A 135,816-nucleotide genomic window follows, 5' to 3' on the forward strand; every position below is an offset into this window, starting at 1 on the left:
AAGTTTTAAATTTAATTTCTCCTTAAGGGAAATTCATAGGCTAGAAGAACAAGTTTGAAAGCAGCAAAAAGAAACCACTCTGTCAACCCAACCCATAGAACATTGTAAGAGCACAACAGGTCCAGTCTTTGAATAGAGACCTCAAATAAGAGACTTAAATATTATTCCCCCAAACAGGGAAGGTGGCTAGACTTGATGTATATCTATAATCCCAGTTCCTTCAGAAGCTGAGGCAGGAGGATGACAAGTTCAAGAACTCCCTGAACTGTAGTTCTGTAGAATAATCTGGGAACTTCTCCCGAACTCCCTCAGCCCTCAGAGACCTGCTACCTGCTACCTGTCTAGGAGATGACAAGTTCAAGAACTCCCTGAACTACAGAACAAGCTGGGGACTTCTCTCATACTCCCCCAGCCCTCTGAGCCCTGCTGTCCAGAAGCCTGCCTGTTTAGAAGATTCAAGGTCATGGATTCTTTGTCCACACTCAAAATTAGCAACCATTTTCCCACATGTCAATGTGTACCCAAGGAGGGGAAAAATAGCTCTGGATGTGCTTTCCCTTCCCCTCACCTCGATGGAAGACTTGGGAACCCAAGAAGGAGATGTTGCGAGGTAAGACCCACAAAAGCAGCCATCAGCTTAGACACTGGGGCCCTGGAGGAGCCAAGTCACTGGAAATGGGTCCAGGTGGACTTCATCCCCAGAAAGCCCTTCTCTACCAGAAGCAGCTTTGTTTTTAGTGATGGGTCAGTGTCACAGGCCTGCTGTGTGTGGCGAGCATGTAGAAGGGCTCTTCAAGGCAGTATGTGCTAGGTCTGACCAAAAGACTTAGGTTCTTCTGCAGGTAAATGGATGGAATGATGAAAGATCTTGTTGAGTGAGATAACCCAGACCACGAAAGACAAATGTCACATGTTCTCTTATCAGAGGCTCCTAGCTCCAATTAATTATTCAACGTAAGTACCTATCCTGGGGTAACTACAGAAACCAGGAAAGTAAAAAGGAACCATTGCCCGGGGAATGGGAGGGTGGGGGGTATAACACAGTACATGTGATCTAATCAGGGAAATGGGAAAGGGGGGTTCTTTGGGGATGGGGGAGGTAAATACAGGAGAGGAAGGAACGAGGGTAAAATAGCAGTGAAGATCTCTGAAAAAGTGATAAGGAATCATACTATGAACTAATTATCAAAAATTAAACCTATAGCTATATAATTTTAATGAAAATTTCTCACCTGGGCTGGCAATGCTCCCTCAAAGAGCCCAAGACCACCTTAAAAATAACCCAACACCAGGCAGGAGAGGCTCTCTTTTGAGTTGTTGGTGAAGGCTGGCCACTAGACTCCTCAAACATGCAGTCTATTGCTCTTTCCCTTGGTGTCATAGCACCAAGAGGTGGAAGGTAAAGTCCTATGCTGAAGATACTGCACTCCAGACACAAGGGTCAGAGGACCCCGAGCTGCAACTGACCTGAACACCTTCTCCATGAGGACTAGCTTTCATGTAGCAAAGGGTACCATGCAAGCTCCCAAAGGAAAGAGCCAACAAACTGCACGATCCAACTGTGATGTCTATGAACCCCATCAACAGCCAGAACGCATGAGAATCCTAAGGGTGCCATAGTGTTAAGAATATCTTGGCGGTAAGCAGCAGCTCTCTAGTGAGGCTGAAGACCCCCTCAACAAGAGGGAGACCATGCCTGCTGCTGGAAACCTAGCCAATTGCTCAGTCCTAGTGAAGTCGTGGATCTTGGAGGAAAACCTACAACTGCTGCTTTATTATACCAACGTATTCCCTAGCTGCATTCTAAATACTTGGCCTTATACCCACGGATAAATGTAGTCCTCATCCCTCGTCAAGGAAACATTTATTTGTGACAGATGTAGACCATTACAGAAAACTACAACCAAGCAAAATGCAGAGTCCTGGAGCCCAGTCCCAGTGGGATACATCTACAAAACATTCCTGCATCTGAAGCTTAGGGGATGCTGTAGAAGAGGAAGAGGAAAGGGTAAAGAGCCGAAGGATCAGGGAGTTTGCTGTGAGAGTGTGTCTCTGGGTAATGCCAGAAGCCACACCCATATAGTGTCACCAGTGTGACTTCCTAAGCATGAGCTGAACAAGGATAGCAGCAATAGACATGATAAAATGTATGAGAAAGAGACCATGTGGCCTCAAACCTATACAAAGACCCACAGACAACTAGGGAATTCCTCTCCAGGGAAGAACACACCAATTGTTTATCCAATACCAAATGGTCAGCCCTAAAAACACACAAATGAGCAACATTATACAGACTGAGCAGATTGTATTTGGGAGTATGTCTGTATATACGTATATATGTATGTTTATATACACACATGTATGCATGCAATAACAGTGGAAAAGAGGTCATGATTTGAAAGAGAGCAAAAAAATGGTAAATGAGAGGGTTTGGAGGGAAGAAAGGGAAGGGGAAGGCAGAAATTATAAGGTACTTATTATAATCTCAAAAAGAAAAGAAAAAAAATGACTTAGATTCTGGGTTGCAGAGGATTCCTGAAGGGGGAAGCCCAGACCATTTCATCAGCTGTAACTTTGTGCAGACCCAGCCTCCACCTCACCGCTTTGCCCTGGTGGCCTGTGAAGAAAACCAGCTAGTTTTCCTACATGGAGTGGGAAGACGTCACTGCCTCAATTGCAGGTTCATTCATTTTTGCCTCGCACAAGAAAACGATGTCTTCAGCAAGATCCCTTCCAGCATGCCTGCAGAGGGTCCACCAACCACAGGATTGCTTATAGGAAAACATGCCTGCTTCAATTTTCCTTTAACCTCTATTGAGACAGTAGCTGTGAACACAGTGGAGGAACTGCCAAGTTATGACCAGGGACTCGTTTATCATATCATCTGTAAGTATCCAACAGTGAGTACCTTGTGGCACTCAGGAAATGACCCCTTTCAATTGTGATTAAAGTGGAAATGGAGGTGGGGATGGAGAGGCAAGGGAAAGACCATTTGTGGCCTGGAAAGAAAGTGGAGCATTCCTGAAATACAACTCTGCAGGAAGAGCCTGGAAGGTGTCTTTTCCCTGAGTGCTTTTGCACCTCAAAGAGAATATTTACATCCATGATATTTCTGCCTCAAGATGCATTTAATGTTTAACTAATTGAATCAGATTACAAATCAAATCTGTTTAATGTAAACAGAAATCCAGTTAGGATTTTACCCTCACCATCTGAGTCCCTCTGATAATTAAGTCTCTCTCTCTCTCTCTCTCTCTCTCTCTCTCTCTCTCTCTCTCTCTCTCTCTCTCTCTCTCTCTCCCCCTCCTCCCAGCCCCCACAGGCAGTGAATGCCCCTCTGACTTCTCAATATGGAGATCTGCCATGTGGATGGACAGTTTCATGATGTCAGGCTGTCTAAGATGCTCCAGCTTAGGGAAATCTACACCTGTAAAGTCAGAATTTACTCTCCACACTTGCCTACATCTCAGCCAATACAGCAACTTGTGAGAAGAAGCACCATTTTTATGAATGCTAGTCTCTGTACCACTGTTTGGAATGTGAAATAATTTTAAGAATACCTTTTCCAATGTAGAAAGCATACTCCATATCATCTCATTGATTTAAAACCAGGGTTATCACTGAAGTTCAAAGATGCAAATGGGGATGGTTGAAGGCTACAGGGTAGTAAGTGTAATGCTAGAGATAAAGACATGGTTTTCTCACTAAACTTGCCATGATTTGATTTGTTGTTTCCTTTTAACTATATCACAGAATAGATAAAGCACTACCAGCCCTAATCCTAAACCTTCAGACAATGTGATCATAAACTTTTAATAAAGATTATTGATTTTAATTTTATGTGTATGGGTGTTTTGTCTCTATGTATGTCTGTGAACACCATGCCTTCAGTACCCATGGAGGCCAGAGAAGGCATCGGATTTTGTGGACTGGTGTTACTCATGGTTGTGAACCACCATGTGAGCGCTGGGAACCAAACCCTGGCAGTTTACAAGAGCGTGGAGTGTTCTTAACTGCTGATCCCTCTTTCGAGGCCCAGATAATGTGATTTTATGGGGAATGCTATGAACCTAAACAATGGATGACAACAGTATCGGATGAGTTGGTGGGGCTGGTTCTAAGACACTCTGCTGTTTCTATTCCATGGCATGTACCATACACTGGATCAATAAAGGGAAGGTAGGAGGGACTGGGGATGGAGCTCAGAAGGTAGAGTGTTTACCTGGTATGCGGGAAGCCCTGGGTTTGATCCCAACTCTACATTAAAACTGTAGGCGTGGTACACATCTGCCATTCCAGCACTCAGGAGGTGAAAATAGCAGGATCAGAAGCTTAACATCATCCTCGGCTATGTGGAAAATTCCCAACCACCCTGGGCTTTTTTCGAAAGAGGTGTTATAGACAAGAGTCCATCACCAAATCTCTGACCCCTTGCTACCTGAGCTTCGGGTGCTCACCTTTTGGTATGCTCCTCATGGCACTGTCTGAGGACTCATGTCCACATACACAGATCGATGGAAGAAATGGGCAGCACACACTGCTGTCCTGTGCTAACCCTGCTGAGGAACACTAGATACATGCCGCTTCTCCAGTTCCTTCCAACTGCTAGGTGTTGTTAGTAATTTTCTACGGGCCCACATTGGAATGCCAAAATGTTGTTGTTTGTTTTTGTTCTTTTGGCTCTTTGGGGACCCACCACCCTGCTCCCAAATAAATACACACATGGAGGCTTATTCTTTATTATAAATGCCCGGCCTTTGCTTGGCTTATTTCTAGTGAGCTTTTCTTAACTTTAAATGATCTCTTCTACCTTCTGCCTCTGGGCTTCTTCCTTTTCTTACTTCTGCATATCTTACTTTCACTCTTCCTCTGTGGCTGGGTGTGTGGCTGGGTGGCTGGCCCCTTTTCTCACTGCTTAATCTCTCTTGCTCTTTCTTCTCCTCCCAGATTTCTCCTTCTCTTTATTCTCTTTGCCTGCCAGCCCTGCCTATCCTTTCTCCTGCCTCACTATTGGCTGTCCAGTTCTTTATTAGAATATCAGGTGTTTTAGATAGGCACAGTAACACAGCTTCACAGAGTTCAACAAATGCAGCATAAAAAGAATGCAACACATCTTTACATCATTAAAGCTAATGTTTCACAGCATAAGCAAATGTAACACATCTTATAATAGTATTCTACAACAGATAGGCACAAGACACAGCCCTCACCTAGAACTCAGGAAGTCTTTAAAACTTCTTCCCACTATTCCATGTCACAGGAGATTTTTAGGCATGATTTGGTCTGGGGTGTTTGCCCAGCTCAAGGATTTTCCAGTCCTTCTTGCTGCATCAGTTTTCTGGAAAGATACAAATGCCTCTTTAGGTAGGAGACTTCCATTTGCCCTCACAAGGAACTGATGTCATCATTTCTGGACAGCCGTGGCATCCCATCCATATTGATCTTGGTGCGCCAGCTCCCTTTACCTGACGCTGCTCCATCATGCTGATCTTCCTTATGAAACTCTAAAAACATTGGGGTGGATGTGAGTCTGATGGGATTTGCATGGCTTGCAGTAACTGCCAAGCACTAGGTCTTTTAGATCATGCCATGGTGGGCTAATAGTGATCCTTAAACATGACAGCGTCCTAATCCTCTGTAAACAGGACTTTACATGGGAAGAGGGTCATTACAGAGGATGAAATAAGGTCCTCTAGATAAGAGCATCCTGAACGGCTTAGGTGGCCCCTGTATAATCAACCCATTGAAGTCAGAGTCAGACAAAAGGAGTAAGAGTGGAGGGGAAGGTGGTTATGAAGGAAGCAAAGACTGAACTAGGCACTATGAGGGAGAGGGGAGGGGCTAAAAGCCAAGGACTGAGGCAGACACTGGTAACTGGGAAAGGTAGTGAAACAGACTTGTCTAGCTTCCAGAAGGATCTTACCATGCAGACTCCTTGACCTTAGTCCAAAAAATAACCCAATTTGAAGTTCTAACCTCCAAAACTCTAAGAGAATGAATTTTCACTGCACTGTCTAAAACTACTGGGCCTATGGTGGTTCGTTACACCACCAACAAGAAACTAGTACAGTATTTTTTAAAAAATTGTTGAATGAAAAAATTAGTGGCCAACTACGAAAAGGTAGAACAATGATTTCAAAAGATTTTTAAAGTGAACCTGTGCTTTATAGAAATTCCCTGCTTTCTATGTCTAATCATAGTGTCTCCATAGATAAATGCATATTTTAATGTTCTTAAGTATTTTTGTAGGATCAATTAAAGCACAAATGGTTCATCTGGGGTTATAGAAGAATGGGTGCCAATCTCCCCACACCTGCACACTGCCCTACTTTTTTTTTTTAATAAGTACAAGATTTAAGAGATTAGATTCAAAGACAGCACTGAGCAAGGGTGGGGACTGGAAAGACCTGGTGGTACACAAAGCCCCTAAGGCAGAAGAGAAGATCTGCTCAGGCAGACAGCTGGCCATAGCCACCTCCTGATGATCCAGCCCTGACCTGGTGAGTACAGGGTTGGGAGGACAGTAGTCATCAAATCATACCTCATGGCCCTGGAATTCTTCCCTGACATGCTGGCATGTTTTGCAGACCCCTGTGTCTAAGGACATACTCACACCATTTTCTGGGACCAAAGTCAGGAGAAAAGGTTTTGTCTGATGTATATTTTACCATCTCCTGACTGCCTAGTGCAATCTCTTTTCACTTTAATTAAAAACCCCAACTGATTTTGACATAGCATACTAACTTAAATTTTTCAGCTCTCCTAACCAAAGCTACCAAACAGTAATTCAAGGGTCTGTGTACACAGAAAGTCTAAATTAATCAAGATGGCAGCTGTTGGAAGTCCATGACTCCCTAAGACCACTCTTACTGAGCTAAGCCATAAAGCCTTTCCTACCCTAAACTACAATCACAGCTTCGGTCTTTTATAAAGTGAGCCAGGTCCTTTGTGCAAGTGCAAGTACACACACACACACACACACACACACACACACACACACACACACACATACACAGATATGTGCACACACATATACACAGACACATGCTCTCTCTCTCTCTCTCTCTCTCTCTCTCTCTCTCTCTCTCTCTCTCTCTCTTCATGGACTGTTAACTGAGAGTGGATCATCTCCTTCATTTTCTCAAATAGCATATATCATTCACAAGGAGCCAGAGCATAATTTGAGTGAAATCAAATGAGATATTTTCTCCATTTCAAATGCACTGAAGTGGAAGATGATCGTGCATTTTTTTTTCTTACCCACAAGCTCAGCTCTCAGCTGAAAAAAATTCTTTCCCAGAATCTCAGATTTAAATGCATTACATTTAATGCAGTTTCTAAATTTTAACTACTTCTGATTCTTTTAAACTGCTTAGAAAGACGGTAGAGATTTTGAGATCTCCCAATTGAGCTGGGACCAAACCCACTCATGCCAGCGAGAATATACTGAACTATTATAAGGAATGTTAGCTGGGTTTGGCAGTGCACACCTGTAATTTCAAGAGGCTGAGGCAGAAGAGTTGGGAGTTTAAGGCCATGTTGGCTACATAAGAAATTCTATCTCAAAACATGCAAATGAATATGTAAAAAAATAAGTAAAAACATTTCTGAAAGAGTTGGGTCTTCATGTTGGGCATACAACTCTTTCTGTCTACAAAAATTAAAAAGCAAATTCAAGCTAACAAAAAAGTACCTCTGTGGGTACTGAGAACCAAACCCTGGTCCTCTGCAAGAACAGCAAGAGATCACAACCACCCGTGCATCCCTCCAGCTCCTGAAGCCATGATTTTAAATAAGAATAATACAGTACACAAATTTCAGCCATGATAAAACACACAGGAAATTTTCTGTTAAATTTTATCCTCTCCTGAAACTTCTACAGGGAACCTCTGATCCCAGTGTTTTGATTAACACATATGTTGGCAGCCATCTGCACATAGACCCAAACATGAACTTCAAGGGCAAGAAAGCCACATTTGGAAGATATCTCCTGAATAGACTATAAATATATCAGAGCAGACTGTGTCTCTGTAAATTCTGAGTAAGTAATTAAATCCCAATGCTCTGCCAGTAAGTAATTTTGAGTGTCTGGCCTTTACTTTTCTGAATCTTGGTGCCTGTTACTTTACATCTTTTCAGGCTTTATTTGCAAAATGAGATTAATAAGATCATTGGTTTGCCAGTATTAACATTATGGCATACTTTGAGTTATCATGATATTTGTTCATTCAACAAATATTCATTGGGCAAATACTTTGCTCTATGCCACATCCTGGGCAATGTAACTGTGGCCATGGCAGACACTGCCTCTGCTTTCACAGATATGGCGTTAAAGTGTTTCTACAAATGCTAACAGAACTATACTTTAGCACCCATAGGGTTTTTTTCTTGCTATGGTTTTGGTAGACACTTAAAAGAAATTGCTATGATTTGTATAACCACTAAGAAATTTTTTAAGATTATAATAATTAGGGCATCTTCATAATTACTAAATGATTTATTTCATTTCCAAGACATCTACTGATGACTTTGTAGTCAGTAAATTCATCAACATCAATTCCACTAGTAAGAGTTTTTACATTTAATTTGATTCACTTTACACATTTCAGCCCCAGAGAAGTCAGAACCAGTGAGCACTGGGCATGGAATAAATAAACAAACAAACAAATAAACAAAATCAAAAAGCCTAGAGTGATCTTGAATGAAATCTATAATCAGAATTATTCAGCTTCTATTTTTGTTTTCTCTTTCTGGAGTGTCTTATGTGGAAAACAAAATAGTATAAATTACTCAAACATCTAAGGCACGCTAATGTTTCACCCCACCATTTCATTCATTAGACACCCTGGCACTCTATGATAGGGGTTATATTATAGAATATTATTTTAACTAGGCAACAACGTGCTTGTGGTGATATTGTGTTCCCCAATATATCGTGCACCCTAATAAATTTATCTGGGGTCAGAGAACAGAACAGCCACTAGACAGACATAGAGGCCAGAAAATGGTGGCACACACACCTTTAATCGTATCACTTGGGAGGCAGAGATTCATCCAGATCTCTGTGAGTTCCAGGCATGGTGACTCACACCTTTAATCCCAAAAAGTGATGGCAGAAAGTAGAAAGGTATATAAGGTGTGAAAACCAGGAACTAGGACTGGTTAAGCTTTTAGGCTTTTGAGCAGCACAGTTCAGCTGAGATTCATTCTGGATGAGGACTCAGAGGCTTCCAGTCTGAGGAAACAGGATTAGCTGAGGAATTGGCATGGTGAGGTGGCTGTGGCTTGTTCTGCTTCTCTGATCATTCAGCATTCACCCCAAAACCCAGCTATGGAATTGTTTTTATTAATAAGACCTTTTAAGATTCGTGCTACATTTGTTTATGCTGCAGAATATAACTTTAACTGTGTAAAGGTGTGTTACTTTTGTTTATGCTACATTTGTTGAATTATGAGAAGATGTGTTGCATTTGTTTCACCTTGCCTTCCTAAGGCACCGGATTGGTCTACTAAAGAGCTGAATGGTCAATAGCTAGGCGGAAGAGGGATTGGTGAAGCTGGCGGGCAGAGAGAGAATAAATAGGAGGAGAAATCTAGAAAGAGAGAGAAGAATGCGGAAGAAGAAGAGAGAAGAGAATGAGGGAGATGCCTGGGTAGACACAAGAAGCAGTGATATACAGAAAGAAGTTAAAAGCCCTGAGGCAAAAGGCAGATAAAGAGAAACAGGTTTATGTAAGTTAAAAGAGGAGCTAGCCAGAAACAAGCCTAAGCTAGGCAGAGCATTCACACCTAATAAGACGTCTCTGTGTCATGACTTGGGAGCTTGTTGGTGGTCCCAAATAAAAAGCCTGGTACAGGGTTGTTATTATTAACTTGATTTGTAGGTGAGAGGTGAGAGGTTCTGGGGTGCAAAGTGACTTTTCAGACTCAGTTCTACCCTAAAGCTAGTGTTGCTTTACTGAACCCAATAATTTTGGTTTAGCCATCTGAGCTACCACTTGGGGTTTTTTCTTTCTGTGTGTGTGTGTGTATACTTGGTTTTTATTTTCTACTGAGACTGGGTTCAAGGGCAATTGATCAATAGGGACATCATGTCAATTTATCATGTTGTTGATAAATCATGAGTTTCCTATCTCAGTAATGCCTTATCAACATCAGGAACCAGCTTTCCCACAACGAAGTGCAAATGTTATCAATCTATGGACACACAGAAGGAAAAGTGAAATAATGACATTCTTTGTATGTCAGTTGTCCTAAGCCTGTAGCTGCATTAGGATAATGGGGAAAACTTGTTGGAAGACTTCCGGCTACTCCTCTTTGCCAAGCCCCAACTCTCAGAAGATTACTAATCTGCTCCTTCTGCAGTATCCCCCTGAGTGTTTGCATCTCTGTGACATGTCTACAGGGTGTTTGAACATCGGTGCACTATGATGAAGCTGTAGGTTTAGACAAAGAAAGTACAAAGACATTTTTTAAAATGTTAACCAAAAATGATCGTTGGGGAGGGTAGCCCTCCAGATTATATCGTTCATGTTAACAAAACTGGTTTCTGTGAAAGCAAATGTTCTCCAAGACTTTTACTCCATGGAAAGGTATGTGAATCCAGATGCAGAAGGTTCTGGTGATTTTCAGAAGGAATCTCTGATAAATGCCAGGGGAGACTTAATTGCTAGCATTTATTGCTTATTCCCTCCCCCAAGTTTCATAGGTTGCTTTGCTTTTGAGACAGAGTTTCCACTCTGCGGATCAAACCTCAAGTCATGCCAACGCTCCTGCCTCAGCCTCCTGGGTCCTGGAATTCCAAGCATGAATTCAGCCACCGTGCCTGCTATTTTAGGATGTATATTTTATAGAGCATTGGGGGTCTCAAGAACATTGACGCAGAATTAAAGTTAATTAAAACATGCAAAACCCACTTTAAGCAAATGTCCCAGTGCCCACGGTGATGACAGCCAAGAGTTATTGCAAAGAAATTATTAACGCAAAGAAATTCTTGTCAAACCTAGTGACAATGACCCCCAACAATAAAAGATGGAGAATAACTGACCAATGAAGGTGGAGCGGATGAAATTAAAGGTGAGGAAGGAGTCACAAATACTCCTTGCAGGGACTGATACGGTGGCACATGCCTTTAATCCCAGCACTCCAGAGGGGGATCTCTGTGAGTTCAGGTCCAGCTTTGTCTACATAGTGAGTTCCAGCCAGGTAGGGCCGTGTAGTGAGACCCTGTTTCAAAAAAACAAAAAACAAAAATAAATAAATAAATAATTAAATATTCCTTGCAAACTGTGTTGAATACTTTCCCGGAGTTTGATAAAAACATCGTTGTTGTGGCCGAGCCAGAACACTGCTCAGTATTACAGTTTGAGGATAAAAAGGAGTCTTAAGTGGGAGCAGGATACTTGGCTAATAAAATAAAGCCCTTCATCTCTCCTTAAATTAAACAAGCCTGCTTCCTCTGACCATATTTTGAACAGAGTTCACCTTACCAAATGATTCCCTTTAGGGCTCTCTGTTTTAATTCTGGAAGTGTCAATCAGCTTGCATCCTGTTCGCAGGGGGCTCCGGTTCATTCTCTATGAAAACAAATCATTCAGATGCTTTCCTGGAAGGTTCCAGGGGAGTGTTGAAGACGTGCAGAAGTAATAAAAAAAAGGGAAAGTGCAGGGCTGAAAGGGAACCTGCACATGAGGTTTGGAGTCTGGTCCGCTGTCCTTCCTGCTCACAGCCTCCCTGTCTCTCCTCTATGAACATAGCCCAAACGCAATGTTTTTGGTTTAACGTTGCTTGAAAGCAGGTCCTTCTGTCTTCCTTTAGCTCATACCTTCCACAGGCAGAAGCATCCTGAAGGGAGTCTCTGTGCTGTCATTAGCACTCCAATAGTTAGTTGCATTGTTACTGTAAATTAGCCAGATGTAGGATTTTCTTTCACACCAAGGTGGAAGAGAATTCTAATGTTCTAATCCCAATAAGCCCCTTTGGCTGATTACCCGAAATCAGACAATAGAACTTGAAAGAAAACTTGCTGAGAAAGAGCTTCTCAGATGAGTTAAAGTGAGTGAATTAAAAGCAGAAATCCGGTGAGCTAGCATCTGCAGAGTCATCAAGAGGATAGAACTGAGAGTTAAATAATGAAAGCAGGATCTCGAGATCATAGACTATGAAGCAAGACACTCCTGTGTTTCCCCCAAGCACTGACCTTTATGAAAAAGACCACAGTTCTGAGCTGAGGACGTTATCAAAACTTTGGAGGAATGGAGTGGGTGGTGTTCAGACTTAATTAAAACGTGCAAAACTCACTTTAAGCAAATGTCCCAGTGCCCACGGTGATGACAGCCAAGAGTTATTAGCTGCATGGAACTATTTGACAAGTATCTGAATGAACATCTTACCCGTAGATGCTTAAGCTTATGAGATAGTGACAGACACAGTAAGTGGTTCATATATTAGAGTCTTAATAGGACCTCCCTCACTGTAGCCATTTCTCAAACAATTAGAATGCAGACAATTTATTTCAACACTCAGCCTGTATGGTGAGTAATTAGAATCTTGGTTGGGGAAATAGTTTTGTAGCCTGATGTGTGTTGAAGTTTTGGGGAAACCAGTGGTCATGGTAAAGCAAAGTCATTCTAGCACATCAGTAGACATTCGAAAGAACCTAGAGGTTTTGTGAAAGCACAGAGCTGGCCCCCATCCCTAGAATTTCTTATTCAACCGCCTAGGGGTGGCTGATAATATTTAAATTTCTAGCAACTTGCCTGGTAACATTAAAGAGCAAATTCAGTAATTCCTTGGAGAACAGCAGAGAGGGGGGCAGTCAGGAGAGGGATAAATTTCAACCTGGAATCATCTGTAATTAGTTCTCAGTGTAGCCAAGGTCAGGCCGGTTGACTTTAGTGTGATGGCGTTAATGGCTTCTCACAGCTCCATTTGACTCATCGTGTGATAGCACTGGTCAGTGGGTGTTTGTGTCTCATCGTGCTAATGAACTGTTCCTTCTAATCCTCCCCAAACTCTGACCTGATGGTGAATGTTTTCAGACTGGGGAAAAAAAAGGAGCCTATGTCATCACTCTGTCACTACCAGTCAATTGCCTCACAACCAGCAGACATTCAAATTCCAGACCTCAGACCCTGTCCTGGGAATGAGCCCAGTGTCCAGTGGGGGCCGTTCCTGGGCCATTCTCCATCCCTCACACCCTCCCCGAGTCTCAGATGATTACATAGTTGGTCTTTGACCTTTTCCATCTGATTTAGCCTGAGCTACTTTGATTCAAGACTATTTGGTCTGGGGATTTTGAGGGCCTGAGAAGGCTCATTGATTATTTTCTTTTGGATTATGCCACATATGTTAAAAGTCACAGAGCAATGATGTCTAAAAAAAAATCTCATTTGCCAAAAGAAGGGAAAAATGACATTTGATTCTTATATTTCAGGCCAGGAATGGATGAGAACACAAGACAGGGTGGACTTCAGAAACCATGGTTGACTATTTATTATTAATAATCATGAAATATTCCTCATCTGACTCTGCCTGCTGCTTCTAAAATGTGAGGTAAGCCCCCTCCCTTGCCAGGCTAGAGTGATGTAAACATAGGTCATCAGTGCCTGAGAAAAGGCATACAGCTTACCAAACATTGTTACACTCAAGATGGCTAAGCAACAGGTCCTGATGGAGATCGTGAAGCAGAATCAGGGTAGTCATTTTCACAGTCCTTGTCCACAAGCATCTTTAACACTCCTCATTGAGACATGTGTCGTTCAATATTCTGCGCTCACCTCAAATGGAGTCCCTGCAGCTAATAGTCTTACCTGGAGAGAATAGATACCATTTTCATATTCAAAGCCATCTGGGCATCATTCTAGGAGATTGGATGGGGTGTTTCTTTAGCTCTTGCATTTCCACATGATGATGAGTAAAGACGAGACCAACAGCAAGCCTGTTCCTGTGGATGGTGACTTGGTAAAGCTGGGAGCCAATACCCAGCCATTGCCATGCCAATGCCGCGCCATGTCTTCCTCAGACATCGTTTTCTGGAACCGACAAGCACTGGGGTTTTAAATCTACAGTAGCAAGATAATACAATCAATGAAAAAAGCCATGAAGTTTTACAGAGAGTGAGAAATATATTTACCAACTGTTAGAATTACAATTCAAACCCTACACAAAGTCCTCTTGTTTCTGTCAAATCATCTCCTCCTATAATTGGAAAAATAAGGGTCCAAATTTCATTTAACATGGCACTTTTAGAAGAAATGGCATGAAGAAGTGTGACAAAATAGAATGCATTTATGAGGACTATAAAACCACATGGTAAATACACTGTTGCCTTAAATAACCTTTCTGCTAAGAAAAGAAACCATTAAGGCTAATATCAACAATATAGATTTTCAATGAAGTAGAAGTGATTGTCTCTCCATCTTAAATAACACAATGGGCAATCACTTATAACAATAATGCAAGGAAATTCTGTTAGCCAAAGTGTTCACCGTATGTTACAGTTTAATAATTTCTTCACATATTAAAGAAGTTCATTTCTGGGTATTTTGATGAGGTTGCATTAGCCCTTAAATGCTATGTAATGGAACCTTCATTCTAATGGATTTTTATAAACAGAGTTGATGACATATATTCAGAGACCATACAATTTACTCACTTATAGTGCACAACCATTTTTGGTATATCCACTGATAGACACAACCATGAAAACAGTTAACTTTAAAATAGTCTGATTACTCCAGACCAAACTACATTTTACCTACCACCCCCTACATTCCAACACTCCCAGGTTTAAACAATTACTAACCCATCTTCATATGTTTCTTTATTCTGAATTTTACCTATGACAGAATCATAATATGTAGCATTTGGTGACTTCTTTCTTTCACTTGGTATCATGTTCTCATGATGCATGAAATTATATGTATTCATACATGCAGCATGTATTGGAGTGACTCCTTTGCACTACCAAATAATATTTCACAGTATGGTGTATGGGGTTTTGTTTGGCTGTTTGCCTTCTGATAGACTGGAGTTGTTTTTGTTTATTACAGCTAATGCAAATAATGTAAAAATATTATTGTCACGTTTTTAGAGTAGACATATATTTGATTTCTCTTGGGTATGCAACTAAGAACAGGTGTGTTGGTATGGTAGCTCTGAGCTTAATTGTTAGAGGAAATGCCAGACTGCTGTACAAAATGGCTGCTCCATTATGACTATAAAACCAGCACTGTGAGCATGCTATGTTTTGCTCACAAGCACTTCATTATTATCTGACTTTTTCTTCTCCGTCCACCATAGTGAGTACTAAACAGTGTCTCATTGTGGGTTTGATATGCATTCTCTTCTGGGTAATGATGTGAAACTCTTTTCATATACTTATTGAACAGATATTCCTCAGAAATATGTATATTCTGAGTTCTTGCTCATTTAATTTAGTAATCACTTACATATATTAAGAATTATTTTATAATCACAGACACACATGTCTTATAAGATAAATAGTAAAATGCTTCATTTTCTTGATGGCATCCACTTAAAAATGTAGTTTTCATGAATCCCAATTTATTTTTTCCTCTTGTTTTTCATGGTTTTGATATCTGGGGTCATGCAGATTAACACTTACTTTCTTCTTTAAGTTTCATAGTTTCAAGTCTTACTTCAGGTATCTGGTAAAATATCAGTTGGTCATAAGTGTTTGAATAGTCTCATATTTTCTCTCTCTCCCCCAAAACTCCAGTGATCTATATGACTCTCCTGGTGCCATAACCATACTGTCCTGAATGCCATCGCTTTCACATAAATTTGAAACTGAGAAGGCTGAATTAACCATTTCGGATATTTTAGGTTCCTTGCAATTCCATGTATATTTTAAGATGACTTCATCAGTTTCTGCAAAGAAACCAGCTAGGTTCTTAATTATGTTAACTCTATAGGTAAGTTTAGTGTCTTCTTTGTAATGTTAAATTTTTTGACCTATGGACCTGGGATCTAAGGGAACCAGGCAGGACAGAGCCAGCTGTCAGGGCAGAGGTGGAGGTATCCACACCACTTAGCAGTTTAAAGGCTCATGTGGTCAGAAAAAGGTAGAGATGTGCAATAAAGACAGATTCAGATAAAAAAAAATTAAACCTCTAAATGGTTTACAGTATGTTTGTAAAATATGTGTAGGCTTGGGATAAAGATGAGAAAGGGTAGAAACAGTCATAGCTTTAAAAATGATTTAAAATAATAGTAAACTCCTTAAAAAAGGAATGGAGTAATAAAAATATAATAAGCCATGTAAAGATGGAAAATGCAGAGTCTGGACTCTATATTTTATTGTGTTGTCTTTGGATTTTTTGACTATTAATGGGCAAATGATAACTTCAGAGAGACATTTGATTGTTAAAGTTACTAAATTAAACCAACCTATATTTTAACAAAATCTTGACTTCAAAATTTAAGTCAAAAGATATGTTACTTTGGGAAAGAGCTTCTGCTTTTATTTCCACAGCAAATAAAAGGCTGTGGATTTATTCTGGGTTAAGAAAAATCAGGTTTGATCAAGGAAGACCCGCTCTGAAAAATCTCTGATGGGAGCAGATGGCCTAGATGGTCCAACGTTTTGGAACACCTCTGTCACAGTTTCCTGTGAGTTCTGTATCCAGAACAGCTTCAGGCTAACTGACTGAGATGATCCAGCCTCACAGAATACTCCAGTCAGGACTTGACCATAATCCTGAATTTTCTCAGGGTGCCCCAAAGATTACCAGTACCCCCAATCAGCAGGAAGTAGTCTAGAGAACTATGCCCATGTTCCCAAAAGATGAGTCATAGATATTTATTATCATTTAAGGGAGATTGGGCACAAGTTGTTATTGGTAATGCTGAAGAAAGAAGCTGAACAAAGGAGATTAGATTCAGGAAAATCATTGTAAAAAGAAAAGGAGGGATATAGAAATGTGGTAATGCAAGTTAGGATAGAAAGTGAATTAGGTACAACACTTTAGACCCACCAAGATAGGATAGATAATGGAGTATTTTCTCTGAATTTGTCAAATGCTATAGACTAGACATTATTAATAAAATTATTGTCTGTATATATTTGTATATAGTTATTATACTTATTGTATATAATTTTTCTATGCTAGTTAAAATCTTACGCTTTTTAGTTGGACAGAAAGGGGGAAATGTGCAATATTTTGTGTTCTTACAAAGCTTGCCTAGAGATCAGAGGGTGAAGCTAGCTACTAGTTAGCCATAGAAGCTGGGCAGTGGTGGCTCACACCTTTGATCCCAATACTTTGGAGGCTCACACATTTGATCCTAGCATTTGTGAGGCAGAGACAGGAATATAAGGCAGGTGGAAACTGGCTCTTGGCCCCCCACTTTCGGTCTGGGGATCTGAAGAGGTAAAAAGTCACTAGTGGCTGCTCCTTTGCTTCTCTGATCTTTCAGGTTATTATCCCGATATTTGACTTCTGGTTTTTATTGATAAGACTAAATAGATTCACACTTCAGACCAGTGAATATAGGATGTGTTTATTTTCTTAGGTCTTCTTTAATTTATTTCAATAATACTTGTAGATCTCAGAGTATACTTTTTTTAAAAAAAATCCTTGAACATTATTTTTATGCTATTGCAAAAGGAATTATCTTCTTTATTTTCAGATTGTTCATTTCAGATATAAAAATGGTGTAAAAAATACTACAATTGATTTTCAGCATATTACTCTTATATGTGCAATCTTGCAGAGCTCAGCATCATTCCTGGCCATTTTGAGTGGATTTCTCAGGATTTTCTATATGTAAGGTCATACCATCTGACAATAGAGGTCACATTACTTTTTCCTTTCCAGTTATCATCATCAAGTTCATGAGCTTCTTGTCAGTTACCTTTCACAGCCACAGCCACTACTCTCAAGAGCATCCTCAGGTCTGAACTTCTCTGCACTCTGTTCCAAAATGAAATCAGTTCTTTTGCATATAGATTGGGTCTGTTTATGGCTTATTTCTCCTCCCCTCAGATGAAATTACTTGAGTCATGGCTTTGGAGCATGATCTGAGAAGCTTCTTTGAGTGACAACCTTCTTTTGGGAGGTGTGCACCTTTGCTAAGGACAGGAGCAGCAAGTCCTCTCAGTTTCAACTAGATCTGTTGTGTGGAATACCAACTCCCCAGCCAGGGCAGAGCAAATCCCAGGATTCTCTTCATGCTATGCCCAAGGAATAGCCCACATTCTTCAGGAGGCAACTACCCAGGAAAACTATATAAACTTAACACTCATTCCCACTCACCTAGAACATAGCCTTAACAGCAGGTATGTGGGGTGGCCCAGAAATACTGAAGTCATGCTCCTTCCAAAAAGAAAGCTGTCTGGATCCAGCTCCAGGAAAAAGTGCCCATGTTCATGGCTGCAGCAGTTCAGAGTGGAGTGGATGCTTTAGTACTGGTAAGACGTCAGAGGATGTGGCCTTGGTTCACACATTACAAACTCTTGAACTTCCTTATTGAAAATTTTTCTCAAAAGTCATACATTGGTTCTCTTTTGATTTTTTCTTTTAGGACACAAACATGTTGTTTGTTTTATCACAATTAACAATTTCACTTGGATGAGTCCATAAGTCCCTCATCTTCTTACTTCTGAGGCTGAATTCCAGTATGTGACAATTCACAGGTAGCTTAGCATACTTGCTTCAAATCAATGCTAACTACTGTCACAGACTTTGATAACCATGTCACTTACATTATGTTTCTCTTATGTATCAGTTGGTATTTGCTGAGGAAAGATTCCATGTCTCATGCTGGAAATATAAAGGTAAATATGGTCAGTTTTATCCTTTGAAGGTTTCTATTTGGTAGAAATGTAGAGATCATAAGTCAATAAAGAAATGAGAGTAGCATTTGAACATTCATTTGAATCTTAATCCCATAGCACATGATGCCTTTTATTTGGTCTTTGGGGAATACATTAATTGGAGAAAAACAGAATTGCTATTTGAACATTCAAAGTATATTTTTGCCCCACTAATTTCATTTTGTAGCCTTCCAATGATGTTTTATGCTCCTAATAATTTAGGAAGTAGGAATTGCAGATGACTCAATGTTTCCCATAAGTCATGTACTTCTAATTTAAGCTCCTAATAATGTTGGAAATCTCTATCTGTGTTAGTCAGTTTTGCTTCACTGTAGTAAACACCTGATATCTAATCAATGTATAAAGAGGAAAGGTTCCGTAAGTGTGATTCCTCTGTGCATTCTGTGGCCACTGCCAGGCTAAGAGCATCTTGAATATCTTGACTTTGAATACAGCTTTGGGCAAAGTTGTTCACAAGAGATGAAGCTTCTGCACATCAGGAAGAAGCAAGAAGACTGTTTTCTAAGAGTTGTTTAGAAAGAGACAGAGCCCCTCAAGTCCAGTTGAAGATGTCATGGGATCCAACAGAGCCTTGGGGGGTTCACAAGAATGTTACCTGAAGGCAGTAGAGGAAAGCCAATGGAAGGACCATAAGATGGCATCCTCGCAGGAAGGAAAAGGTAAGAAAAGTTCAGCAGAAATTCCTCAGTGGACTAACAGTGATGATTGTACCAGTGCAGTGAAGGTTTGGTAGACCAATGTCCAGAGGAATGCCATGAGCAGACAGCATAGCAGTATGGGGAGGAAAGAAAACCAAATGATAAAAATGAAACGGAAGCATCCTCAGTTATTTTAAAGCTATTCTAATAATCAGTGACCAGGCAATACTTTACAGCTATGGGGTGGTGAGTCCTTGAGAGAAGATGTTTCTAGTAATTCCTATAATGCCTATGTTGATGCGTAATGATTTCCTCTAAATTGGACAGCCCTCCTGGAGATCCATGAGATCCAAGAAGTAAATAAAACCTCACAAGCCCACGGAAGCTGAAACTTACAGGAATCACAAGGTCCGTCCTCAAGGTTACAGAAGCAGTAAATGCTTGCTGAGGAGAGGAGGCTCTCAATGGGCAGAGCTGTTTGCGAGAGGCTCTCTGACCTGCTGGCACACCTGCAGCATGGGCAGAGAGCTCCGTAGATGGCAACTTTCCCAAGTCTGATGGGCTTCTGGTGTCCTGGCTGTCTTTGAGTCTCTCCCAATGGATGTAAGTACCTCTTCACCTGTGTTCCTAACTGTAGCCTGAGTAGACACATGAGTGCACCACGCTGAACTTCAGTGGGATTGTTTCTTTGGCCTATCATCTTTGCCCCATCTGGGATGAGTAGACATTTCACCCAGGAAAAGTCACACTAAAGCTTAGCAGAAGTTTCTTGTAAGCTTATCTCCAGATTCCCTATCAAGCATCTAGTAAACACATGGCTATGACAGTTGAGTCAATTATCTTCTCCTATTCTCTTCCTTTCTAAAAAAACTCCAGGCCATCTGGGAATCTGAATGTTCCCAATGTTTACAAAATGATTTTTGCTGAGGAAAATTTGAGAAACACCGATCAAGAAATAACCCCTTGTCAGATCTGTCTCTCTTGTTTAATGCAACCATCTTGAGCTATGAATTTGTATGTCCACTTTAGGTAACAAGAAATGATTCTCCTCCCCAAGGGCCTTTAAGTACCTGGATGAAAGGGGCTTTTCAGTTTCTTAGTCTCTGTACAACCTAAATTATAAATTAAATCATGTTTTTCTTACACTGCTCTGCATTATACTTTTATTTAGATTTTTTTAATGTAAGTGGCTGACATACTCTAGCTCAGATTTCAAGCTTAATTTCTAAAAGTAATGTTAGACTTGTCACTTCATAGGGGAGTAAAGTGGTGGGTACAACATCTAATCTAATGGACAGGCACATTAAATCTCAATAGATCCAGTTCAATATTCTGCAGAAGGATCTGGCATGCAGCCTAACAGAAAATGCTCAGCAATATTTGAGAGGAAAAGTTTTATCCTGGAAATGTTGTAATGTCCCATGTCCATTCCAGGATGTCTGATTTATTACAGCTCAGTCATCTGCTATTGCTGTTGTGATGTTTTAAATAGATTTTGCATTTTAGGTAATAGAAGAGAGTATATACACAGAAGGACTTAAATTTAATTTCCATGATTGAATAGAGAAGTTAATGGCTTAACCCTATGCCCTGCTTACTAAAATTGAATGGCAAAAGGCCATTTGGGTTTATGGAAAAGGTCTCCTAGCTTGGCAAAAATGTTCAGTGTGATCTGAAGAATGAAGTTGAAGACCGCGGTTCTAAGAAAAAAGTTGAGTGAGAATTGTTGATTTGAGTTTAGTAGGAAAGCGCTATACATGGAGGCATACCTAATTAATGCTTATCATTCTGCAGTTTGGGCATCTAAGATAAGGAACTAGCCAGGCCAGTCTCCTTCTGAAAATACTATGAAAGGATCTGTCCCAGGCCCCTCTCCTAGCTTCTTGGAGTGCTTTGGTAGTGTCAATTGCATCTTTAAATGTCACTCTCCCTGTGTTTATCTTTCTCTGCATCCACATTTTTCCTTTAATATGAAGATACCAGTTGTGCCAGATAAGGGTGCAATCTTATGCTACAATGATCTGAGCTTAACCAACTTCATTTGTGTTGTCCTTGTCCCAGATAAGTTCTCAGTTCTCATCCTGGCTTCTGAAAGGTCAGGATTTCAACATCCAGGCTCAGGGAGGACAGGATAACTCATTGTCAAAGGCATGAGACTGTGTGTGACAACCAAAGAACAAAAGATGGAAATTACATGTTAAGAGAGAAAAATGTTTTTTCCCTTCTTTATTGACTAACCCAGTGGCCATTCTCCTGGACAATAGACAAATACTCAATACTAGGTAGAGTAGCAAGGACATGAACAAGTGTTTAATTTGATCTCTACATAGGTAGAAAACTGAGTTCTCCAAACTTAGCACAGAACTGAGAATGGAACAGGAAATTGGAGTCCTGAATCTGAGTCTCCATTTTTCCCTGTCTCTATGCCCCTCGTCTAGCTGGGATACCTTTGAATTTGAAACAAACTTTGGTGACCAACTTGTGTTGAAAATAATGACCAGGCCTCGCTGGAAGTGAACCTGAGCAGAGTCTCTTCCCAAGTTTTTCCCAAGTTGTACCAATCACAGGCCTCTCCAATTGCAAAGACTGAAGCCCCAGGAGACTCTTGGGAAGGGCCGTGTGCTTTATGTGTGCCCTCTGCTCCTCCACCTAGTTTCTCTGCTCCACAGTGTCATAGAAACTTCTAGATGGTGACTTCAGAGTTGATGGTAGGTCATGTTTTACTGAAGGCATGTCAGTCTCCATGCCTCTCTTTTCCTGGGCGTTTTTGGCTTTTTGAGTGACTATCTTTGGAGAGGAAAATCAGGCACGCCACATTTTCTCCCCTTCTGTAGGCTCTGTTCCCTCTGCTGCTCTTCAGCTTGACGCTATCCCACTTGTCTATTTTTGCTCTTACTGCCTATGCTTTTGGTATCAGATCCATGAAATTATTGCCAAGGCCAACACCATGAAGCTTTTCTTCTACACTTCTTTCTGGGAATTTTACACTTTCATGGCATGTTTTTTTTTTCTTCAGTCAGGTCATTTGCATTTCTTTTTGTGTATGATGTTAAAGCCCCAAAAGCATTATTTTTAAAGTGGAACTCCAAAATTCCAAGCACTTCCCAAAGAGGCTATCATTTTCCCAATGTTTTCTTGATGCCATTGTTGAGTACCAGTTGTATGGATTTCTTGCTGAATTTTCTGCTCTGTGCCAGTGGTTCATGTGTGTATTTTGACATCAAAACCATACCACTTTAGTAACTGTAGCTTTATAATATACTTTGAAATCAGAAAATGTTGTATCTCTAGGTCTGTACTTTCTTAAGATCAACTTGGAAATCTGTGGTTTTGTATGAGTCCATGTGAATTTTATATTTTTTCTATTTCTAACAAAAATGTCTATGACAGTTTGATAGGCATTAGATCCTGTAGATTGTTTCGAGTAATGTGGACATTTTAACAATATTAGGTATTCCAGACCATCCATCTGATACAAGGATAATCTTCAAAACTGAAAAAAGAATTCAAATAGTACAGTAGTTTAAAACAACTGGTAGCCTGATTTAAAACTGAGGTAAGGACAAATAAACATTTCTTTAAAAAGAAAAAAGACATAGAACTAGCCAGAAGACATATGGAGAAAATAATCTCATGGTTGTCAGTGGTCAGGGAAATGCAAATCAAATTCTCAATGAGATAATGTCTCAGAGTTATCAGGATGGCTGTTATTAAAAATTAAGAGCAGGATAAAAGTTGATGACGTGAACATTTCATGCAGGCTGGTGAGAAAGCAAAACAATATAGATGCTACAGAAAATAGCATAAATACTACCCTACCAAGTAATAATTTAGATACTAGATGATCCAGCAATCCCACCGTTTTGTTTCTTTTGGAGACAGGCTCTCCTTTGGTCCAGGTTGGCCTCAGATTCCCTGTGTAGTTGCAGAGGATCTTGAATTTCTGATGTTCCTGCCTCCATCTCCTAGGTACTGAGATGGTAGGCACACCCACCATGCCAGTTTATGAGATTTTGAGGATCAATCCCAGGGCTGTGTGCAAGGTCTGGATCAACAAAGCAACATCAGTATCAATTAAACATCTGTATAAACTAAACACCATCTTCACACCCCTCACTGTTTTATAATTTTCTTAAGTTTTAGAATATTTTTGTTAGTTCTTTGAGAATTTTTTTTTTTTTTTTTTTTTTTTTTTTTTTTGGTTTTTCGAGACAGGGTTTCTCTGTGTAGCTTTGCGCCTCTCCTGGAACTCACTTGGTAGCCCAGGCTGGCCTCGAACTTACAGAGATCCGCCTGGATCTGCCTCCCGAGTGCTGGGATTAAAGGCGTGCGCCACCACTGCCCGGCTACTTTGAGAATTTTGTACAATGTGTTTTGATAATGTTTATGCTTCTCCAACTCTTTCTAGATCCAACCCCCTTCTCTGCTCACCCAACATTTTATCTCCCCTACCATCATTACCAATTTATGTTGCCCAAATATTTTTTTGGATATGTAACCTTCTAGTGGAGTGTGCTCGCTCACTTTATTAGGGGCTATGCTTTCCTTCCTCCATTGTTTTTAAGAAACAAGAAACATTTTTGTTATGATACTAAGTTTTACCAAATATTATTTTTAAAAAATCTTTTTTTTTGCCATGTGACAGTGGTCTTCCCATGTTCACCATAGCACCATTTACAATAACCTATCCCTGGAAGCAAACTGACCCCCCTGCAATTTAGGAATTGATAAAATGTGACAAATATCTACAATGAGCTGTTGTTTAGAATGAGAAAACTATTAAACAATATATAGCAATACAGGCTGACCTTCATTAAATCCTGCTGAATAAAATAATCTTATCCCATAAACTCAATGCTGCATGACTCTGATCATAGGAAGGATGTAAAATATTTAAACTCAGACTCAAAGCACAGAAGGACAATTCACAGAAACTAGGTGAAAGGTAAATAGCAAATCCCTAATCAATGGCCATAAACAGTACTACAACTTGTCCTTAGGTCCACAGTCATGTATGCAGTTGTCTTAAAAATATTTAAGGATATGGAGCTCATGTTCAGTCTTCTTGATGCAATAAAGTAAAAGTCATATGATCTCTGGATTATTTTTGGTCAGATTAAAGTGCTCCGGTACACTGGATAGACCCAAATGGTTATTAGCATTTTTCTTCAAACTACAAAGAGTTGGTCACTGTCTATTTTTTTCAGCTCTTAAGACTTTGGAACCTTGTGTGGTCTATGGTGGATTTAACATGTCGAGGAACAAACATCTATTGCAATTGGCATGCTGTTCTGCTTCAGGGCATGTCTTGAGCTGCCTGGATAAACTCTATAGCACATCTAATTACAGTGGATTTCTCTCTCCCTTCTCTGCAGATTTCACCTTTTTCAACCCATTCAACGCTTGAAACAATGCTTTCATGCTGCCTTCATTCTATGCCCTTTGTGAATAGGATGGCAAGAAGCAAAATATTGATCAGACAACTATTCTAAATTGTCTCAGAAAACATTCCATCCCCTGCCCCCAAACAACTTACTATCATTAGTTGCTACCGAAGCTGCATCAGTTTCTCTATATTAAACATAATTGGAAAATAGCATGAGATTAATTATGGAAATGCTTTTCAATTTCAATAGTCAATTAACAGGCATCTGTATGAAGACTACAATAATTATATTGTTCTACGAGCTTTGTGCTACGATCTTATTTTAGTATATTTAGACTTTTAGAAGAGAATCTGATTAGCATTTATTTCTTAATGAATTTGACATCCAGGAGATGCATGAGTTTACTCTGTATTTTAAATTATAAATGAATGCTTAGAAAATTAACATTGATTTTCTATATAATCCTAGGCAATAATCACAACGTGTATTTTCTGCATGAATCCCTGCTGTAGCTATCAGTAGGTATAAGTGTAATAGACTGCAAGGAAAATAAAATCCCATGGACTCTACCTAGCAAACTCTTTCTTGGAAGCTGGGTGGCTTGATAAAAGTCTTAAATATCTAACTTATTTCTTAATGGAGGAATTTGTGTTTTTTTCTTTGCTCTAGTAGAGAAAAGAAAGAGCAAGTACAGGTTTCTGAAGTATTCAGTTTACATAGTCTACAACATTTTATATTATAATCATATCATCCCAGGGTACACTTAAATGAACTGTGGTGAATGGATAATATTAGAATCAAAGGCATACCATTTCCATCACTAGTAAGTTGCGGGACTTTTTGCAATAGTGCCTTGGGATGAAGTCTTTGCTGAACACGGTCATAGTCCACACTGTCTCGGAGAATGATTATTCTTGGTTTTCCTCCCTCAACCCCCACTTGGTTTTAGGAAGACTGAGAAATGCAGAGACTACAGTGATTCACGTATTTGTGGGAGACTTGCTTTCCATCAGACATTTTCCAGAGTTCTCACTCAGGCATTTAAGAAATCAGGTTTCACCCTTGGCTCTGTAACTATTATTAGGGGTGTTTAAAATCCCTGGCCCTCAGTTTCTCTGTTTGTAATGTGAGGTTGCTAATCCTGGATTGACAGGGAAGGGGTGCTAGAATGGGAATATCAAGTAGGAAAGAGGAGGGAAAGAGAGAATAGGGAAAGAATGTAGAGAGAGACAGTCAAAATTAAGGATCATTTGAGGGGTAGTATGGAAACCTAATACATCAGAAGCTTCTTAAAATACACATATATGAAGGTATTCTAAATTAAATTGCCAAATAATGAGAGGATGGAATCCCAACTGGACATTTCTTGTCACAAAATAAAGCTCCCAGGACTGGAATTGAGTTGTATCTGATTGAGCTGTTAGCCACTGGGGTCCCATGGGAATACCCAAACAACCAAGTCTGTGCCAAGACTGTATGTTACTCTCTACAAACTGACAACAGGACCCTATTGCTGAAGACAACAACTCATTTAAACATGGAGAAAATGAGCTGGTGCCCACATAGATCCTTCACCCCTAGGTGCTAGTGTCTTTGGTAAAGAAAGGTTCTCTTCATGCTGCCAAAAGACAAAAGTAAACACCAACTCAGCCACAAACCTTTGGATAAACAATGGTGTTCTACCTTCAAGATATGTTGCAATAGTGGGACAAAACTTGTGGGAGCAATCAACCAATATTTGATTTAATTTAAGGTACACTCCATGAGATGGAACCCATGCCCAACATTGGCTTGGGTGACCAAGAATCAGAGACTAGATAGCCTGGGGTGCAACAGTAAAACCAAATACTACTATTCTTTAAAAAATGTAGCAATAATATTACTCCTAATGACTTTCTGCTACACTAATAGATCAGTGCCTTGTTCAGGCATCACCAGATAAGCTTTATCCTGCAGCAGATGGGAACAAATACAGAGACCCACAGCCAGACATTATGCTGAGAATGAAAGATCTTGGAACACTCAGCCCTAAACAGGATATCTCCATCAAATCCCTTCCCTCGGGCCTCAGGAAACCCCACAGAAGAGGAGAAAGAGTGTAAGAGTAAGAGGGGATGGAGGACATCAAGGAAACAGTGCCCTCTAAGTCAACATGATCAAAGTACATGTGAACTCACAGAGACTCAGGCAGCATGCACAGAGTCTGCACAGATCTGCACCGTTTCCTTTGTATATGTATTTTGGCTTCCAGTTTCATGTTTTTATGGGATTCCTAAATGTGTGTAGGTTTCTGTTTCTTGTGCCTTCCCTTGGGCTCCTTTCCTTCTGTTTGTCTAATTCCAATGTGTTAGTTTTTGTTTTATCTCATATTTTATTTTATTATTATCCTTTAGAAGCCTGTTTGTTTTCTGAGAGACAGAAAAGAAGTGGATCCAGATGAAAGGGGAGGTAGGGAGAAACTGGGAGGAGTAGATGGGGGGAGAGAAAATCAAGATATATTATGTGAGAAAAAAATCTGTTTCAATGAAAGGGAAAAATTATTAATGCAAAAAAGCCTACCTCATATGGTTGTTATCAAGATTAAGATTTTTTTTATGTATCTGCCACTTAGATCGGACACAGCAGATCTTCCACTCACCATCTTTGGGTGCTCAGACTTTTTTCTCCCTCTCCCTCACTCCAAAAAATAATATCTTAAAAAGGATGTATTTTCAAGGACTGAATGTATAGTTAAGTTATAGAGTAATCATTTAGCATGCAAAGGGGTTGAAGTGTCATCTCTGGTATTATAAAAAGAAATAAGATAGGTGGTGTATGTTGGGAAGGTATGCCCATCCAGTCTTTGAGGATACTACATTTGAAAAGAATTTTCTTTTCTGATTAGGAAAAGTCACACCTTTGCTAATGCATTAGTAAGGCAGAGTTATTTCTCCTCCCAGGAAACGTATTGGCATTACAATTTCAGCCTTTGGGGAAGGCAGTTTTAACCCACAGAGAAGAAAATCAGGAGACGGGGGAATGGTCTAACATTTGGAGTCAGACAGCTTTAGCTCTTTCTAAATTCCAGACAGCCATCAGTCTGACCATGTGTACAGCTGCCCATGCTAACTGGAAGCAGCTTTTCTCCAGAAAAGTTCACATATACAGGTTGCAGACTCGTTTTGGACAAGCTCCTTCAAAGGGACACATGCAGGCATTGAAACCAGAGACTGGATTCTGAGTGTTGTGGCAAGGAAGCAGCATTTGCGGTAATGAAATGTCAGGAGGTGATGAGTCCATAGCAGATGAGAAGTAGAGAGCTAACGATGAAGTCTGTGCAGACAGGGCAGGAAGCTGCTGTTGCTCCTTCAGAGTTCTCAGTCAACACCATCACGTTGTTTCTGCTGGAAGCTGGTTTGAATTCAGAGCCCCACTGGAAAAGCCACTGAAACACCCTAGGTGAGTATCTTGGAGTACCATCTGCAGGGTGAAGGGTGGATGAAGAGCACTGGGTGCACCTTGCCCTTCCTGCTGTGCTAACCCAAAGATGCTCCTAAATCATCCTGTGATGTTAGTTGATGCCTTCCTGTGATGATGCAATGTTAGTTGTTACCTATAGGGAAAAGAGGCTGGCTAAAGAAACCCACCCTGACCCTGGAGCCCAGAACTAGGGAAAGATGGCTCAGATCAGGGCAGAAAGAAACACAGTTTGGCTCAGTCAGATGAGAGCCATCTCTGTCCTTGGCCAACTGACTTGTGAAACCAACCAATCACAGAGCAGGACAGTAGAACCCTGGGCCCCAAGTCAACCCCTGGTTGATTTCACCTCCAAGACCTTATGTAAACCAGGGAAACCATCCCCCCATCACACCAGGAATAGCCTGACTTTCCTGAATAGTCAAGATAGCCTTCCCTGCTGAAGCAGTTCCAGGCCTGACTTGCCCGAGAAGTCAGAAAAACTTCCCCTTCAGGGTTGGGCTGTCTCTTTGCAGCTCCAGCCATCAGAGCTGTGTTAAACAGCACTGGGTATTGCCTGACTCCCAGGTAGTCAGGACACTTCTCCCCAGAGTTGCAAAACTCACACTTTGGTGCCCAAACCTGGGACCAAACCCCCAGAGTTGCAACAAATTTACTTACATTACTTTCCTGTGATGATGCAATGCTAGTTGTTACCTTTTAGCGATGATGCAATATTAGTTGATGCCTTCCTATGATGAAGCAAAAGGCTTTTTCACTAATAGTAACTCCTGATTTTATGTCCTTTGTGTTTTCTGGGTAAATAGAGTCCCATTTAATTCACCTTTGTTGTCCTCATATTTCTATATAGGGCAATGAAAAGATCTTTGACTATGGAAGACATTCTGTAATTGAAGCAAAAGAGATTGATCATTGGCTTTGCCATCTGTGTGCCTCTGTAGAATCTGAGTTAAACTGAGAAACTGGGAATTTATTTACAACTGGAACCCAGGGATGCTGTAGGTGCTGATCCCAAGGTTTGAAGTGCACTACGGCCATTGCTGGACTCAAGGCTCTTAATAAGATGCACAAACCCAGAGTTTCTTGGGTCATTGTCAACCCACCATCATTTTGGCATGTTATTTGAAGCTCATATAGAGAAAGATGTGTGCCATGGAGCTGTGTATTGTAATCACAGACATAAATGAAATACAGTATAAAAAGCAAGAAACATTAGTTACTTAGTATTATTCAGTCTCCATGTCCAAATAACTCACTTTGCATCTATCCAGACAGGAACAAGTTGTCACAAGAAGACAAGGGTGGAAACTTCAGTGTACAGAAAATAGTTCATTTCTTAGACCAATGAGTTAGGGACCCAGGGGATTCTGCTCAGCAAAGCATTGTGTTCCCTTGGCCATTAGTCTGGTTTACAAAGTACTGTTCCGGTGGGGATTTCTTCATGGTTTTGTTACACTAATGTCATTTAACATCAATTGTGACTGTCATTTGGCATTAGACTTTTAGATAGCGACATTAGGAATGCTTAGCTACAGTAGAATATATATATATATATATATATATATATATAAAAAACATATTCTTCTTTCATATTGTGACTGAAGCCTCCATTCTGCTGGTCTCAAAGCACTGGAAGGATTAATAGCCAATGCAATTGATGACTGAGTAAGAAAAGTTAGTAATCAATGGCAGATCAATTTTGCAATTTTTCTTCATTTTGGTTCAAGTAAATGGATGACATCTTTGGTGTATATTGTTCAATATGTGCTCAGGGATTTTAAAAGTGCTCACATTTATATACCCTCCCCCCTTTTTGACACAAGATGCTGAGAAAAAAGAGCCTGAATGTTTGAAGTTTCTATTTGAAATAAGCTATCCAGTGTGTCAGTGGTAACCAGTTCTGCAGAACTATTCTATTTTCAAGTTCAGTACTCCTGGCTAATTTTTAAAGCCACCTTCATGTCCTTGGAGCTTCTAAATGGGCTGTGGAGTAATTCTGACTGCTCAAATAGTACAACTATGCAGCACAAGCAAGCGTGTAGAGTCAGTGCTGCACCCCAAAGCTCTGGAGGCCCTATTATGAAAGATAAATGGGAAAGATTTTCCACCAATCTGTCCTTGCCTTCCACAGAGTGAACTTTAAATCAAATGACTAGCTTTGTGTCACTGGAGAGAATAGTGAGAGGGGCTTTCAAGAGAGAGTGCTATGATTAAAGCTTGTGAAAGGCTGAGAACAGACGTGTGTGTGTGTGTGTGTGTGTGTGTGTGTGTGTGTGTGTGTGTGCACGTGTGTGTGGGAGGTGTGCACTTTTATGGGTTTGTTATTTAGAATAGGTATCATTAGCTGTGATTCAAAAAAGCAGTGTGTTCTATATTCTTAAGGGAAAGAATTGTATGTTTGATTGACAAAAAAGTTTTCCTCCATTGTCAATGATTTGATAGCCATTCCTTTGAAGCTACAAGACATCAGGAGTGTCAGTGGATCCAACACATTTAAACAAGAGGGGATAAAATATATCAAGACAGGCAAAAGACTCTAATGGCATTGGAAGTAAAGACACCAAACTTAGGAAGGGACAAATACTATTTCTCCTGGAATCAGATGGTAGAGTTGTTTTGTTTATTTTTATTGTTGTTTGTTTGTTGTTTTGTGAGAGCAGCAGGTCTCTGTGGACACTGAAAGGTCAAGGTCTGCTGCTTTTGACACTTTTAGTACACTGAGTATGTTGACCTTCAAGAATGTGCCAAGGTCAAAGTGGTATGGGATGCCTGGGCTTCAAATTCCAAACTTCCTCATAGTCACATGATTCAGAAGGGTTCTTCCTTAGTGCCCTGCCACTATTTCAGTAGATGTGGGAGAGAAAACCTATTGAAAAATAAAGGCTTGCACATCAACTTCCCAGTGTTTACATGAGAATGATCTTCACTAAGACTCAAGTCCACTTAAATGTTTCCATTTAACTAGGACAGGTTAACATTCACAGTCATCTAAGCTCATGGGGCAAACCTGTAGTGATAAGAGTCTGTGTGTGCAAACATATGATTTCTTTCTATTTTCCTTATTTATGATACTGTGAAATGCACAGATGGCCTTACACATGACAGGTAAGGAACCTGCCATGGATCTGCCTAGGCAGTCCTCTTTTTGCTTTTTACTTTTGACATAATGTGTCATCAATTACCCAAGCTGTCCTTGAACTCACTCTGAAACTCAGGCAGAACTTGAACTTGTTATCCTCATGCCTCCCTTGGGGGCTAGGATTATAAGACTATCCCATAGGTTCAGCCTTAAACCTGTAAGGGCCATGGTGTGCATTTATAATGATACTTTTTAATCCCACAGATTTACATAGACAGTACTAGTACTGGTCTCTATATCTTCAGGCTCTATCAACCATGGGTCATATGTATTTGGGCAAAGTCAGGCATGTTGCTGTATGCCTGTTTACTGAGCACTTATTGGTCTACAGCCAGATGGTTGAGTTTTTGGCCAGCCTGGATGACATTAAGTCGCTTTTAAGAAAAAAAATCTCAACTCTTCTGAACATGTATGGCTACTTTGCCTGTCATCACTCCATGAGCAATACAGTATAAAAATAATGTATCATTTTTATTTTATGAGGTTCTATAATAAATCCACAGATAGAATAACTAAAATCAAAAACACGGATAACAGTTTATGTTGGAGAGGATGTGGAGCAAGGCGAACACTCCTAAACTGTTGGTTGGAGTGCAAATTGTACAGCCACTTTGGAAATCAGTGTGGCAACTTCTCAGAAAATTGGGGATCAATCTACCTCAAGATCCAATGATACTACTCTTGGGCATATGCCCAAGGAATGCTCAATCATACCACAAGGACACTTGCTCAGCTATGTTCATAGTAGCATTATTCATAATAGCCAGAACCTGGAAACAACCTAGATGCCCCTCAACTAAAGAATGGATAAAGAAAATGTGGTACATATACACAATGGAGTACTACTCTGCAGAGAAAAACAATGACATCATGAAATTTGTAGGCAAATCGATGGAACTAGAAAGTATCATCCTGAGTGAGGTAACCCAAACCCAGAAGGACAAATATGGTATGTACTCACTCATAAGTCAATACTAGATGTAAAGCAAAGGATAAACAGACTACAACCCACAGCTCCAGAGAAGCTAGGAAACAAGGAGGACTCTAAGAGGTATGTATGGATCACATTGGGAAGGAGAAGCAGAGGAGATCTCAATGAGTAAACTGGGGATGGGGGAGGCATTAGAGGGGAAGGAATGGTGATGAGAACATGAGGGAATGGGATGATCTAGCTGGAGGAGGAATGGAGTGGGAGAGCAATGAAAGAGATATCTTGATAGAGGAAGACATTATGGGGTAAGGGAGAAATGTGGTGTTAGGGAAATTCCTAGAAATCCACAAGGACAACCCCAGATTAGATTACTAGCTATAGTGATGAGGGTGCTTGAACTGGCCTACCCTGGTAATCATATTGGTGGATACCCTAACTGTCATCATAGAGCCTTCATCCAATAACTGATGGAAGCAGTTGCAAAGATCCCCAACAAAGCAGCAGGCAGAGCTTTGTAAGCCCAGCTGAAGAGAGGGAAGAGGGATTATATGAGCAAGGGGATCAATATCATGATGGGGAAATCTACAGAGACTACTGAGCCAAGCTCATAGAATATCACAAACTTTAGATCAACAGCTGTGGAACCTGCATGGGACTGGACTAGACCCTGTGCATATGGGAGAGAATTGTGTAACTGGGTCTGTTTGAGGGGCCCCTGGCAGTATGATCAGGATTTATTCATGGTGCATGAGCTGGCTTTCGAGATCCATTACCTAAGGTTAGACACCTTGCTCACCCTTGATGCAGGGCAGGGAGGAGCTTTGTCCTTCCTCAACTGAATGTACCAGGCTTTGCTGTCCTCCCATGGGAGGACTTACCCTTTTGGAGGAGGGGATGGGAGGGTAGGTCAGGGGGGAAGCTGGGGGGCATGAGGAGGGATGTATTGGTGGAAGTATTAAGGCAACTCCATGTAGTTAAAAGGGACGTTTATTTTGTGGGGTAACTTACAAGTAAAGGGATAGATTACAGGGTCCAGGAGAGGTGACGTGCAGTCCAGCAGTGTTCTCTGGAGAACTCTGCATGGTTTACCTCCAGCATTCAGGATCCAGGACCCAAGAGTGCCGGCACATCCGGATCTCAGGTCTTAAGGGCTCCTGTCTCAGCACCGCCTCGTAGGCGTGACAGTTACCAGAAGTTTCAATGGGGGTAGTACTTCCAGGTCAAAACTGGAACAGCTACCCACTACAGGGATGAGAGGGGGATCTGTGGTTGGTATGTAAAATGAATTCAAAAAATTTTAAAATAAATAAATGCATGGATGATTTCAACACAAAGGAAGATGTGTATTATAAGTAAATATGACACCAGTCCTACACTGTCGAATATAGTTTCAATGACATCCCTACAATAAGTCCCACAGAGACACACAGGGATGAGTGCATCTTATTCCAGAATGTTTATTATTCCAGAATGTTTAAAATACGTTTTTAATCACATAAAGAAAAGTTTCAAAATGTTCATGTTAAGCGGAATAAGGTCAGACGTGAGGCCAGCAGTCTCCATAAACCACAGTGAAGGTGAACAGAGGACTAGGTTCTGCCTTATCATACACAAAAGTGCCCAGTGGGGGCATGCATGGACTGAAGTCTACCCAGCATTTTTATCTTTTGAGATCATAATATAATTACATCATTTCCCCCTTCCCCTTTCCTTTCTTCCCTCTAAACTCTCCCATATATCTTTCCTTGATCTCTTGCAAATTCATGGTCTCTGTTTTCATTAATTGTTACATATATGTATTGTATGTATATATTCCTAAATACAACCTGTTTGGTCTGTACAATGTTACCTGTATGCATGTTTTTAGGGTTGACTATTAGGTATTGTTCCTTCTTATTTGGGCAGCAGAACACTGGGGACAATAACATGAATGTAAGTAATATATTGGTGTTGAAACAAAATTAATATAAGACACTAAGGAAGCCCAGAAATCCAGAAGTGTTTCAGGTCAGTATCACTACACTATTAGGGGTTGGTGAAGAAAAGGTGGGTCTCATTTTAACCTCCTTTTTTTTATTGAAGTTAGGAGTTATAAAGAAGAAGAAAATTAGGTCTTCTTCAGTGGAATGGGTTGAACTGGGAGGTCATCATGTTAAATAAATAAATAAATATCCATTTTCTTATGTGTGTAATTTAGAGTTTATGCATGTACATTCTCCTCATTTGCCTTTTCTTCCTTCCATAGGCATCCTGAACAAAACCAACTCGGGGAGGAAAGGGTTTATCTTGCAACAGTCCATCATTGAGGGAAGCCATGGCAGAAGCTCAACCAGAAACTGAAGAAGAAAACACGGAGGGGCGCTGCTGCTTAATCTCTAACTGTAGTTTTACAACCTGGAGGCCATACTTCTGTTCGCGGTGACTATACCATTGGTAAAGGGCACAGCTGTGGCTCCCAGCCAGGCTCTTGGTCTCTGCCTTTATCCATGACAACACATAGGCTCACAGGAAATAGAACACACCAAGTCCTAACAGCTTCAAGACACTTTGAGAATTTAAAGGAAGGAAAGTCACCTTCTGTGGAAGATTCAGGAAAAAACCCTATCCCGGTCTGATATATTGCTGTGATTAAATGACATGACCAAAAGCATCATGGGGAAGAAAAGGTCTATTTTGCTTATCCTTCCATATGACTGTTCATCATCTGGGGAAGTCAAGACAGGGGCTCAGAGCAGGAGCTCAAAACAAACCAGCCTACGAATGCTGCTTACTTCTTTACAGGTTCGCATTCAGCTAGCTCTCTTATATAGCTCAGGTCCATATGCCTAGAGATGATACTGCCCACAGTGGGCTGGGCCCTCCTACATCAATTAGAAATGAAGGAAATACCCCATAGTCATGTCCACGTGCTAAACTGCTGGAGGCAGTTCTTCAACTGAGGTTTCCTCTTCCCCTTTCCTGGAGTGTCAAGTTGATAACAAAGATAAGCCATATATATATATATATATATATATATATATATATATATATATATATATATATATACACACACACACACACACACACACACACACACACACACGCACACACACACTTTCTGCTTTCATATATTGCATTTGTGTGAGTATATATGCAGGACATGAAAGTAGAAAAAATATATATACACACATATATATGTATGCATACACACAAATGCAGGGAATATATATCTAATATATATATATAAATGCAGGACATGAAAGTAGAAATATATATATGTATATATGCACACACAAATGAGAGGAAATATATGTATATATGTATATATACATATATATAAATGTAGGACATGAAAGTAGAAAAAGTATATATATGTGTGTATGTATGCACAAGCACATTATAGTAGAATGGGAACTATGTTGGGAAGGAAGGTGCATAAGAAGACTGGAGAGGGTGAAGGTAATAGGGACAAGAAAAGTTAAGTATTGTGTGCTTTTTCTCATATATGAAGCCTAGACTTATAGACACACATCTATAATGAGAATTGAAGCGAATTCTTTGAGGGAAAGTGAGGAACGGAATATGAAGGGGGACAAGAGTGTGTACCAAGACTGAATATGTGGCAAGTACAATGATATGCGTGTCTTAAGAGGTCACGAGGAAATCCCTTAGCTTGTAATCCCACCAGAAGAAATCAGGAAGTGCGTGACCTGTAGGAGCAGGATGCCCCTGCATCCAGTGGAGCTGTGCTCTTCTTCTTCCTTTCTTTTTCTATGTTTTCACCTCACCTAAAGAGCAAAAAAATCCCACATAATAAACATCTACAGCCTAATTAAGCCTCATCAAAGAAAACTGTTATGGGTCCTGATCCTTCAGTGGCACTGGAGAGATGGAGGTGCTAATTGGACAATGGAGTCTGTCTTGATACTTTTATGGGGCCCTTGTATCCTTTGCCTGAGAGACCTTTTGAAGTGGGGTGGAAACTGACAAGAAAAATACCGGGGAGCACTTGGTTCTCTGGGACCATCCCAAACCATGACACATATGCATATGCCTCATCATTCAAATGAAGTTATAGAAACTTTATCTTAAGCCCCCAAATATCCAGATTTCAAACCACATAGTTCATACATTCATTAGCATAGTTTTTTTTTTATTTCTCAGAAGAGTTCCTGAGAAGACCTTTGATGTATCAAATATTAAGCCTTTGATGTATCAAATGCCGTACGCCTGGAAGGATTAGTTCTGATTAGAAAATTGAAGTCTCTGCTCTATCTCCCAGCCTTTATGGACTTGTGTATTCTTTCATTAAGAGGCAAATGACAGCTGGCATTCTTGGGGGAGGTGCTCTGTGTTTCGGAGCCACAGTGAGTGTATCTGTTGAAGACACTATAGCTCCTATCCTATCAAGGACACTGAGGGTAGTAGGCAAAAGGCCATACTGACCTGGGGACTCTGTCCTTAGCATTATGACGCTGTCTTCCCAGGCCCTCCTTACAGGTGAGAGGCGCTTCCTCAGTCCTTGATACTGCAAAGAGACATTATTGCTTTCTCCCAGGAAGGAAAAGTGAAATCCTTCACACACCTAATGTTCCCCCTTTTCTATGTTTCTTTCACTGGGGATGTTAACAAGGAGAAGCTACAGTAGGGTGCCTTTTGCAAGGTCAGGTTGCTCTCATGACATTTGAGGGGGTAAATCACTTCAACAGGGTGGAATGAGTGATGCTAAAGATGAGTCGGGTGAGGCTGGAGAAGAGTTTCTCATGCTGAGCTAGTCTCCACTTGGCAATAGGTTATCTATAACTTTAGCTGTATGACTCTCCTCCTGTTGTAGATGTCACTCACTCTGGGTTACACTCCTAAAAATCTCCTGTGGTGAAGACCTCAAAAGCCAGTGCAGTTTGCGCTGTGTTTTCTGGGAAGGCCACTGCCCAGGGATCTCTCAGCAGCTCATCCAAAGCAGAAACACAAAAGCCTTTTGCTGTTGGGTGCAGTGACTCAACCTTTACTCTCCCAAGGCTGAATACTATTTTTAGATTGAGCAATTAAGTGATGCTTGGGTTTGTAACTCACCAGATACATCTGAGATGATTCATTGGTTTTCCCTAAATAACTAACTGCCCCACAAGAGAGGAGGGTGATTTTTTTTTACCCTATAGGTGAACTCCAGGGTAGGCTTATGCTTCTCATGTCCAGGAAGCATCTCTGTTGGAATAGATAAACATTCCCTCCAGATATGAATCATGGCTCTACCAGGTGCTTTGGACCTATGCCCTGCACAGTGAGAAACACAGCTCACTCTTCCCACAGTGGTACCAACCATTGACTCCCAGGCAGACATGGGCAGAGATCAGGTATCCTTCACCATCCTTTTGTTCTTCTGCTCATGTGGAAGACTGTGGCTCCATATGAAACAGTCACGAGCCTCTTCATTTACTAGTCTTCAGCTTGCATGGTCTAGAATGACTTTCCCACACAAAAAAAAAGGTTTTGAGAGTGGTACTCACAGAGCTTCAAGGAGATGAGGTTATGGTTCTGTGCTTCAAATCTGTAGAGTCCTTGTAGAAACATTATTGGAATGTAGGGTCCATAGATGGCATTAGCTGGGGAAATTCTGGAAACGTAGATGGTGGGGCCTGCCTAAAGAAAGTAGGTTACTAAAGGTGGTCCCTGGAGACATCTTATTCCTGGCTGCTTCCTTTTTCAATCTCTGCTTCCTGAAGGACCATTGCAATATCCTTCCCCAGCACTTAGGATATAAAACCATGATCCCTCTGAAACCAGGAGCCAAAATATATATTTCCTTCACTGAGCTGTTTGCATCTGATATTTTGTTCACAGCAATGAAAAATGAATAAATATATATTGCACACCACAGGATTCCGGAGGCCATGTTTGATTGCCCTGGAGCATCAGTGATAAACCTGTTCTGTGTTAGCAGAGCTATCCTCAGTTGTAGAAGAAGAGGAAATGGTAGGAGATACTCACAGGAGTGAGAGATGCCCCAAGGAAGTCTTACATTCCTGTTCAATTTGCAAACTGAAGATCATTTTTTTTTGTCTCTTTCAGCTTCTTTTTCAATGTTAATCTTCACCTTTCCTCTTTATTAAATGTCTCTTAGATTTCTTCTAGGAAAAAAAAGTCATAGTTTCTTCTAAGTTTTGCCATCCCACCTTGAGAGATAAAACTGCAACATGGGATTATCCTGTGGGAAGTTTGGCCACACTGCTTTCCACAGCAGGCACCATATAATAGGATGTTCAAGAGACCCATGAAGTCTATCAAATACATCCACATATTACAGAGGGGCCAGCTCCTATCAGGGTACAGGCCATTAGTTTTCATTCTTAACTGAATGCCACAGGGACAACCTAATGATAGAGGTCTTCAGTCATCATCCTAAACGGTCAGGAGAATCTAAGGTTTGATTTATTAGACTTTGCTCCTTAAAAGTTCCCATGTACCCAAGGCTCAGGAAATATTGTGGAAGAGGGGGTAGAAAGATTGTATGAGCCATAGAATAAGGGATTTTGCTGTGGGACTGTGTAGCATGAATCTTAAAAGGTCTTATTAAAACAAACCTGAAGCCAGGTATTGGGATGAATGCTGGAAGGTCAGAGAAGCAGAACAAGTCACAGCCACCTCACCTCGCCAGTTCCTCAGCTGATCCTGTTTCCTTCAGACTGGAAGCCTCTGAATCCTCATCTGAATGGATCTCAGCTGAACTGCTGCTAAAAGCCTAAAAGCTTAACCAGCTCTAGTTCCTGATCCTCACACCTTATATACCTTTCTGCTTCTTGCCATCACTTTCTGGGATTAAAGGCATGTGTCACCATGCCTGGCTGTTTCCAGTATGGCTTTTAACTTACAGAGATCTGGATGGATCTCTGCCTTTGGAATTCTAGGATTAAAGGTGTGTGTGCCACCATTTTCTGGTCTCTATATCTACTGGCTGTTCTGTCCTCTGACCCCAGATATGTTTTTTAGTGTTCACAATATATTGGGGAACACAATATCACCACAGGACTGTGTCTCTTCGTAATGTCAGAAGGTGAACCTATAAAATCTCACCAACATGACTGCCCAAATATGATATGAACAAGGATGATACCAATGGATGTGCCAAACTGGAGAGGAAAACGTCCTTGAGGCTTCAACTATACAAAGAACTATAGGCAACTAAGGAATGAGAGCTGTGGAAATAGTCTTCCCCATGGAAGAATATATCAACTGGCTATCTCATATCAAATGATCAACCCTAAAAACACGCATATGAGCAACATTAGGCAGACTGAACATGTTATATTTGGGAATGTATGTGTATACATGTATGCACGCAATAATAACAAATGAGAAAAGTGACCATGAATTTGAAGAAGAGTTGGGTTGGGGATATAGGAGGGTTTGGAGGGGGGAAAGGGAAGGAAGAAATGTAATTAAATTACAACCTCAAAAATAAAATTAAAAGTTCCCATGTAGCTAAAACACTGAAGTTTTCTGATTAACAAGAAACACCACAATGAAATTCTCAACTTCTCAACTTCACTTCCTGCTCCTGTTAGGGAAAACTGAGTAGTCATGAATGGAAATCAGCAATCCTGTGGGCTGCCCCAAACCAGAAGCAGCTGGGACTTGACTTTGCAAGTTAACTTTTGCCTGAATGCCACCCTTTCCTACCCCAAATAATGGTTCACAGATGGTTGTGCTAACTTACACCATTTGTTACTATACATTTTGTTGTAACTATTATACTACACATCTTGTTGTAACTACACTGTACTATAATAGACACTTTGTTGTAACTATGCTATAATACATTTTGTTGTAACTATACTACACATCTTGTTGTAACTATGTTATACTACACATTTTGTTACATGCCACAGGTTTGGTGGAAATAAGTCAGTGATATGTGGTGTGGATTCCTCTTTACTGCTGACTAGCATCCTAGAGTTAATTGCTGAACTCCCCTGAGCCTCATATCCTTTGTCATAATATGCTCCATGAGGGATGTTGTGAATACTAACCCCCAATATTGTTTCGGGGCTCAATGGGCCTCTGATGTGGGAAAATGTCTAATGCATGTGTTTGGTCATGTATCCTGAGGTGTCCCTACACTGTGCAATTGTGGGAGTCAATGCACAGTCACCCATCCTGGAAAAGAAATGAGTGATGTGAGTGAGTCCAGAAAGCAGGAGGTGCTTTCCCAAGATTTGGGGGCTGACTCTAGATCTTGAAGAGTATTGTGGACTCCATATTTGCATGCCCTAAAATCCACATTCTGAAACCTGAGATCCTAATGATGTAGCATTGGGAAGTGAGGTCTTTGAGGGATGGAGCCCTCATACAAGGATCAGTGCCCTAATGAGAGTAGGCACATAGAACTTGATTCTTGTCTATAAAACAGATGGTTTAGCTCAGAGTTTGGAAGGCCATGACCTCAGGATGTGCTTGACCCTGATGAGGGCTGACTCTGTAACAGAGTTGATGGCATCATGATGAGAAGATGTGTGAGAGGAAATATCATCTGGTATGACAGGAAGCAAAGGCCAAGAGGGTCCAGATCCACTCTTTGTATAATGATCTGTTCTCATGGGAGCTCACACACTCCTAAGAGGCTCAACCTGTTTTGAGACCAGCATTAAACCATTTACAGAATAGAGCCTCTGATAACCAAGCAATCTCCTACTATGGCTGACCTCTTAAGATTCCCACCATCCAACCTCACCACACTGAGACCCAACTTCCAACAGACAAATGTCTGGCTACACGCTCCAGTTATATCCAAAGTCTAACACCACTTACAGATACAATGAGAAAACATAAATCTGCAAATCCGCCAGAGGGCCCTCACTAGCTGCGGAGTCTGCCCACATTTGAATATTTCCCAGGCCAGAACTGTAAGAAATAAACATGTGTTTTTTAAGTCTCCGAGTCAAACTCTGTTGTTACAGCCAGAGAAGAGAGAGAGAGAGAGAGAGAGAGAGAGAGAGAGAGAGAGAGAGAGAGAGAGAGAGAGAAAGGGGCTCTCCTGACTTGGAAAGAGCTTTCCTGAAGAGTGGGTTTATTTTAAAGGGGTTATACCACCCCTTCTTTGTGCACTGGACAATCTTAGAAATAATGGAATGAAATTTTCTACTAGAATAGTGTAGAAAGCCTTTTGAAATGACTAGAGAGCAAACTAAACGTTCCTTTAGAAAAATCTTAGGTAAACTAATGATACAGCCTCTATCCCCCTAACTTCCCAGGACTATCCATCCACGGGCTCCTAAGCTGCATTCCTGGATCTCATAGGAGGGCTCAGAGCACCTGGAGCCTGGGCTCCTGGGTCACAGTGCCATGACTGCACCCGCCATAGCCTTGGCTCAGGGCTCAATGAAAGCTGTTCCCAGAAGCATCTCCTTCCAAAATGATAATGCAGAATCAACAGCCTCTGGTATCTTTATAACCTGTGCTAATATTAACTTGGAGAATGGGAGAAGAGTTCATGTAGCTCCATCCCTGGTGCTCCACCATGGGATCCTACAAGAAATACAGAAATCTAACCTCCACCTAACCGTGCCATTTTAGTCCAGCCCTCAGCTTCGTCATTTTCAGGTGAGTAGCTGAGGCTTGGAGCCCTTACCATCCTTTCTAGAATTCATAGTCACATGTCCCATAAGACAAAGGCCAATGGAAAGGCTCAGAAGCTGGGCATGGCTTCCTGGGAAATGCCAAGTGTTCCTGAGAAGAGGTCAGTGTAAATAAGTTTCTCCATCATTTTCTTGATGAAAACCTTGTTTGGAGTGCTTCGCTAGTGAGGAGGAGTGGCGACCCTACCTCAGCTATAAACACCTTGACCTCTGCAGTCAAGCTTAGCTCCGTTTAATGCCAGTTACCAACCTTGAACACTCCTATTTGCTCAGGTCACTTCAATGGCACCTGCTTGAAAGGCAAGCTGCCACATCAGAGCTGCCCAGTTGGCTACATCCAGTCTCCTTCTCCTCCACTGCTTTTTCCCAAGTAAGTCTGATGGCTTGGAGCATTTAAGAGTCGCTGCTCCTGCAACATGAATTTCTCTCAGATGTTAGTTGTGGCAGAGGAAATCTTTGATTACCAGATAATTCAAAAGGGCAAACCAACTATGTAGGACTCATTTTTTTTTCCTGCAGGTAGATTATAAGGAGAAATAACTTTACTAAGAAACTATAAAATGTGGTGTGGAAGTATAAAAGGGCTCCATCCTGGAATTTCAGGAACTAATGACCTATACTGACGTATAGCCCATGATTTGTAGCCCATTAAATTTGAGCATTTGACCTTGAAGGTAATTATTATTCCTTCAAATCCAAAGAATCATAGTACATGGGGCTTAGCATTACTCTGGTACAACCTGCCAATTTTAGCTAGGAAAGAGTAAGACTAAAAGTTCACAATTTATTTGAACACATTTGCATATGCATTCATGCACATAACTTTTCTGACTTCCAATAGTGTACTTTTCTTATATCCAGATCTCACATGTGAATCAGATGAAGTCAAAATACTTGATATCCACTATGCATTGGTCAGAATAGACAGGATACATTGTAGTCACAAAACTCCTCAAATATAAATGGCTTCAATCACAAATGTGTGTTACCTCCAAAGTGAGCAGCAGAGGCTGCATGCTTCTGTTACTCAAATCTCTAGTTGGTAGAGGTACCATCAGGCTTACCTGCTGTTTCAGTGTTTGCCACAGTACCTGGATCTCAAACTTTCTCATTACGTGTGTTCTCACCCCACCAGGAAGGCTAGCACATGGGCTCCCAGTGCAAGTGGTCTGAGAACCAAAGTCCTCTGTGCTGAAGAGGGACCTGGGTGAGTGCTGACGCCTACCGGATTCAACAGGTGTTGCTGAAATGCCAAGTCTACTATATGCTAAGCAGTTGCTGAGACTAATCATCAACTCCATGGATAACCTGTGGGGAGGAAGAGAAAGCAGAAAGACAGAAGGGGCTAGACTTGGGTTGGATTTGCAGATAGACAACTGTGTCCATTCCTTTTGAGTAGCTGTGATGAAAATTCTGACAAAAATAACAAAAGTAGGAAGGATTCATTTTGTCCCATGGTCTCTGAGGGTTCAACTGATGGCCACATGCCTCCACACACTTGAGTAGAACAGCATGATCATGGGAATGCATGGCATATAAGAGCTGTTATCATCACAGCAGATGGGGGGGCAGAGAAAAGCACTCTGTTGCCTGTAGATGAAATATTAAACCATCTTAGTAAATAAGAAACGTAGAGTCAAATACAGAGTTAAAGCCTAAGAGATCAGAGCAAGAGCCATGACTCCCTTACCACTCGATGCCGTTGCTTCCCCTGAGAGAGAGACCTTCTTCCTGTGTGACTGTCTTTTTATTGCCTTTCTGTTCTGCCTTCTCATTGGCTCTAAACCCAACCACATAATTTCCTTGTCACTGCCTGTCTATATAGACCTCCAGGTCTCTATGATTGGTACTGGGATTAAAGGTTCGGGTCACATAAAATGTGGTGTGGAAGTATAAAAGGGCTCCATCCTGGAATTTCAGGAACTGTGTCCTTGACCACACAGAGACTCTGCCTGCCATGTAATCAGATTAAGGGCGTGTGCCACCACTGTTGGACTTCTGCTAAATGGCTTGCTTTTAGCTCTGATCCCCAGGCAGCTTTATTTATTAACATACAAATAAAATCACATTTCAGCACAAATAAAATACCACCATAGTTGCCTTGCTCTCTTTTACTCTGTCCTTCCCTTTAGCCCAAGGGATGATGTGACACAAATTCAAGATGCTTCTTCCCCACTCAGTTAATCCTTTCTGGAAATGCCCTCACAGACACACTCATGGTTTTACCTCATCCAGTCTTCTTGGTGATTCTCAATCCAGTCATATTGATGAGGACGGTTACCCATTACCAGTTACAATATAACAGAAACTGTAATGAAAGTATTAGCACTCCACTGCCAGCTTCAGGTGTGGGAATGAGCATGATTGGGGAAATTGAGAAAGTCTAAGAAAGTCAATGGTGTTAGCGCTTGGTTCATTTGCTTGTCTGTCTGTGACAGGATCTCTAGTCAGGTCTTGAATTCATCATCCAGCCCAGGGGAACTTGTTCCCACCCCTGAGGATGGTATGAAAGGAGAGTATATCACCTTATAAACACATCAAAGTCTCATCTGAAATCTTACCTTTGTAGATGTTCTACTGAGGCTTCATTTAGTCTTACAATCTTCTTGGCAAAGGTCCAATATCCTCTGCTATTTGGTGTAAGAAATAGGCTTGAATATCTGAAGAATCTAATAACCAGTGCACGGGCCCAGTTGTCTCATCACTTAGAGGTGAAATTGTAACCTAGAAGGAAGCTGGCTAGAAGCCAGGCAATAGGAACAGAAATTGGACCAAGGTGGCCATATTATATTTTCAATACAGAACAGGACATGAGGATTTATAGGGATCCTTTGAATGAAAAAGACATCTGGGAGATGTTGTTTAGCTGCCAAAATTTCTGAATTTCTGGGCTGTTCCAAAAGTTTACAACAATATAAAAACAGAACTTGTTAAATAAGATGATCCCAGAAAATAAGGGATTTGATGTTGCTGACACCAAAACACAGCCAGTGACTTCCACAGCATCTGCTTACGGAAAGCCTCCATCCAGATCCACAACGGGCCGGGATTTCAACAGTATCTATCAAGAAATTGCCGTATGTTAGTTCTAATTCAAGGAGTACACTGCCTCCCAACCTAATGTTTCAGAAACCATGACTATCTTTACCTTACAAAGGAAATTACGAGCAGCCGTGTATCGTACATGCTACCAAGTGACAGAAATAAGTAAGATTTGTATCTAGATAGTCCACTTTCATTGTTCAAGTTCTTCATTGTGCCCTTACACCTCTTTGGAAAAGTATTTACACTCTGAAAAACAGGTGAGTGACGGTCTCCCTCCACTAACTAAAAGAAGGAGATATATAAGGCTAGATTGATTTTTGAATTGATGGGGTTAAGTAGGACTTATAGAAGCCATTGTCCTGGCCCAGACCTTTCCTAAGACCAATTGGCCAAACCACACCAGAGGAGATTTGAAGCTCTGACACCATGATTTACCCTGTGCCCCATTCCACCCACCTCTTCTGATCTTTATCCTTTCTAACAAACCAGAGATGTAGTTAATAAGGTAAACGGTTTTCTTGGGTTCCCTGAGCCATTTTGGCAATTTATCAGACTTCACAGAGGAGTCATGGGAATCTCAATTTATACCTGGTCGTTCCATAGCCTGAACTTCGAATTGGAATCCAAGGTGGGAAGTGATGTAGGGCTGAGCTTTTACCCTGTGGAATCTAATATCAGGTAGTAAATGGTAGGCTACCCAGACAGCGTCTGCTTGAGAATGGAATTGAATTGCTGTGGGGACAATCTTCACACAACTGGTGACAGAGGAATCAGGAATAGTAAGAGTGTGGAAGAAGGGAGGACATTGTGTTTGAAGTCTCTAGGGCAGGATGGCTGGTCAGGTTGTTCCAGGTGTGATCCTCTTCTACCTTAGATGAAAGCAAAATTGTTTTTGTTGTTGTTTTAATGACAGGTGCTAACGGCCATCAGTAAGTTTGGCAGGTAAATTATCTGTGTTTCTTGAGCCTTCCCTTCCACAGCTGGCTCCCCAGGACTGGTTTAAACAGCTGTTTCTATGTGACTGGGGTAAAATGTATTCACCTCTTTGCCCCTTCTCTTCAGCTCTGGAACAACCACATGCAGCACATTCCCACTCATCGTCCTTCAGGCTAACATACTTTGTTAGCTGTTGGTGTTAGCTGATTCTGCATTGCTGTAACCAAATGCCCCACAGACACTAAAATAGGGCAAGGGAGGGGTACTTTAGCATGCCATTTCAGGGGGGTTCAGTCCACAGTGGTGGGAAGGCACGGGACCACCTCAGACCGTTGTGTTGACAACACAGGAGAAAGAGTCATCCCAAGGTTATGGGACTAGGAACTGACAGCATGCTAGAGCCAGGAGTAACCATCACCTTCGAAGGCTGGTCCTCGTGGATGAGGGGACTGCTTCTGCTAGGACCTGTCTCCTGGTTTTCAAAAACTCAGTTTTCAAAACAGTGCCTCAAGCTCGGGACCAATGACAAAAACATAACCCAGTGGGGCAACATTCCAGACTTTTAGAGAACTCTCCAATCACTCCCCAGTAGAAACTTCAGATTGATTTTATATAAGAACTTTTGGTACCTTTTAGTGCTTTATGCTGGCCTTTGGGAGAGGGTTGATGTTTCTGGACCCATAGGCCCATTCTGCTGTAGTCCTCGCTTGCATTTGCATATACTGCAGAGCCTATTTCTGGGTTCTATGAAACTGTTGCTGCCTACACAGCCAATCTGCTGCTTCTCCTGCAAGCAGCCTCTCAGCCTCTGTGCACAAGCCTGAGCTGTGCCCCATGTGGGGCTGGCCATGCTGTACCCCAAATCCAGTTCCAAGAAGAAAATGTTGAGATGCTCAAAGGTACCTTCAAAATAAAGGAGTCTAACAAGCAAGAGGACTCCAGAGAGCTGAAGTCTCTGATTTGGTGCAGATCTCAGAGAAAGTGAACAGTGAATAAGAGGTGTCACAGAAAATGGCTCCCAAAGGAAATGGCACTATTAGGAGGTATGTCCTTGTTGGGGTGGGTGTGGCCTTATTGGAGGAGGTGTGTCATTGTGGAGGTGGGCTTTGAGGTCTCATTTATGCTCAAGCCACGCCCAGTGGGACAGTTCACTTCCTGGTGCCTTTGGATCAGGATGTAGAATTTTCCAGCACCACGTCTGCCTGCACATTGTCATACTTCCAGCTGTCATGCTCTCTGCCTGCACATTGATGTGACGTGATGATAATGAACTTAACCTCTGAACCTGTAAGCCAGCCCCAATTAAATGGTTTCCTTTGTAAGAGTTGGTGTGGTCATGGTGTTTCTTCACAGCAATAGAAACCCTAAGACAAGAGGTGAGGGGTCTTAGGGACAAATATGAGATTGAGTTAGCCAGGAATTCTATAGGTTACAGGGTGATACCCTGTGCCTTCCTTCCCTTAGTCAGAGGTTTGTGACAGGGCCATCATTTATGTGCCAGTGCTTATATTAAATAGGACAATGCTAGTTTTGAATTTTTCCTGTACACAATAATCAAGGGGACCTTTTGATACCCGGCTACTTAATTACTCAATCATATATTGCCATTACTTGGATTGTTGCAATAAAGGTTACAATTCAGCCTGCACTCCATTTCGGGAACTGATTGTAAATCACTTGTTTATCAGAAGCTGTGGAGAATGCTTTGCATGAAATGAGCAGGCAACCCCCAAGTCCCACCTGATGGTCCTCAAGCTATCCAGCGCAGCTTCATGAAGAACAGTAATTACAGCGATTGAATACTCATGTCTCAAAGCTTTTTCAGCTACTCGAATGTGTTCTGTTGAGTATAAATGACTTTTTAGTGAGTAGAACAGAACAGGCAACATCATAGGGGGAAAAAACACCCATTGGGTTGATGATTGAGATTTTTAACCCAGGTGTGGCTATTTAGTTATCTGTATTATCAGCTCTCCAAAGCCCTGTCTCACTGTACCTAAACCTCTAAGTCCTAGAAGGCTGATATTAAGGAAAAAAACCCGGACCATATAACAGCAGCCTGGCTCTGATGGGTGTTAAGCCCACAGTGGCTGTTAAGTAGCAGGGCCCAATATCATGCTTTACCCTTAGTGGCTTCCTGTGTGACTACAATGCAATAGTTGAACCCAGAACCTTGCTCCTGTCAGGCAAGGCTCTGAGCTGTATCCTACAATCAGCAAAATATCTATTAAATGAAACCTCCATGTTCCACAGGCCCAGGTTTCTTAAAAAACGGTGTGACCAGTTTGTTTACCATGATGGTGAGTGTCCAGTGAAGGTACTGACTGTGTGGTGATGGTTTGCAACTGTTTGCAATCCAAGGATTTCTAATTAAAAAGTGGCCATCTGGGAGTGGGATGATGGTACATACAAGGGATCCCCAAACTTGGAAAGCTGAAGCAGAAGGATCACAAATTTAAGTCTGTCTGGGCTACACACTACGTTCTGGGTGTCTAAATGGCATAGCAAATTGTTGCCTCAAAAACAGAAAGGGAAAACAAGTGTGTTGGAGATTGCCATTTGGGCTAAATGTCCCTCCACACAAAGACCACAAAGCTTCCATGAGGAAGGACCTCCAGAACAAACAAGAGCCTAAAAACAGCCCTGCCCACCAGAGCCTTATCCTAGAGAAACAACACATCTGAACAGACACTCTTTGGAGTGACCCTAGCCATCCATGAACTTCTACCGCCTCCGTCTTTCTTACTGACACTTCTAGAATTTAATATCCTGGTCCAGAAATGTATCCATCCTGTCACTCAGTCACACATTTATTGTTTGTTTTTAAGAAGTCCAAATCGTCATGCATTGGTAGCCTCTACCTTTTGTGACGATTCCATGTGCATGCATGGACATTTTATAAAATATACATTGTTCATGCTTTTCTCTTATTTAGCTCTTTGTAAACTGAGTCCTTGGATCCAGCTGAAGCATTCTCATGAGGACTAGGGTATAATAGAAGCAGTCTCTCACCCCTGTGCTTGCAGAACCATCATCCTTGGGTAAAGAGAATGATGTCTCCCTACTTAAAAGACACGGTGCAGTTCCCCGGGATCTGGAAGGGTGCTGTGTTTGTTGTATGCCCTAAACTTCTGGTTGCAGCAGCACTCTGGTCCACTGTTGGCCACTACCACTGGAAAACACATTGGACGGATGGGAGAGGTGAGAATGTGATAGGAAGATGGATCGAGGGGTAAAGAAAGAAGATTGATGTCTCTTGGACTTAGACGGCAGGACTGCCTTTGTACTGTAAATATTGGATGAAGTGTTGATGGAAACTTACTGCAGGAGAGCATGGCATTTGGCTCTTTTATGGCTCATGATTAAAGTAAAAAACAAGTCTAGGTTTGATCTCTGCCCTTCTTGCCCCCCACCCCCAACCCCGCAAGACCTTTGTCTTTTGCTTTCCTAAGAATGCTATTTTATTCATTCAATTAGTATGCCTCCAAGTTAGATACCAAAACATAGAGAAACACCTAGAAACTGTGTCATAAGATACATGAATGAGCTATAATTAAGGTCCTCGCTTCTTGACGATCATTGAAGAGGGAGGAAATGTGAGCCTGGAGGTCTGTCTCCTTTTGGTTCTGGGTCACCATCCATCATTGAGGGAAGTCAAGGAGGAACTCCAGCAGTAGAGGCAGGAATGGCTCTAAGAGAAGCGCTTACTCACATCCTGTTATCTTTGTTATGTAGCCCAGGCTCCCTTGCCTAGGAATTGTGCTAAGGTGGACTGGACCCTTTTACATCAATTAGCAGTCAATAAAATGCCTCCACATACACCCACACACCAGTCTGATGGAGACAGTTTCTCAGTTGAGGTTCCCTCTTCCCAGGGGACTCTGGTTTACAAAAACTGACCAACACAATTGACCTCTTGTCATTTGACAAAGACATCACTATTAAAACCATAACCCTTTCCTTTTTTGTTTATTCCCATGGACTCATGTTAATTTCACAATATAAAATACAGCACAACTTTTAAATTCCCATCATCCTTAAAACTTCCAACAGTTACTTAAAAGTCTAATGTCTCTTTAAAAATCCGGTCTCTTAGCTGTGGGCAGCATTTCTCCATTTAAGAAATATATTATCTATATGTGGTAAGACCCATTGATGTTCTGTTGAGGTTGCATAAGAAAATAGATGGGTTTTTAATGGCTTTCATCCATTGCAATTGCAGATAGCTAAATACAGGCAACTGAAAAGCAAATTGAACTCCACAGAATAGAACTCAATCCGTTGGCTTTCTCATTCTGTTGTGTCCTATTCGGTAATTTAATTATTTGTGAAACTTTTAAACTCAATTGACTCCCATAGAATTTATCCAAGTTGAAGGGTGTTTGGTGTTACACTCATTATTTCTTTTGGTCCTGGTCCAACAATTAGCAGCTTGGCTTCATTCAATCACCATTTGACAGGCCTGTGCTTGATGTTTAATGTTTTTCAGTGATAGCCATTCTGAAAATCCACACTAGTCTGCTTATAGTGTGGACTTGCATTAGCACTGTGAAGTTCTACTTGAAGGATTACTTTTCATTTATCAACTGCATACAAGTTTATTGGATGAAAAAAAAAACAACTCTGCTTATGAGTAGGGTTGGAAATTAAAATGATCGCATATAATAACACCAGAAGATAAACCCTCTTAAATGGGCCAGTCTGGTGTTAAATATAGGTATGAAATATTATCCTAGCTTTTAGATGCCATCTACTGGCTGTAATTACTGTTCAGTACCACTGGCCATGATTTTTACACAGAAAGAGAATACTCAAGACCCCTCTGACTAAAATGCAAATGTTGTTTCTTGGCTTTTGTGTCTTGTGCAAACCATTGCCTGGATAAGTGTTGCTATATTTGAACTTCAAGCTGCATTTGGAAAAAGTTACTGTGAACATGAAAGGTTTCTTTAAAAGTGACTCTTGTTTGTATAGTTTGGTTACCCAAGAACATCTCTGAGGTGAGACACATCCAATTGCTCTTGATTTCTGTAGCCTAGCTTCCTTCCAGATGTAGAACACCGCTCAGGCATCTGGATATAGTTCTTTGTCACTGTACCTGAATACATTTTGCAAAAGCAGTCAGATCACAGCTGCTCTCTGTGTAGGATGTGGCAGTGAGCCAAGTACACTGGCTCCTGCTATTAACATGCCCAAACTCTATCTGCATTTCTGTATTTAAGAATGATTAGTGCTGGCATTCATCGTGAGGGAAGTTAACTGTGTAAACCAAACTCCTGCGCTTCTTATCTATAAATTCTTGCTTGAACATGGAGGGCTCTGCTATACGACAGGCCTGAATAATGAAGGTGTTTTATGAAAGAAAGTTAATAACGTTTTGTTGCTATGGTGTTGAGCTGCCCCCCCCCCAAGCATGTGTTGAAAACTTGAAGACTCGTGGCCTTCAAAGCCTACAACACTTATTCTTTGGCTCTTTATAGAAAGTTTGTAGATTCCTGTTCTAGAACTGTTCTAGAACTGAACTAACACTGTGAGATAAAATTATAACATGACTTCCTTGTGTCAATCAGCATAAACTCTGAAACAGCTACAGCTTATCCCAGGAAAGATTATTCCCATCACAGGAGCAGGACAGGGGCATCTCCTGTGACTTGAATGAACATTACTCCCACAGTTTAGGTGGTGGACACTTAATCTGCCTATTCATGGTAATGGATTGGGGGAGGTGTGAGTGGAGACTTTGGCTGCTAAGTAGGATTAGATTGAACTGCAAGAATGGGACAGGACCTCCGTGATGGCTTAAATATCTTTATGAGACCAGGACAAAAAAAAAACTGGATCCAGCTTGCTTGCTCTGTCCCACTATGTGATGATCTCCATGTCTTAATAAATCAAGAAGAGGCCTACCATGGCCAACACCATGCTTTCCAACTTCCTAGCCTCCAGAACCATAAGCTCAATTAACCTTTTTTTTTTTTTTTTAATGTCAGGTATTTTGCTGTGTCAATGGAAAACAGGCTAAGATGACCCCTACTTGAGCTTCTCACAGGCAGCTTTGGAGCCAGGGCAGCACAATATGCTGATCCTAGGTTCTAGAGTAAGACCATGGGTCCCCTGTACAGTTTGTACAGTAAATAGGAAGGACTTAATTTCTGGACAGCAGGGAGACTGTTGCTGAAGTGTGTGTGTGTGTGTGTGTGTGTGTGTGTGTGTGTGTGTGTATAATAAAATTGAGCTTAATGTTTATTGAAATGAGACTAGCAGAGGTGTGGTAGTGAGTGGTTTATACCAGATTGATTTATTGGCAGTTTTGAATTCTATGCTATGTAACTGGTTGATAGAATTTACATATTCCAAAGATAGGAGACAAGAACCTGAGAAGCAAAACCCCAAACACGAAAACATTTTAAACAAGCCAACTAATCATGATTTTGGAAGCTTAGACTTTTGTGAACTTTTATAACTTGGAAAAGAGATTCGGGAAACTCCTAATTGTGTTTTTACTCCAAACACCTTGTTTATTGCTACTGAGGACACTTGGTTTTGCTTAAATCACTTATGTATGTGATGCCCATGAGAGAAGGGGGAGTTATAAAATTTGGTTTTAGGTATGTTTGGAAGCATCACCCTTTATCAAATAAAACCAAAAACAAACAAACAAACAAGAAACCACCTCACATTAAAAGGGAGGGGTGCTGTTAGTTTTCTCTAATTTCAATGGAAAAAAAAACCCTGAAGATTCAAAATAGTATGAACTGAACTGTGAGTATGAAGGACAGCTAATTGCTTACATGCTGTGGAATGGAGTTAATTGGTTAAGTTGGGTTTTTTTTGAGGGGGAGGGTAAGGGGTATCTTAGATCTCAGTTTCCTCCACTGGAAATCAAATACCCAGATGAAGGGATTGTCATAAAGATTACATGGGGGAGTATATACCAAACAGTCATTACAATGATGGTGTTCACAGAAGGACTTCCGGGGCAAAGGTGGTAATGAGTTATTGTATATGAAAGACCCATGATGCCGTTCCCTCAAAGGGTTGCTTGGGAGGCAACCTTCTGCTGGGCATCAGAGACTTCTGAGCAATCAGTGCCTCTCTGATTTTAGGTTCTCCTAGCTGACCATGGTTGCTGTCCTACGAATCTGAGATTTCCAAACATGTTAGAAAAAGGAGGTCTATGTGAGCAGCTACTAGTAACCTTTGCTATTGAGAGCCTTCGACTCTCCGAAGGGCTTCACTGGGCAGAAGCAGCATATTTCTATTAATGGCAAAAGGGATGTGGTCCATAATGCCCTCTGGGGAGGGAGAGAGCACAAGAACACACACACACACACACACACACACACACACAGAGACAGACAGAGAGACAAAGAGAGAGAGAGACAGCGAGAGAGAGGGAGGGAGGGAGGGAGAGGAGAGAGAGAGAGAGAGAGAGAGAGAGAGAGAGAGAGAGAGAGAGAGAGAGAGAGAGAGAGAGAGAGACCCTCTGACTGCAGCTGCCTCTGTCTCTGTACTGTGTCCTTTCCACATCACCGTAGGGAATCAAAGTCCTCAAATGTAGTAGCAACCTAGGAGACCCCATACTATGCTATATATGATGACTTTATGTCATAATGTTCATTTGATTAGGCCAGACCAGTAGTTCCCAAACTTGGCTATTAGAATTTCCTGGGAAACACGCCGATATCCCTCCAACTGCTCCACCTAGTGGCCGCACAATTCTAACAGGGTTCCTCTTGGGAGAAACAGCGATCAGCATTTCTTAAATGATATTTGTTTGTTTGTGTATGTGTGCAGGCACTTTTGTCCAGGCCTGTGGCGGTCAGGGGACAACTCTCAGAGTCAATTCTCTCCTGCCACCTTGTGGGAGCTCAGGATGGGACTGGGCCCTCAGGCATGGGTTCTCACCAGCCCAGCTGTTGGTATTCTTTAGTTCTGACATTTCTACTAGATTCCTTTTAAATGATTATGATCAGTTACTATGTCTCTGTGGAAATTCTCTTTCTCTCAAGGTATCTTGCCTACTTTGTCCTCTGGACCCCTTGGAATCCTTTTACAATTGTATTTTGAAATAGTTTGAGATTTCCAAAAAATTTTCAAGAGCAGCATGGAGAGAATCTGCCCAGGCCTGACCCCACTGGTTTCTCTGTTGAGGTCTAGCATGGCCCTCGGACAGTGGTCAGAGGGAGAAGTGAGCTCAGCCCTGTTACTGGTCACCAAGCAACAGGCTCTCTTTGTCGGTCACTAGATGTTTTCTAGCTTTTCGTTTGCTTTGTTCTGGGATCCAATCTAAGGTCCCGTCTTGTGTTCAGTTCTCTTGTCCCTGTATTTCCAAGTCACAGCGGGATCCCGGTCTCTTTCTGTTTGCCTGACTTCTAGAGCGCAGGTTTTTGTAAGTTGTTCCTGAGCTTACTTTGTCTGGTGTTATCCTATGAGGAGATTTGGGTAATGGATTACCAACAGACACTACAGGAGGGTGGTAACGGGGGCCTTGTAATGAGGTATGTCTTGCTGTTAGTGAAGTGTGGTGACAGGGGGCTTGTAATGGGGGTGTGTCTTGTTGGTTGTCTTGTTGTCTAGTCACCTTGGTTACTTATTAATGGTGTTTACTTCTGGGGTTCTCCACTCTCAAGTTACAGTTTTTTCTTTGAAGTTAATGATTTCCTTGAGGAGATCCACTGGGAATCTGCAGATAATCAGCTTCAAGATTTTAAGACCCACGGATGGTTCTCTCCCGCGGTCATCGCAAGCACAGTTTTCATGCTGCTGTGATCCCCTTTACATTTAATTTTCAGTGTTGACTGAATACCTCTTTTAAATGTATGAATTCTTGCTCTGATATTTCCAATTTCAGTCAGACACTCCAGGGTGCCTTCTCGACTTCAGCCCTTCCCCAATCTGTGACTCTTTCCTCTGAGCGTAAGAAGCCAGACATGCATGGCCCATGGCGTACTTTTCTCATTGTCCAACCCCAGGACCTACGAAGTAGCTTCAGGATTGGTAACCCAAACCCCTGTGAGGCGCAGATTTACTACCCAGAGCTCAGCAGGGCATACATTCCCTTGTTAGTCTCCCTTCAGCTCTGTCAGGGTGGCAGGAATGACTCTGGACATCCCAGTGTCGAGGCCACCTGCCTTCGCTGCTGTCAACTCTTCCTTATTTGGAGCACAAGCCACATTATCCTGCCACTTTGGGTGGTTTCTATTTGAGTCGTCTGAATTCTGTTTGAAAAGAATGTTTGAGACGGAAGTAAATGGCATTTATTCCACAAATGCTGTATCTCTTTGACTGCCAGCCTCCCAGCTGGGAAAGGAGCTTCTGTAGTCTGGCTCGCAGGTGGGAGGGGTCAAACCTGCCTGGTAACATTAGTTGAACTCAGCTCACCACCAAGTCGACGTGTTTTAAGTCAACATCAGTGCCATGTGACGTAATCCCTAGGAGGCATGAACCAACATCTGCCCATACCAGATGGGGAACAGATGAAGGACCAGAGTGAGGACAACACCAGAGACCAACTGGGTCAGTCAGTGAGTTTTATTGGCTTACTTGCAGGAATACTGGGGAAGTGTCACTTACAGAAGTAGAAGGGACTCAAAGACAGCTGCAAAAAAAGCTGACCCGGCGTGGGTGATGGCGCATGAAAGCTGGAAACCTAGAACTCATTGTATGTGCTGCAGGCAGCTGAGCAGGTTGGAGAGAGTCTCCTTCAGGCAGCTCAGATGATCTGAGCCTCCTCTGAGCAGTTCTGCTGATCTCTGCCTCTTGGAGGGAGCAGAGCTGGTTTGAGAATGTTACCGGCTGTCCATGTTGCTTATAAATGTGTGGGAGGGAGGAGCCTAGTAAAGCTTGTCAGTTTCATGGACTTCCTGACAAGTCTTTGTTTATGGAAATAGATTTCTGTATTAGTCTTTTCCACAGGGACAGAAACAGTAAGATAGATAGAATAATAGTAGATGATAGATAGATAGATAGATAGATAGATACATAGATAGATAGATAAATGATAGATAGAAGATGATAGATAAATAGATAGATAGATAGATAGATAGATAGATAGATAGATATGAGAGTGAGAGAAAAAACATAGGCAGATATGAGAAAGGAGATTCTTATTTCAAGAATTGGTAGACTTCAAAACACATTATACATGTATATGTATGTATATGAAATTCTCAAACAATTTTTTAAAAGGGAAAAAATTCTTGAGTGGCTTCTAGATTCCCTTCTAGAGAGCATTTTTCTACTTCTACCTCAGTACTTGCTAGTTTTACACTGTTGTAAGAAAATACCTGGGACTGGGAAGTTCAAGAGAAGGTGATCTCGGCTGACTGTGTCACAGGCTCATGCCATCATAGCAGCAGTGCAAGAGAAAGCAAGTGATTACATGAGGGATCCAAAGCTGAGGATCGTCTGGCTTGCTCTTTTATGGCAGTTCTCTCGTGAGAACTAACCAGGCTCCCAGCAGAACAACCTGAATCTCTATGATGCATGCAACTTCCTAATGATCTTCCAGTAGGTCCTACCATGTCTGAAGATTGCCACACTGGAGACCCAGCCTCCAGCATATGACTGCATGGTGGACACATCAAAACTATGTCTAATCCAGAGCCTCAGGCATCCCTTTTGAAGTATTTAATGAAGTGGGTGTTACAGTGTCACTCATAAGCAGTAACTCTGTGGCAACAATATTCAGTATATAATTAAATAGTAGTGAGCTAGTCATGCTAAAGTTTCTCTGTCCTTGTTGATGTTCCAAATACAGGATTGATGCTTTATAGCTAATGTATCATTTAATCCTTGTAGCAAAACTGAGCCGAGTCAAGAATGATCACTACTTCCCATTGTATTATAAGACATAGTCTCCATCAACTATAATAAATGTAATTGGTTCCATTAGTCTAAAACTACAGAGCTAGCTATGATGTTAAAGATTCGATATTGTATAGTCTGACTAGTGGCTTTCAATGTAATTCTTCTATAATGCAAGGGGTTTGGTTTCTCTTTTACTTCTGTTTCAGAGCTAGCTCCAGTATATTAGATATTTATTGTTTTCATATTGCAGGAGTATGGTTTAGTCTATTGTATACTCAATTCCACAAAAATAAGGAAACTTTGCTATGAACTCAGGCAGTCATTGCATGGGTTAGCATGCCCAGTGGGAAAGCTTCCCCAGAAAACTAAAATGGATTTATGATGCCACGCTTAACTGCAATCCCAGCGACCACGCTCTCCAGTTTGATGGATCCTTTGAGCGTAGGATCCTGCATTCTCGGAAATAGCTAACATCCACTTGGAGACAAGCATCAAGTGGGTCCATACTGAGGAGTTTCATGGTCAAGAACCATGCTATACCTACAACCCATTGGAGGTCTATGTCCTCCTCTTCCCTCTCAGTATCTGCCCATTACATTAGTAGCCAGTGATCCAGGATGAGTCTCAAAGGTTCCTAGTTTCTTATAAAGAAATAAGTGATTGGAAATGGCAATAATTGGGCATTAGACAGTTGGATCCTAGTTCCAGGCCCTGAGTTTGAGAACTGGGGAGAAGTACAGCCTGAATCTCCCATTACTGGATGAAGTATTTCCATCTCAGGTTGAAGTATTTTGCTTTTGTATTATGACTGAGTTTCTGTCATTTTTCTTACAGTAAGGTCATGTGTCAGTTAACCATCACCACTTGGAGATCTGGCCAATGTTTTCTTGCATTAGTATTCATCTGCAATGACTAGTTCTCAGCAAGGGGAATCTGGAGATGTATAATAACACTTGGGGATTTTCAACCCTGGAGAACAGGGAACTACTGGTGTCCTGCAGGTAGATGCCAGGAATGCTGATGAGCACCCTACAGAATGAGATCCCTCCGCTCTTGCAAATTATTTGTCCCCAGATGTCAATAATGTGAAGACTGAGAAACCTCAGCTTAGAGCCAGTATTTCTAAAAGCATTAAGATAGTCTTGTGCTTCATTTTAGTCTGGTGACCAAGATTTTCAGCATGCCTTCATACTTGTTCATTATATGGTACTTGTGCTGGGAGATGTTTTTCTGTATGCTGTGAGTATATGGTGTTCCCATTGGTTAATAAATAAGCTGCTTTGGCTTATGGCAAGGCAGCTTGGAGGCAGGTGGGAAATCCAAGGCAGGTGGAGTAGGGGAGATGCCAGATTGCCATCCTAGGAGCAACATGTAATGGGACACAGGTAAAGCCACAGAACATGTGGCAATACATAGATTAATAGTTATGGGTTCAATTAAACTATAAGGACCATCTAGCAAGAAGCCTGCCATAGGCCAAACAGTTTGTAAATAATATTAAGCCTCTGAGTGATTATTTTATAAGTGGCTGCAGGACCTCGGGGCCTAGCAGGACTGGGTGGGACTGGAGAAACACAGACTGTGGGGCCAGGTGGTACTGGAGAAAATTCCAGCTACGTACTTGTCTGCTTCCTAGTTAGCATTAAGTAGCTTTTTCTACAGTCCAAGCCAGTAGAACAATTTGCCCAGATCTTTACAAAGACTATGAATATAGCTTCAGGATGGAAATCTTTAGTATAATTGGTCGATGGTCTAGGCATGAATCTGGGTACTTCCAACATGACTGTTCCATATACCTAACTCCTGGGAGCTAAAACAAGAAAATACCAGCCAAGAGGTTATTTGGAAAATATGGATGCCAAAGTGTCTCTTCATCCAGTGCCTGGGCCAGAGATGTCAGTAGGTGAACCAACTTGATTTCCTGTGTAGTAGCAGACAATGAAAAGCCAAACGGAATCACCATCATAGTTGATATTGAAAAGAAATCAGTTGCCTGAGCAGAGTGTGAGTCTCACATGAAATTTCTGCTGTTGATGAGTGTCTTTGCTCCATGCCAACACCTGAGCTTCTGCCAGGACAACAGAGTGCAATAAAGGAGAGGGATGAGGGATCAGAAAAAGCAAAGTCGACAGATGGCAATTCGTGAAGAGTTGAATCAACATAAATTATATCTCATCAGTGAGCAGAGAAAAGGGCGGATGCGTCGCAGTGCTCGGCTAACCGGTGAGACAGTGAACATGCCAGAAGAACACAGGCAAACCATGGGGTATCGCTCCAAGCTGGGCGCAAACAGAAATGAAGAAACGCCCCTTCATTGGAAAGCCATCTGGAAAACAGATGACCTGGAGGCCTCTATCTGAAGCAATGCAGTCAGTCAAATGAATGAACATCTGGGCTTTCAGAAGGGGTTGGTCACAGGCTGTAGGGAAGCAGAACACGTGTCTGGCACATAGATAAGCCAAGGCAAGAGGCAGTCGAGTCTTGCCTTCTCAAGTCCACTTGTGAAACAGAACATAAAGGCTGCTTTTTGAGGAAGAATTTATTTAAACCATATATGAATCATTCAAGTGCTCAGCTTTTTTCCTACTTAGAAATTGTTTCTAAACATTAATGTTCCCTCTCCAAAATTTTATAACTATCAAGAGAAGTAGAAAAGTCAACGTATCAGCTTTAACACAGTGTAACAGCCTAGACTACAAATTAATGTAACAGAGACATGAATGTATGCAGCAATAACTTGAAGTCATGGAGTTAAGCAAAAAGGACCCTTGAGTTCATAGTTGACAAATATCAGGTTCATATGAAACAAAATCTTTTAGCAAAATGACCGAGTGCAGGCCTTTCACAGTTCACAGCATGAGTGTATGGAGTCTGCTAGTCAAACCAGCAGAGGGCGCTAAAGGGAAAACCGAGCACTTCTAAGAACTTAAATTCTATAAAGAAAATTCTAAGGAGATGTAAAGTAGATGAAACGATCTATATTTCCAATTACACATGTAAGGGCAAGAATGGATTGTTCGGAAGGCTATATCAGGCTTGTAGTTCGTGTACTCTTCCTCTCCTTTTGAATTATTGGCTACTGGACAAATGAGTTTTACACATCTTGAAGATTGTTTACAATGAGCAAATATATTGTCTCACATTTCCATTAAAGCAATTATTTCACTATGCTGTTATAATAATTGTTCAAATTGGAATAGCAGCAGGTGGTTAGCTTCTTATAAGAAAGCAACAGCGTGTTAATGGGCCGTGTGTCAGTCTCAGGGATCAGATTATGGTTCCTGGAAATTTTTGTCATCTCCTGCATGATGTTGCCAGGTTTTATGTAAGACAAACAGCCTGCAAAGGCAGCAAATAGTCTACAGGACTTGATAAAGTCGCCTTCCGCTGATGTTTCAGGACACAGGTGCTCTGCTTAGTAGGATATCAGGAAGAGAATGCAGAAGTAAACCCATTAGGAGACATTCTCTTAGATTCTCCCAAAGGTAACTCTGAGGGTAATTACCTTGTTGTTCTCAACAGAAGTAAAAAGAATAGTGTGTGTGTGTGTGTGTGTGTGTGTGTGTGTGTGTGTGTGTGTGCAGAAGGACCAATTCTACTTTGAGTAGAGACCGGACCTCAAGTACATTATTTTTTGCTACTTCTACATTTTGCCTTTCCCCCCCCCCCCTGCATTATGTAGAAGGCTTGCAGAGGAACAATGGGCATGTGTTTAATAATTCATCTGGAGAGTGGTGAATGTAGGAGGACACACCTTATGATAAGGACATCAAAACACACAACAAAACCATTTCATTCCTGCTGAAAAGACACAGTCCTTGTCTTTTTTTTTCTGTCTTGAAAATTTCTGACCCAAAGGTCTAAGATTCTGGGGGCAGAATCTTTCAGATCTTAGAGAGTTGTTCCCATTTGGGGGTTAAAATTAAGATCTCTCTATATGCTGTCATCTAGCAAGAGAGAGAACGGGAAGGAGAGAGGAGACGGATTTGAGGCTACAGATCCAAAGGTCATTTTCCCTCTGTGTTCGCTATTGTGATGTAAGCTGGCAGCAGTCTTTGCCTCAGGAAGCCGCATCGTAGGTGGCATCAGTACAGACTCGTGGCACAGTCTTACATGCAGGCTGGCTACTCCAAACCCAGTTCTGTTATTTGAATCTGAAATGGCAGCTGTGTCAAGATGAGTTTATGTTGTACAGACCCAATTCCAGTTTTAAAACTGCTGACTCAGAAATCGGGGTAACCCGGCAACAATCAATCATGCTTGTCAGGTTCTTTGAATAATGGCTTATGAATTCACCCACACTCCAGGACTAAATTCCATGTGGTCCATAGTGCCAAGGCAGTGCCAAAGCTGTTTCCTGTGAAAACCTGGGGTTTGTTACACTCCTGACATCCAGCAATTTGACAGACCAAGATAGTATGAAGAGGTGGTTATCTAATTGATTGCTAGCTTCTAAATAGGTTATAACAAGCATGCCCTCTCAAAGATGTGCCATGCTTTGTTGAAGCCCATGGGAGGCCTGCCCCTTTCTGAATGGAGACGGAGGAGGAGTGGGGGCGCAGAAAGAGAGGAGGGAGGGGAAAGTGCCCTGCAGTCTGTATGTAAAATAAATGAGAAACTGTTATTTAAATTTAAAAAATGTCACCTGTGAAAGAATAGTTCGGCAAATGGTCTAAACTAAAACTTTTATTAAAGATTTATTTTTATATTAAAAAAAAAGAAAGCTGGCTGTGTTCGCAGGCACACAATGGGGGCTGGGAGCTTAACAAATAAAGGGCAAGCAAAGTAACCCAAGAAAAATGTGACCAGTAAGTGACACAGGGACTAACTAGTGCCTCGGCAAACTCCCGGTTCTCAGCAGGTCATCTTAATAAAAACACCATCCATCCCATGAAACAAACTACCGTGGTGAAAACTGCAAAATAATTCATCAGTGTGCACCGCTGACTTCTAGTCATGGACTTCAGATTATTAGAGTATCAGGGAAAGATTGCAATTGAGTAGAGATTGTTTTTTAAGTATTCTAAACTAAAGGGCTAACAAAAACAAAAACAAGCCTAGTGTGGTGGCACACGTGTCTAATCCCAGCACTCAGGAAGCACAGGGGAGTAGGATCATGAGTTAGAGACCTATCTGAGCTACATCATGAAACCCTACTCACAAAATAAAGCAAAGGGTTATATATACCTCATTGGTGGAGTACATACAGCACAAGGCCCCGGGTTCAATTCCCAGCAGTGGATAAAAAGTAATATGTGACATGAAATATTAAGTATAACTTCTGAAATATAAAAACACATTACACATGGGGGGTGGGGGTGGAAATAATTCATATACTTCAATTTAAAAAGTAAGCTCTATATCTCATAAAGATGAGAAAAATTAATAACCCTCAAGATTAATCCATATTACCCAGAAGAAGTCCCTGAGATGAGGATCTAGAGAGAGTAATCAATGTGAAAGGCATGATAAGAGGTCCTTGCACACAGCTCATCACAGTTTGAGCAGCAGCAGAGAACAGAACAGAGGAGACAGGAAGACTCCAACAGCAAAACATCGCAGGAACAGACTATGGAATGCAGTCTTGGGGTGCAGAGCTGACAGTTGGCCTAGAGCTGTAAGACTGTATGTTGTCTGTTTAAAAGTCAGGGTACTATTGGGTACCAGGGTGCATGCCTGTGATTCCAGCCCTCAGGAGGCAGAACAAGAGCTCCAGGTCAGCCTGTGCTGCACAAAACCCCAAACCCAAACTAAACCTGGGGTAAAGTGAAGTTTGCTTTATATATAAAGAAAAGTTTATGACTAGCAGAAAAGGAATTCCAAAAGGAAATATTTCAATAAGAAGGAATTCCCCCCCCCCCCGGAAAAAAGGTCTGAGATTTAAAAAAAACAAAAAAGGTTAATAAAATATTGGTCCCAAGCATGGTGGCTAACATAAATAATCCTAATAATTGAGAGCCTAACACAGGAGGATTGAATCAATAAGAGCTACTGTGCAAGACCTTCTATTAAAGAAACAATTTTACAACAAAAAGTTGGTCAGTAACTAGGTAGATCTGTGAAAAACAACATTTTCCACACAAAATAAAAATACATAAGTTGTGGAGCTAAAGAATGATTAAAAAATAATCATGTAAGTTGGAGAAAGGTCATCGGCTTTGGCCTTGAAGTGCCCATCACTACCCAGGAGCGAGATTAAACTAGTCATTTGTGAGAGCATTTAAGGAGAGAGAGGGCAGAAAGAGAGTCCTGGCAATGAGTCACAAATCAGTAAAAGGACAGAGAGAAAATGAAAACCAACTTCTAAAAAAAAGAAACCCAGGAAAAAATTATTGACAAACAGAAAGCACAATTCAAGAAGTCTGAGACATGTTTGGAATTTCTATTTCGGCTGTATAAAATAACCTAGCGCCCGGATGACCTTCTGCATAGGAACAGAGGGAAGTTTGTATACTTGAAGAAATAAAACCTTTAATCCCAGCACCAGGGAGGCAGAGAGAGGTGGGTTCCTGAGTTCAAGGAGGCCAGACGAGGTCTACAGAACAAGTTCTAGGACAACTAGAGAAATACTGTCTTGAAAAGCCAAACAAAGAAGGAGAAGGAAGAGAAGGAGGGGGGAGGATGAAGAAAGGAAGGAAGGGAGGGAGGAAGGAAGGAAGGAGAGAGAGAGAGAGAGAGAGAGAGAGAGAGAGAGAGAGAGAGAGAGAGAGAGAGAGAGAGAAAGAGAGAGAGAGAGAGAGAGAAGAAATAAAATGGAAGGTTGAAGTGTGAACAGAGACAGAGCCTATTCAGAACTAGAGACTTCCAAAACTGAAAACTAGTGTGAACAAAAATTTTTAAAGAGCTAAAGAGATGGTTCAGTGGTTATGAACACCTTCAACCTTTTCTAGAAACTGCTCTTCTAGAGGTCCTGAGTTCAACTCCCAGCACCCATGTGGCAGCTCACAACCATCTTTAACTCCATTTCCAAGGGCTACAACACCTTGGCCTTCGTGGGAATTGCACACATGTGATACACAGACACACACACTTAAAATATAAACATATCCAAAAGAAACAAAAAAGACTCCAAAGTTTATTTTAAAAATAATATATAAATATATTTAATTATATATAAATAATATATAAGAAACTAATATAAGATGGGTTTAAAACATTGTTCAGGGATAGATGAAAAGTTTTTTAAGAGAGAAAGAGAGAGAGAGAGAGAGAGAGAGAGAGAGAGAGAGAGAGAGAGAGAGAGAGAGAGAGAGAGAATGAGAATGGAATCATGTTTAAAATATTTAATTAAGGTTTCAGAGGAATATATTAAAGCAGAGAGAGTATTTAAAAAGAGGACCCACCAGATTCCTAAAATCTAGTGAAAACCATGGCAGATTTCTTTTTTAAAAAAAATCTAGATATATAATGAAACTCAAAAACAAAGAGATCATAGTATTGTAGTGTTGCTATTTTAAATTTTGTATATTTAAAAAAGTATTTATGTGTTCCCATTGGTGCCTAAAGTGTCCAGAAGGTGTCAGATCCCCTGGAGATGGAGTTACAGGGGTTGTGAGCCACTTGGCTTGGGGGCTAGGGAATGAACTCCAGTCTACTCTACAAGAACAGTATGTACTATTAACTGGGAATCATCCTTCCAGCCCCTTAAATGCTACATTTTGTTTGCTTAACACAGGGTATCTCCATGTAGCTGGCCCCATACTCACAGAGGTCTGCCTGGTTCAGCTTCCCAAAGGCATATACCACCTTGCCCTGCAAGTGCAACATTTTAAATAAATTATTTCTTGTATTTAGAAATACAGTTAACTTTCAAATGCTGATTAGTTGTATGGAAACTTGCCGAAACTCATCAGTTTCATCTATTAATGGATTTTTTTAGATTTTCTTTGGCAATACCACCATTTATAAATCAGATGTTCTATACTTTCCTCTCCAAATGCAGGAATTTTTAAAATTTTTTCTCTCACCTGATCGTACTTAGTGGACTCTTGTGTATTAAACAAAGGACACGCTAGAGGGTCTCCAGGCTTTGTTGTTGATTGTAAAGTGAGTATTTTCAATGTGTCATTATTAGGGATCCAGCCTACTATGTTCCTTATTCAATCTTAGAACATTTGGTTGACTTTGGTCATCCACAGGAGATTTTACGTACTACTTTCTCTCCACCTACTGAGATACTGGTTGTCTTTCTCCCTTTAAACCATTCCATTGGTGAATTCAATGACCCCCCCCCAACCCAATGTTAAACTACCCCAGGTACACCCCATGGGTCCTGGTGAGGTCATTTATTCACAGCCTGATTCAGTTTACTAAGCTTTTAGGTAGATCTTTTGCCCAGTTCACATTTTCTTTGTCCTTTTTTATTTGGTTTTTGGTGTTAAGATTATCCCACCATCCATCCTTCAGTCTCCATGTATAAATTTGATAAATGAACTTACCTTTAAAGTCACATAATTCTTCATGAGAAGATTTTCTTGATAGGAAGTTTTCTGAACAACTGATTCAATTTTGTTAATGACGATCAGAATACGCAGAATTTTTTATTTCTCCTAAAGTCAGCATTCATGGCTTAATAATCATCCCCTTTCTGAGGGTAACTAACCACTGTCTTGATTGGACTTGACTCCTGCTCTACAGGTGAGAACTCAACCATCTGGTACACTGAATGTGGACAAAACCCACAGCTGTGGAAGTGATAGCCCCGAGGAGAGGACCTTTTGATGTTGCTCTAAATGGTCGTGTTGTTACACTGCCTTCTAAATATTTATGTTTTTATTCGTACATTTGTGCTGTTCTCAACCTCAGACAGAGAAACTTTTTGTTGCAGCCAGTAAGGATTCATTCAGAGGGGCTTAACTGTTCAAAGTGCTGAGAAGAAGCACTGTGGGTGTGTAGCCATAGACGGGACATCTACCCCAAAGCTGAGGATGCAAAGCTGAAAGAAGGGGCCAAAAGAATGTAAGAGTCAGAGAGGACGGAGAGAAGTGCTGAGAAAAACCACTCCCTGGTCATGACCTTGATGTCACACACACACACACACACACACACACACACACACACACACACACACATACACACACACACACACACACGCATGCACCCACATGAACTCACAGTAGCTGTGGTGACCTGCACAGGAGCAAACCAGTCACAACTTCTAGCATGGAGGCAAGTGGGGATTTCAGGCCCCACTCTGAGCTAAGGAGTTACTGGCAGCTTATGATTTGTTTGTTACAGGAGGGAAAGTCACTGTTCTTTGAAGAGTGGCTGTTTTTGTTTTTTTCTCTTTTGGCTTTTTACTCTTTTGGGGGGCCTGCCACCCAGCTCCCAAATAAGTAAACACAGAGGCTTATTTAAATGTCTGGCCTTAGCTTGGCCTGTTTCTTGCCAGCTTTTCTTAAATTATCCCATCTATCTTGTGCCTATGTGATTTTACCTTTCTGCATTTCTTTATACCTTTCTTTACTTCTTACTCTGTGGCTTATTGTGTGGCTGTGTGGCTGGTCCCTGATGTCCTCCCCTCCTCCCCCTTTTCTTATTCCTAGATCTCTCTTCCCAGATTTCTCCTCCTATTTATTCTCTCTTCATGCCAGCCCTGCCTATCCTTTCTCCTGCCTTGCTATTGACTGTTCAGCTCTTTATTAGACCAATCAGGAGTTTTAGACGGGCAAAGTAACACAGCTTCACAGAGTTAAACAAATGCAACATAAAAGAATGCAACACATCCCAAATTAATATTCCACAACAGGTGGCCACTGTCAGTTTGCCTGTGAGCCAGTGGATAATCCCACAGCCACATATTTATAGCAGCAGAGACTGGACTCAATGGGTTATAAAAAAACAAAAACAAAAGGAAGACTCAGAGCTGGAAGGTGCTGTATTGAGCCATGAGGAGTTGGGAGTAGAGAGTGAGGGGACAGATATGACTAAGATGCATTGTATACATCTATGAAAAATTTAAAGAATAAAGTAAATAAGTAAGAGAAGGATCTCCTTGCATTTAAATTTTCAAGTTAATGGCCTTTATCACATCCATAGGGCATTCTTAACTACTGAATTTCTGGCATCTATATTTGTCTCCTTTTCATCTGAATATGTGTCTCCTGTCTCCCTGTGAATGACCTTTTCTGAATTAAGCTGTTTTATTCATCTTTTCAAAGACCCAGCCTTTGGCATTGATTCTACAACTCATGTCTGTTTTCTGCTTCATTAATTGCATCTTTCATCTTTGTGATTATCAGCTCCATTCCGCCTCCTTTGGTACAAGTAAGCGATGGATCTGAAACGGTCGAGAGCAGCTTCTATGGCCATGTGGAGTCTGTGGACCAAAATAATGAAGTACAAGAAAGGTGATGTGGAGAGACATCAGCAGGGAAGGGTGCTCAGACTTACATTGCCTCATCTCTCTAGCATTTTGTCCTTTACACTCTGTAGAATTACTTAAATCTTAAAAAGGCTTTATTTAAATAAGATATTACACATACATATATACATACATACATAAGTATAACATGTGGGGGGGGATCTTGCTATCCGTAGAGGACTGGTTCTAGGTACTGCTGTGTTTACCAAATCTGAGGATACTTAATCATTTTGTAAATTGTACCATGTTTACATATATACCTATATAAATTTTCCTAGCTACCCTAAATCACTTCTAGATTATACATGACATCTAACACAATGTAACTACTTTTCAAAGGGTTCCTGCATTGTTTAAGGAAGGAATTATTCCTGGTCAGTACAAGCAAGTTCTTTCAAAATATTTTTGATTACTAAAATCTATAAATGTGAAGCCCACATATACTAAAGGTTGACTTCATAGTCTCTGTGTAGTGTGTGTATATGAGTGTATGTGTGTAAGTGTGTGTGTGTGTGTGTGTGTGTGTGTGTGTGTGTGTGCATATGTGTGTGTGAGAAAGTGTCTTGTCCATCTGCAGAAGCAATGGTTAGTATTAATTGAAATGGACTGTGGGAGATGAATTTGATTATGTTAATTGATATTGGAAGACTTATCTTAATTGTAGGTGAGGCCATTCTCCAGGCAGAGCATCCTAGACTGTAAAATAAGGAAAATGAGTTGAACACGGGCCCCTGTTCATCCCTCTCAGTTTTCCCATTGTGAATGCAACATGATCAGCTGCTCCAAACTCCTGTGCCTCGACTGCTTCATCGTGATGGACTGAACTTTGACCTGTGAGCCAGAATAAACGCTTTCTCCCCTAAGTCCCTTTTGCCAGGGTATTTTACCATAGCAATAAGAAAAGAAACTAATGTGCATATAAATATATATATACACATATACACATATTAACATTCATATAATACTATTACATTCTATGATAATGCATTCTAGTATATCTTCATTGTTATTAGAAATTAAATATACACTCCAGTATATCTGTTACTAGGAATTAAATATACACTCTAGTGTATCTTCATTGCTATTAGAAATTAAAGCTGATATGTATTTTTAAATTTTACTTTTTTATTCATGTGTGTGAGGGTGCCTGAAGAAGCCAGAGAGGGTGTTGGATCCCTTGGAACTGGAGTTACAGGCGGTAGTGAGCTGCCTGATGTGGATGCCATGAAGCACACTCTAGGCCTCTGGAAGATCACGGAGTCCTCTTAACCACTCAGCCATCTCTCCAATACCAAAGCTGATGCATCTTGAACCACGAGAATACTCAAGTCAATGGCCCCAGTGGTCTTATATTGAGAATATAATAAAACATTTTTAGAGAAAAGCTTGGTAATAAATGGTAAACCATTAAAATAAATATTTCATTCATGAACCCATCCAAGGATCTTAGATAAAGAATAAGGATGAAATTTTGTGCCCACAGTTGTGTTTGAGAAAGAGAGATGAGTGGTTTAGAGTCCTCCAAAGAAATAAATGTAGCAACAATAAATTTAATCTACCAGGTCATATTAAATTAAAATGTCTGTGTTTGATCATGCCTCCAACTTTTATGGAAACCCCTGTAATGCTAATGTCAATACCTTCTATCAGGTAGGAATCATAATACTTTGCAGGGCCATGGTGAATATAAAATGAGATTATCTATATTGAGTACTTAACATAGTTCCTAGAGTAAAGCAAGTGCTCAACAAATGTCAGATTTTCTTTTACTTTTACTTTTTTTTTAACCAATATTGCATGTGGAATGCCATGGGTTGTACAAGCAGTTCCAGAGCTGACCACTGAAATAAAAATGCATTTGTGGCCTGTTAAGTAAAAGATTAACAAGGGACCATTACATAGCCTGTTTCTAAATTTTTAAAGCACAAAGTTTACCACAATTTTCTGTAAGCTTGTTCACAATGTGTCAGTATTAACAATTTCATGATATTAATAATCAATAAATATCTGATGTCAATATTAATAATTATGCATCTCTTACTTCTGCATTTTCTTCCCTGGCTGGAACATAACGTTTTTCCTTAGAAACTGAAGTGTACAGTATCCTGCTTGACACCAGAGGGCACCATAGGACTCTTATGAGTTTCTTCTGTTGCTATTGGTGCGCCCCATGCTGAGCTGTCCAGGACCTGAAGCCGGCAGAAGCTTCCCCCCAGAAGCCAACAGGACCTAATAAAAAAGTTTCCTGCTGAAAACCAAACTAGCAAACATATATTTGTATGTCAAAAGCTGCTGATTCCCGAATCCCAGATAAGAACATTTTCTTATCAAAAAAAATAACCTCAGCTGACTAATCACAGTTGCGAAGTCCTGATGTGCTAGAGAGCTGAAAGTGAGCACTCCAGGGACCACGCAGGACTGGGAGGGACTGTGTCTTTGCTTTCATTTGCTCTCAGGGAAGTAGTCCAATAGCTGGAGCCTCTGCCTGGTCTTCCCCTCTCCCACTGGCGAGCAGTGAGCTTCCTTCCCGATTCCCTTACTTTCTCCCAGCCTCCAAGACAGAGTCCTGGAACACAGGTGGAGCAGAGCCTCCTGACTCACAGTATCACGTGATAACGTCTCAGCAGCAGAGGCTTCCTTGTCCACATGGCAGTCTCGAGTCCAAAAAGACATGCATCAGCAACACCACCCCCCCCCCCCAGATTTCTGAGCACCCCACCCCCACCCCCCACCCCCGTCAACGAGTGCAAAATAGTCAGTAGTATCTGAAGATGGGGGAGTAGAGTCATCTGAGCCTGATGTCTTGGGCTGCAGAACATGGAGCCAGTGCCGGCCTAAACAGGAAGGGAGCAGGCAAGATGGAAAGGGGAAAGGTGTTGCTTTTCTTGTCGTGAAGAAAATGCCTAAAAAAAGCAAGGAAGGACGGAAGGAGAGAGGGAGAGAGGAAAGGAGAAAGAGGGAGGGAGGGAGGGAAGGGGAGAGCATCTGAGAATCTCACACTTTGAAGGTATAGTCCCTCTTGGCAAGGGAGTTGTGGTGGCAACAGCATGTGATAACTTTTCACACTCATCCACAGTCAGAAATCAGTGAGTGATTAAGATTAATTCCTGTGCTCTGCAAACCTTCTCCTGTTTACTCCGTCCAAGACCCCACCCCACAGAATGGAGCCACCCACATTTGGGGTGTCTTCCAACCTCAGTTGACCCAATCTAGAAACTCCCTCACAGATGTGCCTAGTCCTCTCCTGGTTGATTCCAAGTCTTGCCACACTGACCTATGAACCACCACAGGAGGCCACAAAGGCTGGAAGCAGCTCCTTGACAAGACTGTAGATGATGCATCTGCCTGCCCTCCTCCTTCCTGAAGTCTCTCACATTGCATGGGACACATCCTAAAAATGTCACTAAGGCTAGCGGTCATATGGTAGGCAGACCTTCCTGCAAAGCACTGTCATAGTGGGTAGCACAGATGTCCAGGGCTATGTAATCCTTCTCATTTTCCAAATGCATTTGAATCAAATCACAGTGCTCCCACCCCTTTCTGGAACCATGTGTGGGAGGAAGGAGGCTGCAACCACACACTAGTTGATAGGGGCTGCCATTCTGCATTTTCTGTGATTTTCTGTTTAATCACCCTCTTCTCCCATCAGCGTGCTCCACTTGGTACTAGTTCAAGACAAAGAGTAAGAAGTAAAAGCAAGACCCAGTGGTGGCCAGAGGTTCTCACCAGTGAAGAGTGAATTCCCCAGCAATCCTGCAGAATTTGGTTGTCCAATTTTGTCAGTGGAGGCAGAGGATGAAACATCATCTTTGAATACAGTGTTTACTGGTCATTTACCAACATTTGTTAGAAATGCTCAGAGAACCAGTGCCTGGAGGACCCTGAGTAAGGTAAGCTCTGTCCTGACCCAAATGACCCTTTGCTGCCTGGAATAACACATCCAAATTTCAGGAACTTAGAACTGCCACTGTGCTTTGGTCTGGCTGGGGCTCATGTACTGATCTCCACACATCCCCAGGACAACTGGGTCCTTCTGTCTACTTAGTATTTTCACCCTGTGCTTTTTTCCTGGCATGGGCAATATCTCAAAGAACAAAGACAGAAACCGAGAGGCCTCCTGGGACCTCAGCTCTGGTATTTGAACCCAACTTTCACTCAACTTTTCACATTCTATTAGACAAGGCAGGTCAGAGATGGGGAACTCCAGTCCATATGTTGATGGAAGCAGCAAGAAGTATATCGAACACAGACTTGTTCATTTGGACAGTAATTGACATTGAGGGCCAAAGAATTCTTATTAGATGGGGATGGAAGGGCTGCCTGGGGTATTGTGGGATGTTTGACAGCACACCTACACGAGGCATGCACACACACACACACACACACACACACACACACACACACACACACACACACAGACACCACGTATATTCATATATTTAGTGCCATAAATATACATGTCTCCAGAACTTGCCACATACTCCTTGCGGGATGAGTTATTCCATATTGAGAACTGCTAATCCTGCTACTGGTGTTGATTTTGCTTGTTTATTTTTCAAAAATTTTTATTTATATTATATATTTATATACAATATAGAATCTATGTAATTATAAATATTTTATATTTAATATTTTAATGTCTAATTTTTGGAATTATTACCTCCTTTTTTAGCACCATACTGATTCAAGCCTGCTTTTATAGATTCACGTCCTAAGCTGGGTATGGTGGGACACACCTGTAATTTCAGCACTTGGGACCCTGAAGCAGAGCGGTCAGTCATAAGTTTGGAGTCTAAGCTACAAAAAAAGAGAAAGAAATGAGGGGTGTGTCTCTAGCCCAGTTGGTAAAGGACCTGCTGCTCAAGCACAAGAATCTGAGTTCAGATCTGCAGTGGCCACAGAAAAGCCACGTGTGGCCATGTGTCTGTAATCCTGGGGCCACAAAGAGTTGGCAGGATCTCTGGGGCTCACACTCCAGCAAGTCTAGCCCATCGGTGACCTCCAGGGTCAGGGAGAGAGTGCCTCAAAAAGAACAGAATGAGAAAGTGGAGAGTAATAGCAGAAGACGCTTATTGTTAACCTCTGCCCTCTGTGCACATGTGTATACCACACACCACTACAGACGAAACTCAAGTAAATCAAACACGAGTGAATGAATGAATGTCTCCTCTGGGCTCACTCATCTGGTTAGAATAACACAGTCACACATACCAACTTGTGTGGAGGGATTCACAAGACGGCTCCGTGAGCTGTATGCAAACTATAGTTAAATGTGCACACTCAGAAATGTTGGGGATCCAGCGGTCTCTTTGTTTCTCACAGTTACGTTCACTGACCTGGATGTAGCTGGAATAAACCATGATAGTGGGGGCAGGGTGGCATTGTGCATTGTATGGCTTGTTTATTTGTGTTATTTATTATTTGTTTGTTTGTTTGTTGGGGGCATGCTTCAGCCCACACGTGGAGGTCAAAGGATAACTTGGGAGAGGTAGTTCTCTTCTTCCGTCAGATGAGGAGTCCCAAGGGTCAAACTCAAGTCATCAGGCTTGGAGGCAGGCACTTTTACCATTGGAGCCACCTCACTGACACAAGTTGAGATCTGATGTGTCCATTTTTGTTTACACACACCAGTGGCATTGCAAAGTCATGTGGTTCGTGGGTCTCATGTGTGGGGTCTCATTTCATATGAATACCCTTTATTCTTTAAACAGTTATCCCTTACCAGCGTAGATTAATTTGCAGGCTTCTTCTTGTTCTTCACTGTGCCTTTCCCCCTGAATACCTGAGACGCAGCAATGATGGCAGAACAAAGGGGAATTTTAACATTTTTAAACGCCAGCTGCATTCTGGTTTGACACTGCCGTCTCTGTCTGTGCAGAAACAGCCCCGCTCTTCTTCAGCTGGCTAGGGCTGTTTGTGGTGATGATAATCTCGCCTGAGAGGTGTTGCTGACACCATTATTTCTTAAAAGAGACTGAAGGACCCAGCATCTTTATGTTCAGAGAACATCTCATTTGTTGTATCACTTCTTTGATGTTGCCAGAAATCACTGAACTAGGAGAAACAGAGAGAAAATTCATATTCCACAGAAAACACATTTTTTTTTTCAACAAAGCAGGAACATAACACCTGGATGGAACTTCCTGCTTGAGGAGCTGGACACACACACAGAGGACCCTGATGAGCACCATCACAAAGACTGTTGAGGTTTAGAATCTTCCTTTCACGGCCTTCTTTATAAAGGGCTCAAATATTTATTTTTCATTGAGCAAAGAAAAACAAGCTTTGGGATCTGGTTTCAGGTTTCACGAACCATGCGCAATGCTAACATAACAAAGCCACACTGCCTTTGCGGCTCTGATGAATCGCTGCCAGAATTTAACTGGATCCTACACTTGAAATGACACTTCTGGCTGTCTATAAATAATCACAACTCAGCGGAAATGTAGCAGTTATGGAAATAGTTACAGCAAGTTAGAACTTCTCTTTGAACCCCGCAAAGTGGTTTTTCTTTGCTTTCTCTCCCTTCCTCTTCACACCCTCATCAGCTCTTCCTGTCTCTGCATCCCTGATTTACCCAGGGTTATCTCTGCTACCTAGAACTGCCCCTTGGTTTAAGTTTGTCATTCTGACCGTATGATACTTGATGACTATTCTTCAATATTAGGCTACGATACCTTGATTTTCAAAAGCTCTGTATACATCATTAAAAACTTTGCTTGAAGTATCATATGGATTTAATGGGCCAGAGCAAACTGGACACTTGGATTCTGAACAACATTCTTTACCTTCATGGTGGTTATATCTTGTACTCACATGTCATTTACCTCAGTGACACTTGACATCAGCGACATTAGATCTCTAGTGTGTGTATTTGATGTTGAAAGGGTTAGGATTCACTTTTCAAAAGTCACATGACTCTCAAATATTTGCACAACATGAGAACCTCGTATCAATAAAAACATGTTGATTGAAGTTAATGCTTAAAGATGTCCAGGTAGGCTGGGGTCCTTGTCTTTCAGTAAAGTGGAGGCTTCAGTCTTGAGTTGCTTTCTAAGGACATGGCTGAAGTTTGGGTAGATGAGGCCTGCCCACAGACACCAGCACAGAGCATTTTGACCACAAGGTCTCTTGCTGCAAGATTTCTCCTGGGGAAGCTTGTGCAAATGCTTGTTCACCTTAGATAGGCACCAAAACATCCAAAGGAACAATTCTACCAGTGTCTACCTTAGACAAGCAGCGAATTTACTAGGCTGCGTACAGGAGCAGTGGTGAGTCAAAAATGACTGCCTCACCAAAATGCCCATCCATGCATTGTGAAAGCCGCATACACTGGCTCACACACAGCCAGGCCTGCCAGGCTCCTCTTCCAGCAACTGTGACTGCTTACATAGCCTTGGGAAAGGGCCCTGTGAGCCTTGTAACATCCTCAGCTTCCAGAGCCTGGTAGATTGTATGAGCTTCTTCTCCCCACCTCCACCTGCACCGGGAAGGAATATTTCACAAGGCACCCATATTTAGCCAGGAAGACAGTTGTTCCACAGAGTGAGGATCCCTCTACACACAAATCCTTGGTCATGGGCTCTGTTTTCAAAGGTTTACCAAGACTAAGTTGTGGATTGAATGTAAAAAGTAAACAGTTTGTCCTTTGGTGCCCAGATGGTGGTATTGTTTGGGGACATTGAGGAACCTGTAGGAAGTAGGAGCTAGCTGAAAGAAATGGGTCACTGGGGAGTGGACCTTCCTATGGCTTCTTTCAGAGCTCTCTACTTCCCATTCACTGGCCAGATAAAGCAAGCAGACCACAAATGTTTAGCATCCTGACTTCCCGACCATGCTGCAATAATGCTCCTTAAATCCATGAGCTGGAACAAACAAACCTTTCTTTCCAGTTGCTCCTATCAGGCATTTGGTCACGGTGATATTAACATAACTAATACACTAACCTCCCAACACTATAATATCCACAGGAAAGGTAATAAGACAGAGACAGGGAGAGGCAGAACTCGGTGCTTTTGGGTAAGAAACGCTGGGCAACAGTTACCACAGAATGCTTGCTACATGAGAAGTGGCCAGGTACAAGGATTTGTGTTCTGTTCTGGGAGTCATGGTAGGTGAGCTCAGTTTTTGTGCTTCTTGTCATTGGTGGCAATGTTGACTCTTATGAGAGGCACAGGTGACCAGGATGAGAGCTGTACTGCATCATGAAAACGAGATTTCAGAGAGAAGTAACTCACTTAGCTACAAATGGTCTAAAGTTCCATTCACTTTTTTGATGTATTTCCTAGAACTTTTCTGCATGATATTTTTTTGTGTCCCTGTGTAAGTACTGCTAGACTTCTGTAAACAGAATCTTCTTAATCCTCCTGCTTTAGAATAAGGACCAGGGTTCTCAACCTTTTTGCTCTCTTTCCCTGGCTTTCAGGTGGTGTCAGTGTGTCAGATGGATGAGGAAGATCCCTGTGGCCACAAGGTCAAGGCAGCAAGGCTCACGGAAGGCTTTCTGGAAAGAACTCACTGCTCTCAGTGCAAAGGCACTGAATTCTGCATGTGGATGTTGAAGTCCTAACTCCCGGTCTCTCGGGATGCAACTGCGTTATGAAGGTAAGTTGAGATCTTGGAAGTGGCTCTTAATCTATCAGCATCTTTACACAAAAAAGAAATCTGGGTGTGGTCACGCAGCACACAGACCTCGTGAGGACACATGAAATGATAACTGCCCTCAAGACACAGAGAGATCACAGGAAAATCACTTTGCATAGCTCTTTGCTCTTAGTCTTCTGGCCTCTGGAAGAGTGAGAAAAGACATTTCTGTTACCACCCAGGTGGTGGTACTTCTCAGTGTCAGGCTGAACAGACTAGTACAATGGGAATGTGCTGTTTTATGTCTGCATGCTCAGGGTGATGGTGATCATCGGGAAGAGAGACGCTCACGGGGCTCTGACAAAGCATTTCTTGATCTGTAAGACCCTATGACCTTCGAGTCCCTCAGCATCCTGCCATTTATGCAGTCTCTGTTTTGCATGATTCACTCCAATGGGTTCAAGGAACCTTGAAGTGGAGCTCTTCTTAAGGCAGCCTCCCATGCCTTCACAACCTACATTTCCTTATCTGAGCCTTCCAGGCTCCCAAGCATCACATATTTAAATGATGACTAGCCAAGGCTAGTGACCGAGTCTGAGTTGTTCTCAGATCTGAGCATGTATCAGAGTTGCTTGGAAGTTTTGTCGAGATTGTTAAAAACACAGGTTGCTGGGCTGGCCCCATCTCTGGTGTCTGGTTAGTGCTCATAGGATAGGACTGGAGATCTAGTTTTCTAACACAGTCTCCGGGGAACATTGACCCAGGGCCTGTAGCTGTTGTGGAATATCATCTTAAGATGTGTTACATTTGTTTGTGCCGTGAAATGTTTATTTGATGATGCAAAGATGTGTTGCATTCTTTTATGTTGCATTTGTTTAACCCTGTGAAGCTGTGCTACTTTGCCTGTCTAAAGTACCTGATGGCCTAATAAAGAGATAAACAGCCAATAGTGAGGCAGAGGAAAAGGTCAGGTAGGGCTGCCAAGCAGAGAATAAACAGAAGGAGAAATCTCGGAGGAGGAGATCAAGGAGTGAGAAGAGGGGGGGCCAGCCACCCAGCTACACAGCCAGACACGGAATAAGAAGAAAAGAAAAGATAAACAGAAATAGAGAAAGGTAAAAGTCCAGAGGCAAAAGGTAGACAGGATCATGTAAGTTAAGAAAAACTGGCTAGAAATTAGCCAAGCTAGGGCCAGGCATTCATAAGAAAGAATAAGCCTCCATGTTTTTATTTGGGAACTGGGTGGCGGGCCCCCAAAGAGCAAAGAGTCAAAGAGTAAATAAACAACCAGCTACATGTAGCTTTAGAACCAACAATGAAGGGGATTGGAAGAAAAGAAAACAAATCATTAATGAGCTCATTTCTTTAAATCCAGGCCTGATCATCATTGCTCATCAAAGCAGATAGAGTAGACATCTTTAAACGCTGATTGTAAACGAGTTAAGGTGGATACGTTGGAGAAGATCATCAGTGGGTACCTTGCTGAGATGAATCTTTTTTTTCAAATGAAGCTCCTGGGGAAACTAGCTACAACCAGTAAGGAGATGGTTGTCTTAAAATTGAGCTAGTCCAATTCATAAGAGATTCTTTTTATGGCTAGTAATCAACAAATACAAAATGTCTCTTAGTTCAAGGAATGATTTTTCAGGACCCCTTCTGTAGTGGGAGCTGTTTGAGCCATGCCCTGAAGCACCACCCCTAGTGAGATAGCTGTAGCTGTTACACCTGCCTATGACCTTGAGGTACATGCCCCTGGGGTGTGGCTGCTGGGGACCCTTAAGACCTGGAGTGCACTACATGTTCTCTTCACTACCTCGTGGTTTTGAACACTGGAATGGACCAGGGCAGAGCTCACCAGAGAACAGCATTGGACTGTGCCTCACCTTTCCAAGATCCTGCAACAAATTCCTTTATTCTGTCTTGTGAGTTAACCCCCAAATAGATTCCTTTGCTCATTAAATAGACTCCACGGATTGCTAGAGATATAATCACAATAACCTTCAGATCCCAAATTCCAGAGTCGTGCTTTTCCTTTATATATAATGTTATGGGGCCAGCTCATGACCAGTGAACCTTCTCCAGTATGCCTTTACACCTTCTCCTATCACTTGTAATTCCTGCTATAATGTAACTAGTAGATATGTGTTATACTGTATTCCTTAGCTATTATAGCATACACCACACACCATGGTGCTGGGGGCCAGACCTAGGGCTTTACATATTAGTACTTAGTACATATTAGGTAGTACTCTACCAACTTGAACTCCAGCCCCTAAGGATATACCTTGTTATGGCATCAAGAGACACAAAACTTGAAACACAGAAGGCTGACTTGGCTACAGAATCTACATATTATTAACTCTTTGATTTTTCTCTATGTACAAGAATATCCAGGAAAATCCCTGAAGGAAAGGGATGTGTATATCTATTACAGTGGTCTGTAGTTAATGATCACAATTCAATGCAGGTAGAACATGTGTTCTTCCACTTAGAAGTATTGAACTTACAGTGAGCCCTCAAGACAAAGAAATGCTTACAAGAGTCAAATCCCACTACAGTGAAGCTGAAGGGACTTTTCAAAGCACTGTGCTTTGTAACAACTTCATTACATCAGTTTCTATTTGAGTGACTATTGATTGTAACTTTCAAAGTACTTTTTTTTTTTTAGAAAATTCTCAGTCAATTATGAGAGTCTTTGCAATGAGAAAGAGACAATCAATTTGTCAAGAAGCTGTGTTAACCAGGTGTTGAGAAGAGTGATGGTCTGTACCTTTCTTCTCTCTCCCTCCCCTGGACATCAGGGGCAGTGTGAAGAAGAGGGGCTACCTCTAATCACACAGCAGGGAGTTTATGTGTCCCCATCACTGGTCTAAGGCTTTTCAGTTATATAGATGTAGATATAGATATAGATAGATAGATAGATAGATAGATAGATAGATACATAGATAGATACATAGATACATAGATACATAGATACATAGATACATAGATACATAGATAGATAGATGATAGATATCAATGGTCCTTCACTAACAAGCAAAAGCAGAGTAGAGCCAAATCAAGGAGGTGAGGAACTGGAATAGTCCTGTTTTGTCCAACAACAATGACTAACTCAGGCTTACACCATAGGAACCAGAAACAAGTGGAGTTTCTGACACTTCTGTAACAAGACTTTGGGACCTTCCCTTTGGAGACTGTAGTTGACCACATGACTTGCCATTGAAGACTCCTGGGTGCTGGCTCTCCCCTTCCCACGTTTTAAGTTTTTGACAGAGAGAATGCTCTCTGGGAAGTTTGTGTTGCATGTTCACCCCAGACTGATAATCTATGATTGAGAAACCAGCTGTGGCAAGTGTGGTCCCTGAGCCTGCCGCTGAGGGTGCTGATAAGGGCATACACTTTAGGAACTCTCTCTAGTAGTATTCACAACATCACATTTGTTGCTCATTTTATTCTCTGAGGGTCTGTAGGTAGTCTCCAATGAATTAAACACATTCCTCCACCTTGTTACCCATGTTAAGCTGCTCACCTGGGGCCAGTGGCCACGGCTCTAGAATGGCAGCCTTCATTTTTACTTATTCAGTCATGACTCCCCCTTCAGTGCTCAAGTGTTTATAGGGTACATCCGACTTCATTCATTCCAAGGATCCCTGTGCTTAGCAGGCTTTTGATTATTCTTAAAACTGAGGTGAAACATGCCTAGCATAAAATTTATTGCATTAACAGTTCTGTGACATGAAGCACATTTATACTGTTCAACCCACACACCCTTCCATCTCGAAAACATTTTCAGCAACCTCAGCTAAAATTCTGAACCCATTATATTAAAATTTCTCATTCCATCTCCCCCAGCTGCCATTCACCCCTAGTCTATTCCCTGCCCTTGTGAATGTGCTTGGTCTAATCACATCACAGACAGAGTCACACGGTGCTTGTCCTTTTGTGACTGGTCAATTTCACTTAGCACATCCTAAAGGTCCATCCAAGTAGCCAAGACCACACTCCCATCCTTCTTTAAGGTTGAATTATATACTATCATAGGTGTACACATTTTGTTCATCCATCATCCATCTCTGGACGCTTTGGTACCTACCTTTTGACTATGATCAGTAACGCTGATGTGAGCGGATATATATATATATATATATATATATATATATATATATATATATATATATATATATATATATAAACTGTCTTGTTAATAAATCAAAGAAAATAATCCCTGGATATATCAACTCAGAACAAAGTCAGGGAGGTGTCAGACAAGGAGTTGCTTGCTTGCTGTCCTTCTACACCAGCCCCACCTGTTCTGCCTCTTCATGCTGGGATGCTCTACGTTCTGTTCCTGTTTCGTACTCTTCAGCTGACAAAGTGCAAGGTGAGGCAGAGCCTCTCTGTAACTGGATTTGTTCTCTATCTGTGTAACAATGTCACAAAAAAAAAGAGAGTCGTCAAATACATCAAGATACATGGAAATAATTTCATCTAATAATTTACAACTTCTGTCCCAGAGCAAATCACAACTTCCTTATTGTGAATTTTGTTTTCAGTTCTGAGGGCTAAACTTAGGCCTGGCAAATGCTAAACAAATGTTTTGCCATTGAATTATATCCGCAGCTTATTTTATATTCTTATTTCATGGTAGGGTCTTGCTAAGTTTCCTGTGTTGGCTTGAACTTGCCATCTTCAGCCTCTGAAGTATCAGAGAGCATAGGCCTATTTTACCATACCTGGCTACTATGTAATTCTTAATGTACAATTCCTTCTTGCTTATAGATTATCTAAATGCTTTTATGTTTTAAAAATACTAAAGGAGAGTTTTTAAATCAGTGGTTTTAAACTATTCTTTGATTTGGTGTATTATTATTGGTAACAATGAAAAGTTCTTGCCACTGCCTCCCAGACTATTCTGGGAAAAATACAGACTTCTTCTCACTTTATAATTACTACCAGAAAATGCAACACCACTACATATATATTAACAAAAGAAAAGGTTGGTTCTAGCCAACGCACCCCTTGGCAGCCATGGACAAATACTGTTTTCCTGGGACTTGTAGTCGAAAGCTATTTGCTTTCAGTTGACAGTGACGGCGTACACTGTCACACCTACATAAGGTTCCTATGACCAAGTTAATGACTGAGAAAAACTCTGACCTCCTTCTGAACAACACACCGGTACCACTCAAAAGCTAGGGAGACAGAAGATCTCCTGACTCCGAGATGAACTGAGGGATGCTGTTCATTCAGCACGGCAGGACTTCAAACAGTGCAGTAATTGTTCTCTTTGCCTGACATGAGAGCTGCCCATCATTGTAGCATTGTGTTTATTCAGTGTAAGCCAGGCATGGGGAATTAAAACTCTTGCAAACTGGTGACAATATCTTGAGAGAGAAAGAGGTTTGGGGACGGCCCCCCACTGGAGTGAGCACAGAGTGTAAAAATGTTTGTGTGTCATATTAAGTCTTATCAAGGAACAGCCCCAGAAGAACAATTTTATTTCCATGTGAGCAAGGATGACTCAGTTTATAAATTTCAGTCATTCCTTGTCCACAGCCACAGCCCTTTCCCAATGGCCCATGAATGGTACGAACCTGCAGTCCATGGTGACATTGGATGGCTTCCATCATGGGTGGGGCAGGCTCTGCTTTTACTCTGGTTTGCAGATTTGTTTTCATTGTCTGGAACAAAACCACCCCCTGGGGACTTCAGAATGCATTTTCAACATCATATAATTCCATATAATTTCAATCCTACCAATAGAAATAACTTTCAACCAGTGTAGTTTTCCAGTGGGCTCATGTTTATAAAATTTGCCAGTTTCTGTCATCTGAACAGCCAGCCTGATAGAACTGTGGGATGGACCTTTTGTGACAACCGTAACTGTAGCTGTATGGCCATATGTTGCAAGCTGAAGCTGCATGGGTCTAAGAAAATGCTGAAGGAAGACCCCAGATTCAAATAGTATGCAAGAGCAAAGAGCATTTATTTTCCAGAATATGCAGGGCCATTCACGTGCACAAAATGGCAACCACCCAGGACAAAGGCACACAGGTCCTTTTCAGCATGGCTAGGGGAATTTTAGGAATAGTTAAGTCATCTCAAACATGATTGGTTAAAGAAGCAGCAGTTACATTAGTATATTTTTGATTGGCTGAGGTTTTAGTTTTTCCATCTTTGGTCATACTGGGGCAAGTCCAGGCCTGTTTCAGGGGGTTACAGGAACTGTCCTTTTTTGGTTACTGTCTTATGATACCGTGGGGTCTGACTCAGGTCTCCTATATGTTTCTCTCCTCATCTCTGCTGTCAGGGATGGTGTTGACTAATGGTCCTTTGCTGGATAAAAAAATTGTTTGCTCTTAAAAAACTAAATCCTAGATCTAGCTGTAAAATGGGACATTTAGACCTCTCAAAGCAGTGTGCTCTAGAAATGGTACATTCTCAGAATTGCCAGCGAGTGTATGTTGATCTTTATCCCAGGGTCAGCACTGGTATTCAATAGTCAAGGGGTATAAATGTACATGACTCCTCTTACTGTTTTCCCTAATGACTTACTAGTGTAAACTTCTCTAGTCATAGTTTGGGGGTTCTGAGGCCTCCTGGGTGCTTATATACCTAAACAATCTGTGGACTAATATGTGTTTTTTAAACCTTTAGTCAAAAGCAATTTGCCTTCAAATGACAGTGCTAACATGTTCCTACCCAGGCACACAGTGCCTGTATGGAAGTAGAGATCACTGTTGACCTTGTGGATTGACCATTCAGGCAGAATGAAGCTACCACAGACCTGGTCAATTCTCACTGCTCCAGGAATCATTTGGCTACTACACAGTGAGGGTAATTTTGAGGGTAATTTCCAAGCTCTGTAATGAAAAAGTAGATATGAGCAAGATGGCTCCTGGTATATACCTTTTGAGAGCAAGGCATAAGTTCCCAAAGAGAAAAATTATCACAACCAGGCCATGTACCTGCTAAGGTGAAGGGAATAAGGAATATGGAATCTTCTCTTTCTTTGTTTTTCCTCCTCTTCTAGCAGAGAATTGAATGGGACCCGGCTACGGAAAGAATGAACATCAGTCAAGAATATACCTGTGTTTCCTCTTTGCACAGTATTACCTCGCTCTGTGTGTGAGAGCTCTCTGTCCTGTTGAACATGATGCTGTTCTGCCTTCCTGTGAACATTAAATATGGTTAGAGAGGTGTATGTTGGTGATAAGTTGACAACAGATGGACTCTGATTTGTTTGTCTGCTTTCAAATTATGTCACTTTGGTTAAGCTGGACTTACTTTCTCAGAAGGTATCGATGTGGAAGATTCTGAGTTAGAGTTGGCCATAGAAACAACTTGCAGGAAGGAAAAGCAAAGTTGGGGAGGTCACTGGGTGAGATGAGGTTCCTCAGATACTGAGATGCGGAGGGACCGGCTTTCCTTCGACCTCCTCATCCCCACAGCTGCCATTTTTCTGACATGAGCCAACAGCGGCCCGAGGCTTTCCACCGTACACTCAGGGCTGACCTGTGGAGATGAGAGCTGTACAGACCGCATCCTCCTTCGCACCCGAGGCTTCAGTTGGCTCTCTCATGGTGAGGTCTGTACTGGCTTCACGTCTCATGAAAAGGATGCCGTCTCTCAGACGCCAAATGGCTTCCTTCCTGGACCTTCTCTTTCACAGTGACTCTCACAACCGTTCAAGGTCCCATTGTATTGTGAAACTCCTCGTCTCATAATTCGTAGTGTTTTCTCGAGCTCCTGTCCTCGTTAGCTTTAAAGTGTCAGTATGACACAGCTTAGAGTCATCTGAGAAAAGCAGTTTCCATTGAGGAACTGCGCAAATCAGATTGGCCTGTGCAGATACTGCATGGCCGTGGAGGGACTGTCTTGATTGTTAATTGATGCAGAAGCGTCCAGCCCACTGTGGGTGGCACCATCCCTAGGCAAGTGGTCTGGAGATGTAAAAGAAAGCTAGGTAAGCATGACCCTGTGAACATCTGTCCACATTCCCAGGATGGGAGCATAGCTGTACAACAAATTCAGAAAGCATTTTTCTGTTGCTAGGAATAGCGGGCATAGGAAGCACACTTTATTATTTAAGTCTCATTTGGGCAGAAAAAACCGGGGGGGGGGGGAGTTGGGGGGGTTGGGGGGGTGGGTGGCTTACAACACATTGAAACATGTTTTCAAAATAAGCTGTGCTTATACCTAGTCACCAGTAGGGGGAGAGAGAGGCAGGGAAATCTAAAATTTTGAACAAACACTAAACATCAAAAATAAAACAGCTGAATATATATGAGTCACTTACAGATAAAAGCATAAGAAAGCAATTTTAAAGAATTCAGCCTGAAAATGAGGTATGGGTTTAATTTAAATACCCCCTCAATTTAATATGCTTTTGAAGCTTCCTGAGACCTTTATATCCCAATACACAATGAAGAAGATCGGACAGTGATCAGTGTAGACGCTCTGTGAAGATCAAGCAAGCTAGGTGGTTTTTCATCTAAATTTACCTATTTGTTCTTTGACAGTGGTGAAATTGCCAATGCTTTCATGCCAACAGACTTTGTCTTAAATCCTTTACTGTGGCTAAAGAAAAGCAGAATGGGAGTAAAAACTAAAGATACATTTTACTGATAATTCAGCATGGTGCAGCCTGTGTGGCTGTAGCTAACTTCAGATTTTTGTGGGCAGGGTTATACTTGCTTTGGCTGTCACAGAGGAACACAGGGACTAGCTCGCTGAAGACCAAGCCAGGAGACATCTAGTTCATTCCAGGTGTGTGAACATCTGGTTCCGCTCTGAGGAGAGATCTTCACACACTGTGGCCAATCCTCCCTTAGGAATACCCCCAGCTTGGTGGAGAATCATATCTGAACATGGTGGATCATATCTGTAGTCCCAGTACTCGAGAAGCTGGGGCAGGTTGCTTTTTGGGGCTAACCTGGGCTTCATCCTGAAAGTGAGACCTTGTCACGAAAAACAAACAAGAGTCAGTCATCATCAGAACAAATCCAACCCCCTTGGAAATCATTTTGACCATCTCTGAATTTTCTGATTAAAGGAGGGAGCCTGTATATTCCAATTGAAGACCTTAATTTCATAATGAGTTACTCCTATTTTATTTAAATTTAATTATGCAAATGTAATTGAAATTAGTTCCAGGGCATATGACTTTGACATTTATTTAGTGCCCTCACCTCCAGGACTTTTTCCCCCTGAAACACATGGGTTTTCATTTATGACCATAATATTGACTGTAAATAGGTGTAATGAAAATATAAGCCATCTGATATGAAAACGAAGTGCAATATAGGAACTGACTATTGAATTTGTCGCCAAACCTCCTGTGTGTGTTTCGGCAGAACATGTGAAGTCAAGTGCATTCCCAAGCCTGGACTGTGACTAGAGGAGGCAGTTTTGTGTTTTGGGATTTACTGATTGCCTTCAGGTTGCTAGCTATGGCACATCAACCCCGCCAATCCTATTAACTGCTTGAAGCCAGGCTTTTATCACTACGCTGTATGATTTTGTTTCTAAAGTATCTTTCTTTTGCAGAACTCACATTATTCACATTCCGGTGGCCCAATTACTGCCACACACAGCATGCACAGGTGAACAGGACCTCCCAACCATGACACTTGCAACTGGAAATCCTATGGGTGTTTCCACCGGTGCTTTGGGTAGCTTGATTCTGAAGTCTACAATTGTAGGCCAAAGCCTAAAAATCAGTACCGGACACTCATCAGTGTTCAGCATTCTAGATTGTAATACATGCTCTGGCACATCTCAGCCATTTTCTCCTTTAGCAGTTTTCAAGATGGCAAGACGTGGGTACAAATTAAAAGACACAGTGCTGGATTACTCCCTTGGAGATCCAACTCCAAATTGTATTGTTGTCTTTTGTTTATGGATTTATGGGCTGAAAGATGTTGGGCCAAGGAGAAGCCGTTGAGACTAGAAATCTTTATTGCTGCTGAGCTTGGTTGGGTTTTCTAACTGGTGGAAATGATGAGTGAGGCGGCCCAGAGACACTTCCCAGGTCTCCTCGTTTTTGGTGGCTGGAAAAGGCTGCTTGTTCAACCCTCCACCCCTGAGTTTATCATGCAATCTAGCCCCTCATAACTAGAATTTACAATTTCTTTCCAAATGGCTGTGGGAGGATGGTTAAGTCAATCATACATCTCAACCCATTATGTAAACCAGTTTAATTAACATTTTTGAGGCATGTCTTATTTATACACAACCACTCAACAATTTTCTAAAATTATGCTAGGGCTTAAAAGTTGCCTCACATCAACTGGTGTTGTTTTTACTCATGGCTCTAATCATACCTGAAGTAAGTTCTTTTCCCATTTATACCATTTCAGGTTATTATTATTTTTTACTATAATTTGATGATTCATTCTTACAGGCTAGCCTGATGCTCTATTCACTTTATTTGTTAAAGTGTTAGGTTGAATTGTCACTGACTTAATCAAGGTTGGCTTTTGTTCCAGGCAGTGGAGAGCATTTATCTCCATACCTCTGACTTGGTCAGAAGATACAGTATAGACAGAAAAAGTGGCTCATGTCCACACCCATGGGGAAGAGGAGTGGAAGAAGGAGGCCATGAACTCTGACTATGTTTTGAGTCTTCACCACAGACAAGAAGTAGTCAATTTATTCTCTCTATGAGGATATATAAAAACTGAGGAGAAAAAAATTACCATATTATTACCAACTTTCCCAAATTACTCTTTGGTCTCTTTTAGCTTATTATTATTAATATAATACTTTCTTTTTTTTTTCTAAAAAAGTCATTCTGGACACATCTCACAAATCAAGAACTGTTCTCAAGCGTGAAGCTGAAATGAAATTAAGAATATAAATGGAAGGAACAGCTCAGTTCAATAAACACACTCAAGTCATATTTAGTGCTCCCAACACTTGGAGCTGTGCGGTTACATAAGTAGAGGGATTAGCATTTAGTCATCCGTTCCTCCAGTGTTCTCGCTCCTCACAGGGACTCTGTTAGTTAACTGACATCATTTATGATGCCATTACTGATTTCGGCCCTTCATCTACAGTATTTCCCAGTTTTAAACCTCTGACCAATACCTATACCCAACAATGACCAATACCCTACAAAAAACATTATTAGTGACTCTGACAGGAGAGGTTCAGTGGATAATATCTATTGAATTTTATCTGAAACGAGGAGTGCTTTCACAATGTTCACATTCACAGAGTAGAAAAAAAATAAACATAGTTTATATTTTTGCTTGACTGTTTATGCACTAAAAAAATTGCAAAGAACCAAGTAATTATGTGGAGAATGCATACAAGCAAACTGACAACTTTTTCTTACATTAGCTACATTTGTGTTGAAAATAATTTTTGGCTTGTAAGTCTTCTTGCAGCTTTCAGGTAAACAAAGTATTGAGCTGTGCTTTTACTGCATTGTTCTGGCCAAATCTGTTTTCAATGGCTATCCCCAAATTACTAGCTCTTTAGAGATCAAAAGGTGTAGTCTTCTGCTGGTCCACAAAGAGGTTTCATTTGCAGAAGGTGGCCTTGGGTTATAAATAAATGTTCATTTTGCTGAGAATACACGTGTGAGGGGAATTAGCAATGTAGTTTGCTATTAACAAAAGTTGTCTTTTTCTCTGACGTGAACGAGGTTGCAAATTGATGCAGAAATCTGTAGAAATACATCAGTTAGCACGCCTAGATTCTGTAGCCTGACAAGCCATCCCCAGTTGAATGCTGTCTCCAGTCTTGACGCTGACTCACAGCACTTGAGAAAGCTTAGTACTTCCCAGCATGCTGGAATGCCACCAACTGTGGCAAGTGACAAACCCTTTCCCAGTTTTTACCACATTATACATGTATTGAGAAAAAATGATTTCGAAATTTTAATTTTTAAATTCAGTGTAATTTTTCAGTCAACATGTAACTCAACCAAAAAGTCAACATGTAACTCAGCAAAATACTTCTTGTTCATAAAGCTAGCTTAAGGATGTGGTTTCTTGGAGTTTGGTGAATCGATGCTTCTCAGCCCCCTTAATAGAATCTATTATAAATGGAATCATTACATACCTAATGGTGAGGAATGTGCACTTGGAGTGCTTTAAAGTTCGGTCACTTTAATCCAAGTTTCAAATATATTTATGCTCCTTACGAATGAGATATCTACTTATAGACATCTACAAATACAGCTGCAAAAGTGTTTGGGTTTTTCTAAAGTTAACACACCACTGTGTCTTTCTTGTAGAGAAACTGAGGAAAAGGTAAATCTAAGCAGGCCTTATCATAATCTCGTATAGTGTTCTTTGCCTCCTGCCAATTCTTATATTGGTCCCTGACTGACATTTTCTTCTCCATATTTTTGTACCTATATGATCTCTCTACATCAACTAGGCCCCAGCTAGAAGGCCCTCATAACTGTCTTGAAAGGTTTACTTACATTATGTTGAAAACACTAGTTATGTGCCTGTCTCAAAAATATCCCTATAAGGTCCTATGGTGGGAGCTAGTAATTTATCCATACCTATCCTCTGAGCATAGCATAGTAACTACCAAGCTCCCAAATAGCAATTCAGTATCAATTTAAGCAGGGCTGAAAACACTATGTCTGTTTAACCCTAAAGACTGCAGCTCTGCCTGTTCTGACAGGTTATTAGCTTTTCTGTTAAGATTGTATCTCTACACGCTGGAATGCCAGACACTCACACTCACAAAGCAAAAAAAGATACAAGGCTGGGAAAGAAACAAAGTAGGGTTTTGGCCTTGTTTGTTTCCATTGACTGAATGTGCTGATAAATAATAACTTGGGGTTTTCTTCCATGGGGTTTTCTTCCACTGAAAGTTGAGTTAGTTAAAAGATAGATGCTTGAGTTTGTCAACCTCAAAACAACATCTCCGTTTCAACTATTGGACATTATTAGATGTCTAGTACTTACTAGTATCAAATGGGTTGATGTCAATAACATGTTATGTTGAATTTCTTACACATTGAGAGACATACACATATGTCCAGTTATGCATTTTCTGAAAGGATGTTTTCTAAGGAATAGAAATGCTCCATTTCTTCATTTGAAGACTTGTCTCTGCATACAACACAAGCCAATCCATAAAGCCAGGTAACCAAGTGCTCCTTTTTGAGATGAAATCATTTCTGGAGATGCTCGCCTAACTTCATCTTTTCTGTCTTTCTCCAAGATCCTCTTCCTGCTACACACGTGGGTCTGGCAACTGGCTGCTTCCCTTGTTACTACTGGCAGCTAAGCTTCCTGACCTCACTACGACTCACATTGTGGGGATTGGAAGCATAGCTACAGACAGGTACAGGCTTTGTGATGCTCCGTGTATCACAAAGTAACACACCTGATCAATAAGGCTATGCATTATCTCAGCATTGAGTATGTCAATGTCCCAATTATCACAAAAAGCCATAGCATAGCTGGCATTAGTGAAGGGGTCAGGATGAGTGTCCACTTAATGTTGAATAACAATGTGTTTTCAGACGGTAGATGCTTTAAAAGGCCCCTGGCTCTGGGGAAGCAACTAGATCACCTGGATGGTAAGCAGTGATAATTCCTGGGATGGTTCAAACCTGGTGCTACCGGGTAGGCCTTGGTAACTCCTGGAATGCTTCAGCCCTGGCTGAATTCAACACTAGCCCTGTGGTTTTTCTGATATCATAGTGACGAGGTGGCACACAGTAAATATGAGTTTCATCTGGGTTTTGTCCTTTGGAGAGTAGCAGGAAGATGTTGGACTGAATTTGGACTGACTGTCCAATTTGTGGAGACTTAGTCTTTAAAGAAATTCATTTCATTTTGAAGATTTAAAAAAAAAATCCCTCAGAGAAGAGTCTCTCAAAAAGAAGTCTCAGAACACATTCAAAGCTATAGTCATTTGAAACTTAGCGTAACTTCAAATTTTTAATTCTCGATTTTAGCACCTCCAAAAATATCTTACAATTACCCTCTTCTATATAAAACAAAACCAGTGACTATTATGCTTACATTTTATTTGCTATTAATAAGGAAAATATCCACCTTATGCTACAATCATTAATACAAGATCTTATTTATAAGTTAAAGGGAAGTAAGCTTTGTGTCTTGGCAAAATACTATATAATACTACATATAACACGATACACGCTCATTTGCTTAGCTTGCATTGATATGGTAAGAAGATTTTTTTTGCTTTAACTCCTTCAGCTCAAAAAATTCAAATGTCCATCCTTTTGAGAAGCCCACCATGACTGAAAAGTGAGAAGAGAGCAGGTTTGTGTGCAGTGTGCACTTGATCTCGACCCTGGGTCTTTCTGACAGACAGGGACTGTGACCTCAGGAACTCCCTGGCCTTCCGATGTGCTCAGCTTCAGGACACAAAAAGGGACCAATGGTGACCAAATGCACTGATGGGTTTTGGGCACTCATCCACTGTTACATAACATCATGGTCCCGTGCCACAGGAAGTCTACCTCCCCGTTCAAGGCTTTACTTCTGAAGATCTATTTTCTCTAATATACCTAAGTTATTAAGACTTTTCTATACAATAAATCTGTCGTTGTCCCTAACAACTGGGTGATAAATTTAGACTACTAATTACTTTTCTGAATTTTGCTTATATAATAGTGCTTAACATTTACTGAATTTTTGTGTGTGCCAAGAATTGTTCTAAGTCCTTTAAGCATATTAGTGTATTTAGCCCTCACTTGAATAATTAATCCTATGAGTCAAATGCTATTATTATTGCTATTTAACGGACTCAGAAACCCAGGCAGTATTACGTAAGCCCTGGAAGTCACACTTCCAGCCACTGTGCTCCACTGATTTACACGTTGGATTTTCAAACCTAAAATTATTCTGTGAATAAAAAAAGAAGCCCATATGAAATAAGTCTACTTAGCAGTTGATGCTGTTAGAAATAAAACTACTGAAACGTTTATAGCACTGTCTATCTGCCAAGCCTGTTTCAAGCACTTTATATGTAGATTAAATTATTTCGTTAGTACTCCATCCCTTGACATGGGTCCTGTTTCTATTCCTATGTATAGAAGGGGACACTGAGGCAACAGAAACTGAAGGGCTTATTTACTCTGATCAATATCAATAATAAACACAAATCAGTTGTTTAGGCTGAATTTTGTGGGCTGCAAGGGGAAAAAAATTGATTCTATCCATCCCCCTTTAGTTAGGCTATGAGAGAGTAACAGTTTGTTAAATATCATCATGTTGCATTTTCTGAGGACTGGAAACAGTGCTGAAGAATATCGGGGCCCATTTTAACTTTTCAGTAACACACTCTCTGAGGGCAGAATGGAAATACAATGTTACCAGGGCCTTTATTGCGTTTGTTTGTGTCTCTTACTTGTCAGAAACTCACTTTTGCTTTATAGAAAAGTTCAACAAGTTAATCCAGAGATTCAAAGTGAGTTATTAGCTTAATGCGCATAGTCTGAGGGAACACTAGGTCCACTTAAAATTTATTACAGAAAGTTCTGCTCATGGAAGTTTATGGAATATATCCCTCTTTGCTAAGTTGTATGTACAAACAGAAGATTGTATCCAGCATAAATCCAATACTCTGAATTTAAGTTAAGCTTTTAGAGCTGAAGGGGATCATAGAGATTACATCATTCACCAGAGGCCCAGAGGGATTAAGTGATTTGCCTGTGGTTCTGCAGATAATGAATAACTACCCCAGATTGCAGCAGCCTGGGGCGAGGCCTGAGCTGCTGCTGCAGCTGTCAGAAGATACGTCACAGTGGTACCAAGAAGACAGTAGCCCCTGTGCTGAATTAAGTATGTCTTCTGGAATTCTACTGGACTCTGCACTCCCATCCCTGCTCTTCCTCCCTGCCCCACGGTTGTTCCCCTTAGAGCTGCATGGGTCTTTTAACCTTATCTTACAGAGCTGATGGTGGAGGCCTGTGTCTGCAGTGTTAAGAGCGTCACAGCTGGTAGATACCATGAGCTCCTGAATCCACACACCTGCAGCATGCCTGGTCACTCGTGCGGGGCAATGCCAGCACACCTGCCACTGGTTTTTCTTTAAAAGCATTGTTTTGGTCTTCTGCGATGAGTCTCAGGTCACACTCAGAGGAAGAGGGATTAATTAGAACTGTAAATCATTTGTTTTCTGGTCTTGACAATTGGCTAACTGATGAATTGTGATCTACTCCCGAAGTATTGTAACATTACTGTGTGGCTTATGTCAGCTGTAGATGCAAAACCATGAACCTAGAACAAAGAGAGAAACAGGAGTGGGTGGGGAGGGGCTTGTTAAGGCTGGCACCCCTGTAAATTAACCTTGAGGTTAACGGCAAGTATTATAGAAAAATAGTATTTAGTCAAGCTTCCATTCTACTCCCAAGGGCCACATACTACTCTATGTCTTCAAGGTAAAAACACTGGCAATGGATTAATGCACTCACACCCTTACTGACCCTCTGTCACTTTGGTAGAAGGTGACTACAGTCTTAACAGACGAATATTTTGCATCGACGAGAGAAATTGTTAACTGTTTGCTGTGCATTAGTTCCCAGGCAAAATGAGGCAATGTTATTGTTTAACTGTTTGGAAACTTTTTTTTATTAAAAAAACAAAAAGACTTTAAATACTAATGTTACTTTCCATACAGGTGTAGTAATACTGGGTAACGCATGGTGTACTTGGTATTGGGAGTTTAGGGGCGTAACAGTCCAGTCTAGTAGCTGGCACCCTCCAGTCTTCACACACCCTGGTAGCAAAATGAAAATCTCCTTTTTAAAAATAGAGTCCTTTGGACAGCTGGAGCGCAGAGCAGGGTAAGGCAAGGGAACCCTCTCTCTCCGATGCTCATGCTTTAGACTTGGACTTCACCTAGAAAGATCAGTTCTAAGAGAACTGACACGGACTCTTCTAGGCTCTTCAAGAAGAGGGAAGTAAAAAGCTTGTCATTCATCCACAGGCAGCTATGAACGACGTCAGCAGCAGAGTACAGGGGTGAGGGAAGGTGGGGGGGGGGTAAAGAAAAATTGGAATAAAGTGCAGAGTTACTGTCAAAAATATATTATTTTGAGCCTAAGAAAATTAAGAGAATTTCATCTAATGAACTAGATTATGACCTTTTAATACATTTGGTTTTCATGGAACGTACAATCACCATCGGACATAAAAAGACGACTGCTTTTTTTAAAAAAAAATTGCTTTAGTTATCTACACGAATCTTGTGAATGCAATTCAAGGATAACATTCTGCAGCTCTTTGGATATTGAATGGTTTCCTCGGACCTGTCCACAGGGAAATGGGTTAGGGTTAAGGTAGGGGTTCCAGTGGGACTAGTCTCTCCTTTCCCTGCCCTCCTCTCTCTCCCTAGGTGGAAGAGTTTTCCAGTTCCGGGTCCTCTGTTCCTGGGGTGTGAGACCTGGAAATCAGAAAGAGTTTCTCCTTGTTTGTAAACTGCCTCTGCCCAGACTGAGGCTGCTCCGCCCTAGTTGTCTCTGGACTGGGACCCTCCGGGGAGCTAGGCTCCGTACCCGGATCCGTGGCGTCTGCGCAGTCTAGCCTTTTCTTGGCCACCACGTCCACGACCGACTCCACAGAGGTGTCAGCCTCCCTCAGGGGGGTGTAGCCCTTATTGCTGCAGGACAGCTCATCGGACTGGGAACTGTGGGAGTCCCGCCGGACACGGGGCGAGTCCTTGGGGCGCAGAGGGACCGAGGGCGTGGCGGTTGTCTCTGGAAGGTTGGAGTCCAGGTCCGCTGCACCAGGGGAGGGCGGAGGCTCCGGAGACGGTTGCGACCGGTAGTCCAGGAGCCCGCTGGTGCTGCGGCGCCGCCAGGCCGCGTACCTGCCTGTCCTGGGCAGGCGGCCGCCCTGCCCCCTGGCGGTGCTTGCTGTCGCCGCGCCCACGGGCTCGTCCGGCTCACTGGACGCCCAGCGCGCCCCGCCCTCGGCTCCCCGGAGGTCCGTCAGGCTCAGGTCCAGTTCTTCCCTGGGGAGATCCCGAGAGCCGCGTTCCCCCGGCGGCCTGTGCCAGCTGCAACTTGCTCCCTCCGAGTCCCCGTCTCTGTCCCGGTCCCCTTGCAAAGGCAGCAGCGCGAAGGCGCTCAGCGAGGAGCCCACGAGGGAACTGGCAGTGCTCTGGCGCCCCCAACTCCCGGTCGGGCTGCAGAGCGCCGGGCTGCTGCTGCCACTGGCGGCGGCGGTGACAGTGGCCGTGGCCGCAGCCACCGCGGCAACTGTGGTCCGGCGACGGCCAGCCCCGCTGGAGCGCTCGCGGTAGATGCTGTACACCGCCTCGGCCAGGCTCGGGGGCTCCCGCGGACAGCGCGGAGATGAAGCCAGGTCCGGCGGCGACCCTGCATCCCGAGTCCCGCCGCCGCCTCCGCCTAGCCCGGCGGGGTGGGGCCATGAGCCCCTGGCCAGCATTGCAGTGGCCCCGAAGGCGTCTGCAGAGCCGGTGCAGCTACCAGGCTTCAGTTCCAGGCCCCGGGATTGCACGTAGCTCAGAAAGCCATTGAGCGGCGCTGCCCTGGCGGGTGCAGAGCCGGGGGCGGTGGTGGCGGAGGAGGCCGCGGCGGCGGCAGCTGCAGCTGCTGCTGCTGCCAGATCTTTGGCGCGGAGGCTGTGCACGTCGATGACAGTAGAGTAGAGGTCCCGCAGGTTGATGATCTTGGTCTTTTTGTCCCTGTTCTCATGGAGCACCGCGTTGGCGCAAATGAAGAGGAAGATGCCGATACCCATGATGAGGGGCCCAAAGACCTTGAGCTTGTCTGAGTGCAAGTAGCCTGAGACGATTCGGAAGAAGAAGCCCACTGATGTGGAGGAGGAAGAGGAAGAGGAAGAGGATGTGGCTGCAGATCTAGTCGGAGGCGAACTCCTGGGTCCTCCCACAGAAGTGGAGTTGACACCCCCTGGGGTCCCGGAGTGACTCTTGGTCGGGTTTTTGCTGCCACGGCTGCTGTTGCCAGTGGTCCCAAAGCGATGGCTGCCTCCCACAGGCAATGGCTGCTTGCTGCCCCCTCTGTTGGCCGTGTTGGCCTTTGGCCAGTAGCCCACCACGGCCATGGCTATGCCCACCAACAGCACTAGGATCCCGCAAAGGGCAATAAGCCCGGAGATGGAGCACAGCTTCAGCTTGCCCTTCACCACAACCACGTCGTTTTTACGCCTCTTCTTGGCTTTCCTCTTGCGCTTAGGGACCTGGCTGGTGGGGCGGAGGGGATCTTGCTTTCTGGCAGATATCCTCAGTAGGCCACCGGTGGCGATCATGGCGAACTGGTGGAGTTCAGGGCTAGCCCCAAGGGCTGGGGCCGACAGTTAGGGGGAGGGCCAACTGTCCTCTAACTGCTTGGTCACCTCCTCCTCCTGCAGCAAAGCAGAGGAACATAATCATAGAGTGCGGGCTGGGCTGCAGCAACATCCCACGTGCCAGGATTACCCCTGCTCCTGGATCCAAATCCAGGTGTGCTCCCACCCCCACCATCCAGGCCAAGTGCTGTGCACACAGACTAGAGATGGGTCTGGGTTACAGAAGGGAAAGGTGGCTTGAAACAGTTTGAGAAAGCTCTCACCTCCCCTCTCCCCCACATGCTCCAAGAGTGAGTGACCCTCTTGATACTGAAAGCCTCCTGGCTGGCAGCCAGTGGAATTCCTTCCATCCTTATAAACTCAGCGAATGTGGGGGCTCACAGTAGTGTTTGAGGACTTTCTTGGTCAGCGCCTGGTTTTTTTTTTTTTTTTTTTTTTTTTTGGTGTTTTTTGGTGTTTTGTTTTGTTTTGTTTTGTTTTCATCCTGCCTCTCACTGCAATGGAAAAGTTTCCCAAAGGAGGGGCCTCTGGAGTGTCAGGCCTCTGAGTCAGGAATTTGCCCATGTGGGCCCAAAGTTACTAAACAGTTCTGAAAGTTAGTACTGTATAAAAAGAAAGGAATTCATTTCCCAGGATGAGAGAGAAACAGCAAGCCCTGGCAGGATGGCTTACTTCAGATAACTGCCCGGGTTCATTACCCAGAAAATCTCAGAAATACTACTTCAATCCCGACAACAAATCTTGCCATAAAGTTGCCTCTTGGCTACTCTGATCCTAGGGCATTAGGCACCCAGAGCCCCCTCCCAGACCTCTCATCGCCACTCTGCAACATCTGGACAGCTTCTTGGTGTGGAATATTTCCTTTTAGGTAACTGTTATGTAACCACACTCTTCCTTCTGGCGTTCTCTCCTCCCCTGGAGGAACTCCCTATAAAGGTATCCTGTGCTAGATTTCATCAGGGAATCTGAGAAGTCCCCTGGAATCCCCATAAGAAATACCTTTCTCTTATGTGGGAAAATGACCATATTAAAACAACAACAGAGAACCCTCCCACAATAGCTTTCTAGCCCTTTATTAATGTACCAACAACATTCTACAGAACCCCAGTGTTCAAATGAATAGGCAAATTACCTAGGCAAAGCAGTCTACATAATGATGATTTATAGGAAGGTATTTCCACACATAAAAGCTGTTCTCTTCATCCTTTTCTCTGGAGGTCATTTTGAGGAAGAGGAGTGGTTAACAGTGGCCTAGTTCTGGGAAGCTCTTTGGGTTGTCTATACAGTCTAAGCAGGTACAAGAACTGATGCCTGTTTGTGCTTATCTGTCAGCTGTTAAAAGTCCCGTTCTGCTGGGTCCTCAGAGTGCATTCTCAGTTCCACTGGTTGTGTTGCCTCCTGCAACAGAGATGCTAAAATTAAGGGCATGATGTGGCTCTTAAAGTTACAGATGGCCATCACAGGCCTTTGGGTATATGATTCTTTCAGGACAGTCCACGGAGTAGAATAAATTATCCTTTGAAAATGTAAGTTACTTGGGTAGAATTTTGCTTTTGACTAGTGCTTGGGTGAATACCTCTGGCCCTTGATTCTTTCAGTAGGTCAGTCTGGGTAGGATTTTTTTCTCCACGTGGGCAAGCAAATGGCAATCAGGTTTTTATACTGCTTGCAAACCTGTACCTTTTTGGAACTTTTTGGAATTCAATAGAGAAATGCTAAGTGGTTTCCGGGGGGGAGTCAATGGTGAGACTGTATCTGTAAACCTTTAAAAAATTTTTTTAAAAGGTCCTGTGCCAATAAGCATAAACACTGAATATACATGCCAGACTGCCATATTTATTATATGGTTGCAACATGTATATTGCTGTTTTAATTGAACTGTAAGGCTCCAGTGTCTTTAATAATCCTGAGGTCTGGATTGGCTTCAAGAGACATTAAGGTCCAGGCATTTTAGAAACAAAGCCAGCTCGGGCCTGCAGGGTGTCTCTCTGAAGAGAGATGGGCAGACGTTTTGTTGGACACCGATCAGATGCCCCCCGGTGCTGAATGTCTTGGAGGAGGAAGGGACCTTCCTCCTCTGCAAGCCAGCTTTACACCCCGCAGAATATAAGGAAAGTTGGAGTGAATTTCAACAATGGTTTACAGAAGATATTTAAAATTAGTTTTTAATAGCTAGTAATTAGTTCCCTAGTTTATTATGCTTCCAGCTGAACTCCTTTTCAGCGTACCACGATCTGACACAGAATACTGACAAAGGTCAGGTGCCACGGAAAAGCCCCCTTTGAGGCTTTCCTTAGACCGAAGGAAAACAAACTTAGCAGTGAATGTCGTCTGCCTTCCCAACTGGCTGCCTGGCGCGAGTCCTGCCTTGGTTAAGGAATGGAGGATGGGGAAATCAAATGAGGGATGTCTAAAAATACAACCGCTTCCAAGGGAGAGATTCAAGTTCTCCACTCGTGATGGATCGAGCCCGGCGTCAGAGACTCTGGGCCCCAGGGTTGCGCGCCATACTGTGCCCCTCACCCAACCTAGGTCCTCGACCCCCGGCCCCTGGCCCCCAGGGCCGTGCGTCTCTTGCCCTTACTTTAGTCAGTCACATGAGTGCAGCAGCTGCAAGTCCGCCTCTGGAGGGAGGACCGGCTGGAGCGAAATGAAGGCAATCCCCAACTCGCCTTTTCTGGGCAGCGCAGCCCTGGTAGCACGCCCAGGAGAACACCTGGCTCGGAACATCCGCTAAGGGGCCTGGGCTCGGGGACAGGTGGGCTGACGAAGGGCGCTCGGAGGCCGGGGATTGACAGGATTGCTCAAAATGGAGGCACTCTAAGCAAACAATAATCGCTCACTTACCCAGGGAGACCAGGGCAGCTCGGGAGACACAAAGAACCATGGAGAAACTTTTCAGTCCCAGCCGACGGCGGAGCGCAGGGACAGCGCCCCGGGGCCCCGGGCGCAATAGCAATAGCGGCTGGACAGCTCGGCGGGGACGAACCTGCGCCAGGGGCTCGCAGTCCCCTCCGGCGCGGTGGCGGGAGCCATTTCCAAGAGTTTCCAAGAAGTGTCAGGTCCTCCGCAGCCCGCGCGCCGCCTGGAGCCCTTCTTCCCTCGGGCGCGCCTCCTCGGCTGCCACTGTCCCCTCCCGTCGCGCTCCCCGCCGGCCCCTGCGGCCGCGCGCTCCCCGGCCTTGCGCCTCTTTTGTGTGGCTGCAGCGCGCCGGGCTCCGCCGGGTGGAGTTGAGCCCGCGGCGGCTGCTCCCGGCGGCCGGACTGGCGGCTGTTGCTAAGAGACCGGAGCCATGACACAGGGAAATTGCGGCAGGATGGCAGTCGGTACCCGGCCGGCTTGGCTCTCAGGGGCGCACCCGCCCCCCCGCCCCGCCCCCAGCCCCCCCCCGAACCCCTCCCCCGCTCGCCGCCCGTCCCTTCGGAAGCGACTTGTCCCCCTTCCCAGGAGGGGCACCAGGGAAGACGACACCTGCACCGCGCGGTTGAGCCAGGTCGGGGCGCGATCGCGCAAGGCAGGTGCTGGACGCCGCTGAACCGCCGTCTGCCTCAGCTGACAGCTTCTTTCCTTTTCCCCCAACTACCTGTCTGAGCAACAAGCCCAAGAGGATCCAAAGAAAGGCCAGCCCCTCCCAGGGAGTCCCCCATCAGCATCCCGAAGCTAGGAAGTAGGCTCCAGGTCTCTGTTCCTCCCGGGCCCCTCTCCTCTCTGCTCCCTTTTCCTTTCTTTATTTCTTTTTCTTTTGTAGCTCCTACTCTACAGGGTACATAGCCTTCTTGCCCCCCTGCCTCCACCTACACTTGAAGTTTGCACTGTAGATACCTCCAAGAACACAGTAAGTTGTCCCCCAGCGAACCCAGCCCCGGGCGGGGTGGAGCGGGCCCACAGAGCTGGGCGCACCACCGGACTCCTGGAAACCTCTGTCAGATGCTATCACACTTCAGCAGAACTAGGCTGTGTAACCGGCCTTAAGGGACCTCAGTGGCTTCCTGGGACGTGGGCAGCCAGGGCTCATTAGATATTAGGGTAGGCTTGGAGATGGCCCCTCAGGCGGGCCCTGCTGTTCTGTCCCTCTGAGGTTACCCAAGCCTTCAAAGCGAAACTCATTCTCCGGGAATGGGAATCAGAGTTAGCATCAAAAAGGAGAGGTGGGGGTAGGGAGGTTGTCCAAACTCCCTACGTCATTTGAAAAGGAGAGAAGAGCACACACACACACACACACACACACACACACACACACACACACACGGGGGGGGGGGAGTTGGGAGGGGTGGAGAGCGCCTATTTCCTATCTTCCTTCTTTCAACTGCGTAGTGGAAATGACAGGGAAAAGAAATTTCAAATGGAATTTCCCCACGGAGTGTTGAGAAAGTTAGAAAGGTTTCAATTAGTTATTGAAATGAGGTGGCCAGGATTCAGGCAGAGAGGAACAGAAAAGCAGATAAAACCAAGGCTGTTTAAAATTTGCCATCCAAGCAAGGATATTTGGGTGGTGATGGTAGTGGGTGCTGTTTACTGTTCAAGGGTGTACCCACAAATCTAGCCTTGAGGTTGTTCTAAAGGTACACAGCATCTCAAGAATATATTGTGCAAAAAGAACAATAAAGAAACTAAATATACAGAGCCAATGATAAAGGTGTATAGCAATCATTGAAGCAGGGATGGAGGGGGTGGGGAGATGGGAGGGATGTGAGTCCTAAAGGTACGCATCACCTGCATGTTTGAAAGGTGACCTCTGCCATCTTTTTCAAGACATACGGGTCTGAGCTGCTACTGGAGCTTCACTAGATCTCCTTCCATGTATTTTTACTCAGCACCAGATTATTAGAAAAGAAAGGACAACAAAGGAAACGCTTCCTACCCCACCGTGGAATGTCTCCTTTTACGGAAATCACTGCAAAGGAAAAGGAACTCAACCCGTTCTGGTGGTTTGCTAAAGCCTTTTGGCTCAGAATCCCTGCATTTCTTGAACCCGATAATGATCTGGTATTTTGTACAAAGACTGGACCCCATAGCCCCATTTCACTACAGAGCTGACTGCCAAGGGCCAAATGGCAATCCCTACCCTCTGTCCTGCAGGACTACATACAAACGAGAGTATTAATGAAGAACTACATATAAGATTTTAGGTGGGTTAAACAGTTAACAGTCTCACTCTTTGCATAAATTATAGCCACCAGGTAGGTGCTCATTCAAAACTCATTTGATGGATTGATTAGGAGAAGAAAGAAAATCTCTAGCTTGACAAAGTGGACATACATAGGGGCGATGGGATGTAGCTAGCTGCTTCTTACATTGATGACTAACTAATAGGTTTATTGTTTAAAGTCTTCTTTCCAAACTGGGCTTTTTTGGTACTTCGAACTGCTCTCAGTATCAGTTTTGTTATCATATTCAGTCATTTTCTTTTGTTTTCAGCTCAGGATAGCAGAGGAAATCAAACATCCATCTATTTGCAGTGGAGTCTTTTATTATCTCTGTAACACACAATCACCCAGTGTTCCCAGGGCTTTTCCAGATGGGTCAAGGTATTTTTTTGAAGCAATAACAAGGCTCTTGGCCCTTCTGCGCCCCCCCCCCCCCCCATTTCATTGACCACTGATTTCTGAGGTTCAGGACACAGGACACAACTTCCTTCTTGCAGATGACAGAGGGTCCTGTGTCACCCAATTCTCTGGTGTCTCAGAATCTAAGTCCTCAGCACATACTTTGAACATGTGATTATCATGTAAAGTAAGTGACAAGGAAAAGATCAACTGAATACTGTTACATTAAACTCTGACCTGTAACTTTTCATTTGCTCTTCAAGGGGGTCTGTGTTTCTAGCAATCCAATCTCACAGCAGACTTCCTGTTCCCCTGACTGTTACAATCTTGTGTCCTATCTTCCACAAATGTTTCCAGAGCCTGAGGTACAGCAGTTGTGTTGTAGATGTATCAGTTGGGGCTGGGCCCACAATACGTTCTCTGCAACCCTAGACCAAGAACTATAGCCACCTAAGGAATGCTGACTGAGAAGAAATAGTCTTCCCTAAGGAAGAGCTCCCCAGTTGAGTATCCGATACCAAGCGGTCAGCCTCAAAACATATACATGCAAGTAACATTAGAGAGACCGAGCAGGTTGTATTTATATATTTAGGGGAAGAGGAAAGAAGCATGCATCAGCAATGAAAGAAAAAGAGACCATGAATTTGAGGGAGAGCAAGGAGGGTAAAGGAGAGGGGTTGGAGGGAAGAAATGGAAGAGGGAAAATGTTGTAAGATATTGTAGCTTCATATAATGTAATCAACCACTCATAGTGTGATCATTTCACTCACCTGAACCTGCTGGACTGCCTGTGCATCTGGGCTTCTCCATGGGTGGTGGTGGTGCTGTACTATGTGCACACTCAGGCCTCCTTCATTTTCAGGAGTCTGCCCACAGAAGACGGCCTGCTCAAGCCAGAAGGTTGGCAGCTCCCACCTCTGCGTACCCTTTACTCCCTCAGAGTGCTTGTGCTATGGAAAGTGTGTATGGGTTCTGGAACCAGCCTCCTCCACTAACTGATGGCTTAGTCTAAGTAACTGAATCACTTAATCTTGCCTCACTCAGCCTTCCCATCCATAATGGGGATCCTCCTGAACTACTATGTACAGAGATTCTCCAGGAAGCAGATCTGGAGGGTGACAACACTTTCTCCACTATTGGTTCCCTCATTTTATGATTAACTTGGACACTTCCATTTCAGTTTATTCGAGTCCAGTTCAAACTCACACAATTCTTCAGTCAAAGTATAAATCTGTAAGAACCAATAGGACATTCTGCTGGTCAGGGGTTTGAGAGTGTCATGGAAAAGACTCTCAAACCTCTGGAAGGTAGAATACCAGAAAAGGACAAAATCATCACCTTGGCTAGAGAAAACAAAACCTCTCATTCCTCTCCATTGTTTCTTCTTTACCCTCTTCATACCTTGACAACAACAACAACAACAACAACAAAAATGGCAGAAATGCACAGCAAAGTACAACAATACATGGGCACATAGATGGAGTCAGGACGGCTAACAAATGAAAACACTGTCCAGAGTGCAGACCCCCTAAATAACTACTGTCTCTGGAATCCATGTTCATGTATTATATTTTACCTTCAAGGAAAACTCAGTGCATTTTTTTTTCCGTTGAGTTTTTTCATGCTATGGATAGACTAGAAAAAGAGCCTGAGAAGACAGAAGACATAAAGCGCAGCACTGGATTAAAGTCCATTTGATTTTTCTGGGAGCAGAAGAGACAGGAAAGAACACAGGGAAAGTCCTGATGCAGTGAGGGGACTGCAAAGCCCCAGGATAGCATTTCCACACCTGGGCTTTGCTGAGCCCTAACGTTTCCTGGAGTTAGCACTTAGAGTGTTGTGTTCTAGCTTTTCCCCAAAGAACGCTGCTATGTGATCAAGGGACCAGTGCTTGTCTCAGCTTCCAATCCCCCGGAGTCCTGCAAGGAAAACTCTGAAGACATAACTTTCAAGAACTTCAGTTTTGAAACCAAAGTGAAATTCATGCTGGTGCTAAGGTCACAGTCAAGATCATTTCTTGTGCTCCTGAGAATTAACCGAAGAGTCCAAACCCAAACAAGGACAAGGACAGAGGGAAGGAACTGATGCAAGGAAAGTGCCTTCCTCAGGAAGCATCCAACAGGGTCTCCCACCTTTACTTCAGACAGATGGCAGGTCTCAATGACAGCCTTCATTTGGTCTCCAGTCTGGTTCATTCCTATCATTACGGCCATAAAAATCTGCTAGAGGTTGTTTTCTCTAAAAAGTAGCTTCATTTTTGTTCACTTAGCTTTCCCCAAATCGCCTGAATTTTCTACCATTCTCCGTGTACACCATCAAAGCTAGATTTGGTGCCTTTCAAAGTAATTGAGAGACTTGAGGACTAGAGTGCTCTGGCAGGCCTGAAAGCAGATCAAAGCTGAGCTCGTGGAGGGCTTTGCATGAGAGCATCATCAGTGAAGCAGCCAAGCAGAGACCCACAGCTGGATTTGGTCTGTCTTCTCAAAATGTGTCTCATACTACTCTGCATAATTTTTAGAATTATAGGTAGCTAGCATATCCCTCCAAGCCGCTCATGACTCCTATGTCCACACTTAGACCATTAACTGTGATATGAGCGGCTGTGGGTACACAGCAGCAAACAGAAGACACAGACAAAGAATTTCAAGAGTAAAGAGCCAAAAGATCCCGAGATTGCTACTTGGGTGGCAGGACTTAGATGCATCCAGTGAGTACTTTCCTAAGTAGCTCTTGTGGTTTCTCAGCGACCACTGTGATTCCTGTATTATTCACTCTCGAAATATTTGTTGGGCACCTACTGTATTCTAATCACCACTGCTGACAGGGGGAACAGCACAGTCAAACACATCCTTCTGCAGCAGTTAGTAAACAAGTAGGCAAGCAAAGAAGGGAATTTTAAACCTTGATAAGTTTTATGAACAAATTAGAAGAGTCGAGGAGAGGGAAGAGTGGGCAGAAGGAGAAAATGAGTTAGGTTGGACATTCAGGGAAGGCTTTCTCAAGGACACATGGTCTACTTTTTAGAACAGGAGGCTGAAAATTAGACAAACATTTGAAAGTATGCTGGGTAAGAAAATAGAGACCATGGTCTTATTAGTGTATAAACTAGTTAGGTTTATCAAAATAATTAATAACTAAGGCAAAGGAAAAACAGAAGGTCACTGGGGAATCCTCAGTACCTACCTGCTAGTCATGGCTATAATGATGATGGTGATGAGTGTTGTTCAGAGGGCACTCTACTTGACTGCAGGCACCACAGTGGTGGGTACTGGGGATGCAATGGAGAGTGAGACACAGAAAGACTCCTTCATTTGCTTTCCAATATAAGCAAATCCCAGCCAGCCTGCAGGAGCTCCCTTGTCTATACAGTCCCCTGCATGTCACATGACCAGTGCCTCACATTCCTAGAGCCATTAGGCTTTGAATTGTCAGGGTTCCTTACATCTCACACCAGTGTCAACAGGGAAGCCATCATGTGACCCCTGCTATTTAGGAATCTAAACGATGGGTCTCTAGAGCCCTCACAATGTTTTACATTCATTACTGGCTGCTATTGAAATGGAACTATTGAGTTTTCATGCTCAAAACTCAGTACCATAGAGCGGATGAAGAACCACAATAAAGAGTTACCCAATTACTTATCAGTACACATGTCTTCCAGGTGACCTCATGGCAGCATCTGTAACATGTCCATAGTCAGTGTTATAAAGAGAAAGCCAAAGAGAATGCTTCCCCCTCACACATTTATATCACAAAGTATGCACGTTAAAAACACAAAACGCATAAATCGATATCCATAGAATGATTTTACCCAATGGGATGCTCCTGATCTTATGAGAACCACAAATGATATGTTAAATGCTTAAAATGCTCTCACTATAATGACACTTATATTTGTGGGTTTTTTCCCATCTGAAAGACAAAAATCACAGCATTTTCCTACTAAGTTTGGTTTTGAGTTGTATGAAATGCCACTGACAATCTAAGCTGGCTTCTTTTTACTGAAGAAGATTGAAGTATCATTATGTAGGAGAAGCATTGCAAATATTTCTCTACTGACACATAGACTCCTGCATCACTTCGTGACAGGCAAAGTAAAGTAATTACACAGCTTCCTATGGAGGAAAGATGTTGGTGTTCTAGACTGCAAAATGATATGCAGAAACATTGGAGTGATATTTCAAGATATTTCTGATCGTTATTGCTTCCCAAAGTCCTGACCCCAAGGACCTTGGTTTGGCTGAGGTAAAGGGGAGAGATGAAGAGATGGAGAAAAGAGGAGGGAAGAGGGAGAGGAGAGGGGAAAACACATTTCAATTATAAAGGGACTTAAGGTACTTACCTGACAGAGTGGCTCTGTCACAGGTTTCTTTCAGAATCCTTCCAATCATTCAGTTTCTGACTTTGCTGACATAAATATTAACACAATGAGAGTAAAATGATACTTTCTGGATACTTGATATCCATCAGGGTTACAGTTTCACCTTTTCCTTTTTTGTCAAGGAAATTACACTTTCCCTATTTATTGAGATAATTAGGCATACAATCAAGACAGAAAATCCACAAGCAGAGGAGAGGAATTAGGAACGATCACAATTTACAGCAGCCACTTCAGCAGCTTTCTCTTCAGAGCAGAGGTCCGTTTAAATGTTTATTCTAGAAGAATGAGAACCAGGGAGATGGACTACTCCATCTCCTAAAATGAAGAACAGAAGGAATAGTCATACACAGAAGCACAAGCCTGCAGGGTGCGACAGCTGAACCCACACGTGAGGACTGACAGCCTGGAGTCAAGGAGCTGAGCCCCTCAGCTTAGAGGGTGTCCTAAGACTCCAGGACTCCATCAATGGCACTGGCTCCCTGACTTTCTGTGCTCATCTCCACTAGTTTGTGGAGGCACTAAAATGTCAGGTACACTCTGTCTCTAAATGAGAAAGGTTCTTAATCACACCCAAACAGTGGCTTTTGTACCTTTATCCTGGCTGATCTTTCATCCCATTGGAACGGTGGAGACTTGGAAATGCCCCATGTGTTTAAAGGATATAGCAAGTTGGGTCATACTTGATAATTTCATTGTCTCTTTGCTCCTGCAGCCAAACAAACAAACAAATAAACAAACAACTCAAAAGCATATTGAATAACTTTTTGGACTCTATACATATTAATGCACTATTTAAATGATGCATAATATTGAACAGTTGGTATTGAATGATGTGATTAAAGGAAAGATATCTTCCAAAGGTTCACCCCTGTCTTCCAAACCTTCCTATTCCTATAGGTGTGAAAACTATAGAGACTACGCAAAGGTCATTTGTGCAGTGTTCCTTAGGCCCCCTTTCCTGCTTCTCAGAAGTGCTGATTTATACAAAACATGGTAAAATGTTCATACAAACTTCTCAAACACAGAGAAGCTATCGGGCTTAGGGTTGTATAGTTTTGGACCTTTCCATTACTTGGCTTAATGATTACCAAGCTTCTTCTAAAGGTGGGAAGCTTCTCAATGTCAACACCCTTCTTGGAACAAATCCTACAATAAGTTCTTATATGATTTTGCATTGAATCAGCTACAGTTTGGCCAAGTACCTCTCAGAGGTTCCTGCGTTAAAGCTTTCTTTGTCATTCTGTGGAACTGTTTGGACATAGCGGAATCTTTAAGAGGTGGGGTGTAATGAGGAGTCTCCCATCCTTTGGAGAGTTTGTCCTAGAGAGGGACCTGGTACCCCAGTCCCTTCCCAGTCTTCCCTTTTGCATTTGGCCACGAGCTTACCTCATGCTCCACCGTAACATACCACCATAGGCCTGGGGCAACAATACCACACAATTATGGACTGAAACCTCTCCAACAGTGAGCTCAAACAAACGCTTATCAACTTCATCAACTTTATAAACTCTGAATCAACTTTTAAAAAGTTATGTCAGGTACTTATCATAGTGATGGACAGCTGATGCCATCACAAATCAATGAGCAGTCATACACAGAAGCATGAGGAACCTCGAATATATAACAAATACCTAAGGAAGAGAACTTTACCACTGTGAATTATTGTCTGATAATATATTTCCCCTAAAATTGGAAAAGAATACAATCCTTCTATCTGAGCCATGGGACACTCTGACCCAGTTATGAAACACCAGTATTGTTCAAGAACATAATTTTAAAAGCAAACCCTAAGTTGTTATACGAAAGTCAAGCTAGTGGGAATCTCTGTCTTCGGCCATCATTTTTGACTTTGCCACTTCACATCCACCCCAGTGGTCTTGTGGCAGCCTCATTTGCTCCCCTCTTCTCTGACATCCAGTTCCATGTTGGCACTGCTACCTTCCAGGCTTCTTTAGCTCATTAGCTTGCTTGGTTCTCCGGACAATATCCCAGTGGTATTTGTGGGCATTTTCTCCAGCTGAATGGCATTTTCATGTCCCTAGCACATTTTCTGCACCTAAACCAATCCTTTGCCATCACTTCTAGTCCTTACAGGACCTCCTTCCAGTGCCATACATCGGAGTGATGTTTACTCCCTTCTGCTGATCATTAGTGAGCACACAGATGCTGCTCTGCATCACCGTGGGAATTCCTCTCTTGGTTATTTACGTTGGAGATCTCACAATCCACAGAGGGATGAGCACCTAGGGGCCTGAACTGTTTTAAAACAGAGAAAGAGCTCAGGCTCAACTCATTTTGAGTCCACTTCTGAAGATGTAGCCCATGGATATTTTTTTTTTTTTTTTTGGTTTTTCGAGACAGGGTTTCTCTGTGTAGCTTTGCGCCTTTCCTGAATCTCGCGCTGTAGACCAGGCTGGCCTCGAACTCACAGAGATCCGCCTGCCTCTGCCTCCCGAGTGCTGGGATTAAAGGCGTGCGCCACCACCGCCCGGCTATGGATATTTTTTATGTGAACCGTGTGAGACATTCACATCCAATTCAAGCTCGCCTATGGTGTTTCTGTGTTCAGCGCTTATGTGTTCATCTGTTAGACTTTCTGAATTTTCATCAGCCTTACATCTGGTTGCAGAATCTTTAAGGGAGACTTGGTGGGGTGTAACTCCATGGTGGAGGGCTTCCCTAGCATATGCAAGTCCTGGATTCAACTAACACTGTTAAGTGTGGTGGTTTGAAAGAAAATGGCCCCCAAAGGGAGCGCCACTATTAGGAGGCGTGGCTTTGTTGGAGTAGGTGTGGCATTATTGGAGGAAGCACATCACTGTGGGGTTAGGCTTTGAGGTCTCTTTTTCTCAAGCTTCCTTCAGTGTGATAGTCAGTTGACTTCCTGTTCCCTACAAGATGTAGCACTCTTAGCTCCAGCACCACGTCTGCCTGCACGCCGCCACGCTCCCCACCATGATGATAATGGACTGAACCTCTGAAACTGTAAGCAACCTCCCTCAATTAAATGTTTTGTTTATAAGAGTTGCCATGGTCATGGTATCTCTTCACAGCTATAGTAAACCCTAACTAAGATAGCAAGGTAAGAAATAAAATAATTCTTTAGAATTTCAAGTCTGCTCCTTCCTGCAGCCAATAGTCTGTAGGAATCTTAGGAGGACTATGCCTCTGGAAGAAAGTCATACTTCCTATGCTGGAATTTATGTATCATACACACAGTCCCAGGCTCTCCTTTTTTTCTTCTGGTCCACCCAAGGATTCTGTTTTTCTCCCATGTGTACCAGTCACTTGCGTTTCTTCTTCAAGGGAGTTCCAGAATCAGGTGTTTCTTCCTGGCTATGACTTTCTCATACCCACCAAACAGATGCAGCAACAGTTTTTAGGGTTTTGCTGTCAGCCACAGGGGCCACAAACCTTCACCATGTAAATTATACAGCTGAGGAATTTTTGAGGATTATAGATGGATGACATTGTAACTGGAAGTCCTGCCAGCTTTATTGAAGCTTGCTTATCTCTGAGAGGGGACTTACCAACCTCTTCTGCTGTTCTATAGCTAGCAAAGACTGCACAGGTCCATGCTTTATCATAGCCCTACTTTCTAGGACCCAAGGAAGGGGGCTTGAGGAGCTGAGAAGAGCCTTAGGTTCATGCAAGTACAAAAGACTACCTCTCAGGGACTTTTCAGATTGGAAAGGTGGCCCCAGTGCCTAACTACAACACAAATTCCTTCATTTTCTTAACACTCACATTCTATAATGAAATTGTGATGATTAGAAACCTCTGTTAAGACCCCAAATACATGAAAATAGAGGCATATGATTTATGAATTTTTTCCAAGATAAATTACTATTTCAATGAACACAGTCTATTCTAAAGTTTATGTGTAAGAATAGGGAGGGAGGTGTATCAGCTTGAATGTGAAATGTGTTTAAAGCCTTGGTTCCCCCAGCTGGTGGTGATGTTTTGGTAGGTCATGGGACCTTTGGTACCTGGGCCCTAGCTGGTTGATATAAGTCCGCTAGACCTGGGCTTTGGAAGACTAAAACTGCCTCTGCTTTCTGACACATCAGGATGTGAGGAGTTGCTGTTCCCCCACATTCTTGACATCTCATCTCCATGCCCTCCTCACCAAAATGGGCTATATCACTGGAGCTGAGTCCAAACGAATCCATATTCCTTTAAATAGCTTCTATTGTATATTTGGTCACATCAAACTTTGAAAATTACTAATGGAGGGGTATGCAAATCAGGAGGCAGAAAGATAACCAGTGAGCTCAAGGAGAGATAGATAGATAGATAGATAGATAGATAGATAGAGAGAGAGAGAGAGAGAGAGAAAGAAAGAAAGAAAGAAAGAAAGAAAGAAAGAAAGAAAGAAAGAAAGAAAGACAACCAGCCAAGACATGTATGGGACACTAAGTGGTAGGTTCTCTGGAAAGTCTTTCAAGGAGAAATTTCAGATTAAAGATGTACACAAGAGATTAATATTATTGTTGAGCCAAATAAGAGAGCCCATCACTCCATCTGCATTGCTACCTGGACCACATTCCACAGCTTAAACAAAAAGTAAACCAAATACATCCAAGATAAAAGAAAACAAAGAATTTAAATGAAAAACAGGAAAAATGCTTTTGAGACGTGGAGTTTAGTGAAGAATCCTTAAACAGTCCATGAAAGCACAATCCAGGAAAAACAAGAGGGGTTGGTAAGTTGGGATTCATTGAAAAGAAAAGGACATTTGCCAGCTCTGTGCAGAAGACTCTGCTAAAAAGATGGAACTATATATCTGAAAAAGAAATAGTATCTAGAGTACGTAAAACTTAAAAGTGAAACCAAACCACTCTAATGAGAAAAATGGACAATATACATGAACAAAGAGTTCAATGAGAATGATATAAGAATGCACGGTCTATGAGAAGATGCTTATTCAATACTGTTGGCCATGAGCAAGTGCAAATTCAGACAACAATGAACTATCATGACTCCTATTAAATTTAAAAATTAAAAACAGTGAAGGTACAACTTGTTTGTGAAGAAAAACTGAATCTTTTGACATTGTTGTAGGGATGTGACACTCAAGAAAACTGTGTGTGCTGTCATCCTATAGTCCAACACTTAGGCACCCAAGCGTTTTCCTAAAGACAAGTCCCAGTCACACAATTACATACACTGCTGTTCATAGCAGCTTTATATGAAATAACTCTAAACTGAAAGGGACAAAATGTACTTTAGTAAGTGGAACATTAAACATGCTGTGTTGAATTTTAAGTACCACCTAACAATAAAAAGGAACAAACTCTATTGATAAAAGCAATAACTTGATGACTCTCACATGCTTAAAAATTAGCACATCTCATCGGGTTCATATTATATAATTTTTCCCTTGTAAAATTATTTTCCAAAGTCCCAGGGATGGATTACAGATAAATGATTATCATGGGTTACAGATGGTGGAGGCCAAGAGAGAGAGATGAATCACTGTGGACTAACAAAATAAAGGAGGTCTCTGTAGTGGCAGAATGATTCTCAATAATCTTGGTTTCAGCAGCGGTGACTAAATTTACGCAGTGAAGAGACGGCAGAAAGCTTTACCCACGCATTGTTCTGGTGTCAGTTTGCTGGTTCTGACGAGTTTTATAGTTATGCAAGTTATCAACAACCTCAGAAAACAGATGCACAGAACCTCTCCCTATTATCTTTACAACTTCCCATGATCCCATTTTTAAGTTAAAACTGACAAAACATGTAGATATACATATTCTATAAATTTTTGTCACAACTAAATAAATTGTTGTGACTAAAATATAGAAAATATAGATTTAATAGGTTGGTAAAACTTTTCAAAGCTCGAGTGTTCTGAATAAATATTCCTGCATTAACTTTCAGTTAGATGGTATAGCCAAGCACGGTGACACAGGCCTAAAATCCATAACAGTTGGTAGACTGAGGCAGGAGAATTGTAAATTTGGAGTCAGACTAGCTAATAGTGAAAACCTATTTCACAAACAAAAAGAAAGGAGACAAAAGAAAAGGAAGTTAGGTCCTGTTCTTCAATATGATGAAGAATAAATTCCAGATAAAGTAAACATGTTAAAGCAAAATGATTATACTACAAAAAAAACCAAAAAAACAAAAAACCCAAATACCGTGCAGATTAATAACACTAGATCTTGGGGCAGTAAGATGATTCCCCCCAATAAAGCAAGATCAAAGTCATAAAAGACATTGTAGCTACTACGCTATAATTTTAATACTCTGGTTAATGGCCATCAAAGTAAAACACAAAAGCAAATTGCTAGTAGAGACAACAAAGGGCTGTTATCTTTAATATGTGAAAATTGTTTCCAACACTTACTAGTGGGAACTCAGCAAGGCCCTCATTTGTATCCGTTCTCTATTCCCCATGTGGGTTAGAACGCCTTCTAGAATGGATCTCTGAACACCTACAATTGAACAAGGTGTGACAGAGAGTTTCTTTATAGCCACCTTTTACACAGAGGCATGAGAGGGAAGTTAAGAGTTATATTTGTGTACTTTATGACTGACCCCAGGGAAGAGGAAGGGGGTTCACTTGAGAAAAGGAATTCTACTTGAGGGAGAATGAGGGTTAAGAGACGGGGCGGGCTCATCTAAAGAGCCTTTGCTTCTGAGTCCCAGTCACGTATGTAACATTATTTTCTTTTTTAAAGACCTGTATTTTACGCTGGACGTGGTGGTGCACATCTTTAATCGCCGCACTCAGGAGGTTGAAAGGAGAGCATCATAATTTGGAAGCCAGCCTGAGATGCACAGCCAGAGCCTGCCTCAAGGAAACGACCAACAGAGCCCTTCCGAATCACAGTCTATGGAGCACTCTGGGGTTTTAGTTTCTCCAAACTGTAACATTTCCATTGTCAGGAGAAGCTGCCCTCTCACTTCTGTACTTTTCTGAGCAGACTCAGGACTGAGTATTTGTCCCCAGAATGCATTTCCTAATTCTCCCACTTTCACTTTTATCTTCTTCCAAAAGTACTTTCAGATTGAGTCTCTGGCTCCGGACAGGACTCTCATGGAGAAACAAGATGCTTGGGTCCCCGGGAGGACAAAGCACATTGGGCTCCTGGTCTTAGATGTCACTTAACAACATGAGGATTGGGGGGTGGGGTGGGATTCCCCTTACCTTTACAGACTTTCTGGCTTTACATCATAAATATAAAGTTCTCACTCTTGTGTACCTGGGTCTGGGTCATTCTTAGGGTTCACCTAGCAAATTGGGCTAAGTAATTGATCTTAATAGGAGCGGCAAGATGCTTCTGGAAGATTCCCACAGCCCTCCAGTGGGCACCCCAAGCTCCACATTCCTGTTATATAACCCCTAATTTCAGATAGTGAGATCAGGCCAGTGGGATCCTATTTAAAATGTCTGCAGAGCCTTATCATCCAGTGGATCTCAAGAGCTATGTGAATTTTCAGCAAAAATCGTCAGTATGCTTAAAGGTGCCAGATGGACAGGGAAGCGGTCTATTTAGCCCCAGGGGAGATGCCGCATGAATAATGGGTTCTCCGCACTCTTTTTTTGTCAGAATAAACATCAGCTTGTCAGTTTGTGAGGACAATGATGCGTAATAATTTTTAGCATTTGTCGACTGCAGAGGCCATCACAAACTTCAGTTGATTCTGAACACAGTTCCCCCAAAGAGATCGGATAGATTATCTCCATTGGACCTTTAGAGACGCTGAGACAGTCTTCGAGAGAAAGAGTTGGGCTAGAGTGGGAATCGATCCAGAGGACAGTCTCTCCACTTCTTGCTGAGTTTGCTACAGAAATGTTATTTATAAATTGTATGAAATGATTATGGCACCAAGACTGCCCATTCAGTCAGGAAACAGCGCCCGTGTTGTAGGCCCATTTATCTCTCACTAGCCAGAGGACCTCAGGTGGCAATTCAGAGGTGAAAAGCCACAGCTTCCATTGGAGAGCTCCAGGGTCCCCTGCTAAACACAGTATCTGAGAGGTTAGCCCCATTGCTGCTGAGAGGTGCTCTCTTCCAGGCTCTGCTTACTTCCCAGGGGAATTCCTCTTCTTCAAAAAACCTCAGAGTAGGTATGGCTAGGTGGGTCAGATTTCTCAAACAAATTTTGTGAACCCCATCAATTTATATTAAAACTATGGACAAAGATGGGGTGCAGTTCAGTGTGGCAAATGTTGAGGTCCTTGATTTAAATCCCTATCATCATGGAAAGAAAGCAAGAGAACAAAACAACAACAATTTAAAAAAAAACAACAACTATTCAAGCTCATTAAATTAACATCAGGGAGACCAAAGGGCTAAATGTTGTTATTGGCCTTTGCTGTGGATGGTCATTATTCTATGTGTTCTAGTCACTTCCCAGGTCTGGCCAGAGCAGCCAATCTACTTTTGTGTTATTGCTTGCTCTTTAAAGCCTGCAAAATAACATGGATGCTATGGGTGAACACTGGCAATCTGTTCCATGATAGGGAGCACTAGCTTGGAACCCCAGTGAAGTGAAATGTTGCCCCCCACATACACAGAGTTAAATTCTTCTCAGTTGTAGATTGATCTTACAAAGGACAGAATGCAGTATTTTAGTTTGCATTTCATCAGTAAAACCTACGTGAAATTTACTTTTGCTCTTCTTGTTATATAAATACCCAAATAGTATGTTCAATTTCTCCTCTGGGATGGCACCCAGAGTCTAAGTGTTTACTCTCTGGCCCTTTCTCAAAAGTGTCTGCCAATGTCCAGCCTGGCTGGTGACACTGAGAACTGCTGTTCTCTTTAGTTTATTGGTACAGCCAGCAGTGGCTCACCATAGCATGGAGAGACAATATCACTCAACATAGGAGGTGCCACTGTAGGCAGAGAGTCCAGTAGAGATCCCACAGAACATGGTTGTGCCTCAGCATTTGGGAGACATGTGGCAGCAAGCCCTGAACAGAATCTTCAAGGAAGACAATTTTGGTCTGTGTGCTGTTGTGTCTCTTGGGACTCCAGGAATCTGCTGACTCCTCCATGTCCCCAGCAGATGCTCTCCTAGGCCTGAAGTCCCATAGTCACTTCTCAAGCAGCAAGTTGGGTAAGTCATTGAGTTCAGAGCTCTGTGGTTTATAAACCTGTGATTAGGGTCACTTTCTTTGTCATTTAATAGAGAGTTGCATGTTGCAATGCCATTTGGAAACTGAATAGAGAGGTTGGAAATTGAATAAAGAGGTATTTCAAATTCATAAACTATTTCTTTATCTTTTTTGTCTCACTCCCTGATTCAGCTGCCATTAGCAGGTTTTCACCATTAAAACTTCCTAACAGATTTTCTGTTGTTGTTGAGTGTAAAATACTACACTTCTTCTTTGTTCTAGTGGAAACTGGATTCTACCCAGAAGCCTTCTTTCTCTTTGACTAGTCTATCCAACAGCTCAGCGCTACCCCCAATCCTCTTTCCTGGACTCAGACTTCAGGAAAATACCAAAAAAGCAGGATGATTGAACAACACACTGAAAATTGCTTTTGCTATCACTCTGAACATGTCCCACAGAAGAAAATTGCTAGTTTTTTTTCTTTTGTACATTGAGGCCCACACCTGGGAAGTTTCTATTACAAAAAGTGAGGGGGAGCTGTGGTTAAGAGTTTTAAGAGTCAATGGATCTGAATTTGTTACTTTTTCATTAACAATGTGAACTCAGACACAATGTATTCATCTCTCTGCACCATGCCCAGTGTATAATGGTGTAATCATTGCCACTTGGAGCTGATACTAATTATTAAAATAGATAAAGTGGAGAGCCCTCAAGACAATACCTTACCTAAGGCTTAGGGATAGATGCATAAATTGTAGCTTCATATAAAGTATTTTCTTAACAAGAAATTAATTATGTACATGTCTGTTCTCCCTACCAAACCTGCCTGTTAGATCGTCTATCCAAGTATTAGTTCATTCATTTCAGAAATACCTATTGCAGGAGATTTGTTTGTATTGCCATTGAAACTGCCAATGGAGTTGGACCTTGGCTTGGAGGGTGGAGTTCATGCTAAGCTGGCTGGAGTGGACTATAGAGTTTTCTGGCCGACTCAGAAGACCTAGAGGGACACACCACAAGGCAGAGGGCAGATTAAGAAGGGGCCTGGGGAGATACATGGGTATTTTCAATCAGAGAGATGGAGAACAGGGCGATGTGATCTTTTCTCCTGTGCTCCATGGGTCAATCAAGTTTATTCCCTAATATTTGACTCTTGAGCTTTATTGCATAATAAAACATTAAAACAAGCTACAACAATTGGTGCCCAACATGGGGCAAAATCACAAAGCTGCCATTTTCCTGGCGGGTCACTGACTTGTCCCACCAGGACCTTTTTCCTGTTGTGATTTCCCCTCCCCCACAACAGCTGGGCACCCTGGACCCCCAAATGTTCAGTTGCAGCTGCCTGCAATGACCTGAATCAACTGGTCATTGCTTGCCTTGTCATTCAGGTAGCCTGGTGTACTCCCATGCCAAGTCCTAGCCAGGCAGGTGGGCTTCTCCTGCTGTTTTCCCCCTTGCATTGGCTTCTTAGGTCTCTCCCTCCTATTCCAGGTGCTGCCTGGCACAAAAGCCTAGGCCAGCATCCTGGAACACCCAAACACTCTACTCTCAGGCCAGTCCTGCCCAGCCTGGCATGAACAATGGGGCCAATTGGAGCTAGGCTGGCTGCCTGGCCACTCCCCTCACACATGCAGTCAACCTGCCCATCACCACAGTTGGCTACCCTTGCACAACTTCCCCTTTGCCTTTTGCTCTCATCATTATCAGATCTGAGGAAACACCTGGGAATTCTTAAAGGGTAAATTAAGTTTAAGAAAAAAGAGAGGGAAAAACCTTTCCCATATTAAGAATTGGAAATATCACAATGCAAGTAGTTAGGACCCCATGTAGCATTACTATGGATGGCTGCAAATGGAAAAAAATAAGTGAAAGGATAATCAATTTAGCTGAGATTGACATGTTGGTCATAATTATTATTAGTTTGGCAATTCATATTTTATCCTTAAAAAGGTGATTTGATAACTGTGCCAAATATCAAAATTTGACTGATAAGAAGCAAGCCATAGAAAGATTTACTACTGATAAAATACAAGCCTTAGAAAGACCTACTATTGAAACCAAGAAAAATATTCAGACACATACAGAGAAATTTAGAGCAGAACCTATCACACCATTGCATTATAAAACTGAAAAGGAGATACCCAAGTTTGTTAGAAAATCAACCTTAATTTATTTAGTTACCATACAGGAATGACCACCAGATGATAGGCACCCCCAAGGCTATGCAGAAGTTAACTGGGATCCTGTAGGAATGTTAGCTATAAACAGATTTAAGAAAGTAGTTGTTTCATATGGTACACATCATCCTTCCTGAAACAGATATTAAATTCATGGGCAACTAGGAACAGAATTATCCCACAAGCAATATTGGAAGCTGGTCCTCAGTTACAATGGAAAACATGAATAGAAAGAGGAAGCTAGGGCCATGACAGAATGATTTCACCCAAATCTTGGCATCCAGATTGGCCTTTTCAGGAGGTAAATGTTCTACTTCTTAGGACTGGAAAAAAAAAAACCAATTTCAATAGCAATGGTTTGAAGGAAGAATTCTCTATCACTTTGCAATAAGCCAAGGAAATCATAAGGAAAGGTATATAATATATAACACAAGGAAATTGTTCTTTGTATAACCAAACTTCACTATCTGCAGGAAGTAACCCAAAGGGTACTCAAAGAACTGAAATTCAGCAAATGGATTTGTTTCATTTTGCAGAGTTTGGAAAATTAAAGTATGTGCACCATGCCATAGATACTTATTCAGGATTTCAATGGGCAACTGCTTTGAATTCTGAAAAGTTTGAATCTGTGATTACACATTTATTTGAAGTTATGGCCATCTGGGAATACCTGCACAAATTAAGACTAAAAATGCTCCAGCATATGTCTCTAGTAAAATGAAACAGTTTTTTTTTTTTGTATATTACAATACAAAACATCTTACAGGTATACCATATAATCCTGCAAGACAAGCAGTTGTAGAAAGATCTAATCACACTTTAAAAGATATGCTTAATAAACAGAAAGGGGTAATAAAGATCCCCAGAGATTAATTGCACAATGTTTTATTAACATTAAATTTTTAAATGCTAATGAGAAAGGAATGACAGCTGTGGGGAGACATTGAATAATGGATAAAACTGCTAAATTGAAACAGCCTGTATACATCAAAGACATGTTGACCTCAGAGTGGAAACCAGGATACATATGACATGGGGGAAGAGGTTTTGCTTTTGTTTCCACAAGGGAAGAAAAGCTATGGATACCACCAAGCTTGATAAAATTAGATTCAAACAGGAGAGACCTCTTGATTAGGAGAGGTGATGGTTCATCAAACAGCTTGGTCATTCAATCCAAAATAACTCATAAGACTTATAAACAAATTATAAGCATTTCATTTGATCAGATATCACCTGCCAAAAAGGGTAACTCCCCAAAGTTAGGGTTGGTGCAGAGCTTTGTTTTTGTCTTTCCAGGAGAATAAAAGCATCTAACTAAGGAATCTGAAGACCGCTGGACAAATGAGAGATTTGAAGAAGGGAGAATCATCCAGAGAAAATGTCACAAGAGAAAGAGTAAATTGGTCTACTAGCATAGCACAGTTTTCATAGGATGAAATCTCATTAATCACCCCAGATGTTTGTTTCTGCTGTCCTCTACAGAAATAAAAGGCAAATGGTATTTTTGTAGTCCCAATTCAATTAAAAATTAAAGCTGGCTTTGGAGTTGGAGTGTGGTTCTCTCCTTTTCTAAACCCAAGCATGCTTGTTAAAGGAAAATCCAAAATTTCTGACTCATGTCAGAAGAGTCACCTGGTATGGGACAGAAGAATAACCAAAATTAAAAGACTATTCTTTTTTTTTTTTTTAAAAAAAGTTCACACTACTAGTACTTTTTAAAAATAATTTATTTTATTTTATGTGCACTGGTGTGAATGTGTCAGAACCCCTGGAACTGGAGTTACAGATAGTTGTGAGCTGCCATGTGGTTGCTGGGAATTGAACCCAGGTTCTCTGGAAGAGCAGCCAGTGCTCCTAACCATTGAGCTATCTCTCCAGACCTCCCCTCTTAAAAAACTATTCTATTGCCACCAATCTCATAATCTTTTGATTTTATTTTGGCTCATTAAAACTTTTCTTAAGGTATAAATATTTTCTCAGAATTTATAAGATTAATACATATATTTAAATTTCTGTCATGATATTAATGGTCATATAGAGTACTAACTAAGTCTAGAAATAGGCTTCATTAAGCTTCCTGTACATGATATTGGGCTTGAGTTTGAAGCAGGTAATCAGGAATTAAGCTTACATACCCCAGGCGCATTTAATAAATAGTGATCTTTTAACCTCTCTGAGATCTGCTGCATATGACATTTAAAATGTTTAAGTTTTCTACAGTGAGCTGTGACCATTCCTAACAGTGACCTCTGCAGTCTCCAAAAGGATGATGGGGCCCCACAATGATGATTACACCTGAATTGTGGTAATGCCACCAAGCTGACAAACACCACTCAAAGATCAGCTTTGGACTACAAACTGTTCAGGACCATTTCAAGGCAGTTAGCTAAGATGGTCTAGCATCACAGACTACTCCATCTAAGACTTCAGATAAGTCCTGCACTTTCCCATCATGCCAAGACTGGACAACAGCTAGCTCTCCCAGGACTTGATCTTTATCTCAAATCATTCAAGGTTCCTTAAAGATGTCGTTGCTCCCAGACAACAGGAAATAACTTTAAGAACATGACATCCACATTCCCAACAGGTGGGGTGGTTGTTTTTAGTCATTCGATTGATGTTTGTCATAATTTAGGTGGGCTGGTTACAAGTTGTTATTGGTCATGGTCAGGGAGGAGACTAAACAAAAAAAATTAGACTTAACAATCTTGTTCTAAAAAGAAAAAGGGAGGATGTAGATCTGATAGGACAATTATTGAATCTACTTTCAAAATAAAAAGCAACTACTAGTCTTAAATATTTTACAGTGATATGAATTTTTGTATATTGATACAAATTTAAGGTTATTTTTGTTTTAACATACTATACTTATATATGTATATATGTGTGTGTGTGTGTGTGTGTGTTTCTACTCTTGTTTAAGGTATTGTACCTATGCAGCTCATTTTAAAATGTAAAGTTCTATAGCCCTTAAAAGTTATTATTACAAACTATTTAAGATAATTAAGAGATGTAGGTTAGTTGCTAGCCATCTATAATAATCAAATTTGTGGCCATGTTAAGTATGTTTTCAAGGTCAAACAGTGATATATTTTAGATAGGCAGATGGTCTTCAAATACTTCAGAGACCTACAGAATATGGCATTTAAAATGTTTTAATAACATAAGGCTTTTCATGATGGTGAGACATGTCTGTTTCTGGCAGCACCAATTTACTTCAAAAGAGGATTATGGGTATCAAAGAACCTCCACATGGAGTTTGCTTTCATTGCTTCAACTGCTGACAGAATTCTGTCCAAACTGGACATGTAGGACACAAAAGAAAGCAATTGCTGAACTTTGTCAAGACAAGGTAGGATAGTCCTTCAAAATTCCTAATTCACAGAAAAGTCTGTCAGATATTCTAGGTCTGTAGGCTGAAGATGGATGCCCCAACATTGTAGAGGAACCTTGGGGTGACTGTCCAAAAAGCAAGGTATCTCTGCTGTTTTCTTTGTTTTGGAAGTTGCTTGCTCTGTACTTCCTGTTTAATCAGGTAATATTATATCCTTATAGGGTCTCTGATGGGGTTGAAGATTAGATAGTTATAGTTATAGTTTTCCTTAGTTATCATGGAAGGTAAGTCAGGTACAAAACTTTGCACTCACCAAGAGAGGATAGATAATGGAGTATTTTCTCTGAATTTACCAAATACAAATGGACTGGACATCGTGAATATAATTCTTACTTGATAGTTGTTCTTATTTTATATAGTTTCATTGCATTAGGCTAATACCTTTCCTATTTATTTAGATAATACTTAATAATTGTTCCTATTGTATATAATTTTACTATGTTAGAGTTAAAACTCTTCCTTATTATTTAGACAAAAAGGGGGAAATGTTGCAGGAGATTTGTTTGTGTTGCTGCTCCAAAACTGCTAATAGAGTCAAATCTTGGCTCAGAGGGTGGAGTCCACACTTAGCTGGCTGTAGTGAACTATAGAGTTTTCTGGAGGACTCAGAAGAGCTAGAGGGACACATGGTGGTGGTGGTGAGGAGGGGTCTGGTGAGATGCACAGATCTTATCCATCAGGGAGATGGAGAAGAAGGTGAAGTGATCCCTTCTTCTTCACTCCATGGTTCAATCAGGTTTATTCCCTAATATTTGACTTACAAGCTTTATTGAATAATAAAATACTAAAAGAAGCCACAATACATATCTTTGAAAGCCTTGCAAGATTTTGGGTTTGGGGCCTCAATGTGAAGAAGTCAGAGCTACCTATTGCTGGATTATGGAGAGACTCCTGGAGAGACCCTGCACCATGTGCATGTCTACTGACCCCAGCCCAGCACTAAACACAGACTCCATACTTGCCAGATCATTATTAAAGAATAACACCATGAACAATGAGAGGTCAGCTGTTGCCCTTTCCCTCTGCCATGACTGGAACTGGGCCATGATTTTCAACAACATCATTGCAGCTACCACAGCTGGCCATCTTCAGAATCTATGGCCATAACTGTCCTCCTAGTGAGCATGGAGGAGATATGATGGCCCCTGGAGTGGAGGCGGTCACTCAGACAAAGGACTTGTCTCAATTGCAGTATGTAATCCACCCCTAAACCCTATGATGCAGCCACACAAAGATTGTTTGCCTACATAACTAAATGTTCTTTTCATTGCTGGGATCTTTGAATGAACTGTTCAGCTGTGAGTGAATTCCAGACAAGGAAATATAATATTATGCTGCCACACATGCTGGAAGGCAGAGAGGCATTCATCCGATGGAGCAATTAATTAAAGAACAATCACTAGAATGTTCCAGATAATTCGCACCAAGCAGCTACTCACTCTTACCTTATTATTTTGGATAATATTTGTGATTGTTGTTTAATTTGTTTTTAATATGGATGTATGCAGTTTTATATAATCCTTTGTAATTGAGAAGCAGTTAGAGGTCCAGGTGCTCTGAAAATACCTCTTTATTCAATTACTCAACTTTAGAAGAATCCCATTATGCAATTAACCCAGATTATTGACACAGTCACACTGAGTCTATCCCGTTATTGCATGAAGCACGGCTGTAAATCTATCTGGTTTAAACTGCAGGCTTTTCTTTTTTTTTTTGTCAAAATCCATATTGCCATTTCCATAGGCATTTAACTAATGCTCCCTGGTCCATAATCCCTATTAAGGAAAAGTGTTGGGAGTTAACCAACAAATATACCTTCTTCAGTTTATCATTTTTTAAGTGATGAGATCAACCCTAGGGCCTTGCAAATGATAACTAGTCAGGCACTCTTCCACTGAGCTACATCCTAGGCAGGTGTCTTACAAAGACTATGAGAATGAAATTTCAGAGTAGGGTTACTAAAATGTACAGAACTTTGTTCTTGATCTCTATTGTTTTGGTTTGGTTTGGAAAATAAGACATATAGACAGGGACTGGTAATTCACCTAAGGTAATGAGTATTGCTTGCTAAATGATAAATAAAAAGTAACCACTGTAGGATTCCACAGGAGATGGAAATGTCTATGGAATCCTTCCATCTTTACTACTGTTTCCTGAAAGGCTACCCCATTCAGTATAATGATAGTGTTTTATGTACTCCCCCCATTATTCGGAGGGCCATCTGTGAACCAGCAGCATTGGCAATATTCAAGAGTCCTTTAGACACACACAATCTCAAGCTCTATCCCAGTTGCCTGGGTAGGAATTTGCATTGTCACAGGATTCCCAGTGACTTGCAGGATATTGAGGTCTGAGAAGTGCCAGCTCATGTTGCACACTTGTAGATAATGCTTGTTCATGTGATGGAAAATTTGACCCAGTATTTATTAATCTCATCTTGCCCTCATAAAAAATAAGGTCATGGGAGGGTAAAGGCAGAATGATGATAATCCCAGCCTGGGCTACACAGAGAACTCCTGTGCCATGAGGTTTTCCTGAAAATACCCTAATTAAAATAAACTGTTTAACAAGCTTTTGTTATGTTGTTTCTGCACTTGGTGCTGGTCAAATCTTAAGGACATCCACGTTGCTCAAGTCAGTTTGGGATTTAGCAATTCTAGTGATGACGGCACACTGAAGACGGAGACACGGGGCACTTGCTAAGTCATCTGTATCAGCGAGCAGCCCCGGTTATTCCATGAGTTAGGATAAGGACGTGGGAAGGTGTTCTGGAGAGTGAGCAATGCCTCTGGAAGGAGTGCCATGGCCCAAGCAGGTCGGGTGTAGCAAATCTACTGTTGCCTTTGTCTTCCTTCAGTTAGACTCCATGCCCAAGAACCTAGTTGATATCTCAACTCATGTTCCTAAGAGACTTCTTAGCAATAAATATTTGAAAGAGAATTGTGAGGTTTCTTCTACAAATCCATTTTCTCTGGATCTTGCTCTTCCTGATAAATTATGCTCCATCTACCCAGTTAAAAGGCAAAGACAAACCCACTCTGAACCCTTCAGCTCTCTTTTTAACCATATGACACCCATGAGAAGTTGTCAGTTCCTTCTTCACACCATGATCTTGGACAGGTCCCTTCAGGTCATCTCAGTGGCCTTCTTGCCTTAGACACTGTTCAATCCCCTCAATGATTTTCCTTTTTCTGCTTCTGCTCCCATCCAAGCTAATCTCCCAACAGAAGTCATGATGGTCTTAGAGAAATGACATTCTCTTCCTACCATTCCTCTGACTAAATTGGAATGATTCTCCACTGGCCTTTGTATAAAAAGGGAAATCATAAGGCCATGTTTGATCTAGGTCGTGGGTCCTTCCGTTGACCTGCTATTTACCTACCATTCTCCTACCAACCGTCTTTCAGTTATTCTTTCAATACCATCATCTCTTATCCATCTGAAGTTTTTCTTTCACTTATTTCCTAGAACTGTTTTCAACAAGCTGTCTGACTCTTTACATAGTTGCCTTTTGGTCTTTCAGATAACAATAACAGTTCTTAGAGAGGCCTTTCTTGAAGTCTGGCTAATTATCAGTCCTGGTGCTCTTCATCCATTTCATGGTCTTGATAATAATGTTCAATCATTTTAATGTCTTGGTTCTTGGTTATTTAAACCTGTCCCTCAACTTCAAAATAAACCCAGTAAGTACCTCATAGCTCTGGTTCATCTTTGCTTCCCTAAGGACAGTGTGAGCCACATAAATGTGCTAATATATGAGAATGGAATCGTAGGTTTGTGTGGTTTGATTTTTATCCCACCTTTCAGAGTAAGTGAGAAATATTCTTTATTCTGTTATCCTACCCTTAAAAGAATGCTGTTAGTTGACACAGATTATTAGCACAGGCATGCACATTCTATGTACTTCATATAGGTATAACAGAAAATCATATACACATTTAATGTGGGGGACAGGTACCTCTACTCAGCCGTCCTATAAAGGAAGGGATCCTGGAGCTGTGTGGACTCTGCAGTGTGTAGATAAGTTTCCCTGAATGGTCCCCTTGGGATGTCATGGAGATGATGGAGTCCTCTAAGCCTACATTCTGACCAGAAGTGCATATATGTCTCTTCATTCTAAGAGGAAGTGCATACATGTCCCTAAATTCTGACAGGAAGTACATATGAATTCCTATCCATTAATGGGCAACACAGGTGAATCCTTACATCCTGACCTAAACATGAGAGAAATAATCATTTCAGCTTTTTTAAGTATTTTGAATTGTTGGGTCCTTTTATATTAAAAAATCGGTAACTTCTTAAAAAATTATGTCTAATTGTTTCCTATCCCAACACAAATCTCATACATGTTGAGTGTGGAGGGAAGCATGATGGTCCTTTCCATTAAACCCTAAGACCCTTGGAACTTGTGTACATGTTACCTTATAAAGCAGATTCATGCAGAAAATATCCTGGATTATGTAGACATGTGCAGTGTCATCACAAGGGGCCTTTAGTGAGTAAAAGGGGAACAGGATAACGAACACAGAGTGCCAGGGTCAGCAGGGATATGAAGTAGTTAAAGTTCAAATGAGCCAGGGCTCAAATGTTATCAGTTAGGGGTTACTCTCTACTGATACCTGAGAGTGGCATTTCTATGGGTGTCTGTGTCTTCTCATAAAAATGTCTATCTGACACGGTTTGGGGGAAGAAGTTGAAGGGTCCCTCTAGAGGACTTGACTCTTGTATTCCTCCTAGAAAGGGTGGGAAGCGATAGAACAAGGCCAGCAGTTGGGAAAAGCCAACCTTGCTTTTCTGCCGTCTCATGAGAGCATAACTGTCTGCTGCAAGAGGAATTCTCAGCAAGTGTCGGAGCTAAGTGCTTACAATACAATTAGACAGAAGCACAGTTGACATTTAAACATTTTTCATTTTTCATTTTTAACCACCCTGTAAGCATTAAGGAATTAAGCCTCATCAGGCACCAGTCGAGAGAATTACCTCCAATATTCTGCAGATGAAAATAGTTCACATGATACTTGTGAAACTTCACTTAATGATGGCAAGGAGGAAATAAATGTGCCTCTTGCCATGTGGAATGTAGACTTTTATTTACTTCACTTATTTATTTCCTGTAGTGTTGGAGAGGGAATCCAGGGCTTTTGTCATTCTAGACAAGTGCTCTGTTACTGACCTATACCCCAAGCTCTACTGCAATGTTTTGGAGCTGTGGTTCACAAGAGGGTTGCAGTGTCATTGAAAGGGCCCTGTTCATCCAGGGACACAAATGCATACAAATCCAGTCATCAGTTCCTTGGGAGTACTGACTGTTGCTACTGAATAGGGAGTTCACCATCGGAGAGCCTTTCATATAGAGCACAGGAAGGAACCAAAGAAAATAAGTTGCTAGTAAGCTCATTTATCTAATTCTGGCCTAAACAGATTTGTTCACCAAGGTAGAGATGATAGACACCTTGTAAAGCTGTATTTGTATTTTAAAGGAGACCTCATTTGAGGTTGGTGATGTCTTAGAAAAGAATGCCTTACTGTGATTTAAGTTTCCATCAGATGAAGCTGCTGAGTTAGCCAACAGTACCCAACAAAGAAGCCATTAAGAAAATTCATTTACCATGGGATTACTTTTACAGTAAATTACAATAAGCACACGGTTATCCTCCAGGGATGAGTCCCATGCAGGATCCCCCTAGATACTGAAATCCAAGGAGGCTCAAGCTCTTTGTATAAAGTGGTCCATTCCCTATTATCTATGATATCCTCCTGTAGACTATGAATCAGGTGCACCCAAGTAAACACACAGAGGCTTATATTATTTACAAACTGTATGGCTTATGGCAGGCTTCTCACTAGCTAGCTCTTACAACTTAACCCATTTCTATTTAAGTTGCCACATGGCCGTGGCTTAGCAGCACTCTCACATCTTGCTTCTCTTGGTGGTGCTGGCATCTCTCTAGACTCTGCCTTTCTCCTTCCTTTCTCTCTCCTTGGATTTCCCACCTGCTTCTAAGCTGCCTTGTCATAGGCCAAAGCAGCTTATATATTAACCAATAAGAACAACATATATTCACAGCGTACAGAAAGTTATCTCCCAGCACTATAATTTAACAAAAGAAACAGAAGGAAAAGAGTGCAAGAGAAGGCACAAAAAAACAGAGACCCACTCATTTGCACACATAGGAATTCTATTAAAACACTAAACTGGAAGCCATAGAATACATGCAAAAGACCTGTAGGGTAAAAAGAGAGAAGAAAAATACATCAATAAAATAAAATATAAAAGAAAAAAGAAATAAAGAAGAGCCATGGCATGACATTATGAGACAAAGAACCTTGAAAGATGCCATTGAGTTCATTTTCTGTTGGCCATCTACTGCTTGGCATACAGTCTACCCTTAAGAGTAGTTTGTTTCCTTAATGAGACTCCCTTGGAGAAAACTATATTTTCATTTGCAAGTGGTTATCAATTGGCGATAACTTCTGGGTTAGGGATGTGGGCTTGTGCCCACTTCTTTCAGGACCTCAATCTGTGCAGACCATGCAAGCCCTGTGCTTACTGCCCCCTCTCTCTGTGAGTTAATATGTACATCAATCATGTTGACGTAGGAGTCCTTATTGACTTGGTATCCTCCATCCCCTTTGGCTCTTACACTTTTTCTGCCTTCCCTTCTGTGGACTTCCCTGAATCCAGATGGGAGGGATTAGATGGAGACATCCCATTTAGGGCAGAATATTCCAAAGTCTCTCCCTCTCTGAATAGTGTCTAGATGTGGTGTTTGTATTTATTCCCATGTGATGCAGGAGGAAGTTTCTCTGATAATGGCTGAGCAAGGCATTGATCTATGAGTATAGCAGAATGGCATTAGGAGTAATTTTATATATCTCTATATCTATCTATCTATCTATCTATCTATCTATCTATCTATCTATCTTTTTTTTTTTTTTACTGGTAGATTTGGTTTTACCCTAGGTTCCTGGACTATCTAATCTGAGGCACTTGATCACCCAAGTAGAGTCAGTCATGGATTCCATCTCCTGGGGTAGACCTTAAGTCAAATCAGATATTGATTGGTTTCTTCCACAGGTTGTCTACTACAGAGCTGGCATTGAGACTGGAGGATTGGGTATGGAGGAGAGGAGGGAGTGTGAAGATCTGAAGCTCACCTACCTGCTTTGCTGGCCTACTTGTTTGTCTGTCAGGCTTGAGAGGTGAGCTCCCAGAGAGAGCCTGTTGAAGTTGGGGGCTGTGATGACAGGATGAATGGGGAGGAAGCTTGAATGAGAAGATCTGGGTGATTTGCTGGTGACAGGGGCGGGGCAGAAAGGGGAGGGAGGCCACAGCACATGGTCTGCGACTAGGGGTGAAAGTGGGGGGATTGGATTTGGAGGAGAGAAGGGAACTGTGAAGATCTGCAATGAGATTACCTGCTCCCCTGGCCTGTGTGGCCTGCGGGTTCTCAAGGAATGCCTGCTGGAGTTGAGAACTGAGATAAAGCAGTGAGTGGGGGAATAAAGGATGGAGGGGAAAATCTGTGTGTTCTGCTGGAGAAGGTGACAGGGAGGCAGGTGAGGCTGCAGTGCATGGTCTGTTATAGAGCTGTCCCCAAAACATGTCCAATCAATCCACTGTTGATGGAATCTGTAGGTCGTGACTATGTCAAGTGGCTTCTAATTCTTGCCATCTATGAATGAACAAGAGTTAATATTTGGTACTCATGTTGTATGTAATATATATATATATATAATATATATATATTACATATATATATGGTATTATCTATCACAGTACCCACATATATGCTGTCTATTCCCATTTTGCCTCCCTGTGATTCCCTTAGTTTTAGTGAACCTGGGCCAAGCCCCAGTTATCTCCCAGCTAGACTAGAGCCGCAAGGTTCTGGTAGATATCTACGTTCCTCTCCCTTGCAATCTTCCTTCTCACAGCAGCCAGAAAAACTCAGATCAGAACGTTTCCTTTCTCTGTTTAAATTCTGTGATTTACATAACTTGCAATCAAGTTCAGGCTTCCAACCTTGAATTATTTATTTTTATTTTTAGAAACAGGGTCTCTCTATGTAGCTGATCCTAACCTCATGTGTTCATTCTCTTATGGCCTCTGCCCCCGCAAGTGCTGGATTACAGGCATACATTACCACTTCTGTAATGGACTGAATGCTTGCATTTGCCTCAAATCTTACATATTGAAGTTTAAAGTCTAATGATGTTTTGAGATGGATGAGGTCTTTGGAACTAAGTCATGAAGTCTCTGAAGTGGAAATAGAACCCTTCTGTTATAAAATGGAAGTGAGTCCTACAAACCAGGAATAAAGTCCTTGCTAAAATCTGACCATGGTAATAGCAGAGTTCAGCCTCGAGAACTTTAAGAAATAAATGACTTTTGTTTATAAACCATCCAGCTCATGCTGCTTTGGCATGACAGCTATACTAGATAGATACCAGTTCAAAGTCCTGAAATATCTAATGTGGTTGATATATTGTGCACCCCAATAAACTTATCTGGGAGGCAGAGAACAGAGTAGCCACTATATTTAACTTAGAGGTCAGGCAGTGGTAGCACATGCCTTTAATCCTAGCATTCTGGAGGCAGAAATCCATCCGGATCTCTGTGAGTTCAAGGCTACACTGGAAACAGAGCCAGGACCAGCGGCACACACCTTTAATCCCAGGATTAGAGATCTCATGTCTTGCTTGGGAAAGACACATGTCTTTAATCTCAGGAAGTGATGGCAGGAAGCAGAAAGGTATATAAGGCATGAGGACCAGGAACTAGGCTTTTTAAGCTTTTAGGCTTTTGAGGAGCACAGTTCAGCTGAGATTCATTGGGATGAGGACTCAGAGGTTTCCAGTTTGAGGAAACAGGATTGGCTGAGAAGTTGGCGAGGTGAGGTTAGCTGTGGCTTGTTATATCTCTCTGATCTTTCAGGATTCACCCCAATACCTGGATTCAGGTTTGATTTTATTAATAAGACCATTTAAGATCCATCTTACAACCTGAGCCCACCAGCCTCTGGAATACTGACTCTTGTTCATTCATTAATCCCAGGTCTTGCTCCCTCTCCTTTGGATGTCCAGTTCTACTGTCTACTTCCACACTGACATTTTCTATTCCTCTGATAAAACCCACACCAGATTTTCATGTCTTTACTTGAGTGTCTTTTCAGAGAGACTTCCCCTAATATCCCTGTCTTTGGAGACTAGAGAGCCAAACAGATACTGTATTGAATCGCAAAATGTGTGTGTGTGTGTGTGTGTGTGTGTGTGTGTGTGTGTGTAAGTGTTGCTAAAATAACAATAGATTTTTGATAATTTATTTTTCCACCCAATTAACATGGCTTGAAAGGTTTGGCTCATGAAAAAAGATGAATTCCATCATAAAAGGGAATAAGTGTTCAATGGGGCCTCTTTATGTTTCTCTAAGTACTTGACACAGAAATGATGTTGCTAGTGTATTCTGAGATAGTAAATCAACATAGTTCCTGAAACATTTCTCAAAATTATATGGTGAATTTCATGATTTCCTGATGTATATACATAGAGCAGTCCCAAGCACCAATAAAGTCTTAGGCTACATTTATTTGCTGAGACTTAGAAAGCTTCATGATAACATAATCAGGACCTTCAAAGAAGAGAAAATAGCCATCAGTCCACTGCAGGCAGTTCTGCTACCAGCCAAGCTCTAAGAGAATGGACCATTCACTCACATTTCCATTGAAGAAACCAATTAGCTTATTTGTTAAGGCAATAAAATGTGACACTATAGCCCCATAAACTATAAGATGATTTCTTATGAAAAGCTAGAAAGATAACAATGCAAAAGTGATTTCAAAGACAAAGGTGAAATGTACATTGTATAATGGGAAAGTTGGGTGCATAGCCACAGCATCTTCCTAAGAGAAAGGGCCTCTGGAACCCAACACTATTGCTTGTAGATCACACAGCAGAACCTAGAGAGGACAGAACTGTCTGTAATCTTGAAGGAAGAATTATTTGCAGGAATTCTGAGGTCAGTCCAGGAAGCATAAGAAGTAGAAATGAAGAAAGAAGACTGAGTGCTTTTCGGGGAATGTGCATGTGAGATATATATATATATATATACACACACATACATACATATACATATACATATATATATACATACATATATATAATGTATCAATAGATATGTGCTTAAAATATGGTCTCTACTAATGATTTCTCAGCCTGTAATACAGATAACATTGTTAAGTCTGTTGTGGTGTATATAAGTTGAAGAACCAATAGATATTGACAGTCTTGAAGGTGATTGGGAATAAACATTTTCCTCATAATAAATAGCTTGTAAAACAAGGAACTGAAGCTTTAGGACTTTGGTTTCCAGCCAAAAGAATGGGATCTGAGTGGTTTCTCTGGCCCTGGGTTAGAGTCATGACATTGTGTATTCCTTGGAAGGTTATAAAATTATTTGCTGTCTTTTGAGATTTTTTTTTGGAAAAGAATGGAGATGTACAGTTGTCTCTCTCATAGGAGTTCATCCATATGGGCCTGCCAATCACCTTGACAAGAAAACAACCCTTAGTGAAGGATGTTCTAGAGAAGTTAGAAAATTCCTACCTAAAATGTAGGCTGGGGAACCTATTGGCTACTTCCCACTTTCACCCCTTTAGAATGCTTAGAATTACTCCATAGTAAACTCTAACTCTCTTTTGTACTACATTCTGTGTGTGTCATCTTGATGGCAATCACTAAGAGTGGAGGCAGGGGGTAGGCCAGCACAAGGTCCTGGTGATGGGCAATCTAAATTATACATCAGTTTAGTAAGGTAACAGTGATAGACATGGCCATGAAACTCAAAGCCTTCTGAGAACTTACAGTTTTCTTTTCTAATATGTATTTTTAATTTTTTAAAGGAATGTCACCAAGTAATAGGGGAAGCAGTGCCTCAACTAGAGGCTTCCAAGTAAAACATTCAATGAATAGCCAAGAATAGGTTACATCTTGTTGAGACATTGGTCAAAGGGGTTTCGTGGAAACCCGTGAACATCACAGCTATTGTCAAGGCTATTGGCTACTGTCCACACACTGATGGCAAGGCTCTTATTGGTGAAACTATTAAGGCCACTCCATGTAGTTAAAAGGGAGGTTTATTTTGTGGGGTAACTTAAAAGTGAAGGGATAGGCTACAGGGTCTGGGAAAGGTGTGGCGCAGTCCGGTGGTGTTCTCTGGAGAACCCTGCTCAGTCTACCTCCAGCATCCAGGGTCCAGGAACCAAGAGAGCCCGCACATCCGGATCTTGGGTCTTCAGTGTCCTCTCTCAGCTCTGCTTTATAGGCATGACCATTACTGAAGCCTCAATGGGAGTTGGAACTTCCAGGTCAAAGCTGGAATGGCTACCCACTACAGGCTCTAGCGCTGATGACAACACTTTCATATCTTATTGAACATGGAGAAGTCAAGCTGGTGTTTAACTAGAAGCTTCACTGCTAGCATTCATGGTTCTGCATGCTACCAGAGGAGAAGAGTAGTCCTCAATTCAACTACAAATTCTGTAACCAACAACGATGACCTGTCTGCAAGTTATGCTGGTGTGGTAGTGGCACAAACATTGTGGAGTAACTAAACACTCTTTGGTTAGATTTAAGGTTCACTCCACAAGATGGAACCCATACTTGACACTGCTAAAGTAGCCAAGAATGTGAGACTAGATAGACATTTGCCTCTGAGAAATCAAATACTATTATTATGCTCAAGGAACATAGCAATAAAATAATTCCTATTAACATTCTGCTATATCTATGTATAAGTGGGTTTCTTGGCCATAATCAGAGAAACCTTCTTCTTACAGTCAATGGGAACTAATACAGAATCCACAGTAGACAAAGTACAGGGAGTAAGAGACTTTAGAGCACTCAGTCCTAAATGGAATGTCTTCTTCAAACCCCTCCTCTCAGGATTCAGGAATCTATGCAGAAGAGGAAGCAGAAAGATGGTAAGAGTCAGAGGTGATAGTTGACTCCAAGGAAACAGTGTCTTCCAGACACAATAGGACTGACTCACATAGGGACTCACAGAGACTGTGGTAGCATCTTCAAGGGCTCCACAGTTTCACAGTTGACAAGATCCCAGCCCTGAGAAGAGGGAGTGGGCATGAGATCCCAATCCTAACCAAGAAGCTATCGGCAATTGATACCCACTAGAAAAGGAACATTAATTTTCTCCTGTGGAGTCTCATTGAGTATATAACCACACTTCAGGGTACATCCCAGGCCCAAGAGTAGCTGGCCAACAAAAAGATGAACTCAATGGTATTTTTGTGAACTTTTTGTCTCATTTTGATTTGTTTGGACTTTTTTTTTGCCTTATTGGCCTTTTGGTTGTATATTTTTATTTCCATTTTGTGGTTTTTTTTTTTCACTGTCATCTCTAGGAGACACAGTCTCACAGCAGACTTCCTTGTCCTCTGGCTCCTACAATCTTTCTACTCCTTCTTCCACAATGTTCTCAGAACCTTGGGTGTTGGAGTTGTGTTATAGAAGTATCCAGTGCATCTAAACACTCCACAATCAGTTTTTCTCTGCATTTTGACGAGTTATATTTTCTACTGTAAAGATAAGCCTTCTTGATGAATGGTAAGGACTACATGTGGCTGTGACTATAAGGATAAGTATTTAGGATACAGTTAGGAATTGTGGTGGTTTAGAGAGCTAAGTGGTAGTAAAAGATTATCCTCTAATATCCATAATCCCATTAGCATCGGGAAGTTGGGTAGGTTTCTAGTACCAGGTATGGCTTCCCACAGATTATTGAGCATACCTTAAGTCCAGTTAGACCACTCTAAGTTATCACTAAGATATGAATGCCATTGTTACATCCTTAGGGACATCTTGCCATGCTGGTCATTGTGGTTCCTATGTGTCACAGGTGAGTAGGACTATTGGCTGCTTCCCTCCCATGGCAGCTTGTATAGCACCTTCTAGGACTGTGAAATGTAGTCCTCAGGTAGGAGACTTTCAGGTTAGACTCCACTCAAAGCCTCACATGTCTCTTGGAATTAGACTTCCAGAAGGAATTTAACTTAGTATTAGATAGTTCTAATAGAGTATCAAAGTCACAGCAACATCTGGGTCATGACTCTTAGAAGCTTGCAGGGAGTTGTGGGTGGGAAGGGGCAGAGAAGGACTCATGTTAGTACAGCCTAATATGGAGGGTTGTTGGTGTTAGGCTGACTTAACACTCACTTGGGAAGCCATCTCTTTTATCTTGTTGTTGAACACATCTTTACTGGGAGGACAGAACATTTTCAAGACTGAACATCAATACCAGAACGCTTTCCATTTTAGTTTTACAAAATTCATACCTGTTTATGAGTTCAGAGATAATGGAAACTTAACCTTAGTTTCACTGAAGAAGACCCCATAATGTGTGACTGGATAACCATTGGAAACATTACAGACATGGGAAAAGTGATGCTAAGAGATGAGTAGGTGCTGTTAGCCTGCTGGGAAGTTATTTGTATTTTTTCTATTGTTCTGTGCTCAAGGCAATAGAAATGGCTGCTACAACAGATATTAAGTCATCATATTTTACATTTGATGCTACTTATTTCCCATAACCCATTTTAACTTAAGTGGGAAATTAAAAAAAAAAAGGTTTGAAGCAATCTGATATTAAAGATTATTCCCTAAGGCAGAACCTGAAAATAGAAAACCCAGTGTATTGGATGAGAGGAAGGGACTTCATTCTGGGCTATAGTCTGAATTTTGATTCCGTGAGCGATCTTGGCTCTTTATTAAACCAGTTTATTAGCTTGAGGCTTATAATATCTCTAGTCCTCAACAAATTCGTTCATATACATTTCATATATTTTCAATGTGCCCTTTGAAGAGATTATTATGAAATGTTATAAGAGAATGTCAGTCTCCTGATAAAAAGAAAAGGAGATTTATGTTTTGTGTTCTGGGAATATGTGAGTCGGAGATTCGGAGAAAATTCTGCCACTGACCAAATAAGCGTGGACAGCTCTGGGAGCAGCAGCCACAACCATGTCGCCCTTCCTCTAGGAAGCAGAAGACAGAATTCTTCCTATAGCAATTACAGTCATTTGTGCAAATTTCAGGAAACCTATAGTCAGCAAACTGAAATTGAAGGGGACCGCTGCTTCTGTGCAAAATGAAGCCTACGTGTTGGTTAGAGCCTGTGTTGAATCATTATCTATTGACATTGAAAATTAGATTACGTTGCTATTTTGTTGAAGTTGATAGTTCAGTACAAAGTGAGGCAGCTCATTTGTAGCGGGAGGAAATACCTCTTTAAAAGAAGGCTAAAGAATGTGGTAACAAGGCTCTCTGATGCTTCCTGCTCTCTTCTCGTACACTCTTTACACACACACACACACACACACACACACACACACACACACACACACACACACACACACTTTATTTGCTTAGAAAAGCCCATGCCAAAGGTTTCCTAAACATTCTATTTGGGTTGAAATTCTCTTGTCCTGTACCCATAGAGCCTTTATGTATACATTACATGTTATATAGTGTACACACACACACACACACACACACACACACACACACACACGTATTTGTTAATTTGCTGACAGATAAGAAAACCATTCTCGATGAATATCACTCCCAAATGAAGTAAACGAGTTGTTCCAGCCAGCAATGAGTCACAAACATAGGTTGCCCATGGCTCGTAATGGATGGCTCTGATTGACTTGGGATTTGGAGTGGATACTTCTGAAGGATTCCAATCAAAATTGCCATCCTTCTTCAGGACCCTGCACGCCCCACCCCCTTGTCCAAACCTCAGCGGCTTACACGGGAAGTGAAATCTGCATCTTTGTTGAATTTGCAGTGAACCATCATCATGGATCAGCTTAGATTAGAGTGGCCACGGCCTTGGTCCACCCGACGGCACAAAAAACATGAAAAAAGGAAGTGAGCCCTCTGCCTCACCAAAGTACGGTTCTGTGGTCAGGATGCCTTTTCAGATGTTTTTCAGAATGTCTTTGGGCTTTGCATTTCAACGAGATAATTTCTAATTATCAGAAACCTACTATGCGCCAGACACTACAAAGAAATTGGTCGTTTGATCTGATGAAAACCATGCACCCTTCTCTCAAGACTGATACATTATTTTCACAGCATCAGCGAGAAGGTTAACTCAAGAATGCTGGCTGAGTACCTGGCATGGCCAGGTCACTAGTAGGTAGGGGACCCTGGGGATTGACTCTGAAATCTGCCCTTCCAGTAGATGATGACATTCTCACTCATTTGGGGAAGGAAAATCTGTCAAACAGCCAAGACATTTGCCACCAGTTAAGGCGTGATGTTGGGGGAAGTATTTGTTTTGCTATAAATAAAAAAATTGCCATAATAAGACACCAAAAGTAGAAGAAAAGATTGCTTCTCCAGATGGGAAACATATTAAGAGATTATTTAATAGTTTTCTAAGCTATTTGAGTTGGAGAGTACACAGTGAGATCGCCAAAATTAAAGATGGAAGTGAAATGTCAAACTGACAAGGATAAACCTTACTAAGATCTCATGAGGTTTCACGAGTGGGTAGAGAAATAGCAATGAAGCTCCAGCGTGGGCCTGCGGAAGGCAATATCATCAGGGGAAATAGTATAAGCTTTGCTTATTGTGCCTCTGCTCTCAGTAAAGAGAAGGGAGCTCGAAATCATACTACGTACGCATAAATATGTATGCCCATGCATAATCTTAGACTATTAACATGATATTTTAGGTACATTTTTTTTTATCTTCCTAAGAAATTTGGAGAAAAATGGTTACTAATCTCACTTTATAGGGGATGTATAGGTTGCCTCTGTGAGGGACTTCCCAGGGTCATTTTGGCCAATAGTAGAAAAATTCTAACTAGCAGCCAGTACCACAGAGTCACTTGTCTACACTTCCTCCCCTGTAGATTCTGCAGGCCATAAAGCCAGTGGCTACAGGTTGTCAGGAGGAATTGTTTGCCTTGTGTTTGCTACATCAAGGTCAAGACTTGGGGCTTTATTGTCAGACAGACCTGGATTCCAATCCTCTTTTTTTTTTTTCTTTTTGCCGAAACACTTATCATATAAATGGTTATTTAAATTCTACAAAGTGCTAATTACTTCTTAAAATGGAGATTCAGAACAACACATGTGTCATGAATATTTCTAGGATTAAATGAGGTA

At 41.9% G+C, this 135,816-nt stretch overlaps 1 protein-coding gene and 1 long non-coding RNA gene across 3 annotated transcripts; one reads left to right on the forward strand and one right to left on the reverse strand.

Moving 5' to 3' along the window:
* The first annotated feature begins 46,856 nt into the window (after window positions 1-46,856).
* Window positions 46,857-83,854, forward strand: LOC128117361 (uncharacterized). The gene is made up of 4 exons (XR_008220797.1): window positions 46,857-47,048; window positions 70,830-71,070; window positions 75,606-75,784; window positions 82,797-83,854. It is a non-coding gene; the product is annotated as an uncharacterized LOC128117361 (long non-coding RNA).
* A 5,815-nt stretch (window positions 83,855-89,669) lies between these two features.
* Tmem200c (transmembrane protein 200C) lies at window positions 89,670-98,363 on the reverse strand. Of its 2 annotated transcripts, XM_052750165.1 has the most exons (3): window positions 97,894-98,363; window positions 96,179-96,444; window positions 89,670-95,103 (listed from the first exon to the last, which is right to left on the reverse strand). In XM_052750165.1, the coding sequence occupies exon 3, from the start codon at window positions 95,005-95,007 to the stop codon at window positions 93,106-93,108; it is 1,902 nt and encodes a 633-aa protein (XP_052606125.1). In that variant the 5' UTR covers window positions 95,008-95,103; window positions 96,179-96,444; window positions 97,894-98,363; the 3' UTR covers window positions 89,670-93,105. The 2 variants fall into 2 exon arrangements, with proteins under 2 accessions (XP_052606125.1, XP_052606126.1); XM_052750166.1 differs by lacking the exon at window positions 96,179-96,444.
* Between the last annotated feature and the right edge of the window lie 37,453 nt (window positions 98,364-135,816).

The sequence above is a fragment of the Peromyscus californicus genome, unplaced genomic scaffold (assembly GCF_007827085.1).
Source record: "Peromyscus californicus insignis strain IS unplaced genomic scaffold, ASM782708v3 Scaffold_21__1_contigs__length_65335640, whole genome shotgun sequence".
Classification (NCBI taxonomy): Eukaryota; Metazoa; Chordata; class Mammalia; order Rodentia; family Cricetidae; genus Peromyscus; species Peromyscus californicus.

Coding starts and splice junctions, on each gene's coding strand:
- Tmem200c (XM_052750166.1), bottom strand. CDS start 95,007: ATGATCGCCACCGGTGGCCTACTGAGGATATCTGCCAGAAAGCAAGAT.